Source organism: Myxine glutinosa, chromosome 1, assembly GCF_964187855.1.
Source record: "Myxine glutinosa chromosome 1, kmMyxGlut1.1, whole genome shotgun sequence".
Lineage (NCBI taxonomy): Eukaryota > Metazoa > Chordata > Myxini > Myxiniformes > Myxinidae > Myxine > Myxine glutinosa.
The window spans coordinates 15,119,736-15,258,770 of NC_136261.1; the positions used below are offsets into that span (position 1 = coordinate 15,119,736).

General features: G+C 45.2%; 3 protein-coding genes across 3 annotated transcripts in view; all 3 read right to left on the minus strand.

The window, feature by feature from the left end:
• Positions 1–11,702: 11,702 nt before the first annotated feature.
• On the minus strand, positions 11,703–19,835 carry LOC144891817 (uncharacterized). The gene is made up of 3 exons (XM_078776677.1): positions 19,766–19,835; positions 13,091–14,338; positions 11,703–12,334 (listed from the first exon to the last, which is right to left on the minus strand). Exons 1-3 carry the CDS (start codon positions 19,833–19,835, stop codon positions 12,267–12,269), a joined length of 1,386 nt encoding a protein of 461 aa, XP_078632803.1. The 3' UTR covers positions 11,703–12,266.
• Positions 19,836–51,748: 31,913 nt separating this feature from the next.
• On the minus strand, positions 51,749–104,474 carry LOC137421346 (uncharacterized). The gene is made up of 5 exons (XM_078770892.1): positions 104,371–104,474; positions 96,714–96,767; positions 73,981–74,034; positions 72,482–72,532; positions 51,749–55,051 (listed from the first exon to the last, which is right to left on the minus strand). The coding sequence occupies exons 1-5, from the start codon at positions 104,432–104,434 to the stop codon at positions 53,862–53,864; spliced, it is 1,413 nt and encodes a 470-aa protein (XP_078627018.1). The 5' UTR covers positions 104,435–104,474; the 3' UTR covers positions 51,749–53,861.
• An 18,297-nt stretch (positions 104,475–122,771) lies between these two features.
• Positions 122,772–139,035, minus strand: part of LOC137421349 (uncharacterized) — a 54,120-nt gene continuing 37,856 nt past the window's right edge. The window contains exons 3-5 of the mRNA XM_068107325.2: positions 134,619–134,672; positions 133,403–133,453; positions 122,772–127,567 (exon numbers count right to left, since the gene is read on the minus strand). Coding sequence (XP_067963426.2) covers positions 126,372–127,567; positions 133,403–133,453; positions 134,619–134,672 — 1,301 coding nt within the window. The 3' untranslated portion in view covers positions 122,772–126,371. The remainder of the gene's footprint in view (positions 127,568–133,402; positions 133,454–134,618; positions 134,673–139,035) is intronic.

Here is a 139,035-nt window from a genome sequence, read left to right on the forward strand (position 1 = left end):
CACAATGGCCGACTTACGCACGCTCCCCTCGGCGCCCAATGGCGCACAGGTCATGTGGGAGACAAAAGGGGAAAGACAAATGAGCGAGGGGTAAGGTCACAAGGGTACACATCAATAAGGCAATGCAAGGCGAAATGCGTACGGAGAGCGAAATGAGAAAGCTCGTCCCTACCGTACGTCACCCCCCCTGTCACCTACACTACCCTTGCCCTTACCCCATATTTACAAAATCTACACATTTACAAATTCGTCGCTAATGTCTCGTCTCCCCATATTTCCCTTATACCAAATTCGTCACCACAATCCCTCTAACCAAAATTTGCCATCATCAATTCATCATCAATCCTCATAAGGAGGGAGGGGAGAGATGGAACATCAAGCACAATGTCACACCCACGTCATGATTCGTCTCACAATCCAAAACATTTCCACATAAAAATAATTAAACATGGCATGGTGTGGAGGTACCTGTCACCTCAGGTGAGTGGATGTAGATGGTGCGAGGAGACTTCAATCCTAACTATCCTCTAAATGACATTAACACACTTTACACTACCCGGGGTCTCTCCCTGCCAATCCATTGGCCAACTTACACTATGGGTTCTAAAAACCAATTCCCATTGACCAAACTGTGGTGCTTCTCAATTTGGGGTCTCACTCCCCCGATTCATCTCCCGGTGCCCTTGCACAATTTCTGGGCTGTGACGTGTAGCTCTCCCAGCAGGTCTACCGACCTGCACACCTCCACCACTGCAGTTGCCACCCGAGCTTACCTAGCTCCTTAACCTAACCTATCTACTGGGGAAGGCCCCTCCTGGCTCTGTCACCCCTTGGTGCCCTCTGTCACTGGGCTACCCGGGTCCGTCCTCCGGATCCTCGGGCCCCATCCACAACTACCGGCTCCCAGAGCCCACCTGCGGCCTCACCTGGCCGACATCCTCACAGTGGTGGAGTGCCCAAACCAACTACACACACTAACAGGCTACACGCCCAGCCATTTCCACAACACTAATGCACCCATCCAAACATCATTCTTCACCCGCACCACAGATGCCAATATCCAACCACAATTTACCTATACCCTCTACCTAACACTTACACTACCCGCCCCCGGGTACTCGTGAAAGGGGTCCACTCTTCCCCCATCCACACCTTCGCACCATGCACACCACTCCGTACCACTTACTCCAACTCTCTCCACACCACTCATTCTCTGCTCCATATATTTCACACACCTGTACTTGCACACCTGTGCTCTCATACTTGGTGCCGCCTGCACCCTTTCTCTCCCCCAAGCGCATTCGCGCTGATCCACAACACTCACTACTCACCATGACACTCATCCGCAATGGCTCTCTCATTCATCACTTGTACACTCACACACACCTCGGAGCATTGCCTCACCGATGCCTCATTTGAAGCTGCTCACCAGCACTTCCATTCATACTGCATCATCTGCTCTGTCTACTCCCTTCTAAAACTCGCGCTCCTCCGTCTTCCCTTTAAACTATTGCGCTCCCTCGTCATTATAATCCACACTAATCTACCTGCGTCCCCACTACAGGTATCCTTGTCACTAACTAATCTTAACGTTGCCTAATGTCATCTTCTAGGGCCCTACACACAATATCCTAACCCACCCGGGCTAGTTTTCACTGCCATCAACCCCATAAGCTAGTGCTCCTTTGCCCCCCCTGTGAGGGATGGTGGATTGGCCATCACATCACATGGGGCATCTCTTACTATAAATTTTGCTCGTCCAATTTCCACAAATCAAAAATTTTCCAATTACTGCCAATTCTATTCACTTTTCTAAATTTCGGATCAAAACCACTATCACTATTATCATCATCACAGTCCGCTATATCCTAGCCTCGGTGCATCATGACATCGTTAAACTCGGCTTCGCAAAGCCGAGCAATGAATTCGGGTGGTTTGGTCGCCTGCAGGTTGAATCCGTGCGGCTTTCGGTTCAAGGGAGGTGGTTTGGTCGGGCCGAGATTCCACGCACCAGCTCGGCGCGGCACCTTGCGGTCCCGGGCCCGATGGCTCAATCTCCCCCGGTCGGAACCCCGTCCCCACGAGGGGGTACCATTCCGCTTCCTCCCACTCGCCCTTGAACCGGACCGGTCACCTCGCCCGACAAAGCCCGGACTCGACCGTGCGGGGCGGGGCCAAGCCAGAATCGGCAACGACGCTTCGAAGAGAAGCGACGCAGCATCGATCCGCGCCGGGCCTCGCACCCAACAAAGCACACCGCGCCCCGAGTGCTCGCATCGGCTATCCGTCGCCCTAACCGCTAACCCGGTTACCGTCGATGCTTCACCGGCATGCTCACACGCATACGCTACCCCTTTTACCCTCACAAAAGCCGGCGTTCCAACGCCGTCCGTACATTCCACCAACGCTCTCCCTGTTACACACCACACCTCTCGCGCACACTCTTGCGCACACTTTGGTCCACACCTCTCCTCCATTACATCCTCCGTAACACTCACCATGGGCGTGCACTCTTGCATCCACCCACTAACGCGCTCAGATGGGCTCTCCCACACTCGCGCTACCACCAACTCAGGTGTGCTTCCTCGCACACGTTCCACCACCACCTTACTCTCCGTGTCACTCTCCGTACACCCCGACGTGCATTCTCGCTCGCACTCGGTTTCACACTCGCGCTCCGATGTGCCCTCTCGCGCCTGCGCCATCACCAACTCACTCTCCGTGTCACACTCCGTACACCCCAACGTGCATTCTCGCTCGCACTCGGTTTCACACTCGCGCTTCGTAACACGCTCACCCCTTGACGCACACTTTTTATTGCTCTCACTCCCTGTGTCACACTCCGTACACCCCGACGTGCATTCTCACTCGCACTCGGTATCACACTCGCGCTTCGTAACACGCTCACCCCTTGACGCACACTTTTTTCCACACGCGTGCCATTTCCACTCACACGGGACCCTTCACCAACGCCCGGATGCTGCCTCGATCCCAAGCGCGCGACAATTCTTTTGTCGCTAAACATCCTCCTGCAAAATCTCCCCGCACAATACACAGCACGTCTCACCTTCGGGGTTCTTCTTCCTCCCTGCACCAAAACCTGCAAACTTCCATTCGGGTTAAGCACAGCATCGTGATGTGAGCAGGGACTTTGCACATTTTCCATTTCTCCCTGCAATTCCCGGGCTACCTCCGTCATCTCTTCAATTTTAATTCCCAGCACTGCTTTGTCTTTGTTCCCCTCGACGACCGCTGGCTTTAATAAAACACCCTCTACCTCATCGGTCGCCGGCTTTTCCAAACCCCGTGTCGCGATTTCTACCCCCGTCATTGTACCCACGCTTTCCTCCGCTTCGCTCAACCAGCGCTTTTCGACCCGCGTTACCTCGTCGTGCACGCCTGGGACCCTTTCGCCCACCATGCGATCCATGGTCTCCCCACATTTTTGCATGCGGTCACCCATTCTGTCCCCAATCTTGCCGATTCGCTCCATATCGGCCCTCATTCCGTTCGTTATTGCTTCAATTTGGTTTCCCAATCGCTCACTGTTAGCCCTCGCTTCGTTCCTTATTTGCTCACTATTCCTGTCCAAAAGGGCCTCCATTTCAGCCATAATTAATTGCATGTCTTCCACCATTGGTACAAAGGGCGCGGCTCTATTTGGTGCCGCTGTAACCACGTGCGCGAGAGCGCCATTTTGTGCATCTGATACCCCCTCAACCACCTCCTCCATATACATTACCCCGAGGTCCTGGGTTACTCCTAACCCCTCCTCTAGCTCACCCACCTGCATTCGATCGCCTTGACCAGCCATGGCGCGATTTCAAAATTCGGGTTTTGCTTTAAAACAACACAAATTTCGGTGGTTCCAAATTTTGACCAAATTGTTTTCCTTGATGTTTTAAAAATTTGGTTCGGGCCTCGTATCTCACTCCCTGACACCAATTGTTACGGACGCGGTTAAAGATGTTATATTTGCCGAGCGGAGGCTCCGCGACCGAACAGTTATTCCCCGACTCTAACACCCGATTTACCCCAAACTTTGGCCGGATCGCGCCACCGCTATTCAATCGGGAAAACTCTAAAGCGACCGAATGCAAAGAGGAAAAGGAATAAGACGAGAAAAGGGTTGAAAATACTACTAAATTTATTTACTATTTACAGGCTCAAAATAACCAAGGAAGAAGGAAGGATAAGAAAATAATTTACAGAAGATATTAGAGACACAGTGCAACGCTAGCTTACCTACAGTCTTAATTAACCCAGGGACAGAACAAACAAGGAAGACTCACGCGGGGAATGATGATAGGACTGGCAGGAGGTGAATGGCTGGAGGGAGAGGAAGGTCCACTGGTACTGCCGCACGATCGGCTCGTTGGGCAGCCGCCGTTCCTTTGCGGCCCGGCTCCAAACTGCCGTCCAGGCCCACGCTGCTGTGGCTGCAGTTTCGGTGGCTCGAGCTGCTGTAAACGCAGTTTCGGTGGCTCGAGCTGCTGTAAACGCAGTTTCGGTGGCTCGAGCTGCAGCTCAACTCTGGACTTCTCTTGGACTCAACTCAAAGCGCCTCTCTTGGACTCAACTCAAAGCGCATCTCTTGGACCCAACTCAAAGCGCATCTCTTGGACCCAACTGCTTGGACTCCCTCTCGTCTCCCTGTAAAAGCTCATCTGCTTTGGGAAACGCCCTGCCGTGGGTTATATAGGCCCCGCCCCTCAACCTTTGCGAACCTCCCCGATCGCTCTTCCTCCGCCCTCTCTAGCCAAACCCCTGGCTCATGGTTGGTCGAGTGGGGCTGGCTCACTCCTCCCCTCTATGACGAGGTGGAGACACGCCTTTCTTCTCCGACCCTGCCTCGTGGTCAATGGCGGTTATTGGAGGGGAGGTAATTGCCAATCGACGAAAGGGGGGAATGGAGGTTTTGGGAATGGGAATGAAGGGAATCTATCTCTTTCACTTGGTGCAATGGAGTACTTCAATTAATGGGAGACACAGCCTTACCCTAAAACACAGAATAAGATATAACTATCGAACAGGGGTATTCTATGATTGGCTGACGTGTATGCTTTTGGACTAATTATGGGATGCCCTTTTGACCTTTACACAGCTCTGGAGGCAGGAGGGGCCAGACTCAAGCAATAATAATAATACACACAATAAAAAAAATACAGTCCTCATATCCGCAACAATATATATGTTGGGCTTCACTCTATAGGAAAGGAGAGAAAGACAAAGTTAGCGCGACAATGGTTTAATGACATCAATTATGAACACAATTGTGGAGCAAGGCTTGGCAGTGGAAAGCTTTACACAGCAGTTCACCACCAAGGCACTCACTGGAAAATCCAGCAAATACCAATTTCTCATATAGGCAAAAAATCAGATAAAAGTCTCCGCTGAAGACAAAGGAATAAATGGGCTCTAGAGACCTCCACCATGGTCCCTTCCTGCAGAGGGCCAAACTTAGAATACAAAGATGTGGGAATAAGATAGGTTTGACCTTCTCAGGCCCTTATCTAAACAAACCAAGCTTGGGCAAGGCTAAAGGAAGAGTTCTCACAATAGAGTATAGTTGTTTACACTTGGCACTAAAGCATTAACAGTGGGTTAAATGATTGAGTACATAAAATCAAAGGATATATTATGAGATCCTACTCTACTCAGGGTTAACAATACTCTTTAACTTGAAGGCAACAATAATTATATGGTAAATCATCCACATTTGTAAAGGAAATAACTTGTCAACATGTTTTCCCTGCACGTCGGTTGTGGTTCTTATCTCAATCTGGCACACGTTTAAAGAGATCTCCAAGGCTGGTTCTCCGATCCGTGAACAACATGTTTTTCAGCAACCTAATCCAGCTGGGTTAAAGCAGGCCACAGTAAGGACATAATTATATATATATATTTTCAGATGCTCTGATCACATGGTGCATAGGGTCTAAACCCCATGACCGACATCACCTCCCTTTTGTCTTTACGACAACACATCGAAAAGACAATGTATAAACCCCAGCAGGCCAGTGCCCCCCAGTCACATGCCAGGCGCGCAATGCATCACGCATGCTCTGGGAGGGAAACTGTCCCTTGGTTGTGGCTGTCCGATATTCAACGCATATTGTTAGCCATAATTCACGACGAAGACCCCTGGTTCGGAGATAGCTGAGGACCGGCCGGGTTCCAAGCCCACCCTTCCCTCGGCGTAGGTGCGACTCAGTCGCCGGCCTGATGAGGGGCGCTCCTATGCAGGTGCGATCCTCATGAATCAGGGCAAACAATCGACGTCCAATGCCATCAAGCCTTGTACATGTGATTGTTCTGCGGGAGAGAAGGTGGCACATTCGTTATCACAAATCTCCATCTCTGAATCAGCGTCAGTATTCATAGTGTCGGGTGCCTTGCACTGAGGTGACCCCAAATTGCGTGCTTCAGGTGGTGAAGGTGGTGGTGAAGGTGGTTCTCCCGGATATCCCAGATATGTGTTTGCCAATCGCTCCTCACTACTTGCATAATAGCAATAGCTCTTAAAGGAACCTACACTACTGAAATCAAAGGAATCCCAATGGAGAGAACTAAAGTCATAGTCTTCGTCAGAATCCCATGCGTCGGCATGCTCATTGGAGCCATGCCAGGAATCATAGACCTCCAAAGCCACATCCTCTTGCCATGAAATGTCCAGGCCGTCAACCCAATTGTGGGCATCTGAATCTTGCCATGAGATGATAGAGTTGGCCGGTTCACCGAGGGCCTTTGGATCCTTCCCATGTAGTGAGAGAAACATCTCGGTAGCAGCGGGTGATGTGGACCATCCTGTGAAACATTTTCTCACACAAATCATGATTAGGGATTTCATTATAACCAGGGTGAGTACGATTCCCATGATTATGGCCAGGCCTGTCAACAGCCATTTTACAATGATTCCCGTCCATCCTCGGAACCAGGCTGCTATTCCGGACCATACATTATTGGCCTCTTCCCTCCCCCTTCGGCTATCCGTTCGATCCTGGGTAGCGGCCTTAAGCCGGGTGATTGAGGCATCTTTTCCTTCCGAGTGATCCGGGATGTATGTACAGCATTTTCCATCGATTACCCCGCATACTCCTCCCTTTTCTGCCAGCAGCATATCTAACGCCATGCGATTCTGCATCACCATAGTTCGCATGTGTACTAATTCGTCTTCTACTTGTAGTTCTGCGATTCGGGTTTCGTTTCCAATTCGTTCCAGTACTAAGGCAAGGCTATCTATTCGCCAGCTATTCATAGTTACTCCCGCCTGGGGAAAAAATGCTCCGAACAGAACCTGCCACCAACGTCCATCCAATTTTACTGTCCCATCCGGGTTCCAAAGAGAGAATCGTTTATTCCTCTCGTGGATATGGGTATACCCTGTTTCATTAAAATGGTCTACCAAGTTTACCTTGGGGAAGATGGACCCCAGATAACAAGTCCCTCCCCAATTTTTGGGCTGGTATGGATATGCCTTGTTCCCGTAAATAAACATTACTCCATGGGGTGGGATAAGGGCAGAGGCCATGCATTTACCAATTTCGAAACGAGTGGCGTTTGGTGCTCCCCAAGACACTGTTAGCCTCGTTACATTATGCTGGGCCTGGTCATCTATCGTTATTCTAATAGTCAGGTTCACTATGTTTTTTTGTTCAAAATCATGGTAGATTAGCAAACCTATACATTTTTGGAAACGTTTTTACATGGAAAACCTGAAAATCAATGTTTACATTTGCCAATTCCGACCAATTCGATTTGACCAATTCGACCAATTCCATTCGACCAAATCGACCATTCGACCAATCGCTTCGATCGACCATTCGACCATTCGACCAATTCGATCGATTCGATTCGATTCATCGAATTCGATTCGATCGACCATTCGACCAATTCGATTTGCCAATCAATTTGACCGACCTTTGCTTGTGTGGAACTGACTGTGAAAACGATGCGGACTATATTGTCGGATACGACACCCAGGACAGTGATGACGAACTCTAAATGGCATATTGTGTAATCGTGTATGTTTGATGCCATTGACTGCCTGTGTATATTTTGTCATTGACTGCCTGTGTAGATGTGAAGTTATACTGACTGCATGTGTATATATGATTTTGCTGACTGCCTGTGTATGTTTGGTGATATGAATTATTGTGACACATTTTGATGTTATTAACTGCCTTTACAAAATGATAAAATGTATTTGATTATACAACTTATCGCGAATATAAAGACTATTTTGCAATTCAAAACCTTTGATTCGTGTCTTACCATTCCCCATAGCACTAATTTGATACTTTCATTGGATTCCTTGTCCCTGAAAATATAGGTTTAGTATATTTTAAAAAGTTTTTAGGGTAATTAGAGGCAGAAATAGAACAAAATATGTATTTTACAGTGGCCATTTTGAAAATCCAAAATGGCCGCCATACAGGTATCTCTCCAAATGTAAACATTGATTTTTAGTTTCCTTATGCTATAACCTTTCCAAAAATGTATAGGTTTGCTAATCTACCATGATTTTGAACGAAATATAATTTATTGACATAGTGAACCTGACTATAAGGGTTCCTCCCTTTTGTTGCACTGTTGCACCGGGCGGCAGATTGTCGGATGGTAGGGTGTGGGTGCATTCCGAGGTTCCCATCTGGACGTGTCCCTTTCCTATAAGACACAGCCGTCCCCTTTGCTCCGTCACCCAGACTGGGTCTGGTGTTTTGTCTAACAAAGCCTGCTTAATGGGTGGGGTATATTGAAACTCACGGGAACACACTGCTGGGTGTTTTGGGCCTACCAGCTCCAAGGTTGTGGTCAGACATGGAGTACGTAAGGGTCCTGAGCACATATCTCGTAGGGACAAGGGCAGAACTACCATATCTATTCCTGTAGTACTGGTGTGGGGAAAATGCAAACACATCCAACAACGTGATCGGTTTTGTACCTTTGCAATTGCGCAGGTCATTGTCCAATACGTGTTTTCCTTTGGCTTTTTCTTACTTTCTATCCGTGGGTATGGTGTCAGCACGTGCGAGACGCATGGTGGCTTGTAGGAGTAGGGGAAGCTATGTGAAGTCATAAATTCACATTGTAATATCAGGGTAGTGTTGCTGTCCAGTAATGCATGCGTGGTTAAATTGTTCGAGCCTTTTCCCCATTTGTAACCTGCTCTGGCCATGGCTACTATTGGTGTAATGCCTTTCAGTGGTGCTTCCTTCCTACGAGTGAGGGCAGCAAAACCTGACTTCCTTCCATCTGGGTCTATGTGTACGGCCCTCCACATTATCCACATCCATGCGTTACCCTTTACGGGGCAGCAGGGTATGTTTATCCTCTGACCCCAGGTAACGCTCTGCCGGTGGACCTGAGACTCGGGGTCTAGGGGGGTCGGGTTTGTGCTGGCAAGATATATTAAACTAAGTATGATCGTCACCCTTAACAGGCGGTGGAGCGGCATCCTCGATCTGTGGTGGTCCGTTTATGGTGTCGGTGTCTGTGGGTATGGCCAACTTACAATGCGTGGCATGTACCCAGGACGACTTGCCCTCACAAAACACCGCTGTTGGTGTGGTCAGGAGAACCTGGAACAGTCCCGTCCACCTTGGTTCCAGCGCAGTCTTACGGGTGAAATGCTTCACCAGCACGTAATCTCCTGCCTCAAAGGTGTGGATAGGCTTGCTCGTTGGCTCCGGCAGGGCCTCCCGAACTCGTTCGTGTATGCTGCGCGCCACATGGGACAGACCTATGCAAAATTTTAAAAGCATGTCATCCATGATAGGTAATTCAAGTGCCGCCATATCCACTGGCGCGGATACCGGCAAGCTCATGGGCCGACCCATCAGTATCTCGTGCGGAGAGAGACCAGTGGTGCGCCCTGGGGTGGACCGCACGCTCATTAACGCTAGCGGAAGGGCCTTCGGCCACTTGAGGCCTGTCTCGGCGCAAATCTTGGCCAACTTACCTTTCAGTGTGCCGTTTGTTCGTTCTACAAGTCCCGCTGATTGGGGGTGGTAAACGCAGTGGAACGATTGTATTACCCCCAAGGCTTTTAACACGGCCTTGATGACGTCCCCTGTAAAGTGCCCGCCCTGGTCGGATGAAACTTTCTGCGGGACGCCGAACCGACATATGAAGTGCCGCAAAAGGCACTTGGCCACCATTGTAGCGTCAGCCTTGACGCATGGGTAAGCCTCCACCCATTTGGTGAACATGTCCACCACTACCAGCACATGTTTAAAGGACATACAAGGCGGCAAATTGAAAAAATCGAACTGGATATGACAGAACGGCCAAACCGGAGGAGCACGGCCCCCGTTGTGGCGGTGCCTGTGGGGAGCCCCCCTATTATGATGTTGGCATATGGCGCATGAGCGACAGACCATGGTAACCACAGCCGAAAGGCCTGGTGCTGCCCAGGTGGAAATAATCTGCCTCATCACCCCCCTATGGCACACATGGCCATTTTGATGAGCCATGCGTGCCAACCATGGCAATAAAGCGCGTGGTGCCACGGGTTTGTTGTTAATTTTCCACATCTGTCCTTCCGCGGGGCGCTGAGCTACCAATTTAATCCAATCTTGATGTTCTACGTTCGAGGCCGCGGCTTGTCTGCATTACATTACGGCATTACATCGGTTCCTGTAGGTGCGGGTGTCGGGGCATCCGCCTGGGCGGTCACCTTGGCGCCCTGTTTGCGCGTAACTACTGGTATATTGTACCCAACCTGTTGGTTTGCCGCTTGTCCTGCTGCCTCGTCGGCTCGGGCGTTTCCGCGCGCCACTACGTCGTCTGTACGCTGGTGACCTCGGCATTTAACTACAGCTATTTTGCGTGGTAGCATAATACTATGAAGCAGATTTCGCACTAAGTCTCCATTTTTGATGAGTGCTCCCGCCGAAGTGAGGAACCCTCTCATCTTCCATATGGCCCCTTTATCGTGGACCACTCTGTGCGTGTACGCCGAGTCAGTATAAATAGTGACCGTCTGTCCCTCACTTACTTCGCACGCCCTAGTGAGCGTGTACAGTTTGGCCTGCTGTGCTGAACAGGTGGGCGGGAGGCGGCTGCTTTCGACCGTCTCCGTATCTGAGCACACTGCATACCCGGATAACAGGGATCCGTCCCATGCCCGTTTGGCTGATCCATCGACGTAATAGGTGTGGTCGGCTTCCTGTCGTGGAGTATCCTGCAAATCAGGCCTTACAGTCGATATGAATTGGACCACGTCTGTACAAACGTGCGGATCCCCTTCCTCCTCTGTTGGCAAAAGCGTCGCTGGGTTATGAATAGTGCACCGCTTCACCGTTACATTAGGTGCCATAATCAATGCAGTTTCGTATTGCATCTAGTCTAGTAGGAAGACTAGGTCCCCCTGCACCCCCCGGAGATATACTTCTAATCAGTGTTTCTAGATTGGAAAAAATGTGTAGAAAATGACTAGCTATGGCCCCAAGCTGAAAAAATGTCCCACATACCATTTTTATGCAAATTACTGCTGCCATTATCAAAAAAACGATTTTTGACATATCTCAGCCAATATTGCAGATAATTGAAAAATGAAGGTGTCTAGACCCATGTTTTGAAGGGCATAGATCATGATAGAACTATTCATAACATGATTACATGTGTCTATGGTATACTAGTATGCTAATTAGTGCTTTATTTACAAAATAATCACAGTTTTACGAAATAATAGACTCATATTAAGGTCCGTCTACACAGACGTTAACACAAAGTTTTATTTTTCTAAATATTACAACTGTCAAAATAGTCCTAGCACTCAATGTGACCACTCTTCTCTTGCTTGTTTTAGATAAACATCATTAGCATTAGTGATTCTACACTGAGTCAGTCATCATCATTTTCATCGAAATCGTCAGAGTCAAACTCTTCTTCTCCTTCCTCTTCCTCCTCCTCTTCGTGCTCTCCTGTGTTCAGAAGATCCACCAGTGAGGTTGGTAGGATGGGACCACTGGACCACATTGGTTTCAACAGTCCTTCATCAGTCCTTATCCATCCTTGCTCCTCATAAGGTTTTGGCTTTTCGATGATAGGTTGATCGGCTCTTTTGTACAATGCTACGCGGTGGTTCACACGCTGGATGTGCGGCTTCAGGGCAGACTGGCATGGAGGAAGGCGAGCCAGATCAACCTTGGACTTGGATGTGAGGGTCTTGTCCTCTCCCACCATTTTTCGTAGCAGCTTGGCACGGACAATGTCCACTGATGACTCGCGACTCTGGCCGTACATCACACAGGTGAATTTTTCTAACTGCCTCTCCACCTCAGGGTTGGCATCCCAGTTGTCACCCAGTTCACCGAATGCCCTGTGAAACCTGGGATTCTTCTCCAGCTTTTTCAAGGGCCCGACTTTTCCCTTCCCTTTGAAGGCACTGGTGCAGTCTTCTCCGCTGAACACATAGTACCCCAGGAGAGTGGCACAGGCATCTTGTGTCCAGTGAGCATCCCGATGTAGTTCATGGATGTGTGGAAGGGTCCAATCGTTACTACATGACTAGCAAATTCATTTGGCCAGCGCCAGATGATGGGAAGGGCTTTCATGCAGACACCCAGATCAAATGTATTCAGGACCCATCTCTGACCCACCTCAGCAGTTGCTGCCTCGGAACGCTTCAGTAGCTCACGAACAACTGCGTTGTCTGTGATCGGTTGGTGGATAGGCGTGCAGTAGTCGACTGTTGATTTGCTGGGTGGGGGAGAACCAGTTGCAGAGGTGAAACCCCCTAGCCCAGGCACAGGCTGCAGGCCACAGCTTCCGATGTATCTGATGAAGAGCCAGATGTAGTACTCTTGCATCGTAGTGGCATAGACTGTGTCATTCTCTGCTGGCGGTGTGAATGATGAGCCTTCAGGGAACTTCGGGCCAACGCGAGTAAAGTGCAAGGGTGGGAGAGTTTTTGGTGTGTCGACCTTCAGGCTACGCTGTTGTGACCTATTGATGGTAGGTAGCATTCGGTCCTTGCTGCTCTCGAACCCGGGCTTGACCTCCTGCACCATGATTCCTCCAGCACTGTTTACAATGTTGCTGCCGTGCACACTGGTAGTGGTTTTATTCAAGTTGTCCCACTCACAGTGGAATACAAGGTTGCCCTCTCCTGTCACAATTTGTGGTGTACGATAAGTTGAGACTTCATCCAGGACCTTGGCGAGAGCAGTTTCCAACTCCAAGGCGAAATCGTAGCTCTCAGAGTGTCCAAGCCTGTGTAGTATTGTGGTGAGCTGTTTGCTTCGGAACAGGTGCCTTACAGTCACACAGAGGAGAATGTGCTTTGGTAACTTCCATTTTCCATCTGACACTGCACGGCACAGATCTTGTCCAATGGAGAAGACCAGACGCTTCACCTTTTCTGTCTCGATGCCCTCCTTGCCAGTCATTAGCACGCTGAGAAAGCGGACAAGGTCTGGAGGTAGGATGTCTTCAGGATTGAGCTCCATGTCTTCAGCTGTTGGTGGCCATGGTTGGTCTTTACACTCTCTGAAAGCCTGTAGAATACCCTGGCGAAGTTGGAGGGCAACATTTTGGTTCTTGTTTGTGCTTCCGAGTGTGAATGCTCGTGCGAGAGCATTGGAAACTGTTATGTTTGAGCTGTGCACAAGCCAGAAAGAAATGACATCACATTTGTCATGATCAACCTTCGTGAAGTGGATATGCTCCTTGATTGGGTCATTCTGTAGGCGTTTCAGTAGTTTCTCTGACCGATAATTTGAGTTCTCATATCCATTCAGTTTCAGTTCCTCGACATAGAGCAAGCGCAAGGAAGAAAGCTGTAGAACTTTATTCTGCTGGATGACCTGGGTTTGAATGTGTTCCAGTACTGAGTTGAATGCCTTTTCATGGGCGGCTGACATGCAAGCCTGCTCCTTTGGTGCTTCGGCTCTGTGAATCGCACGCTCATAGTTGTAGAATGCTGTGCGGAAAGCTTTAAAACATGACGGATGGTGTTTGGCCTCACATGCAAAGAGGTCTTTGTTTTTCACCTTTCGATGGAGTCGATAGAGACCCATTTTCTCAGCCCGTGTTTCGATTTGCTCCCATGCATTTTCTTTGTTTTTAAAGGATGGGAAGGTTGTAGGCCTCTCAGTATTGCGATGAGCATCTTTGGTCTCAACTTTCTCACAAAATATACACTCTGGCGGGAAGATGGGTTCAGCAGAACCTCCTGGTTTACGAGGAGAGTGATGCCATGATGAGGTTGATGGCCCTGGTTCTGTATCATCTCCCAGACGATGAAAGTGGCGGACAAAGTGCTTATAACACTTGCTGTGATATCCTACTCTTTCTAGGTCATCAGGAAGAGTTGCCGGGATCTGATCACATACTGATTGCATACGACATGGGGAGTCATGCGGTTGGTTGAGACGTCTATCCCGGATCTTTTGAAGCAGTTGCAGTTTTTCTGAAGCAGATCCTTTAATTTTACGGAGGGGCGTGAAATCCCCATGATCAGACATGGATGGTACATGAAGGATGCATGTAGGAGGAGAGCTTTGGGCTGCAGGTTCTACACTCCGTTTTCTTTTGGGCATGCTTGCTGTCGATGTCTACCATCACTGTTAAATGACAAATAAGAAATCACGAATGATGTTAAAAGTGCCTGTGAAAGGAGGCTCTGAGTTTTCAGTGAGGTAACAGAGGTTCTGAGTCATGTTCTACACTAGGGTACTTTTTAGCTGACTAAACCATGTTTAGTGGCATCAAAAGTGCTAATAGCTAAAACATCTAAATTCTTCCACACTAACGTTAGCTATCTAGGCCAATGAAACATTGTGCTAAGTTACTGTAGCTAGCTCAGCTGTCGTGCCTCTTTCTGGTTCAATTCATATACAGAAGTCAACAGATATGTCTCATGTTTGGCATTAACAAAAGTTTAAGTTACACCGACATTAGGAACATACTGTACATAGATGAGGCTAGCTTTAACGTTAGCTAACATGGTGCTAGCTGGCTCAGCTGTTATTCTGCCTGTTTATGATTTCATGCAGAAACTGAAGTCAAGAGTGTGAGTAACATTATAGTTAGCATCTTACCTGGCTAGATTGGAGGATGAATACCAAGAACAACACACAGATGGAATGGAAGACTGAACTTTCAACTGAGGTATTCAATAACATCAACGTTACCAATTGATACGAGCGCGCGACATTACCAATTGATACGAGCGCGCGAGCGCGCATGTTACATGGATGGAAATGTAAAATGGCAGCTATAGCAGCACTAATTTGGATCTCTAGTCTGTCATTTCTGCACTGTGATTGGATAACATAAAAAAATATGTTTGGGAGTTAACAGCAGGAGTTGGTAGATTTTACGTGGGCTGGGTGAGAAACCTTTAAATAAGCAAGTGAAAATCTCTCGCAATACAAAGTCAATGGTGGGAAGAAAAGTTGAGTGGTACCAATGTTACTGCCAATGTCCCGCCCCTATGCAAGACTCAGGAGCATCTTGTTGACATTTAACCTTGAAAATACCTGGGTTTAGACCCCTTATGTACCATGTTAAGTTATCTGCAGTATTAACGTATCCTTATCATTTGTAAAACTGATTATTTTGTAATTACAGCATTAATATGCATACTAGTATACCATAGACACATGTAATCATGTTATGAATAGTTCTATCATGATCTATGCCCTTCAAAACATGGGTCTAGACACCTTCATTTTTCAATTATCTGCAATATTGGCTGAGATATGTCAAAAATCGTTTTTTTGATAATGGCAGCAGTAATTTGCATAAAAATGGTATGTGGGACATTTTTTCAGCTTGGGGCCATAGCTAGTCATTTTCTACACATTTTTTCCAATCTAGAAACACTGATTAGAAGTATATCTCCGGGGGGTGCAGGGGGACCTAGTCTTCCTACTAGACTAATCAGCTGAGTGGCTGTAAGGTGCTGTGTGTTTCGCTGCTGTTGTAGCGTATGAACGCAATGCGGTACCTGTAAAAGGACCGCATGTCCCATCACTATGTCGGCCGTCCATTCGACCGCGTATCGGGCAGCCGCCTTGGCTTGTAAGCACAGCAGAAAGCCTTGTTCTACCGCATCAAGATTTTTGCTGAAATAGACTACCGGATGTTCCTTATCTCCATGGGTCTGAGTTAACACGGATTGTGCGAATCCCCCTACTGCGTGGGTGAAAAGCGTGAAGGGCTTCTTATAGTCGGGAAGGCCCAAAGTTGGGGCAAAGGCTCGTTTGAGCCCTTCGTAGCAGCAAATGCGATCTTCGGTCCAGTCCACCATCTGTGGCTGGTCGTTTTTCGTCGCCTCATACAGAGGTTTAGCTAGTAACGCATAGTCAATTATCCATGTGCGACAGTACCCTGCCATTCCTAAAAATTGCAACACCTCCCTTTGTGTGCGAGGTAACGGGGCTTCCATGATGGCAGTAACCCGGCTCGCGTCGAGCTCATGTTTCCCGTGCGAAATCGCATGTCCCAAATACGTAAGTATTTCCCGCACAAACTGCAATTTCTTCCGGCCTACCTTGTGGCCTTTTTCGGCCAGCACATTTAATAGCGCTAGTGAATCCGTCTCGCAAGCCGCCTTGGATGGAGAGCAGATCAGTAAGCCGTCGGTGTACTGCAACATCACCGAGCCGCCTACCAAATGGACGTCCGTGAGGTCGCGATGCAGCGCCCGTGAAAACAAGGTGGGGCTATCTGCAAACCCCTGCGGAAGCACTGTCCAGGTAAACTGTTGCCCTCTAAAAGTGAAAGCGAAGAGGTACTGGGATTCTGGAGCTATTGGTACAGAAAAGAAGGCGGAACACAAATCTATGACTGTAAAATGTGTGGCCTCCGGCGGAATGGAAGTCATGAGAACTTCCGCATTTGGTACAACCGGGTGAATGCCCTGAATTATTTTGTTAATTTCCCGCAAATCTTGCACGAATCGCCATTTCCCCGCCATTGGTTTTGGCACTGGGAAAACTGGGGTGTTACATGGGCTGTTGGCCTCGATTATTATCCCCTGCTGTACGAGTGATTCTATCACCGGAAAAATGCCTACGTCAGCCTCATGCCGAAGTGGGTACTGCCGAATGTGTGGTAAGGGTAACCCTTCTTTAATCCGAATCACCAGGGGGGGTGCGTCCCTAATGCGGCCCACCTTGTTCTCATGTTGCGCCCATAGTGATGGGGTGACGGTGTTGAGCAACCCATCGGAGTCCCCTGGGGTAGTGGGGACCGCTCTAACCATGTGTGCCACTTTGGGTGGTAATTCCACCATCTCAAATTTGACTCGTCTTTCCTGTGGTGCCAAATCGATCATGAACCCTTCATTGTTGTCCAACACATGGACCGTTCGGTGTTCAACATCGTATCGATACTTTACTGGCGTTTTTCGCAGCCAGCCCATCATCCATCCAATGCTCTCAGGTGGCCATCCTCTGGCGGTGCTGAGAGTAACATGCGCTACCACCCCCTCGGGGTACTTAGCCTTCGTTCTCTGGTGCGGCGACAAGGTTACTGCAATTCCGATTCCCTCTCGGCCAATCCATATGTGTGATAATTGGAGGTCAGAAGTTTTCCCTATTGCTTCCGCAGCCATGTCTAAATAGTAAGCATCGCTCCCTGTCGCGTCGTAACATGCGGTGCAGTGCGGCGGGTCGTATTTCAACTTTGTAGCTATGTGGTGTACTTCCAGCCAATTGCGAATTTCTTGTGTCTTCGCTCCGACCATGTCGATCACATGGGTCCATGTTGCTAAAGCCCCCTCCTCCAACCGCCACCAATACACGGTGGGGCCGGCTCGCTGTAATGCCATCATTAACAAATCTCGGTTCGACTCTCCTACATCAACGTATACGCCTTCCTCGGTACACGCTATATTGCATCCCAATCGGCAGAGCAAATCCCTTCCTAGTAAATTAGTTGGGGCAGTGGTGGTCATGAGAAATGCATGCTTAGCTTATAACGGTCCGAGCATTACTCGGGCTTCCTTTGATACGGGGAGAGCTTCTAATTTTCCCGAAACGCCCTGCATCTGGACGCTCTGGTGTGTGGGTTTCAAAGTAGGTAAATGTCCCTTATTTATAGTACTGCGGGTCGCCCCCGTATACACCAGAAAATCTAGTGGCTGCCCATTTACATCTAAGGTCATGGTCGGTTCTTCATCTGGGGTCATCGTTATCAATGGACATTCCTTTGGCGGCCCGCATTCGTCCCGTCAATAGGTGTTTCCATACAGCGGCCCTTGCTGTCCCGGGGGCCCTCGTAGTCCCCTTGGGCAATTTGGACAATTCCGTCTCCAGTGGCCCATCTGCCCACAATCGAAGCATGCCCCTTTCCCTAGAGGCCCCTGTCCTGGAACCCCCTGTTGGCTTGGCCTTCGCCCCCCTCTGTAGGGAGGTGGGGGCCCTTGCTGTCCCCTCGGAATCTGCTGGCCTGGGGCATGAGGCCCGTATGGCACGCCCGAATTGGGGGGAGCCCATGGGGTGGGGCCCATATTAGAGGGTCCCCATTGCGGTGCCCATCCTTTCATGGGTGTTTGCGGCGGCCATTAGCCTGGCGGGGGACCTGGCGCGGGGTATGGTGGAGCGGCCCATTGGAGTTGGGGTGGTCCCCACATCTGGTTCCCTGGCCCGCTAGGCCCTTGTGGTCCCTTTGGTACTTGCATTATGGCTGCCTGTAGTGTCGGACCGGGTGTCTCATCGTCGCTCACCCCACTCTCACTATCACTTCCCATTATTTCTGCCCCCTTTTGTTTCCTCTTCTTGCTCCCCTTTGTTCTCTTTGATTGTTGCTCGGTCAATTTTTCCCTTACCAACATCTGCAACATTTCCTCCTTGATTTCCTTCTTCTTTTCCTCCAAGGAGGAGCCCGGACATTGTTCAAGTTTCGTACATAATTCATTGGTCCCCATTCCTTTCCAACCGAAAAGGACGGCATGCACTTGTTTCCTCAGCGCTGGCCGAAGCCCTTCTACTAGACAATTGTTCACCAGGGGAGCAGGTAGGTTCTCGATTTGGATTAACCCTAGTCCACCCCATCGAGCTATTGCTTTTTCTATTCTCTCTCGAAAGTCGCCGATAGTTTCCCCTGCTTTTTGTTTTATGTTCCCAATTTTTCCCCAATCTGGTCCTCCAGGCGGTGCTAGCGCATTGCCAATGTTGGTCAGGAGAAAATTCTTCAAGATGTTCCAATCGTTTCCTGCCATGGGTGGCACCCGTGCTAAGGGGTCGTCTACTGGCCATAATGAAAGTGTTTTAGCCTTTACCCATACCTTCGGTGGTAATACGGATGCTCCCAAATGACAAATATCTCTCCAATCCGGGGCATCCTCTGTAATCCAGTGGCGAAGCAATGCTACTATATCCAAGGGTTGGTCGATCAACATATCCTGAACCCTCTTCCGCATGGCCGTTAAATCAGATTCCTTCCAAGGCACCCGTTCCCTTACTACGACGCTGTTTGCATCTATCCCCATGCATTGCATGGGGAACGCCCCCTTCAGTTCTATCGCACGTTCCAGCGGTGCCTGATACTCCAATAGTGAAGGGTATAATTTCCAATCTGGACCTATCGGAGGTGGGAACCCCGGGGTGTCAGTGCCACTATCTCCATCGTCCTCGACCTGAGGGGCTGATGGTTGTGGGGGTTTTTGAGTTCGGGGGGGGGGTGGGGGGGGGTGGGGGGGGGGGTAGCCCATTAATTTCCCCTACAGCGCCCTGGTGTCGGGATGTACGTGCCTTAGATCCTGAGACTGGACCAAGGCCTTGGGAGGGATAGGGAACGGGAATTTCACCTTCCTCATCCGGTTCCTCCTCACCGGAGTTCATCCGGGCTACCATTAGCTTCTGGCTTGACTGCGCCATAAGCACATTCATCTGTTTATCCTGTTTCTTTCATCCTTGTTTTTGCTCATCCTGGTATTTCCCCAACTCCCCTCGCAAACTCGCTTGTCTGGAGGCTGCCTGTCTCTTCAAGGCTTCTTCCTTCCACCAACCATATACTTTCCACGAGTCCGGTGGGAGACTCATATTTTTCTTCTCCAGGGCATCTAAAGCCCCATATAGCACTTCCAACTTGTCTGATGCAAATGACCCTTCTTCTGGCCAAGGCGTACTCAGACCCTTGGTTAACGCAGCCCATGCTTTGCCCGGTTGCAAAGCGGCATACCCATGTTCTCTCTTCATATAAAATGCCGGGGTATTCTTTAAAGGTTCTCCCTCTTTTCCTATCTTATTACCCATCGTCCTTCCTTCCTTGGGTTAATTCCTCCTGGTAGTTCTGAGATCGGGTCGCCGCCCGATCTTCACCACCCCTTTATCTTAACTCAGTACCCACGCTGGGGTATTTCTTAATACCTATATCACCCTTGCCGGGGTCTAGCCTTCCTACGCCAGGGTATACCTGAGGGGTTATCCCTCCTTAACCTCGGGCGCCCTCTAAAACTGATTTGTTAACCCACTGGCGCTCTGCTTAAATTTGGTTTGGAATACACGCTCAGGTACAGTCGACAGAGGCCCCCCACATCCAAAAGAAGGGAAGAGGCTTTCCAATTTAGGTGTGCAAAAAATTTCTTACCTCAGCCCAATTGTTGCCGGCCGGCCTAGATGCGCCCGACCTGAGGAGTGAGGAGCCACCTCGAACCTGCATGCTGGATGTATCCCACTTCTGACACCAATTCTGTTGGGCTTCACTTTATAGGAACGGAGAGAAAGACAAAGTTAGAGCGACAATGGTTTAATGACATCAATTACGAACACAATTGTGGAGCAAGGCTTAGCAGTGGAAAGCTTTACACAGCAGTTCACCACCAAGGCACTCACTGGAAAATCAGCAAATACCCATTTCTTATATAGGCAAAAAATCAGATAAAAGTCTCTTCTGAAGACAAAGGAATAAATGGGCTCTAGAGACCCCCACCATGGTCCCTTCCTGCAGAGGGCCAAACTTAGATTACAAAGATGTGGGAATAAGATAGGTTTGACCTTCTCAGGCCCTTATCTAAACAAACCAAGCTTGGGCAAGGCTAAAGGAAGCGTTCTCACAATAGAGTATGGTTGTTTACACTTGGCACTAAAGCATTAACAGTGGGTTAAATGATTGAGTACATAAAATCAAAGGATATATTATGAGATCCTACTCTACTCAGGGTTAACAATACTCTTTAACTTGAAGGCAACAATAATTATATGGTAAATCATCCACATTTGTAAAGGAAATAACTTGTCAACATGTTTTCCCTGCATGTCGGTTGTGGTTCTTATCTCAATCTGGCACATGTTTAAAGAGATCTCCAAGGCTGGTTCTCAGAGCCATGAACAACATGTTTTTCAGCAACCTAATCCAGCTGGGTTAAAGCAGGCCACAGTAAGGACATAATTATATATATATTTTCAGATGCTCTGATCACATGGTGCATAGGGTCTAAACCCCATGACCGACTATATATATATATATATATATATATATATATATATATATATATATATATATATATATATATATATATATATATATATATATATATATAGTTATTGGTCCTAACTCTTAGTTTTAGAAATGAGGCCAATGTTGACATTTTGACTTCAAAAATAATTGGTGGTTGAATTCACTGACCTGATATGAAAATCTTCTTAAAATTTCAAGTCAATTGGATGAAAATTGACAATGTCAGAAAATTGGCCATAGTTGACCTCAAAAATAATTGGTAGTTGAATTAAATGACCAAATGAGCAAATACGCTTCAAATTTCAAGTTAATCGAATGAAAATTAAGATTTTTAGAAATTCAAAAAAGTGCTGGGCCTTTGGCCTATGTTGATATACATACAGACTTGGCATTTAATATGGAATATTTTTTTTTCTTGACTTGGGTTTACTTTCTTAACTCAGTATATCAATCTGGTGAGTTTCTTTTACACTTTGGTGATTTATTTGTTAATAGAACCATGTCACTGATTGTCTGTCGCAGCAAGAAGTCAACAACAGGATTATATCTCAGGTGGCGTGGCAAAATGTACGGACAGGTGCATTTGATGATTGGCTTCACAGTCGGGTATACAAGAGTTGTTGCGTTCTGTATTAGTGGAAAACAACTGCTGCACGTCTCCAAAAGTTATTGCCGCTTCCTCTGGAGATGGTCCGTCAACTCGACAATGCTGTTTGTCATGGAGTGGAGGCTTTACGAAATTACGGCATGAAACAGCATGCTATTGCTCGGCAGTATGGCATCACTCAAAGTCGGGTGTCAAAGATCCTGAAACGAAATGCTCAGAGGGGTGTCCCTACTCCAATACCGAGGCCAGGACGTCCCCGCAGAACCACAAGGAGGGATGATTGCCAGCTGCACCGGTTAGTCCGCAATGGCCCTACCAAGTCAGCTAATTGGCTTAGGGCTGAGTGGCAGCAACTGACAAATGTGCCTGTATCCAGAAGGCTAGTCAACCAACGACTGGTTCAAGCAGGCTATCGTGCCAGGCGTCCCCTGAGAAAGCCATGCCTGACCAGACATCACCGCCAGTGCCGATTGCAGTGGGCCAGAGAGCACCGTCAATGCCAGCCAGGACACTGGAATCACGTGATCTTCAGTGACGAGTCTCGATTTCTGGTCTATCGTCAAGATGGCCGCGTCCGAGTGCACAGACAAGTGCATGAAGCCTACAACAAATATTGTATAGTGCCAAGAGTCCAAGCTGGAGGTGGTGGGGTAACCGTTTGGGCTGCTTTTCATGCAGGGGGCAAAACTGACCTGGTTGTTCTGAATGGAAACCTGAACCAGTTCAAGTACAGGGCCATTCTGGAAGAAACATTGCTTCCATTTGCTCGTGCAGCCTTTCGAGGAAACTTTGTCTTCCAAGATGACAATGCACGGCCTCATTGTGCTCGCATGATCCAACACTTTCTTGCTGACCGTGGTGTAGAGCATATTGAGTGGCCTGCCATGTCCCCGGATATGAATCCGATAGAGAACTTGTGGGCAGAATTAACGCGTCAAATCGACCACTTGGACCAGCAGCCGACCTCTGTGCGTGAATTGCAGCAGGCTATTGTCACTGCATGGCAAGCGATTCCTGTCCAAACCTTGGCAAATCTCGTGAACAGCATGCCTCAACGTTTACGTGCTCTCCTGAATGCTCGTGGGGGTTACACGAAGTACTGAACTGTAATTTTACTGTCCGTAATCCCTGTCGTAATTTAACTTTTGTTTTTGTTGAAATTTTTTTTGGCTAATGTGCAAAATAAAGAGATACTTCTGGAAAACGTACAGAGATTTAACACAGTACTGTCCATGAATTGAGTTCGATATCAGTTTACATCACTTTCAAGGATCAATTTATTTGTTTTGAAATGTCAAATATGGTTTTTGTTTCTTTTGAAGGTCACATTAACAAAATCTAGAATAATTTCAACATAATTCCAATGAACTTTTGGTTCTAAGACATCTTGAAAAGTAGGTTCACCCCCACCAAAAAAATATTCCATATTAAATGCCAAGTCTGTATACACATATTTATATCATGATATCTCAAAAATGTGTGGACTAAACTCGTTGGATTTGAGTTAGATATGTGACATGAACAAGCCAATTCGATTTTGGTTCAGATTTCTGCTAAGTTAATGACATTAATTTAAATATCTATATAATAATAGCGTAAGGACTCGACTTTGTTATCCCTTTTACGCAGCACCCAGTGACCCGATGCCCACGGCACTAATGGATTTACGATCTACGAACCGCGCTCTTTGTTTATCACGTACAGCCATACTCGAAAAATCTGAATTAGCCGACGTTGGGGCCCAAAAGCATCCGATTAACTGCCGATACGACGCCATCTTATTGGCGTCTGCTGGGTGAAGGTTAAGCAAGCCGTCCGCTGATTGGACAGGCAAAAGCGAAAGCAAGCCGTCCACTGAGTGGACAATCCAGAGCATGCATTTGTGCTGGTGTCGTCGATCGCGGTGTACGCTAACCTCATCAGGTGGGTTTACCATAATTTCTTCCAACCGCGCTCTTTGTTTATCACATACAGTCATACTTCCTAACTCTTACTTGGACAAGAAAATCCCCTATGCCATCCATAATGGTACACTCTATCCATACACCACATCCTCCCTTCCGTGGATGTTCCACGGGTTTCGGCTAGTGAGATAATAATGTTTTTGCCCATACATATAGATTAAGAAAATAGTTCTTAACATTTGGCCAATGTATAATGACTATTATAAATTGTGGACAGTAATATTATCATCAAATGTATGTATACGAGTCATTCAATCATGTGTTGTATGCCTGTATTTAGTAACTAACAAAAATGAGACATATGCAATATTCATAAATTTTGCCTATTGCAAGGTGTGTACATGTAAGTCAATAAAATGATTGTCCCTTGGACCAATACACATTTACATGCAGAAGAAGACCACTTGTTTTGCATCGTGATGATGCATACATGGGGCTGCCGAAGCAGATTCGTCGGCTTCTGGGCACAATACTGGATGGGTCGCCACTCCAACACAGGATACTTGAATGGCTCGTTCATCCCAGTAAGCTTGTACTCATTTTACCGACTTCGGAAGGATGACAGGATGACAGGATGACAGGACAAAACTGGATGGGGTGCCACTCCAACACAGGATACTTGAATGGCTCGTTCATCCCAGTAAGCTTGTACTGATTTTGCCGACTTCGGAAGGATGACAGGCTGAGTCAACCCACCTGGTGTTAATCAAAGGCTGACAGGGACTCAAACACAATACCCGAAAATATTAAGCCAACACCAGGCAACTGGTAGTCAAAAATACAGAATCATGATCAGAATAATATCCCTCCCATCCACTTTCTCAACAATCCTCTCCAAGAAGTTCTGTCACTCAATCTTTTGAGTCTCACTATCTGCCATGATTTTTCCTGGGAAAACCACATTTCAAATCTGGCCTCCAAAGCCAGTCGCTGACTGGGCAGCCTCCGTCGTGCGGTCCTTCCTTGGCACACCTGAGCTCCTCACCACATACAAGGCTTTCATCTGCAGCTCAATGGAATACTGCTCTCCCCTCTGGGCTGGTGCTCCTGCTTCACACCTAGCTCGTCTTCACGCTGTTGAAACCAAATCGTTCAGAATCATTGGAATCTCCTGCGATGAAGCTAACTCCGAGGGCCTTTCACTCACTCACCGCAGGCAGGTTGGTGGTCTTTCAGTCTTCTACCGACTCCTCTCCGGCCTTGCTCCCCCAGCTCTCTCTGTGCTCTGTCCCCCCAATATTCCTACAGGTCGCACAAGATCTGCCTGCAACCCTCTTCTGGTTAAACTGCCAAAATCAAGACTCTCTGCTCACCTTCACTCCTTCATTCCTCTTTTCTCCCGCCTCTGGAACAAACTCCCTCACTCTCTTCAATCCCACTCCTCCCTCCAGGTCTTTAAAACAGATGTTCACCACCATCTCTTATCTTCCCCCATCCAAAACCTTGATCTTTTCTACCCCTGCTAATTTCACCCCAAATCCACTTTTTTGAAATACCAACTTCTTTCCTGGAAGTCCTTAGTGTCCTTGTGTTTTATACTTCTCCCACCCCCCCCCTTCCCACGCCTCCTCCCCCCAAGCCCTCTCCCTCCCACACATCTCCCGATGTCCCTGCTCTCAAAGGTTGCGTTTGTGTGCTTCCCCTTCTCTCCTCATCTTGTCTACCGCTCCCTCTTTTTATATATTTTGTTTGTCTGTTCGATTTGTTTGTGTGATAAATGTTAGCTCTTTCACGAGCCTCAATTCTGTATACAGAAAAAAAAAAAATGCATCATGAACATCAATGTACATGTCATTATTCATCACTGCATCATGCCTGTTAAAATATATATGTTCAATCAGTGGGCCTTGATCTGTTGATGACTGTGACACAAACTGATTGAAACCATAGTTTCCCATTAGTTTTGTCACAGGTGATGAATTACTAACAGAAAGATCATTGTTAAAATCGCCAAGTACAACTGTTGGAACATTCAAAGGCATTAACACCAATAATCTGTCAAGAAGCTCCAAGAAGTTTGGCATTGGATGTGCAGGTTTTTTGTGAACAGTGGCGACAACAAATAGTGACCTGCGAGTGTTCAGGATGACAACTTTTGACTCAAGTCCTTTCACTGAAACTAAGTCAATTTCTAAAGGTTTTAAGCGAGCAGAAGCACGTACCATGACACAATGTTTACTCGCCAGATTATGCTGATCAGCTACATCTTTTCTGAATGCTACATTGTCATGTGCATCAAGGAAACTATCAATGTTATGTTCTTCAGTCAGATAGGTCTCGGTAAAGCACATCACATCTGCCTGAATAAATGTGATCTTCCATGTCACTGTTTAGGTCTTTTATTTTCTCGAAGAAGTAGTGCACATTTAAGTGACCAACTGGGATCCATTCCGGTTTATTTAATGTCACAAGCTTTGGCAGTGCAGGGGAATGTATCCTATGTAGACGCATTTCATCCATTTCCAGTGATATTTGTGCATTTGTTCTAATACCAGCAGGATCAAAATCAGTGATATATAAACCTTGTAGTGTCTTGACACGACTGAATGCCACATATGCCTGTCCATTTCCAAACCGTCTGGCACCTTTCATCCTAACAACAATTTCATCCAAAGTGAGACCTTGACACTTGTGGATTGTAACAGCCCAAGCTGGAGTCAGTGGGAACTGGCGGCGTGATATCTGTGCACCCCATTTGCCTACTTTTTCAAATTTGCCCTCACGTCGCACAATTGGGACTCCATGTGTAAATTCTTGCTTCCATTGGCTTCAAGTAATTGCTCACTTTCCAACAATGTTGTTATCAAATTTGACTAAAACTGTGCTTACTTTGTCTGCTGTGTTTTTTATGATAGCCAGTACAGTTCCAATGACACCATTCACTAAACCATCTGCTGTATCAACAACATGACACGAGCACCTATAGATAGTACCAACACACTATGTAAACCAGCAGTTTTGGAACGCTTTTGTGTTGCATGCTTTTTCTGTATATCTACAAGACCAGTGCTATCACTTTTGTCATCACATGCAAAAATGGAAATACGCTGCTTTTCGTCAGGTGCATGGTTGTGCAGCTGTTTCTCATTTCGTTTATCTACATCACAATTAAGAGCAAAGACACGTAGAGCATCAGATGGGTAGTTTGGATCGTCACTACATATTTCTCGTGATCGAAGGGTTTCAAAGTCTGTTTCTGTGAATGTGCCAATTCTGATGCGACAGAGCATTTCTGCAAAAGCACAATCATCTTTCTGCCGCATTACTTGATCCAATTCATGCAATTCAAAATGATCTTTCCACATAGAACGATTGAGCCTCTCTACTGGATCATGTACAGGATCAAATATGTATGACTGACATACTGGTGGAAGATGGTACAAATCTCCTACTGCAAAAATGCAAACATTGCCAAAGAGGGTCTCATCTCCAGAGACACCTTTAATCTCGTCTAAGTGTTTGTGTATATTCAGTAACATGTCTGATCCCACCATAGACACTTCGTCAATGATTAACAGGTGAAGATTTGACAACTTTGAACAGAGAGTGTTCAACTTTTCATTTGTAAGTGGTTCACCTCCCTTGCCATATTTTGACACTCGCAACAATAGAGCAGAATGGACAGTCATGCCACCAATATTGAAAGCTGCCACACCAGTAGGTGCTGTTATGTACAGTGACATCAATCGGTTCAATTTTGTTCGATAATGCAAGCAGTTTTCTGGTATCTGATAGAACTAGCCTTATTACATGAGATTTACCAACACCTCCAGGACCACTCAAGCACATTTTGTGTGGCATTACTAGTCGACTATGCTTCAACTTCTCTTTGTTTGGTATTTAGATTGCGAACCATTGCTTGACACTCTGCAGGAGGTATATGTTCCTTGTCAGCTTCAGCTTGGTAGCGAGCCATTAATTCGGATGTATGATCATGTTTTGGAGATTGCACCATTGCAGCGTTGGCATCAAGGTCTTCTTGCTCAATATCTCTTTCAATCTGACACCCTTCATTCTCATCTTGAAGATTATCATGTTCAGTGCCAGGTGCAATATCCGGCCACATATGCTCAGGGGGACCATTGATAGCATTTTCTTGAATGGCTTGATCAATCAATTCCAAATTTTCTGTGAATTTTGACTCATTTTCGTGTATCTGATCTTCTACAGCTTTATAATGAGATTCAAAGTCATCATAGCCACCGAACAAATCTGTCTCTTCTATTCTCCATGGCATATACAACATGTGTTTTGCTCGATAAAAGTTTGTCGTGTCTTTAGCAGAATTTAATTTCCGAAATCGGATTACTGCCTCATTTCTGCGTTTGTGCATTTTAAAATTATTAACCTTCAATTTGATAGATTTGGGCCACATATTTCTGTCTGGAATACTATTATTATCTTTTTTCAAGACTTGCGGTATGCTGTCATCAACATCATCATCCTTTTCATAATAACTAACTGTGTAATTTGCAGCAAAGTTTGCTAAGCACATGTCTTCCAAACAATCTGGCCGAGAGACATATCTAACAATGATATTCTTATGGAATATATTTCCATCATCCTCATCTTTGTTTTCAAGGTCTTTTTTTTAGGTGTCAGTACAGTTGCAGGCTCTGTCTTTGGATCTGTGTTTACAAACAACACTTTCCAACTGAATTTGTTCATAGGTATAGACAAAATTCGGTAAGCAGCTTCTTGTGCACTCAGTTCACGATGGTTCAAGAACACCGACCCAAGACGTCTCAACATTGTCTTTATGTCTGGATCATTGTGTTCTCTGTAGGTTTGTTTAAGCAGTTCACCAATTCCTTTCTCACTTTTGGTCATGTATGCAGAAACATACATTACGTAAGCATATGCATCCATAATATGGTGGGAAGTGGTGTGAAGTGGAATGGAAGGGAAGTGGTGTGAGAATGGTGAAGGGTAGGCAGGGACAGAAATACAAGTTTATGTGGCAGGGGTGCCAGGAGGGTGTGAATGGTGTTGGTGTCCTGTTTTCTGAGGAGTTTGTAGACAGTGTGGTGAGTGTGACTAGAGTGAGTGATAGGTTGATGATGGGGAAAATGATGATTGGAAAGCTCTTGGTGAACTCGGGATATGCTCCGCAGGTTGGTCGAAGCGATGAAGAGAAGGACAAGTTCCGGTGTGCGATAGAGAAGCTGATGGAAAACGTGAAAGATGAGGAAGTTGTTGTGGTAGGAGGAGACCTAAATGGACATGTGGGAAGGAGTATGGATGGTTTTGACGGAGTTCATGGGGGTTACGGATATGGTGTGAGAAATGGAGAAGGTGAAAGGATTTTGGAGTTTGCTGATGGAGCTGATTTGTTGATTTGTAATACTCAGTTCCAGAAAGAGGATAATAATCTTGTTACATACACGTCAGGTGGGTCGACGACAACCGTTTACTACCTGATGGTGCGTAGGCGAGATAGGGGGCACCTCCGGGACACAAAGGTGATCCCGTGGGAGGAGGCTGTTTCACAGCACCACTTGGTTGTCTGCGACATAAAGATGAAAGGTGCGAGGAGAGCTCGGTGGGTGAAGTACCAACCGAGAATGAAGGTGTGGAGGTTGAAAGAGGTGACAGTAAAGGAGGCATTAAAAGAGAGGCTGAGTAGGGTCGAGGATGATGTGGTTGAGCTTGAAAGTAGTTGGATGTCAATGAAAGCTAGTCCATTGGGAGCCGTTGGTGAGGTTTGTGGATGGACAAAAGGACCACCGAGGCACTCGGAAACATGGTGGTGGGATGATGAAGTTGGAAAGAGGATTGACGAGAAGAGGAAGAAGTTCAAGGAGTGGCAGAAGGCGAAGGGTACAGGAGCAGAAACAGCAGAGCATGAAAGTTATAAGGCAGCCAGGAAGGCTGCAAAGAAAGAGGTAGCAAAGGCGCAGGAGGCATGTAGGAAAATGTTCGGAGAACGCTTGGATTCGGAAGAGGGTCAGAAAGCAGTATTCAGGATTGCAAAGCAGATCGCGAAAGAGAGGTGTGATGTGATGGGGGTGAGTTGCTTGAAGGATGAAGTGGGACAAATCGTTGTCGAACCAGATGGAATTAAAGGAAGATGGAAAAGATATATGGAAATGCTGTTGAATTCAGAGAATGAATGGGATTGGCAACATAGAGAGTAACCCAGTTTTAGGACCGGCAGAGAAGATAACTGAGAAGGCAGTTGAGGAAGCGATAAAAGCAATGCAGGGTAGAAAAGCGAGAGGGCCGACGGGAGTTGTGTGAGATATGTTGAAGGCAGCAGGAAGTTGGGGTGTGAAGAGAATGACAGAGATCTGTAATCTGGTGGTGAAAGAAGGCCGCATTCCAGTGGATTGGGAACTGAGTACCCTCGTCCCTCTATACAAGGGGAAAGGTGACCCCCTGGAGTGTGGCTCGTACCGAGCGATAAAGTTATTGGAGCATGGAATGAAGGTATTGGAAAGGGTGTTGGAGAGAAGCATAAGGAAGAAAGTGAAGATCGACGAAATGCAGTTTGGATTTATGCCAGGAAGAGGAACGACAGACGCGCTTTTCATTGTGAGGCAGTTGCAGGAGAAGGACATGGCGAAGAGGAAGAAGTTGTTTCTTGGGTTTGTTGATCTGGAGAAAGCATTCGATAGGGTTCCACGCAAAGTATTGACATGGGCATTGAGGAAGTTAGGAGTGGAGGAATGGTTGATCAGAGTAGTGATGGCAATGTACAAAAGAGCGCGCACAGCTGTAAGGACGAAGGACGGGAACAGTGGTGAGTTTGAGGTGAAGGTGGGAGTGCATCAGGGGTCGGTACTAAGTCCACTACTATTTTTAGCTGTGATGGAGGTGCTGGCTCAGAACGTAAAGGAGGGTTTAGTAAGGTCGATATATGGAAAATACCCCCTCAACCCCCAAAAAATTGCTACAAAAGGTTTCTCAACTGATTCTGGTAGGGTTTAGTGTACTTTATAACATACTAAAAGTTTACCAAAGGAGGACCCCCGGAAAAGTGTTTTTTGTTAAGATGGCGTCCAAGATGGCCGCCGAAACCTCTTAATGATCATAACTATGTAACTATCAACTCAAATTTGATGATCTTGGTGTCTATCCCTAGGTTTTTGGGGGCAAGGAACACATTAAGACCATTAAAAATGAAAGTGGGCCATTATCTAACAGGTTGAGGGGGCATTTTCCATATATTGACCTGAAGAATGTGTCGAATTGGATCTAACTGAATAACTAATTCTCATCTTTCTCTTTTTCAGACATGATTCAACAATGAGTGCAAGCACAGCCAGTCAAGCTTTTTGTCCAATCTGCAAGGAGGAGATCGAGGATTCCAGTGATAACTGGGTTGCAATTCAGTGGAAGGGGGCGAAGGGAATAAATGAAGCCAGTGTAAAGCGGAAGGACGATCTTGTAGTTGAAGCCAGTACTAAAGTGCATAAAAGCTGTCGTCAACAGTACATAAATGATAAAAACATTAAAAGCCATGTTGCAAAGAAAAGTAGTGGTTCTGTGCCACCAAAGAGAACCACAAGACAATCAAGTGGAGGTTTTGACAGTGAAAAGGATTGCGTATTCTGTGGATGTACAATTGATTTGGACAAGGGACACTTTAGCTGGGTACGGACTGACAAATTTGTGGAGACAATTGTGGAGGTCTGTGAATCCCGTTCAGATGATTGGGGACATACTGTAAAGGGTCGGATTGAATACTATTTACGAGATTTACATGCAGCAGACGGACTTTATCATCATTCGTGTAGTGGAAATTTCCGGTCCTTCAAGTCTGTGCCTTTAGAGTTCCAGAAAGCCCCCGAAGCCAAGCGCAGAAAGTGTGGTCGTCCTAAAGATGAAGATAAGTATGAAGCATTTCAGAAAATGTGTGCTTACCTAGAACTGAACAGTGAGGAACAACTAACTGTTACATCTTTGAGCCTCATAATGAAAGGGTATCTTTGTAATCCTGATTCGGAGCCGTATGACAATTACAGTTTGAAAAAGCGTCTTAAAGAACGCTTTAAGGACTCAATTTTTTTTGGTGAAAGAGAAGGCTTGGACGATATTGTTACGATGAGAGAACAAACGTTGCAGATTCTGAGATCATACTACAAGCAAACGTGTCAGGAAGGCGATGAAGAGTCCCAAAAACGCGTTATTATTGAAACTGCTGCTAGGTTAATCAGAAGTGATATAAAATCTCAGGTTTCTACCGTGACGAATCAGTATCCAAGTAGTGATGATTTAAAACTTGATTCAGCCCTATCGTTCATTCCGACTAGTCTGCGGACAGCACTGGAAACATTGTTCGTTGGGAAAGACACAAGACGCGAGGTTGCGGCAGTTGGTCATGCCATAATTCAGGCAGTTCGCCCACGAGCTGTCATTGCCCACGAGCTGTCATAGTAGCGATCTTGTCATCGAACAAACGTTGATGAGGTCTCTGAAGAGCACTGGTGGTCTAACTCGCGGCAGTGGGATGACCGAGGACATGCGAAACCTTTGGACCTTATCTGCACCTGTAACATCCGAGTACAACATTGCGATGCAGGATTTCACAAACCTAACCTATACTACAAGTCCGCAACACAAAGACTCAACTGAGGCGCGCATCAAAAGAGATGCATCTGATCTCGAGAAAATTCGGATAAAGCTTGCAGCCTGCTCACCCTTCACATCTGATCCTACTCTGAGAAACATTGTCAACGGGATAGTGGCTGGGCCAGATGTGAATGTACATGACTTTGAATCGGTTGGAAACAAGATCATTGAAGATATAATCGGAAAGTCGGCATTTACTTACAAATTCAAGCGGAAAGACAGAGCCAAAACCCTTGGGAATATCTCTGCTGTGAAGATTGCTCCTGATCGTATCATTGATCCTGCCCTTCTGTTCCAGCGTTTCCTTCTGGTGTCAAGGTCAGGAGATCTTTCCCTTGAAGAGGTTTTGACGTATGAACTAAGCCCCTACCCTCCAGCCCTCTTTGAGACCAGGAACATTCTTCGAACAGCAGACAAACCTCAGCTTGCTCAGGCAATTTGAGACCATGCTGCGGACTTATCAAGTGAGGCTGTGATGAACTCTATTCCCAAAACAGATTGTTACGTGCTTGATGGTGGCTCTTTGCTCCATCGTTTACCGTGGAACAAAGGCGACTCATATAATGCAATAGCTGAGTCTTATACAGACTTCACTGTGAGACATTACGGACAAGCGACAGTGGTGTTCGATGGCTATGGTGAAGGTCCCTCCATAAAAGACAACACACATCAGAGACGAGGAAAAAACCTGCACCCTATTGTTAGTTTCACTGCAGAAACAGAGTTTGCAGGCAAAAAGGACGACTTTTTGTCTCGTGACAAAAACAAGGCAGACATGATTGCTCTCATCAGCACAGCACTAACTAAAAGGGGATGCCATGTCATTCAGTCACCAGGGGATGCAGACGTTGATATCGTTAAGGCAACTGTTGAACGATCCCGTCATTGCACCACAACGTTGGTTGGTGAGGATACATATTTGCTGATCTTGCTCCTTCATTACTCCAGAACAGACAATGAGATCATCTACTTCCGTTCTGATGCAAACAAGCAGTCAAAAGAACACAGAGTGTATAACATTAACCTGTTGAAAGAAACTTTAGGAGACGATGTGTGCAATGAGTTGCTCTTTGTACATGCCTACTCAGGATGTGAATCTACTTCAAGGATTTTCGGCATCGGAAAAAAGTCAGCCTTCCGGAAATTAGTGAAATCTGATCCTGTCATGAAGTCCTGTGCTAGTGCATTCATCCTTCAAAACAAATCTCAAGAGGACATATCAGATCTTGGCAAAGACCTGATGGTTGATCTCTTTGGTGGCAAGTCTAATGATACGCTATCATCACTGCGCCATATCATTTTCACCAAAAAAGTGGCAACTGCTCAAGCATTTGTCACTTCTGAACGGCTCCCCCCAACATCACCTGCAACAATATTCCATAGCCAACGTGTGTACTTTCAAATTATGGTATGGATGGGGATGGCAAATGAAATGAACCCAACTGAATGGGGATGGAAACAGGAAAATGATCAGTTAATTCCAATTATGACCCAAAACAATGCTGCGCCTGACGAACTCTTGAAAATTATCCATTGCAACTGTTTGGGGGGATGCAAATCCTCTCGATGCAGCTGCAGACGCTATGGACTCCGCTGCACTGCTGCATGTGGCCCTTGCCAAACTGAAAACTGTGACAATCCAAACAACACTCAAGAGGTCGATACTGAGGAGGAGGATGACACTCAAAACTGAACGCTCTGAAACTTATTCTATGGACAAAGGTGTTTGTGCATTAGGTGACAGCTGAAGGTCATGAGTTCAATTTCATAATGATTCAACAGCTCAGTAATATCCAAAGTTGTCTTAATGTGTTCCTTGCCCCCAAAAACCTGGGGATAGACATCAAGATCATTAAATTTGAGTCAATAGTTATGGACTTGCGGTCATTTGGAGGTGTTGGCGGCCATTATTGACGCCATATTGGATTTTTGTGTTACATATAATGGCCCACTTTCATTTTTAATGGTCTTAATGTGTTCCTTGCCCCCAAAAACCTAGGGATAGACACCAAGATCATCAAATTTGAGTTGATAGTTACATAGTTATGATCATTAAGAGGTTTCGGCGGCCATCTTGGACGCCATCTTGAAAAAAACACTTTTCCGGGGGTCCGACTTTGGTAAACTTTTAGTATGTTATAACGTACGCTAAACCCTACCAGAATCAGTTGAGAAACCTTTTGTAGCAATTTTTTGGGGGTTAAACTGTATTTTGACCTGACTAGTTTACCGTGGGAGTTGTTGTATGCAGATGATCTGGTGTTGATTGCGGAAAGTATGGATGGACTGAAGGAAAAGATGAACAAGTGGAAGGAATGTATGGAGACAAAAGGTCTGAAGGTGAATATCGGAAAGACGAAGGTGATGGCAAGTGGTAAAGCATGTGGTGAGGTGGAAAGAACTGGAAAGTGGCCCTGTGCTGTGTGTAGGAAGGGTGTCAGACTGAACTCCATTCAATGTACAATGTGCGCTGAGTGGGTTCATCAAAAATGTAGTGGTCTGAGAGGGTCATTAACCAGTGTGGCAGCTACATTCAAATGTAAGGTGTGCACAGAGGGAGCTGTCTAATGAGGAAACATGGAGGAAATGTTGAGTTGGATCATGGAGGAAATGTTGAGTTGGATCTTGGAGACGGCGTGAAGCTGGAAGGTGTGAAAACATTTTGCTCCCTCGGAGAAATGCTGAATGGAGAAGGTGGATCAGACTCGGCAACGGTTGCTGGAATGAGATGTGCATGGAAGAAGTTTCGGGAACTGAGTGGCGTGCTGATGATGAGGGGAGTGTCGTTGAAGCTGAAGGGAAAGGTGTATGCTGCATGTGTGAGAAGTGTTATGATTTATGGGAGCGAGACATGGGTAATGAACGTAGAGCAGCAACGAAGGTTGGAAAGGGTGGAAATGCGAATGGTTCAACGGATGTGCGGAGTATCGTTGAGAGAGAGTTGCTGCTCCTGAGAGAGAGAGAGAGAGTCACAAATGATGAATTGCGAAAGATGATGGGAATAGAGCCTGTGATTGATGCTGCGAAGAGGAACAGGTTGAGATAGTTTGGTCATGTGTTGAGGAAGGATGAAAGTGACTGATTGAGAAGAGTGATGGAAATGAATGTAGAAGGAAGTAGAGGAAGGGGAAGACCGAGAAAGACTTGGTTAAAGATGGTGGAAGAAGAAATGCGGGCAAGGGGGTTAACAAGGAGAGATGCAGAAAATAGGGCAAAATGGAGAAGATTGTTATGGGGACTGCAAGGCTAACCCCCGCTCTAGTCGGGAAAATGGCCTTTAAAATGCATGTTGTTGTTGTTGTTTATGCATCCATAATATACTGCAGGTCTATATTAGCTTGTCATGCCTTCAGTATGATCGGATTATACAGATTGACACAACGTTCTGATGAGGTTCTCTTTAGTACAACAGTTTTGCCTTTCTGAGAAATACCAAGAGCTCCCATGTAGCGATTTGGTTCAACACTTGCCTTACTCAACAAATCCAAGAGACATATTATTTGGCATATCCGCATCGGCTAACACATCACGTACGCTGTTCAAAATTGATTTTGCATCACTTTTAATGTCATCTGCATTTTCTACATCTTCTATGTGACTTGCAATGACTGTCTCTGAACTTGGAGGTCGTGGATAACTGAATCTACATGAACCCTTTTTGCGACAGTAGGAGAAGTGACTATGTTTTTGCAACTTTTCCACTAGGTTTACGAGAGCTGGGTCATCATCATGGAGAGCACAAGATATATGCTGATCAATAAAACTGCAAACTTCTTCATCTGTGTGCACATCAACTTTTGGAGCATTCTTTACCCAGAGCAAAGTGTGTGCATGTGGAGACCCACGCACTTGAAACTCGATACGAATCACGTAATCTATAATTTCTCCTAAAGGGCGTGCGTTCGATTTCAATACATCTTTGAAAAGTAGTTCCAATCTGCAGTGAAAGTGACGAGCAGCTGTTATTGGATTACTCCTCAGCCACATCGTTCTATCCTTGTATGACAAATTCTTGACATCATCGTCCCTCAATATAGTACCATAGTGTCTGGCTATTGTCTGTATCAAATCTGGCCATTGCATGTCCGCTGCGCTCAATGTGAAGAACCAAGTAGGAATTCCAAGCTGACGAACCATTGCCAACACATCATAGAATAACGTTTTTAAGTAACCTGCTGTTCCTCTCACATTTTAAAGGATTTTGTAAGCGTGATCATCTTCAGCCGTTGGTGAGGTATGTGGATGGACAAAAGGACCACCGAGGCACTCGGAAACATGGTGGTGGGATGATGAAGTTGGAAAGAGGATTGACGAGAAGAGGAAGAAGTTCAAGGAGTGGCAGAAGGCGAAGGGTACGGGAGCAGAAACAGCAGAGCATGAAAGTTATAAGGCAGCCAGGAAGGCTGCAAAGAAAGAGGTAGCAAAGGCGCAGGAGGCATGTAGGAAAATGTTTGGAGAACGCTTGGATTCGGAAGAGGGTCAGAAAGCAGTATTCAGGATTGCAAAGCAGCTAGCGAAAGAGAGGTGTGATGTGATGGGGGTGAGCTGCTTGAAGGATGAAGTGGGACAAATCGTTGTCGACCCAGATGGAATTAAAGGAAGATGGAAAAGATATATGGAAATGCTGTTGAATACAGAGAATGAATGGGATGGCAACATAGAGTGTAACCCAGTTTTAGGACCGGCAGAGAAGATAACTGAGAAGGAAGTTGAGGAAGCGATAAAAGCAATGAAGGGTAGAAAGGCGGGAGGGCCGACGGGAGTTGTGGGAGATATGTTGAAGGCAGCAGGAAGTTGGGGTGTGAAGAGAATGACAGAGATCTGTAATCTGGTGGTGAAAGAAGGCCGCATTCCAGTGGATTGGGAACTGAGTACCCTCGTCCCTCTATACAAGGGGAAAGGTGACCCTCTGGAGTGTGGCTCGTACCGAGCAATAAAGTTATTGGAGCATGGAATGAAGGTATTGGAAAGGGTGTTGGAGAGGAGGATAAGGAAGAAAGTGAAGATCGACGAAATGCAGTTTGGATTTATGCCAGGAAGAGGAACGACAGACGCGCTTTTCATTGTGAGGCAGTTGCAGGAGAAGTACATGGAGAAGAGGAAGAAGTTGTTTCTTGGGTTTGTTGATCTGGAGAAAGCATTCGATCGGGTTCCACGCAAAGTATTGACATGGGCATTGAGGAAGTTAGGAGTGGAGGAATGGTTGATCAGAGTAGTGATGGCAATGTACAAAAGAGCACGCACAGCTGTAAGGACAAAGGACGGGAACAGTGGTGAGTTTGAGGTGAAGGTGGGAGTGCATCAGGGGTCGGTACTAAGTCCACTACTATTTGTAGCTGTGATGGAGGTGCTGGCTCAGAACGTAAAGGAGGGTTTACCGTGGGAGTTGTTGTATGCAGATGATCTGGTGTTGATTGCGGAAAGTATGGATGGACTGAAGGAAAAGATGAACACGTGGAAGGAATGTATGGAGACAAAAGGTCTGAAGGTGAATATCGGAAAGACGAAGGTGATGGCAAGTGGTAAAGCATGTGGTGAGGTGGAAAGAACTGGGAAGTGGCCCTGTGCTGTGTGTAGGAAGGGTGTCGGAGTGAACTCCATTCAGTGTACAATGTGCGCTGAGTGGGTTCATCAAAAATGTAGTGGTCTGAGAGGGTCATTAACCAGTGTGGCAGCTACATTCAAATGTAAGGTGTGCACAGAGGGAGCTGCAGATGGAGGAAATGTTGAGTTGGATCTTGGAGACAGCGTGAAGCTGGAAGGTGTGAAAACATTTTGCTACCTCGGAGATATGCTGAATGGAGAAGGTGGATCAGACTCGGCAACGGTTGCTCGAGTGAGATGTGCATGGAAGAAGTTTCGGGAATTGAGTGGCGTGCTGATGATGAGGGGAGTGTCGTTGAAGCTGAAGGGAAAGGTGTATGCTGCATGTGTGAGAAGTGTTATGATTTATGGGAGCGAGACATGGGTAATGAACGTAGAGCAGCAACGAAGGTTGGAAAGGGTGGAAATGCGAATGGTTCGACGGATGTGCGGAGTATCGTTGAGAGAGAGGAAGACAAATGATGAATTGCGAAAGATGATGGGAATAGAGCCTGTGATTGATGCTGTGAAGAGGAACAGGTTGAGATGGTTTGGTCATGTGTTGAGGAAGGATGAAAGTGACTGGTTGAGAAGAGTGATGGAAATGAATGTAGAAGGAAGTAGAAGACGGGGAAGACCGAGAAAGACTTGGCTAAAGATGGTGGAAGAAGAAATGCGGGCAAGGGGGTTAACAAGGAGAGATGCAGAAAATAGGGCAAAATGGAGAAGATTGTCATGGGGACCGCAAGGCTAACCCCCGCTCTAGCAGGGAAAATGGCCTTTAAAATGCATGTTGTTGTTGTTGTTGTTGTTGATCATCTTTAATAAGAGCACTCATTTTTTTCTGCATTGTTTACCAAACCGACATCGAGTCGTTTTCCTTGGAAATGTTGTCCAGTTACTCTTAGAAAAACAAAGTGGTTGATGTCACTCTGTACCTGCTTACTTTCAGTGGCATACTGTGCACTAAGGAGATATTCTATAGCCTTTGCAAACCGTACATCAACATCAAGTAGTCTTTGATTGAAGAATTTGCATGGGGTAATTGCAATATATCTGTCTGCAGTCAATGCATTTCTTCCGTCTGGATACTTGTCAAGGTTTGATAATTCCTCAAAATTCGGATCACTGAGTAGTGGTTGTGGCTTTTCTAATTCTCCTGGTGCAACACAGATAACTTTTCCTGACAAATCTGGATTTTCTGTCACCATGCTGGTCTCAAATGGTAAACCACAAATTTCTGATGCTTTTTTAAAGGCTGCTTCGTCTTCTGCAATAATGGCTTCATCAGAAATCAACTGGTCTTCAGTTTTATCATGAGTATGATGAACAGCAAATTATACTACCATACAGGATTCTAATGCAACATAATGGAACTGCTGAATCAGTGCAAGATGGAAAATTTCATTGTTTTCAAATCTTGAATATATTGGGTCCATATAAGGATTGTCTGTAGCATGGACATGAATTGTTACATGGTGCATGTCAGCCAAGGCCTGCACTGCGATATGTTCACCCCAATGGCATCGTTCTAAACCATCCAAATATTTTATCCATTGCAACTCTTTTCTAGTGTCTATATCTCCTACTTGGAAAACTTGGAAAACATAATGAATGTGAGAAATATCAAATAAGTCTTATTGAAGAAATAGCAGGGGTAAAAGTAGATAAAACAAACAGGCGAATAAATTTAAATACGAATAAGTTGGAGGCTCTGGGAGGTAATATCTGAGAGTGAACAGAAAACTTTGATGGTTGCCAAGAGATTGGGGGGAAAATAATTTACTTTTTTTTTTTTTTTTTTTTTTTTTGTATACAAGATCGAGGCTCGTGAAAGAGCGAACATTTATCACACAGAAAGACAAACCGACAAACCGACACATAACCGACAAACCGACACATAGAACAAATAACATCGGGAGCGGTAGACAAGATGGGGAGAGAGGGGGAAGGACACAAACACAACATTTTAGAGCAGGAACCGAGAGACATGGAGACATCGAGAGATCTGTGGGAGCGAGAGGGCTTTGGGGGGGAGGCATGGGAAAGGGGGTGGGAGAGGCATAAAACATATGGACACTGCCAGGACTACCAGGAAAAAATTTGGAATTATAAACAAGGTGGATCTGGCGTGAATTAGTGGGGGTAGAAAAGATCAAGGTTTTGGATGGGGGAAGATAAGAGATGGTGGTGAACAGCTGTTTTAAAGACCTGGAGGGAGGAGTGGGATTGAAGGGAGTGTGGGAGTTTGTTCCAGAGGCGGGAGAAAAGAGGAATGAAGGAGTGAAGGTGAGCAGAGAGCCGAGATTTCGGCAGTTTAACCATCAGAGGCTTGCTGGCAGATCTTGTGCGACCTGTAGGAATATTTGGGGGACAGAGCACAGAGAGAGCTGGGGGAGCAAGGCCGGAGAGGAGTCGGTAGAAGACGGAAAGACCACCAACCTGCCTGCGGTGAGTGAGTGAGAGGCCCTTGGAGTTAGCTTCATCACGGGAGATTCCAATGATTCTGAATGCTTTGCTTTCAACAGCGTGAAGACGAGCTAGGTGTGAGGCAGGAGCACCAGCCCAGAGGGGAGAGCAGTATTCCATTGAGCTGCGGATGAAAGCCTTGTACGTGGTGAGGAGCTCAGGTGTGCCAAGGAAGGACTTCGCACGACGGAGGATGCCCAGTCGGCGACTGGCTTTGCAGGCCAGCTTGGAAATGTGGTTTTCCCAAGAAAGATCATGGCAGATAGTGAGACCCAAAAGCTTCAGCGACAGAACTTCTTGGAGAGGATTGTTGAGAAAGTAGATGGGAGGGTTGTCCAGTCGATCTTTTCGGAGAAACATAGTAAGAGTGTGAGATTTGTCAGGATTGAAAGACATGTTCCACTTGTTTGACCAGTCTGTGATTTTGTCCAGGTCTTCAGAGAGTGAGGAGGCTGCAGACTGCCGATCTGAGGGAAGAGGAATGGAGCGGCATCAGCAAAGAGATAGAGAGGATTTTCCAGAGAGTCGGAGAGATCATTGATAAAGACCAGAAAAAGCACAGGGCCCAGCACACTGCCTTGGGGAACTCCAGCCTGAACAGGAAGGGGAGATGAGAGAAATCCATTCAGGGCCACACGTTGACTACGACCAGAGAGGAAGTCCGCAAGCCATGCATGGAGATTTCCATGGATACCATAGGAGTAGAGTTTGGTGAGCAGAGCTGGGTGCCAGACCGTATCGAAGGCACGTGATATGTCGAGGGAGACAGCTCTGATTTCCTGTTTGGCATTGAGGACCTCCATCCATTGTTGAGACAGGAGAAGCAGCATGTCCAGAGTAGAGTGACCTGGTCTGAATCCAAATTGATGATCAGAGATCAAGCCATTGGAGAAGAGGAAAGATTTCATATCCGAAGCAATGATGGATTCCATGACTTTGCTGATAATTGGGAGCAGGCTGATTGGTCTGTAGTTAAAAGGATCTGTTTTTGCACCTTTTTTGTGTAAAGCGGTAATGTTTGCTGATTTCCAGGATGCTGGCAGATGACCTTGAGCAAAAGATAGGGTGAAAAGAACAGAGAGAGGGTGAGATAGAGCGGCAGAGCAGGATTTTAGGACCCGTGGGCTGATGCCGTCTGGTCCAGTTGCAGAATCAGAGTCGAGGTTAGACAAAAACTCCTCCACCTTGTCAGGAGAGAAGGACACAGAGTCCAGGAGCAGTTGGGTTCGACTGGGAAAGGTGGGAACAGAGAGAGATGGGTTTGGGACTAAAGATTTTGAGGCAAACACAGAGTTGAGGCATTCGGCTTTGTCGCGTGCGATGTCAACTGTGTGGCCATTTGAGGTAAGGGAGAGGATGGAGGGGGAACAAACACCAGAAACGGATTTGACCAGATGCCACCATGATTTGGAGGAAGGAGACAGGTTTGAGAGTTCATTCTTGAGTGTGGAAAGATAGTGCTTCCTGGCACTCCTGAGGGTAGACACACACTTGTTCCGAGCTTGGTGGAAGGAACTGAGATTTCCTTCAGTTGGATTTGCCTTCCAAGAGGCAAAGGAAAGTTGTTTCAAGGCAACTGCCTCACCACAAGATGCAGTGTACCATGGATGGGAGGAAGGGTAAGACAACTGAAGACGAGATGGGATAAATCTGTGCATGAGAGACAGCAGTTTGCTTTGGAAGAATTCTCAGGAAGAATTGATGTCGGAGGCAGTAGAGATGGGAGACCAGTCCAGATGATTGATGGCTGCTTGCAGACCGTGCCAGTCAGCCTGAGTGAAATGCCAGACTCGTCGGCGCTGAGGAGGCTCTCTGAGAATGGCCAGAAAGATGTCCACTTTGACAAGCACATGATCAGAAGAACCGATTGGGGCAGAAGAAGAGCAGCAGACATTTGCAGGGAAGTTTGTCATAACCATGTCTAGAAGAGAAGATACTCCATTGACTGAGATCCGGGTCAGGAAATTGACAGATTGTGTCAGTCCCAAAGAGTCGCAGAAGTCCTTTGCTGAGGTGCCATGATTGGTGAGAGAGGAACCCACACCCAGCCAGCTGGCATGATGACAGTTGAAGTCGCCACATGAGGAAGAGCGAGTTGGAACGAGTGGATAGAAGTTGGTCCATGTTGTCAGACAGCGAAATGTAAATGTAGTCATCACTGTTTGGAGGACGGTACAAAACACATATGAACAAAAGATGGGAGCGGAATGGAAGCCGTAGCCAGAGGTACTTCTGGTGGTGAGGTGGAGAGAGGGCAGTGCAAAGAGAGTGAGGAAGAGAGCTTTTGATAACGATAGCAACCCCACCACTAGGACGAGGCTCAGGTCTATCATACCAGAGGAGGGAGGAACCAGGAAGAGATATTAAGGAATCAGAGACATCTTGAAGGAGGAAAGTTTCTGTTAAGCAGATCAAGTCTGGATTGTTAGAAGCAACCTGAATGGAGAGATCAATCAGGTTTGAGCGAAGGCCCACTCCCGGACTGTGAGCGAAGGCCCCGGCCCCCGGACTGTTTTTAACTTGTTCTCTTACCTGAGTTTTCTGAAGGTGCGGTTTGTTGTCCACAGGTGTCAGATTCACCTTCCAAAACCTCCATCTCTCTCTCAGGACTCCATGAGGACGTTACCTGAAAACCACATGATAAAAAAATCGCCAGAAACAATCAACACATATTCAGGGTTTCGCAGAAGCAGATTCGTCCTGATCAAAAGCGAATCATAAATCTTCACTTTTTACCCACAATTCCCCATCTGGTGTTCTAATAAAAAACTAGTTGGTTTCCCAATTTATTGACTCAACATACAAATGCTGTTCAATTTTCAAGTCAATCTGGTGAAAATGACAATTTTAGAAATTCGACGTCAAAAGTTTCCCCAGATGTCTAGGGTGCTGCCGCAGGAGTGAGGTACAGTGAGGGGTCGAGCCCGAACCACCGAGTCCGGACCATCACGCCATGTACCATAACCTTGATGGAGGTTGTTGAAGGGGAGCCAGGACGCAACAAAGTCCAATTCCTTTTTGTCCAAGGTGGAGAGACCTGGTCTGCAGCCAAAATGGTGATCTGAGATGAGGTTGTTCAAGAAAATGTCATATCAACTGTGATGATGGATTCCATAACCTTGCTGATGATTAGAAGTAAGCTGGTAGGTCTGAAGTTAAGGAGATTAGTTTTTGCACCTTTTTATGCAATGCATTGATTTTGGCTCATTTCCAAGCACATGGAAGATGGCATGAGGTAAATGTTACGGTGAAACGGGCAGGGAGAGGATGTGCAAGAGAGGATGTGCAAGAGATGATGTGCAAGAGAGGATGTGCAAGAGAGGATGTGCAACAGAGGATACGCAAGAGAGGATGTGCAAGAGAGGATGTGCAACAGAGGATACGCAAGAGAGGATGTGCAAGAGCGGCTGGCTTTGGAGGCCACCTTTGAAATGTGGTTTTTCCAGAAAATATCATGGCAGATAGTGAGACCCAAAAGCTTGAGTGATTTCACTTCTTTGAGAGGAGTGTTGAGAAAGTAGATGGGAGGGTTTTCCAGACGGTCTTTTCGGAGAGACAAAGTGAGAATGTGAGATTTGTCAGGATTGAAAGACATGTTCCACGTGTTTGACCAGTTTGTGATTTTATCCAGGTCTGCAGAGATTGAAGAGGCTTCTGCTTGTCGATCTGAGGGTTGAGATATGGAGCTGCAGATCTGAAGGTTGAGATATGGAGCTGCAGATCTGAGGGTTGACATATGGAGCTGCAGATCTAAGGGTTGAGATATGGAGCTGCAGATCTGAGGGTTTAGATGTGGAGCTGCAGATTTGAGGGTTGATATATGGTGCTGCAGATTATGGAGTAATCAGGAAAGATATAGAGAGGCTTTTCCAGAGAGTAGAGAGATCATTAATGAAGACCAGAAAAAGCACAGGGCACAGAACACTGGCTTTTTTTTTTTTTGTATACTGAATCGAGGCGCGTGAAAGAGCTGACATTTACTTCACAAACAAATCAACCAGACAAACAAAATATATAAGAAGAGGGAGCGGAAGACAAGAGAAGGGAAAGCACTTGAGAGCACACAACATTTAAGAGCAGGGAGATGTGTGGGAGGGAGAGGGCTTGGGGGGAGGAGGCGTGGGAAGGGGGGGGGGGTGGGAGAAGTATAAAACACAAGGACACCAAGGACTTCCAGGACAGAAGTTGGTATTTCAAAAAAGTCGATTTGGGGTTAAATTAGCGGGGTAGAAAAGATCAAGGTTTTGGATGGGGGAAGATAAGAGATGGTGGTGAACAGCTGTTTTAAAGACCTGGAGGGTGGAGTGGGATTGAAGAGAGTGAGGGAGTCTGTTCCAGAGGTGGGAGAAAAGAGGAATGAAGGAGTGAAGGTGAGCAGAGAGTCTTGATTTTGGCAGTTTAACCATGAGGGTTGCAGGCAGATCTTGTGCGACCTGCTTGAGGAACCTGTTGAGGAACTCCAGTCTGAACAGGAAGAGGACATGAGAGAATTCCATTTCTAGCCACACGTTGACGACGATGGGAGAGGATGCCTGCGAGCCATGCGTGGACATTTCCAATTATTTGTGAGGTCAAAAGGATTCTCTCCCGAGTGCCATTCCACTTGTTCTCTTTTACCAAGTCACTGTATGTGATTTTTCATTTGTCCGTTTGTCTGTCTGCTCACTTATACTTGCCTGCAGGTCACAATTTTAACCGATCTTCACGAAACTTCACCAAATGGTAGAGTTGGTGGTCTGACAAAATCCTATATATATTTTAGGTCAAACGGTCTGAAGGTCAACATAGGCCAAAGGTCAACCACTATATTTCAAATTTCTAAAATCCTCAAATTTCATCTGCTTTAGTTGAAATTTGAATAGGATTTTCATATCAGCTAACTGAAATTAACCACCAACTATTGTTGCGGTCATTGTAGGCCAAAAAGTAAAATAGGCCAAAGGTCAACAACCTTTTCAAATTTCTAAAATCCTCAATTTTCATTCGATTGACTTGAAATTTGAATAGCATTTTCAAATCAGCTTACTGAATTCAACCACCAATTACATTTGAGGTCAACATAGGCCAAATTTCTAAAATTGTAAATTTTCATCTGATTAACTTTAAATTTGAAGACGATTTGCAAATCAGGTTACTGAATTCAACCACCGATTATTTTTGAGGTGAAAAGGATGCTCTACCGAGTGCCATTCTACTTTGTTCTGTTTTGCCAAATGTGATTTTTCATTTGTCTGTCTGGCTGTTTCTCTACACAGAACGTGAGTATGCTTTTCTCTGCAACCGTCGGACCGTTAGCCAATAAAATTTCACCATCAAAGGGCCACCTTTTGTATAAATTTTTAATGATAATAATGACGTCATATGTCACGTGGTACAGGCGCCATCTTGGAAAAATCGAAAAACCTTGAATCTGTATATCTCCAAAACCGCTCCATGGGAAAAAAATTTGAAAGATATCTTATTGCAAGTACTCCCCATGGGGAACAACATGTATTCATGATGTCATAGGTGCCTTCATTATGACGTCATCATTAGACAAGTCAAACACTTGATCTGATCAGTTTAAAATTTCTTGACAAAAATTATGTGGGAGAAATTGATGACGCCATCAGTCACGTGTTTGGCAGACATATTGGATTGAACATAAATCGACATAATCAATACACTACACAAACACAGCTGCCAATAAACACCACACAAAATCATCCTGGCAAGGGTCTGCAATCTTTGATTGCTCTTTCTTGTTCTATATGTTTCAAGTTAACAATGAACAATACACCGCTTCAATCTAGTTTACTTTGATGATTCAGGAAGTTGAGGAAGAAAACTTCATGGCAGACATCGCTACCTCCTTGGAGAGGTAGTTCTGGCAAAGTAGCCAAGAGGCTTGTGTTTATGTGTTATTGTTGGTATTTCCGGGACTTGGTGTTGTTGTTGGGAGTTTTGCCGTTATTCGAGTGTGGAGCTGTGATGACTGATGAGATCCCGCGTAGCTGTAATGTGATTCGGTAAGACATCAGTGGATCAGAGGTTTATTTACTGTTTACATTTACCATTTACAGCTTTATTATGCTGATGTTTACCTCCACCACCAAAGGTGGATGGACGTTATGTTTTCACCCCTGTCTGTTTGTCCGTGAACAAAATATCTCAAAAAGTTGTGGTGGACAGCTACGGAAGAAATTTAGAAATATACTCCTTATGTTGCAGGATGTCACAAGGACGAAATGATCAGATTTTGGTGAAGATCCGGATTTGGATCCGGCTCCGAGAATTTTTTCAGTGATTCTTCACCATTTGGAGATCGGGCCAAAAACTATACATTAAAGGATAACTCAAAAAGTTATGGATGGATTTCGACGAAACTTGATGGACAGGTTGTGTGTGTGACAAGCAAGAATCGATTAGCTTTTGGTGAAGATTTTAATATGGATTCGGATATGCGAATTATTTACTTTTTTATGTGATTCTTCACCATTGAGTAATATGGCCAACCAAGCAACAAGAGATGTTTTGCTGCTCAAAGCTGAGTGGATCAAAGATAGCATGAACAGGAATGTAGCGGGTCAATTGTGTGTGTTTTCCATCACGTCTTGTCAGGAACTAGACTTCTTTTGCTTTTATTGCAGGACATTTGTGGATCAGGAGACAAAGACATCTGTGTCAGGACTACATCTAATAAGAGTGGGCCCCATTTTTAGCCACTGCTATTGCATGAAGAACTAGAACGCCACTCAGTAGAGCGCATACTCCCGCCGTGGGTCAAGTTGGAATAGTACGATTTCACAAAAGTTTGAGGGAGTAGTTCAGTGACAACACAAGACAAGACAACACAAGACAGACACTGCACAGATATCTATATATATATATATATATAATATATAGAAGATTAAAAACACTTCACAGCCACGAAACACGAAATTAAAAACACTTCACAGCCACAAAACACGAAATTAAAAACACTTCACAGCCACAAAACACGAAATTAAAAACACCTCACAGCCACAAAACACGAAATTAAAAACACCTCACAGCCACAAAACACGAAATTAAAAACACTTTACAGCCACAAAACACGAAATTAAAAACACCTCACAGCCACGAAACACGAAATTAAAAACACTTCACAGCCACGAAACACGAAATTAAAAACACCTCACAGCCACGAAACACGAAATTAAAAACACTTCACAGCCACGAAACACGAAATTAAAAACACTTCACAGCCACGAAACACGGAATTAAAAACACCTCACAGCCACAAAACACGGAATTAAAAACACTTCACAGCCACAAAACACGAAATTAAAAACACCTCACAGCCACAAAACACGGAATTAAAAACACCTCACAGCCACGAAACACGAAATTAAAAACACCTCACAGCCACGAAACACGAAATTAAAAACACCTCACAGCCACAAAACACGAAATTAAAAACACTTCACAGCCACAAAACACGGAATTAAAAACACCTCACAGCCACAAAACACGAAATTAAAAACACTTCACAGCCACAAAACACGGAATTAAAAACACCTCACAGCCACAAAACACGAAATTAAAAACACCTCACAGCCACAAAACACGACATTTAAAAAACACCTCACAGCCACAAAACACGAAATTAAAAACACTTCACAGCCACGAAACACGAAATTAAAAACACTTCACAGCCACGAAACACGGAATTAAAAACACCTCACAGCCACGAAAACACGAAATTAAAAACACTTCACAGCCACAAAACACGAAATTAAAAACACCTCACAGCCACAAAAACACGAAATTAAAAACACCTCACAGCCACAAAAACACGAAATTAAAAACACCTCACAGCCACAAAACACGAAATTAAAAACACTTCACAGCCACAAAACACGGAATTAAAAACACCTCACAGCCACAAAAACACGAAATTAAAAACACCTCACAGCCACAAAACACGAAATTAAAAACACTTCACAGCCACAAAACACGGAATTAAAAACACCTCACAGCCACAAAAACACGAAATTAAAAACACTTCACAGCCACGAAACACGAAATTAAAAACACCTCACAGCCACGAAATTAAAAACACCTCACAGCCACGAAATTAAAAACACCTCACCACCACGTGATTCAAAACCACCACCACGTTATTAAAAACACTTCACAGCCACAAAACACGAAATTAAAAACACTTCACAGCCACAAAACACGAAATTAAAAACACCTCACAGCCACGAAATTAAAAACACCTCACCACCACGTGATTCAAAACCACCACCACGTTATTAAAAACACTTCACAGCCACAAAACACGAAATTAAAAACACTTCACAGCCACAAAACACGGAATTAAAAACACTTCACAGCCACAAAAACACGAAATTAAAAACACCTCACAGCCACAAAACACGAAATTAAAAACACTTCACAGCCACAAAACACGAAATTAAAAACACTTCACAGCCACAAAAACACGAAATTAAAAACACCTCACAGCCACAAAACACGAAATTAAAAACACTTCACAGCCACAAAAACACGAAATTAAATACACCTCACAGCCACAAAACACGAAATTAAAAACACTTCACAGCCACAAAAACACGAAATTAAAAACACCTCACAGCCACAAAACACGAAATTAAAAACACTTCACAGCCACAAAACACGAAATTTAAAACACTTCACAGCCACAAAAACACGAAATTAAAAACACCTCACAGCCACGAAACACTAAATTAAAAACACTTCACAGCCACAAAAACACGAAATTAAAAACACTTCACAGCCACGAAACACGAAATTAAAAACACCTCACAGCCACGAAATTAAAAACACCTCACAGCCACGAAATTAAAAACACCTCACCACCACGTGATTCAAAACCACCACCACGTTATTAAAAACACTTCACAGCCACAAAACACGAAATTAAAAACACCTCACAGCCACGAAATTAAAAACACCTCACCACCACGTGATTCAAAACCACCACCACGTTATTAAAAACACTTCACAGCCACAAAACACGAAATTAAAAACACTTCACAGCCACAAAACACGGAATTAAAAACACTTCACAGCCACAAAAACACGAAATTAAAAACACCTCACAGCCACAAAACACGAAATTAAAAACACTTCACAGCCACGAAACACGAAATTAAAAACACTTCACAGTCACAAAACACGAAATTAAAAACACTTCACAGCCACAAAACACGAAATTAAAAACACTTCACAGCCACAAAAACACGAAATTAAAAACACCTCACAGCCACAAAAACACGAAATTAAAAACACTTCACAGCCACGAAACACGAAATTAAAAACACCTCACAGCCACGAAATTAAAAACACCTCACAGCCACGAAATTAAAAACACCTCACCACCACGTGATTCAAAACCACCACCACGTTATTAAAAACACTTCACAGCCACAAAACACGAAATTAAAAACACTTCACAGCCACAAAACACGGAATTAAAAACACTTCACAGCCACAAAAACACGAAATTAAAAACACCTCACAGCCACGAAACACGAAATTAAAAACACTTCACAGCCACAAAAACACGAAATTAAAAACACCTCACAGCCACAAAACACGAAATTAAAAACACTTCACAGCCACAAAACACGAAATTAAAAACACTTCACAGCCACAAAAACACGAAATTAAAAACACCTCACAGCCACAAAAACACGAAATTAAAAACACTTCACAGCCACGAAACACGAAATTAAAAACACCTCACAGCCACGAAATTAAAAACACCTCACCACCACGTGATTCAAAACCACCACCACGTTATTAAAAACACTTCACAGCCACAAAACACGAAATTAAAAACACTTCACAGCCACAAAACACGAAATTAAAAACACCTCACAGCCACGAAATTAAAAACACCTCACCACCACGTGATTCAAAACCACCACCACGTTATTAAAAACACTTCACAGCCACAAAACACGAAATTAAAAACACCTCACAGCCACAAAACACGAAATTAAAAACACTTCACAGCCACAAAACATGGAATTAAAAACACCTCACAGCCACAAAACACGAAATTAAAAACACCTCACAGCCACAAAAACACGAAATTAAAAACACTTCACAGCCACAAAACACGGAATTAAAAACACTTCACAGCCACAAAACACGAAATTAAAAACACCTCACAGCCACAAAAACACGAAATTAAAAACACTTCACAGCCACGAAACACGAAATTAAAAACACCTCACAGCCACGAAATTAAAAACACCTCACAGCCACGAAATTAAAAACACCTCACCACCACGTGATTCAAAACCACCACCACGTTATTAAAAACACTTCACAGCCACAAAACACGAAATTAAAAACACTTCACAGCCACAAAACACGAAATTAAAAACACCTCACAGCCACGAAATTAAAAACACCTCACCACCACGTGATTCAAAACCACCACCACGTTATTAAAAACACTTCACAGCCACAAAACACGAAATTAAAAACACTTCACAGCCACAAAAACACGAAATTAAAAACACTTCACAGCCACGAAACACGAAATTAAAAACACTTCACAGCCACGAAACACGAAATTAAAAACACTTCACAGCCACGAAACACGAAATTAAAAACACCTCACAGCCACGAAATTAAAAACACCTCACAGCCACGAAATTAAAAACACCTCACCACCACGTGATTCAAAACCACCACCACGTTATTAAAAACACTTCACAGCCACAAAACACAGAATTAAAAACACCTCACAGCCACAAAAACACGAAATTAAAAACACCTCACAGCCACAAAACACGAAATTAAAAACACCTCACAGCCACGAAATTAAAAACACCTCACAGCCACGAAATTAAAAACAACTCACCACCACGTGATTCAAAACCACCACCACGTTATTAAAAACGCTTCACAACCACGGAAATAAAAGTTTCAGGGAGTAGTTCAGTGACAACAAGCCACTGCCCAGATATGTAGATATATAGATAAATAAACCTGAAAATCGCAGAGCCAAAATTATTTTTTGGTCTGGGAAGCCCATGCGAGGTTTTTTTCTTCTTCAGCAACTCACAACCCTGGGTGAACATGCGATCTTTTAAAAAAAAGTAAGAATTTTGCCAAATCTGTTTTATTCGTTTGTTAATATACCTCAGCCATTGACAAATCTGGAACTAAGTCTTTATAAGTTCATCAAATACTGACACCACGAATGACATTCGCTGAGCTAAATGTTGATATCTCTTTTGAGGTTAAAAAAAAACAAAATAAGTTTTAAAGCATTATACGTATCAAACGATACATTTTATGAAACTGGGAAACCTAATACACACGTTGGTGGTTTAAAAATGACAGAATATGTCTTTATAAAAAAAAATAAAAAAAAATGAACATTGAAGCCGACGCTGCTAAAAAAAATACACCGCTCTAAGGCATAACCACAAGTTTAAACTACATTTACAACAAATATGAAAACTATTTTCAAATCACAATCTTAAATATAGAATATATAGAAGATAATGTTAAAAAAAAATGAGCCCTATCTTCCAATGGTAAAAAAAATCCTTCAAAAAATTCCTGGATCGGGAATAATATCCTTAGCTTCACCAAAAACGAATCAATTCTTCCTTATCCCAAGGGCAATCATCCCACCAACTTCCATCCAAATCCGTTCAGAACTTTTCCAGATATCTTGTTCACAAACACACAAACACACACACACACGGACACGAGTGAATGCATTACTCCCTGGCGGGAGTAATAATCCTTTTATCAGCTCCGTCCTGGATTGAACACAATGATTCTATGTGTTTTATCTCATCTTGTCTGGTTAATAGTGTTGTTTCTTCTTGGCTACCACTGATATACATTGTCTGCTCAGCCTTCAGCTGTTCTGAAACATCTTGCTCAATATACTCCATGCAGTAACCGTGCAAGGTTTGCTTTTTTGTCCATGGGTCAAAAACTGTTTCCAGTTTTGAGGGACTGCAACATCTCCCTGTACATGGTATACCTGGCCTTGACACGCTCCCCTCCTTGAACAGGCCTGGCCCTTGATACTGTTCTCTATTAACTTGTTACAGATGATGTGTATCTGCTTGACATCGTCTTCTGGTGTGATTCTACCATTGTGCATGAGATGGCCAAAAAAACATTCAGCCATGTCTCGAAAACATATCTTCACCAGGGTCACTGTTTTAGGAGGTCCCATCATCTGTATGTTTGCATGTCCATCAAAAATAATAGCATTGCATCTCTGGATTTCTGCAATCTTGTCTCCAGGTACTAACTCTTGAAGTTTGTGGATTAAATATGACTGGGTGCAGGACATAATGGCACCATCCTCAATAAAGAGAGTTGGTGGTAGTGGAGCATTCTCAAATGCCAGCACTCTTTTAAGAAGCACCTTCGTGTGTGCATTCACAGCCAGAAGTTTGAGATACACCACTTCCGCATCGATGGATACATCCTTGTGAAGCACCTTTACCTTTTGATGCATATCATACATGGTCCTAATTTTTACCCTGTGCTCTCGAAACAAAAAGCAGGGTTAGGTAATCAGTTGCGCATGTGCGTGTCTGCATTTTTAAAATTCATTTTCTCGGCAACCATTGGTCCAATTGACACGAAATTCAGCTGTTCTGAAGCTTGTTGTACTCGACCTTATGTTGCAAGATGTGACTGCAGTATGGTGATGCTTGTTCAATTCTAATACTTGGCAATATTCCTGATTTTCAGGTTGTTTAAACAAAAGTATGTGGGTACAGACACTTCAATAGCAATGCCGCCTTTTCCTTTTGTATACGAGTCCTCTGCGAAATTGTAATTCTTTGTTTTGTATGTTGAGAATGTGAATATCTTGTTGGTTGTTATCTCCATATGTGGGTTCCAGGAGGTGGGAGGAAGTTCTCCAAGACCTCAAAATCTCCACCTCCTTCTTTGGGAAAGGATCATAATTAATCAAACAGATTGTGAAACCTCATTCTCATAGCTTTGTTCCAAGGGGTGTTTTTAGCATCCTCACTGAACCACTGACAGGCTCCACCTGTAGCTCATTTGTGGTGATATTCCCCGGAATGTTTTTGAATTACTCAGTAAGGGTTATCTTGATCATCCCTGTTGCTCCGAATATCATTGGTACAATTTCAACTTTCTTCAATTTCCAAGAGCTATTGACCTAATTTTTCCAATCCTGGTATTAGAGCATTTTATTGGTTTCTGCAGCATTTAGTTCAAATTAATTGGCAAATCTCTTCTGTGTGAGATCTAAGATGACAATGCAAACTGCTTGACCACGTGAATGCCTTGTTGCAGATTGTGCACTTGTAAGGCCTCTCGCCTGTATGAATTCGAAGATGCGAACACAAATACCTTGACTGCATGAATGTCTTGTTGCAGATTGAGCACTTGTAAGGCCTATCTCCTGAATGAATTTTAAGATGATAATGAAAATGTCCTGACCGCGTGAATGTCTTGTTGCAGATTGTGCACTTGTAAAGCCCCTCTCCCGTATGAATTTTAAGATGAGATTGCAAACTGCCTGACAGCGTGAATGTCTTGTTACAGATTGTGCACTTATGTGGACTCTCCCCTGTATGAATTCTAAGATGAGAATGCAAACACCTTGACTGCACGAATGTCTTGTTGCAGATTGTGCACTTAAAAGGCCTCTCTCCTGTATGAATTTTAAGATGAGATTGCAAATTTCCTGACCGGGTGAAGGTCTTGTTGCAGATTGAGCACTTGTAAGGCCTTTCTCCTGAATGAATTTTAAGATGATAATGAAAATGTCCTGACCGCGTGAATGTCTTGTTGCAGATTGTGCACTTGTAAAGCCCCTCTCCCGTATGAATTTTAAGATGAGATTGCAAACTGCTTGACAGCGTGAATGTCTTGTTACAGACTGTGCACTTGTAAGGCTTCTCTGCAGAATGAATTTTAAGATGAGATTGCAAATTGCCTGACTGCATGAATGTCTTTTTGCAGATTGTGCACTTGTAAGGCTTCTCTCCAGTATGAATTCTAAAATGAGATTGCAAATGGTGTCTCCGCGTGAATGTCTTGTTGCAAACTGTACACTTGTGCATCTTTTCTCCTGTGTGATCAAGAACGTGGTTTTTTAAAACACTTGATTTTGAAAATGATTTGTTGCAAAATGTGCATTTGTGAGGTTTTCCCACCATGCGTCCTTTCAGCTCCCCTTGCAAAAACTTTGATGTGTGGGATGATTTCTTAGCAACAACAGATATTTCTCTCGGCTGCCTGAACTTATCTACATAATGAGTTATATTTAAGTTATCTTTAGGTTTCTTGTTGCATGGTTGCTGTTCTTGCTTTTCCATGTGAGGTCTGACTTGGACATTAGGAACGCAGCCTGGAACACTTGTGTCAAAATTATTCTGAGTATGCTCAGTTTGACAGCCTAAGGAGGGGTTGAGGGGCAGAAACAAATCAGACATAAATTTAAACTGGTTAATAAAGGGTTATTCAAAGTTTTAACACAAATTATCTTTATTCCTTGTAAGTACAATGTGGACAGTGTTGTGAAATTGTGTCTAAGTCCGAGCCCAGGTGTCATGCGACTTTTGTCCACTGCGCGGCAGTTATAAAAGTCTCGGACATTCAGCGCAGCGATCATTCCTGTGACATATATTGTGTGTTACGTAGGTGCATAATTAGAACGGTACGTAGGATCACTTTGCTCAATGCTTGCTTGTGTTTGATTGTATTCCCATTATTGATCCAGATGAATGCTGAGTACTGATATCATATTTGCTGATTTCTTTCACAGGTATTGCTTGGGATTGATTCAGATTAAACTCATGATCTGAGACAATGTTGTATCCTTGATTTTACAAGACAGTTAAAGTCCATCTCAAATATCCAATTTATCAAATGCCCAAATTTCTTAAACAATCTGATTAATTAGATAAACATGGAAGTTTGTTGCAAAGAAAGAAAAACACATTATTTTAAAAAGAAACTAGAAATCATCTGATGATGCAAAGACCGTCCACGTCAGCTTCATATTAAGACTTCCTCTTGCATATCCCAAATATGACAAAACAGCTTTAAAAAAAAATTACACAATTTTATGCAACCTTATCCTTTAGACATCAAAACCAATAGGTGTCAATGACCCATTATGCAAACCCTCTTCAAACTTCAAGTGAATCACATGGATATCAACGATTTTGTGACGTTCACATTTGACTTTTTGACCTCAAAACGACTGGATTTCCCAGCATCTTATTGGTGAAGCAATTCAATGATGCAATATGCAAATTGTGTTTCAATTTAATCAAGTCAATCGGATGAAAATTGATGATTGTATGGTATGCATCCTTGACAATTTGAACAAAATTTTTTTTTTTCATCTCATGACATCACAGATTATTTTGCCTCATGCTTTGAGTCTTTCACATGCCTTTTTTGCACCAGGCATGTTGTCATGTGCCTTTTTCTCAGGAGTGGCTTCTGTCTGGCCACTCTCCCATAAAGCATAGATTTGTGAAGTGTTGTTGAGACCTGTCCCTCCATCAGGTTCTCCCATCTCAGTCAAGGAGTTCTGCAGTTCTGCGAGAGTGGTAATTGGGTTCTCGGTCTCCTCTCTGACCAAGGTCCTTCGTGCCCGGTTGCTCAGTTTGTTCGGACGGCCAGCACTCGGAAGAGTCTGGGTAGTTCCATCTATTTCCATTTCCTAATGATGGAGCTCACTTTGCTCTTGGGAACTTTCAACATGAGAATTTTTTTTTATTGATCTATGTCTCCTCATAATAATCTCGGAATTCTACGGACAGTTCTTTCATGGTAGAGTTTCAGCTCTGAAGGACCTGATATACAGTAGATGTGTTTGTTTCTTAATCATGTCTAATCAAGTTGCAGAGACATCTCGAGGATGATCAAAGGACATTGGATGCACCTGAGCTCAATTTGGAGTGGCATTGCCAAGGTGTTGAATACTTATTGACTTAAGACATTTAAGCTTTTCATTTTTCTATTATTTTGTAAAAATGTTTTTTTTTCCTACACCCACCTTTCCTTTGACATCTCAAGGCGCTGCATAACGTCATTGTCCGGCACCGAAGGGGGCTCGGCAGTGACACACGCTGAAAGGGCGTACTTTCTGTAATCAGTTTACACTCTGGTTGTTGTACACCGCTCCTTTCCTATGCCATCTCCAGGCATTGCAAAACGTCATTGCCGGGCACCGAAGGGGGCTCGGCAGTGACGCACGCTGAAAGGGAGTACTCAGTTTTCACTCTGGTTGTTGTACACCGCTCCTTTCCTATGCAATCTCCAGGCATTGCAAAACGTCATTGCTGGGCACCGAAGGGGGCTCGGCAGTGACGCACGCTGAAAGGGAGTACAGCAATACCCCGGCCTACATCATTAATTGGTTCCATAAGCCGTGACGTAACTCGGTTTTTGACGTAAACCGGGCATAATGCCTTTAAAATGCCTTAAAATGAAAACAAACACCGTAACACCGTAAAAAACCTTTCTGCATTTCGGCTACGGTGAATTTCCTTGGCGCTGGTTCTGGAAGCTCATCCTCTTCGCGGCGCTCTTCCTTCAACGCCATTAAGTCCTCATTAGTTAAAGGCTGCTTGTCTGCCTCGATCAAACGGCATCAGCCCACGGGTCCTAAAAGCCTGCTCTGCCGCTCTATCTCACCCTCTCTCTGTTCTTTTCACCCTATCTTTTGCTCAAGGTCATCTGCCAGCATCCTGGAAATCAGCAAACATTACCGCTTTACACAAAAAAGGTGCAAAAACAGATCCTTGCAACTACAGACCAATCAGCCTGCTCCCAATTATCATCAAAGTCATGGAATCCATCATTGCTTCGGATATGAAATCTTTCCTCTTCTCCAATGGCTTGATCTCTGATCATCAATTTGGTTTCAGACCAGGTCACTCTACTCTGGACATGCTGCTTCTGCTGTCTCAACAATGGATGGAGGTCCTCAATGCCAAACAGGAAATCAGAGCTGTCTCCCTTGACATATCACGTGCCTTCGATACGGTCTGGCACCCAGCTCTGCTCACCAAACTCTCCTCCTATGGTATCCATGGAAATCTCCATGCATGGCTTGCGGACTTCCTCTCTGGTCGTAGTCAACGTGTGGCCCTGAATGGATTTCTCTCATCTCCCCTTCCTGTTCAGGCTGGAGTTCCCCAAGGCAGTGTGCTGGGCCCTGTGCTTTTTCTGGTCTTTATCAATGATCTCTCCGACTCTCTGGAAAATCCTCTCTATCTCTATCTCTTTGCTGATGACTCCACTCTCTGCCGCTCCATTCCTCTTCCCTCAGATCGGCAGTCTGCAGCCTCCTCACTCTCTGAAGACCTGGACAAAATCACAGACTGGTCAAAGAAGTGGAACATGTCTTTCAATCCTGACAAATCTCACACTCTTACTATGTCTCTCCGAAAAGATCGACTGGACAACCCTCCCATCTACTTTCTCAACAATCCTCTCCAAGAAGTTCTGTCGCTCAAGCTTTTGGGTCTCACTATCTGCCATGATCTTTCTTGGGAAAACCACATTTCCAAGCTGGCCTCCAAAGCCAGTCGCCGACTGGGCATCCTCCGTCGTGCGAAATCCTTCCTCGGCACACCTGAGCTCCTCACCACAAACAAGGCTTTCATCCGCAGCTCAATGGAATACTGTTCTCCCCTATGGGCTGGTGCTCCTGCCTCACACCTGGCTCGGCTTCACGCTGTTGAATCCAAAGCTTTCAGAATCATTGGAATCTCCCACGATGAAGCTATCTCTGAGGGCCTTTCACTCACTCACCGCAGGCAGGTAGGTGGTCTTTCTGTCTTCTTCCGACTCCTCTCCGGCCTTGCTCCCCCAGCTCTCTCTGTGCTCTGTCCTCCAAATATTCCTACAGGTCACACAAGATCTGCCAGCCACCCTCTGATGGTTAAACTGCCGAAATCTCGGCTCTCTGCTCACCTTAACTCTTTCATTCCTCTTTTCTCCCGCCTCTGGAACAAACTCCCACACTCACTTCAATCACACTCCTCCCTCCAGGTCTTTAAAACAGCTGTTCACCACCATCTCTTATCTTCCCCCATCCAAAACCTTGATCTTTTCTACCCCCACTAATTCACCCCAGATCCACCTTGTTTGAAATTCCAACTTCTTTCCTGGAAGTCCTGGCAGTGTCCATATGTTTTATACCTCTCCCACCCCTTCCCATGCCTCCCCCCCAAAGCCCTCTCCTCCCACAGTTCTCTCGATGTCTCCATGTCTCTCGGTCCCTGCTCTCAAATGTTGTGTTTGTGTCCTTCGCCCTCTCTCCCCATCTTGTCTACCGCTCCCGATGTTATTTGTTTTATGTGTCTGTTTGTCTTTCTGTGTGATTAATGTTCGCTCTTTCACGAGCCTCGATCTTGTATACAACAACAAAAAAAACAAACAAAAAAAAAAAACCGTCGAAATCCTCCTCCTCCAACTCCATCTCCATCTCCAGGTCAGCGCTGAGGGAAACCAAGTTTTTAGACACAGCCTTGACTGGCGCACCAAACCCCGTGAAATCATTAACAAGGTGGGGGCACAAACGCTTCCACACCCCATTCATCGCCGACTGCGTAACCTCCAACCATGCAGCATTGATGTTAAGCACTGCCTGGTAGATGTTATAGTTTTTCCAAAACTGCCGGATGTTGATGCCTTCCTCCTCCGACGTTGCATCGACAGCCTGACGAAGAGTGTGGCGGAGATAGTAGCACTTAAAAAGCGCTATCACACCCTGGTCCATAGGCTGGATGAGCGATGTGGTGTTGGGTGGCAAGTACACCACTTTCACATTGGGGTCAAAATCACCGAGGTTAGTGGGATGGCCAGGTGCATTGTCCAAAATCATCTTCAGTGATGTGGCTATCAATTTAAATTGAATTTTCTTCTCTCGACAATAACTCTTGACAGCCGGGATGAAATGATTGATGAACCATCCTTCAAAAATTATGACGGTTACCCATGCCTTCATATTATTCATCCAAATGACGGGAAGAGACGCCTTCGGGATGTTCTTCAGTGCCCGGGGGTTCGCCGCATGATACACCAAGAGCAGCTTCAGCTTGAAGTCGCCGGTGCAATTATCCCAAAGCATTAGCGTTAGTCGCTCCTTCGCGACTTTGTAGCCTGGCATGGTCTTCTCCTCCTTCGAGATAAAGGAGATGATGATGTAGGAGTGACGTAAAGTCGCACATAATGACGTTCGCTGAACTGAAATTTACTCTTGAAGAGTGGCGTAAAGTCGGATTTGACGTAGGTCGAAATGGCATAAAACGGGGGATTGCCGAACTCAGTTTTCACTCTGGTTGTTGTACACCGCTCCTTTCCTATGCCATCTCCAGGCATTGCAAATCGTCATTGCCGGGCACCAAAGGGGGCTCGGCAGTGACGCACGCTGAAAGAGAGTACTCAGTTTTCACTCTGGTTTCTTTCTTGTTGTACACCGCTCCTTTCCTATGCCATCTCCAGGCATTGCAAATCGTCATTGCCGGGCACCAAAGGGGGCTCGGCAGTGCCGCACGCTGAAAGAGAGTACTCAGTTTTCACTCTGGTTTCTTGTTTGTTGTACACCGCTCCTTTCCTATGCCATCTCCAGGCATTGCAAATCGTCATTGCCGGGCACCAAAGGGGGCTCGGCAGTGACGCACGCTGAAAGAGAGTACTCAGTTTTCACTCTGGTTGTTTGTTTTCTTGGTTGTCCGGGCGATATCTCAGCCATCCTTTGAGCTAGGAAGCTGAAATTTCGGCACAGTAGTGAGCAAGTCCTTTGTCAAATACGGTATTTTTTGTTTTTTGAATAATCAATTAATTGAGGAGTTATTTAATTATTAGCGTTTAATTAAGTACTTATTTAATTAATTAAATTTCATTTCTCTTCTGACCATTATTAACTCAGGCACCTTTTGAGTTAGGAAGCTGATATTTGGACATGCCAATGACCAGGTGATTTGGCTGCAAAGGATATTTTTGATTTATTAATTAATCAATTAATCGATTAATTATTTAATTATTCGATTAATGACAAAAAAAATTTTTTTTTTAAAGTTACAGATTCTGATGAAATAGTGGTAGTTTATGTGTTCTCTGACCAAATTGATTAATAATTTAATTTTTTTATGATTATTATTTATTTATTTTCATTATTAATCATTTATTTATTTTCTTTCTCATTTGGCCAATATCTCAGGCACCTTTTGAGCTGGGAAGCTAATATTTGGACATGAGTGACCAAGTGATGTGGCTATCAAGGATATTTTTGATTTATTGATTAATCATTTCATCTATTAATTATTTATTGATTAATCGATTAATTATTTATTGAGTAATCAATTAATTATTTAATTTTTTATAAATGACTTATTTAATTAAATTTCTAAAAGATACATCTTCGGATGAAGCACTAGTGGTTTAGTTATGCGATTAGCCAATTGATTATGAAAATATTTTGTGATAATCTTTTATTGATTTTAATTATACAATTAATCAATCAATTAGTGTACACGTCTCCCTCCCAATGCAGCCTCAATGAGCTGCACTGCGGTATTGCCGGGCGCCTGAGGCGCCCCGGCAATGCCGCGCTGCAGCATATTTAATTATTTGGCATGGGGCGGTGTACTTTGAATGTATTTGTACTTGTTTTCTTGTTTTCTTGTTTGTTTTCTTTCTTGTTTTCTTTCTTGGTTGTCCGGACGATATCTCAGCCATCCTTTGAGCTAGGAAGCTGAAATTTCGGCACAAGAGTGAGCAAGTCCTTTCTCAAAAACGGTATTTTTTTTTTTGGGATTAATCAATAAATTGAGGAGTTATTTAATTATTAGCGATTAATTAAGTACTTATTTAATTAATCAAATTTCCTTTCTCTTCTGACCATTAACTCAGGCACCTTTTGAGTTAGGAAGCTGATATTTGGACATGCCAATGACCAGGTGATTTGGCTGCAAAGGATATTTTTGATTTATTAATTAATCAATTAATCGATTAATTATTTAATTATTCAATTAATGACAATTTTTTTTTTTTTTTTAAAGTTACAGATTCTGATGAAATAGTGGTAGTTTATGTGTTCTCTGACCAAATTGATTAATAATTTAATTTTTTTATGATTATTATTTATTTATTTTCATTATTAATCATTTATTTATTTTCTTTCTCATTTGGCCAATATCTCAGGCACCTTTTGAGCTGGGAAGCTAATATTTGGACATGAGTGACCAAGTGATGTGGCTATCAAGGATATTTTTGATTTATTGATTAATCATTTCATCTATTAATTATTTATTGATTAATCGATTAATTATTTATTGAGTAATCAATTAATTATTTAATTTTTTATAAATGACTTATTTAATTAAATTTCTAAAAGATACATCTTCGGATGAAGCACTCGTGCTTTAGTTATGCGATTAGCCAATTGATTATGAAAATATTTTGTGATAATCTTTTATTGATTTTAATTATACAATTAATCAATCAATTAGTGAACACGTCTCCCTCCCAATGCAGCCTCAATGAGCTGCACTGCGGTATTGCCGGGCGCCACAGGCGCCCCGGCAATGCCGCGCTGCAGCATATTTCATTATTTGGCATGGGGCGGTGTACTTTGAATGTATGTGTACTTGTTTTCTTTCTTGTTTGTTTGTCCGGGCGATATCTCAGCCATCCTTTGAGCTAGGAAGCTGAAATTTCTGCACAATAGTGAGCAAGTCCTTTGTCAAAAACTGTATTTTTTTTTTTGATTAATCAATAAATTGAGGAGTTATTTAATTATTAGCGATTAATTAAGTACTTATTTAATTAATCAAATTTCCTTTCTCTTCTGACCATTAACTCAGGCACCTTTTGAGTTAGGAAGCTGATATTTGGACATGCCAATGACCAGGTGATTTGGCTGCAAAGGATATTTTTGATTTATTAATTAATCAATTAATCGATTAATTATTTAATTATTCGATTAATGACAAACTTTTTTTTTTTTTTTAAGTTACAGATTCTGATGAAATAGTGGTAGTTTATGTGTTCTCTGACAAAATTGATTAATAATTTAATTTTTTTATGATTATTATTTATTTATTTTCATTATTAATCATTTATTTATTTTCTTTCTCATTTGGCCAATATCTCAGGCACCTTTTGAGCTGGGAAGCTAATATTTGGACATGAGTGACCAAGTGATGTGGCTATCAAGGATATTTTTGATTTATTGATTCATCATTTCATCTATTAATTATTTATTGATTAATCGATTAATTATTTTTTGAGTAATCAATCAATTATTTAATTTTTTATAAATGACTTATTTAATTAAATTTCTAAAAGATACATCTTCGGATGAAGCACTAGTGGTTTAGTTATGCGATTAGCCAATTGATTATGAAAATATTTTGTGATAATCTTTTATTGATTTTAATTATACAATTAATCAATCAATTAGTGTACACCTCTCCCTCCCAATGCAGCCTCAATGAGCTGCACTGCGGTAATCAAATTTCCTTTCTCTTCTGACCATTAACTCAGGCACCTTTTGAGTTAGGAAGCTGATATTTGGACATGCCAATGACCAGGTGATTTGGCTGCAAAGGATATTTTTGATTTATTAATTAATCAATTAATCGATGAATTATTTAATTATTCGATTAATGACCAAAAAAAAATTTTTTTTAAGTTACAGATTCTGATGAAATAGTGGTAGTTTATGTGTTCTCTGACCAAATTGATTAATAATTTAATTTTTTTATGATTATTATTTATTTATTTTCATTAATAATCATTTATTTATTTTCTTTCTCATTTGGCCAATATCTCAGGCACCTTTTCAGCTGGGAAGCTAATATTTGGACATGAGTGACCAAGTGATGTGGCTATCAAGGATATTTTTGATTTATTGATTAATCATTTCATCTATTAATTATTTATTGATTAATCGATTAATTATATATTGAGTAATCAATTAATTATTTAATTTTTTATAAATGACTTATTTAATTAAATTTCTAAAAGATACATCTTCGGATGAAGCACTAGTGGTTTAGTTATGCGATTAGCCAATTGATTATGAAAATATTTTGTGATAATCTTTTATTGATTTTAATTATACAATTAATCAATCAATTAGTGTACACCTCTCCCTCCCAATGCATCCTCAATGAGCTGCACTGCGGTATTGCCGGGCGCCGGAGGCGCCCCGGCAATGCCGCGCTGCAGCATATTTAATTATTTGGCATGGGGGCGGTGTACTTTGAATGTATGTGTACTTGTTGTACACCGCTCCTTTCCTATGCCATCTCCAGGCATTGCAAATCGTCATTGCCGGGCACCAAAGGGGGCTCGGCAGTGACGCACGCTGAAAGAGAGTACTCAGTTTTCACTCTGGTTTCTTGTTTTCTTGCTTTCTTTCTTGCTTTCTTGTTTGTTTGTCCGGACGATATCTCAGCCATCCTTTAAGCAAGGAAGCTGAAATTTCGGCACAATAGTGAGCAAGTCCTTTGTCAAAAACGGTATTTTTTTTTTTGATTAATCAATAAATTGAGGAGTTATTTAATTATTAGCGATTAATTAAGTACTTATTTAATTAATCAAATTTCCTTTCTCTTCTGACCATTAACTCAGGCACCTTTTGAGTTTGGAAGCTGATATTTGGACATGCCAATGACCAGGCGATTTGGCTGCAAAGAATATTTTTGATTTATTAATTAATCAATTAATCGATTAATTATTTAATTATTCGATTAATGACAAAAAAAAATTTTTTTTTAAAGTTACAGATTCTGATGAAATAGTGGTAGTTTATGTGTTCTCTGACCAAATTAATTAATAATTTAATTTTTTTATGATTATTATTTACTTATTTTCATTATTAATCATTTATTTATTTTCTTTCTCATTTGGCCAATATCTCAGGCACCTTTTGAGCTGGGAAGCTAATATTTGGACATGAGTGACCAAGTGATGTGGCTATCAAGGATATTTTTGATTTATTTGTTTGTTTGTTTGTTGTCTTGGTTGTTTGTTCGTTTGTTTGTCCGGGCGATATCTCAGCCATACTTTGAGCTAGGAAGCTGAAATTTCAGCACAATAGTGAGCAAGTCCTTTGTCAAAAACGGTACTTTTTGTTTTTTGATTAATCAATTAATTGAGGAGTTATTTAATTATGAGCGATTAATTAAGTACTTATTTAATTAATCAAATTTCCTTTCTCTTCTGACCATTAACTCAGGCACCTTTTGAGTTAGGAAGCTGATATTTGGACACGCCAATGACCAGGTGATTTGGCTGCAAAGGCTAATTTTGATTTATTAATTAATCAATTAATCAATTAATCGATTAATTATTTAATTATTTGATTAATGACTAAAAAAATTTTTTTTTTAAGTTACAGATTCTGATGAAATGGTGGTGGTTTATGTGTTCTATGACCGAATTGCTTATTAATTTAATTTTTTCATGATTATTATTTATTTATTTTCATTATTAATCATTTATTTATTTTCTTTCTCATTTGGCCAATATCTCAGGCACCTTTTGAGCTCGGAAGCTAATATTTGGCCATGAGTGACCAAGTGATGTGGCTGTCAAGGATATTTTTGATTTATTGATGAATCAATTAATCAATTAATCGATTAATTATTTAATTAATTACATTTCCTTTCTCTTCTGACCATTAACTCAGGCATCTTTTGAGTTAGTAAGCTGATATTTGGACATGCCAATGACCAGGTGATTTGGCTGCAAAAGCTATTTTTGATTTATTAATTAATCAATTAATCGATTAATTATTTAATTATTCGATTAATGACTAAAAAATTTCTTTTCAGTTACAGATTCTGATGAAATGGTGGTGGTTTGTGTGTTCTCTGACCGAATTGATTAATAATTTAATTTTTTAATGATTATTATTTATTTATTTTCATTATTAATCATTTCTTTATTTTGTTTCTCATTTGGCCAATATCTCAGGCACCTTTTGAGCTGGGAAGCTAATATTTGGACATGACAGTGACCAAGGGATGTGGCAATCAAGGATATTTTTGATTTATTAATTAATCATTTATTCGATGAATTATTTATTGATTAATCGATTATTTATTTATTGATTAATTGATTAATTATTTAATTTTTTATTAATGACTTATTTAATTAAATTTCTAAAAGATACATCTTCGGATGAAGCACGAGTTGTTTCGTTATGCTATCAGCCAATTGATTAAGAAAATATTTTGTGATAACCTTTTATTGATTTTAATTATACAATTAATCAATCAATTAGTGAACACCTCTCCCTCCCAATGCAGCCTCTTTGAGCTGCACTGCGGTATTGCCAGGCGCCAGAGGTGCCCCGGCAATGCCGCACTGTCGGATATTTAATTATTTGGCGTGGGGGCGGTGTCCTTTGAATGTATGTGTACTTGTTTGTTTTCTTTCTTGTTTTCTTGTTTGTTTGGCTGGGCGATATCTCAGCCATCCTTTGAGCTAGGAAGCTGAAATTTCGGCACAATAGTGAGCAAGTCCTTTGTCAAAAACGGTACTTTTTGTTTTTTGATTAATCAATTAATTGAGGAGTTATTTAATTATTAGTGATTAATTAAGTACTTATTTAATTAATTAAATTCCCTTTCTCTTCTGACCATTAACTCAGGCACCTTTTGAGTACAGAAGCTGATATTTGGATGTGCCACTGACCAGGTGATTTGGCTGCAAAGGCTATTTTTGATTTATTAATTAATCAATTAATCGATTAGTTATTTAATTCTTCGATTAATTACTAATTTTTTTTTTTTTTTTAGTTAGATTCTGAGGAAATGGTGGTGGTTTATGTGTTCTGTGACCGAGTTGATTAATAATTTAATTTTTTAATGATTATTATTTATTTATTTTCATTAGTTATCATTCATTTATTTTCTCTCATTTGGCCAATATCTCAGGCACCTTTTGAGCTGGGAAGCTAATATTTGGACATGACAGTGACCAAGTGATGTGGCTATCAAGGATATTTTTGATTCATTGATTAATCATTTAATCGATTAATTATTTATTGATTAATTGATTAATTAATTATTGATTAATCAGTTAATTTTTTTATTAATGACTTATTTAATTAAATTTCTAAAAGATACATCTTCGGATGAAGCACGAGTGGTTTAGTTATGCTATCAGCCAATTGATTAAGAAAATATTTTGTGATAATCTTTTATTGATTTTAATTATACAATTAATCAATTAATTAGTGTACACCTCTCCCTCCCAATGCAGCATCTATGAGCTGTACTGCGGTATTGCCGGGCGCCTGAGGCGCCCCGGCAATGCCGCGCTGCAGCATATTTAATTATTTGGCATGGGGGTACTTTGAATGTATCTGTACTTGTTTGTTTTCTTGTTTGTCCGGGCGATATCTCAGCCATCCTTTGAGCTAGGAAGCTGAAATTTCGGCACAATAGTGAGCAAGGCCTTTCTCAAAAACGATATTTTTTGTTTTTTGATTAATCAATAAATTGAGGAGTTATTTTATTATTAGCGATGAATTAAGTACTTATTTAATTAATCTAATTTCCTTTCTCTTCTGACCATTAACTCAGGCACCTTTTGAGTTAGGAAGCTGATATTTGGACATGCCAATGACCAGGTGATTTGGCTGCAAAGGCTATTTTTGATTCATGAATTAATCAATGAATCAATTAATCGATTAATTATTTAATTATTCGATGAATTACTTTTAAAAAAAAAATCAGTTACAGATTCTGATGAAATGGTGGTGGTTTATGTGTTCTGTGACCGAATTGATTAATAATTTTTTTTTTTAATGATTATTATTTATTTATTTTCATTATTAATTATTTATTTATTTTCTTTCTCATTTGGCCAATATCTCAGGCACCTTTTGAGCTGGGAAGCTAATATTTGGACATGACAGTGACCAAGGGATGTGGCTATCAAGGATATTTTTGATTTATTAATTAATCATTTATTCGATTAATTATTTCTTGATTAATCGATTAATTATTTATTGATTAATCAATTAATTATTTAATTTTTTATTAATGACTTATTGAATTAAATTTCGAAAAGATACATCTTTGGATGAAGCACTAGTGGTTTAGTTATGCTATTAGCCAATTGATTAAGAAAATATTTTGTGATAATCTTTTATTGATATTAATTATACAATTAATCAATCAATTAGTGGACACCTCTCCCTCCCAATGCAGCCTCTATGAGCTGCACTGCGGTATTGCCAGGTACCGTAGGCGCCCCGGCAATGCCGCGCTGTAGGATATTTAATTATTTGGCGTGGGGGCGGTGTACTTTGAATGTATCGGTACTTGTTTTCTTTCTTGTTTGTTTCTTTGTCCGGGCGATATCTCAGCCATCCTTTGAGCTAGGAAGCTGAAATTTCGGCACAATAGTGAGCAAGTTCTTTGTCAAAAACGTTATTTTTTTGTTTATCTTTGTTTCTTTGTTTCTTTGTTGCTCGGTGTTTATCTTTCATAAATTAATTGTTTCTGTTTGCCGCGCGTGTGCGGCCTTGCCTCAGGCTTCCCCCGTTGAAGTTTGTTCCTTCCTCCGCTGTTTTTGCTTGGTTTTTTTTTAGTTTTTCCCTTCTCCCCCAAACTTCCGCGAACATCAACTCTTTGTCTAACGTTGTAAGCCCCACCTCCCCCCCCCCCCCCCCCAAAAAAAAAAACAGAAAAAAAACTTTTATTTCCCTTTCTCCTCGTGTGCTTTTGACCCATCGTGCGCCTCTGTCCACGTGCGCTGTCCCACCCTGCCCCCATTATCACCTTGCCTTCCACCTTTTGCCCTGTTCAAGTGACTCATGGTTGTCCCTCAAGGCCCTCTCCCCGTTGGTATCTTTGTGAATATAAGACTGTTCTTCACGGTCTGTTTAAATATGTTTAAACTTTCCCCTGCAGTGTTTTATTACAACATGCGGTTTTTCTTCCTATTTAAAAGGGTCCTTTCAATTTCCTCTTCAACTCATTCCATTTCAAAAAAATATTCAATCTCTTATAATTCTTTCTCACTACATGCTCTAAATTCTCATTCATTCCACCCCTCCTCCATCGTTCTTAAACGGATCGCTAACTATCACAATCAACCCAATTTGTTATAAATGTTCATCTTTCATTAATCATCCACTTTCTAAACTCCCCCCTTGCCCCACCCCTCCAAATCTCCCCCTTTCCCCTCCCCTCCAAATCTCCCCCTTTCCCCTCCCCTCCTAAGCTCCCCACTCGCTCCTCCCCTCTAAATCTCCCCACTCGCCCCTCCCCTCTAAAGCTCCCCACTCGCCCCTCCCCTTCAAAAATCCCTCCTCACCCTTCCCCTTCAAAACTCCCCCCTCACCCCTCCCCTTCAAAACTCCCCCTCTAATCTACCCCCCTGCCCCACCCCTACTATTTTTCTCCAATTCTCCCCCCTCCTCCTTAAAGCTGCCACCCCCCCACTTCCTCTCCCTTCCATCACATACCTCCACCTTCTCCAACCTTCGACTTTGCTCTCCCTCCATTCAAACAACACCTCACTGTGCCTCTTCCCATCACCATCAACCCATTTGTCCTCATCCTTCCCTTTCTCCTAACCCTTCTGCAATCTCCAACACACTATCAACAACACTCCCTACCCCCCCCTCTCAACCCTCATCTTACCCTAACTCTCCCCTCCCCTGTCCAGTCCTGTACCCGATGCTCCCCCTCCCAATTCCTTAACGGTATGGACCTCAAACATCCAGGGCCTTCGCTCAAACCTGATTGATCACTCCATACAGGTTGCTTCTGACAATCCAGATGTAATCTGCTAAACTGAAACTTTCCACCTTCAAGATGTCTCTGATTCAAAAATATATGTTCATGGTTAATCCCTCCTCCGGTATGATAGACCTGAGCCTTGTCCTGGTGGTGGGGTTTCTATCTTTATGAAAAACTCTCTTCCTCACTCTCCTTGCACTGCCCTCTCTCCACCTCATCCCCAGGAGTACCTCTGGCTAATGCTTCCTCTCTGCTCCAACCTTTTGTTCAGATGTGTTCTGGACCGTCCTCCAAACAGTGATGACTCCATTGACATCTCCCTGTCTGACAACATGGACCAACTTCTATCCACTCATCCCAACTCTCTCTCCCTCATATGTGGCAACTTCAACTGTCATCATGCCAGCTGGCTGGGCATGGGTTGCCCTCGCACCAGCCACGGCACCTCAGCAAAGGACTTCTGCGACTCACTGGGACTGACACAATCTGTCAATTTTCTGACCCAGATCCCAGTCAAAGGATTATCTTCTCTTCGAGACCTGGTTATGACTAACTTCCCTGCAAATGTCTGCTGCTCTTCTTCTGCTCCAATCGGTTCTTCTGATCATGTGCTTCTTAAAGTGGGCATCTCTCTGGCCATTCTCAGAGAGCTTCCTCAGCGACGACAAGTCTGGCATTTCAATCAGGCCGACTGGCACGGTCTTCAAGCAGCCATCAATCATCTGGACTGGTCTCCCATCTCCACTGCCTCTGACAACAACTCTTCCTGGGAATTCTTCCAAAGTAAACTGCTCTCTCGCATGCACAGATTTATCCCATCTCTTCTTCAGTTGTCGTACCCTTCCTCCTGTCCATGGCACACTGAATCTTGTGGTGAGGCAGTTGCCATGAAACAACTTGCCTTTGCCTCTTGGAAGGCAAATCCAACTGAGGGCAATCTCAGTTCCTTCCACCAAGCTCGGAACAAGTGTGTGCCTACCCTCAGGAGTGCCAGGAAACAATATCTCTCTGCTCTCAAGACTGAACTCTCAAACCTGTCTCCCTCCTCCAAATCCTGATGGCGTCTGGTCAAATCTGTTTCTGGTGTCTATTCCCCTTCCATCCCTTCCCTTACCTCAAACGGCTACACAGCTGACACCGCACGTGAAAAAGTTGAATACCTCAACTCTGTGTTTTCCTCAAAATCTTGTGTCCCGAACCCATCTCTCTCTGTACCCACCTTACCCAGTGGAACCCAGCTGATACTGGACTCTGTGTCCTTCTCTCCTGACAAGGGGGAGAGGTTTCTGTCAATCCTCGACTCTGATTCTGCAACTGGACCAGACGGCATGAGCCCACGGGTCCTAAAATCCTGCTCTGCCACTCTTGCACAACCTCTCTCTGTTCTCTTCACCCTCTCTTTTGCTCAATGTTATCTGCCATCAGCTTGGAAATCAGCCAACATTACTGCTGTACACAAAAAAAGATGCAAAAACAGATCCTTGCAACTACAGACCAATCAGCCTGCTCCCAATTATCAGCATAGTCATGGAATCCATCATTGCTTTGGATATCAAATCCTTCCTCTTCTCCAATGGCCTGATCTCTGATCATCAATCTGAAAATCAGACCAGGTCACTCCACTCTGGACATGCTGCTTCTGCTGTCTCAACAATGGATGGAGGTCCTGAATGTCAAACAGGAAATTAAAGTTGTCTCCCTTTACATATCACGTGCCTTAGATACGCTCTGGCACCCCTGTCTGCTCACCAAACTCTCCTTCTATGGTACCGATGGAAATCTCCACGCATGGCTTGCGGACTTCCTCTGGCTGTAGTCAACGTGTGGTCCTGAATGGATTTCTCTCATCTCCCCTTCCTGTTCAGGCTGGAGTTCCCCAAGGCAGTGTCCTGGGCCCTGTGCTTTTTCTGGTCTTCATCAGTGATCTCTCCGACTCTCTGGAAAATCCTCTCTATCTCTTTGGTGATGACTCCCCTCTCTGCCGCTCCATACCTCATCCCTCAGATCGGCAGTCTGCAGCCTCCTCACTCTTTGCAGACCAGGACAAAATCACAGACTGGTCAAACAAGTGGAACATGTCTTTCAATCCTGACATATCTCACACTCTCACGATGTCTCTCCGAAAAGACCGTCAGGACAACCCTCCCATCTACTTTCTCAACAATCCTCTCCAAGAAGTTCTGTCACTCAAGCTCTTCCGTCTCACAATCTGCCATGATCTTTCCTGGGAAAAAACACATTTTCAAGCTGGCCTCCAAACCCAGTCACTGACTGGGCAACCTCCGTCATGCGAAGTCCTTCCCTCTGGGCTGGTGTTCCTGCCTCACACCTAGCTCGGCTTCACGCTGTTGAAACCAAAGCTTTCAGAATCATTGGAATCTCCCACGATGAAGGTCTAAGCTCTTTCACGAGCCTCGACTCTGTATACAAAAAAAATAAAATAAAAAAAACTCCGAGGGCCTTTCACTCACTCATCACAGGCATGTTGTTGGTCTTTCTGTCTTCTCCCGACTCCTCTCTGGCATAGCCCACCCAGCCCTGTCTGTACGCTGTCCCCCAAATACTCCTACAGGTCGCACAAGATCTGCCAGCAACCCTCTTCTGGTGAAACTGCCAAAATCAAGACTCTCTGCTCACCTTCACTCTTTCATTCCTCTTTTCTCCTGCCTCTGGAACTCACTCCCCCACTCCCTTTAATCCCACTCCTCCCTCCAGGTCTTTAAAACAGCTGTTCACCACCATCTCTTATCTTCCCCCATCCAAAACCTTGATCTTTTCTACCCCCGTTAATTCACCCCAGATCAACTTTTCTGAAATACCGACTTCTTTCCTGGAAGTCCTCGCTGTGTCTATGTGTTTTGTTTTTTTTAGCTCTCCCACCCCACCCCCTTCCCGTGCCTCTCCCCCCCCCCCCCCCCAAGCCCTCTCTCTCCCACAGATCTTCCGATGTCCCTGCTCTCCATATTGTCTCCCGCTCCCTTTATCATATGTTTTATGTGTCAGTTTGTCTTTTTGTGATCAATATTAGATCTTACACGAGCCTCGATCTTGTATACGAAAAAAACAAAAAAAACTTTATTTATTATTACCTGCAGTGTCCACAGCATCCCAATCAGGTTGTTCAATCTTCACAAAGGAAACTGAAAAAAATAGAGCAAATTACTGTCGAGTTAAAATGTAAGTATATATTCCACGCATAAACAAATCAAATCGGTTCAACGTTACAAAGTAAGGACTATAATGCATAAAAAAGCAAATACGTTTATGCATGAAAAATACCCAAACAGCACACAGACGCTGGGACAATGATGGCAATAGATATAGGATCACATTCTTTTTTACCATGGTACACCTTACTAGGGGTTTTAAACAGTCATTGTCTCACAAATCAGAACTTATAAATACTTGAACCACCACCTGTCACGGGGAAGGGGTGGGAGTCCGGAGGGCGGGGTGTGAGGGAGGAGGGGATTAAGGGGCGTGTGGAATGAAGCAGGACCGGGAAGGAATGGGAGGAGGGAGGGGAAGGGGTCGGTGGGATGAGAGAGGGGTGTAGGGGAGGTTGATTACGAAGTAGGGGAAGGAGTAAGATTCCAGAGGGGGTGGAGTGGAAGGAGGCAAGGGGTGAGGAAGGGTAAGGGGGGTGGGGGGGAGGTTGGTAGTCCGGAGGGAGGGGTAAGACAAGGGGTGGGGAGGAAGTCCAGAGGGAGTGGGTGGGATGAGGGGATAAAGGGTTGGGTTGGGAGTCCTGAGGGTGGGGTGGGAGGTGGTGGGAAGAGGGAGGGGGAAGGGGTAGGGTGGGGTGGGTTCTGGAGGGAGGGAGATGGAAAAGGTGGGGTGAAAGTCTGGGGCAAGGGGTGTGGTAGAAGAGGCAGGGGAGACGGTGGGATGAGGGAAGGGGATGGGAAGAGGATGGGATGAGGGATGGCAATGGGAGAGGGTGGGATGAGGAAGGGCAAGGGGAGAGGGCAGAATGAGGGAAGGCCGGTTTGTCTTTTTGTGTGATTAATGTTAGCTCTTTCACGAGCCTCGATCTTGTATACAAAAAAAAAAAAAAAAAAAAAAAAAAAAATGCAAGGCGAGAGGGCAGGATGAGGGTGGGCAAGGGGAGACGGTGGGATGAGGGAGGGGAAAGGGTTGGAGGCTGCACATGGTGTTGCCTGGCTAATTCAATCAAGATATTCTTGTTTTGTATTTTTCATTAACGTTCTGAAATTTGTAGTATTTGTTTTTCACTTGGAAGTTGTGAGTTACGATGTGTAAATAAAGGTGGAAAAAGTATGATTTAATGAAATTTAATGGCAGGCTTTCAGGCAACAAAAGGTTAAATTTTTGAAAGGGGGTGTAGACTTTCTATTGGCACTGTATATGTGAAGATTTTATTGAATAATCATCCACTCACGACCTCCCCCAGCACCACTCCTTCAAATATAACCACTCCCCTCCCTGGCAGAATATCATGGCAAAAGCAAAGCAATGAATAGCAATGTTGTTAAATACTTCCAGCATTACTGTATAATTTCCACAAAGTTATTCATAAATCGAAAGGTGACAAAATAAATTGAAAGAGTCCAAAAATTCTCATCACCTATTTGATCCAAAGCTTCCAAAGCTCCAGGTTCCATCTTTATCATGTGGACATCTGCAAACACATCACATGAGAGACTAATAACAAAGCTTGTGTGCAGATATAATCTAAAACAAGTCAGGAGACGATGATGGTTCACGAGCGAGCGGTATTCAATGACAAAGGACGGACTATAACCGAAACAGGCCCGGACCTGCGAGGCCCAGAAATGTCAAAACGAAGGTTACTGACCTTGAAATGAGATAGAAAATAACGTATAATCAGTTATGAGGTCAGTTAGCAACACAATACTGAAAATTCGGTTCGATTCCGACAACTTTGAAATTTTGACCTTTGTGACCTTCAAAGGTCAAAGGTCAAAGATTCTGAAATTTGTTGGAAAACTTGTATTTCATGATGTATGTGATAATATAAGATCATGTATGACATTTCGCCCTATCAGGAAGCGAACAATGTAATAAAACCATCAAAAATCGACTTTTCTAAATTTAGTGACCTTGTGACCTTGACCTTGGGGCGAAAATGAAAAATCGAGCTCCGTGGGGCAAGACACATGACATTGGCCTAACCAAATACCGAAACCCCTGTCAGATTCCACCAACTCCCTCGGAGTAGATGTAGCTTGAACTCGATTACCCCCGAAAAAGACATCTTTTTCACGTCGCTCCACCCGCAGCGTCGACAGCGTCGCGTCGCGTCGAAAAGACAGCGTCGCTCCACCCGCAATGCGCACACTCCATGCAGGACATAACGAGATCATGATATCAACCTCCCACCCAAGTTTCATCAAGATCGGATGATATCGGGTAGTTATGGTGCGGACAGACACACAGACAGACACACACCCATGACGAATATAGTGGTCACTCTGTTTGATAACTCGTGAACCAATTATAAAAATAGACATTCCTGCATTTAACAGCAACATTTTCTTTCCCCAACAATCCGAGATTCTCCACACTTTACCAAAAACAATAGATGCTGGACAGGTACTCCACGACAAGCATGCATTTAAAAGGGCACGAATTACCTGCACAGATGTGAATTGCACTCGGAATTCTCGACATTGTGGGTAAACAACTTCAAAGTGAAAGGTTTGTTTTATCATTTTACCCCTGTATGTTAATCGCTTGCAGGAGTTGTATGCTGATCTTCATGAAACTTGAACACCCAGTCGAGGCAGTGACAAGCTCGAAGCCTCTTGTTTTTTAGGGGTAATAGGTCAAAAGGTCCAGGTCACAAAATTGTCAATTTTCATTGGATTCATTTGATATCTCTGTATATAAAACCGAAAAACATGGGCAGGCGGTGAAATATCTCACTCCTCTCTGCACATGCGGGATCGGGAAAAATTCAGAGCCAAATTACTTTTAAATAGCAGGTTTGTTTTTCCGATTCATATTCCGATTTGTGTTCAGAATATAACAATCAATTTCAACAAGTTGTTCCTCAATCATAAAATGACGTTTGTAGACAGACAAACAGATGAATAAACATGAACCAATTTCTTAACCCCGCTTTTCATTTCACGTGTGCAGGGTAATCATTTTGTATTCTTGAGATACATTCACAACCCATGAACTACAGTGAAATAAAATAGATTACTGGATTTTATATATTCCGAGCTGAGGCACCCGGTGTTGCTGAGGAAAATGCAATGAAAAATTCCCCAATTTTCATGCAGGAAATATATATATATATTGTTACGGAACCCAACGTCGGCCTGTGGTTCCCCTTTGAGGGGGGATTAGTCCCCTCGTTTGTTACTGACCGACGTGGTCCCTGAAGCTGCACCGCGGCCTCCGGAAAGGCCGGTGCACAGCCCCGTTCGTACCGCGGATAAGATGTTACTTGATTGCCGAGCGGTGTTTAGCAACCGCAGCACGAACTGTTACCAAGACTAACCCGATCCTGAAACGTTGGCCAAAATCGCGCCACAGGTGTCCAATGAGGGAAAAGACAACAACGACGGATGCAGAGGAAAGAAAACAAGAGGTAGGAAATACGAATATGATTTATTATTACTATTTACAGGAACAAAAGAAACCAAGGAGGAGGAAAGATAATAAAATAAAGCAGAAAGAGGGACGGACCAGAAGGACACAGTGAAACTTAGCTTACCTATGCAGTCTTACTTAACCCAGGACAGAACAAACAAAGACGGACTCACACGAATGGGGAATGAAGGCAGGAACGATTGGAAGGAGGAATGGGAAGGTTCAGCTGGGGCAGATGGTTCGGGCTTGATCCCGCACGGGACGTCGGGCTGGACCTCGACGGCCACTGATGCCACCGCAATCTGGTTCCCGCGGGGTAACGGGTCGAAGCTGCCTGGTGGAGTCAACGCTGCTTGTGGAGCCAAAGCTGCTGGTGGAGCCAAAACTGCTGGTGGAGCCAAAACTGCTGGTGGAGCCAAAACTGCTGGTGGAGCCAAAACTACTGGTGGAGCCAAAACTGCTGGTGGAGCCAAAGCTGCTTCTCTGGCTCACCTCAGGACGCATCTCCCTTCTCTCTCCGAGGGCTCGTCTCCACTCATCTGCCATCTCTGGCGTAACTCTTACAACTCAGAACTCCTCTGCCATCTCTGGCGCAACTCTTTCTTGGAACTTCTCTGCCGTCTCTGGCGCAACTCTTTCTTGGAACTTCTTTCAAAGGCTTCCGCGCGCGCTTATATAACGCCTCGGGCGATCAAGCCGCCGGCCTCCAGGACACGCCCATCGGTGAGCTCGCCTCGGCCCTGATTGGTGGGCACGGGCTCTCTGGCTCCACCCTTGATGACGATGGGCGGGCACGCCCTTCTTCTCCGAGTTGGAGCACATGGGCAATGGCGGCGAATGCAGTTGGCAATAGAGGCTTTGGGAATGGGGCTTTGGGAATGAAAAAGAAAGGGGATCTATCTATTTGAATTCGGTGCAATGGAGTGTCAATTAATGGAAGAGACAGCCTTAACCTACATAGAATAAGGAAATAAACTACCAACAAGGAGGAAATCTATGATTGGCAAACGTGATTGTTTATGACCTAATTACGGGACGCACTTTGACCTTTATACACAACTGGAGGAAGGAGGGTGATATTTTTACAACAATTTACACAACAATAAAAGAAACACAATTCTCATATCCACAACAATATATATATATATATATATATATATATGTCGGATTGAGACTTAGAACTTGGGACTCAAAAGACTCAGAGAAAAGGAGCAACGGATATATTTATTAGAACTCGATTACACAAGCTTGAGGACAGCAAAGTTGTATTGAAACTCACAAGGAATGACCAACAGTACAACAAGATGCTCTGAATTAAATCAATTAAACCTTGCTTTATATAAGGAATATCAGGGGTGGGGTTAGCTCACAAGATACAGAGATAGAATGGGCTCATTGGTCCCAGAATGGGCTCATTGGTCCCCCCACCATAGTCCCATCCTGTTGTTCAGTTAGTTAGAGGAAGCTCATCAAGGCCACTCATAGGTTAACTCAGATAAGAAGATGGTCAGCCATATGTGGCAACATGTTTACAACTTTCTGTAAAGAAACTTTGTTTGAGAAAGAACAAAGGGAGGGGGATACTCATAAAACTGTCAACTTACAGGATATTGGCAAAGTCTAGAAGGGAGGCAAAGAAATAACAGCCATAGCCAAGGCCAGGAGAGGAATACTGAGAGATTGTGCCCACGCAGGCCAAGAGCACACAGGAAAGGACTCCTTATTAGGATATTACACATCCTCAATGCACAAGAAAGAACTTAAGTATTATAAAGAGTTCAGCACTAAGGCAAAACAGAACATATAATTGGTTATACTTGGTAATTGGTAAGGCAGCATAATAACAAAGGGGGAGGGGCATAATAGCTCCCTACATACCGCCCTTTTGGATCTAAGATACAAAGTTATCTATGAGCCAATCAAAGGCCTTTATTTCAAAACAAAGCAGAAATGAATCAAATCAGAAAAGCCATTCAACATATCACGCGAAGGCAGCCGGTGAGCATGTCCCGCACGCAAAGCACCACACAGTACCCAGTAGGATGATTCGCGTCTGTATGTGAGTATGCACTGTAAGGCCGTAAAAGCAGGGTGAACAAATGGCATAAAGGAAAAACCTCCAAGTGAGGCAAAACAGACAGTGTAAAAGATTCACTAAACATACCACACGGATGCCTCCCAGTGAGCATGTCTCGTACCCCGTACCGCACAGCGCACTCAGCAGGAAGATCCGTGGGCGTCTGGGTGCAAGTGGGTGTTAGTGGATGTATGATGTAAGTCGGGTGTAGATGGGTGTATGAGGTGAGACCGTAGAGACATGAAGATCGAATAGCGTGTCAGATCCCCAACGAAGACCCCTGGTTCCACCGGGGTCCACACCCAGGAAGATCTCCTGACCCACCCTTGGTCCACAGAGGTGCGGCCGGACTCCTCCCCGACTGGAGCTCGCCCAGGCTTCCCCAGGAGAAATCCTTGGAAATCGTCAGCGCTCAATCGATATTCATGTTCATGAGGTCCCTTACATGCTGGTGATCTGGGGAAGACACAACATCGTCAGTATCAGGTGGCTCAAACCTATGGCCATAAAACAATGCAAAACGGTCCAAAGGAGGGAGAGCAACTTCCTTTGGGTCAAAGTCGAGATCGTCCGAGGCGATGCTGCTTCCATCGCTGTTATCCATGGACGAATCTCCAAAACAATCAGATTCGGAACTCAGAGTATCTCCAATGTTGAGTTCCTCACCATCCAGGCTTGGGTGTGCAGTTGGGTCCAAATCCAGGATTGGGTCAGTGACGTTTGACTCACTGTGAGCTTGTGAGACATAAAGGTGAGCTCGTGAAACATAAAGAGGCAAAGCCTGCATTGAGACATAATCATCAGTCGGGGACCCTTGCAAGTGGCCCACATCATCATTAGTAACATCATCAGTAACATTATTTTCAGGTGGCGTAGGCTTGCGGCGTAGGCGGCCAGCAACAGTCATAGCCGTACACATCGAGAAGAAATGAGAGGAGTCCCTTAGGAACTCGTTGACGTCTGCATGCGACGCGTTGGGGCCCAGAGGAATCGGCCTCCTGGCGGCCTGAAATGCTTCGAGGTCCGCAAATGTGTAATCGACATTATTATCAGTAATATCAACAATGGAAGAACAATCTTCGGAAGCGGAGATCTCATTGTCGCGGCCCAGTGACTCGTTCGGGTCGTCGTTCCAGGATCCGCGATCTGCAGTCACGTCGACGGCCGGAGTGTCACCTGGACCCACGGTCAGCTTGTCGGTCATCACCATGGCCTTTTCTGGTGTCGTCTTCAGTGTCCATCCTGTGGTAAACTTTCTCACACACGCAAGGACTAAAGCCTCGATTAGTACACAACAAACCACGATTCCAAGGACTATTGCCAAGGCGGTCAATATCTACTTTACTATCGTACCTGTCCATCCTTTGGTTGGCGGCTTTTCCTGCCGTCTCGTCCGCCCTTGCATTGCCCCGAGCAACGTCAGTGTCCGCCCTTTGATGGCCGCGACATTTGATCACCGCAATAGCGCGGGGAAGCAAAATGCTTTGGAGTAGCCCTCCCAATTCTACCACGCGCACCACAGCCCATATCCACCACAATTTACCTGTACCCTCTACCTATTTTAAACTACTATCCACGGGTATTCGTGAAGGGGGTCCATCTTTCCCAACCACTCCCTTCGCACCAGCCACTCCCCGTTGTCCATAAACCTCTGAGACACACACACAACCTGTCCATTTCACAGTGAGGTGGGGGTGCAGATCAATTCTGAAATAACAAAGAGGGTTTTGTCTGAAATTCGTCTCATGAAAACCCATCCAAGAGTCCAGTGTGACAGACAGACAGACACAGACACTGTGACACACAGAAAACCCCAGGTACACATTCAAACCAGCTTGTCCTCAGATCCACAAATGTTCACTTTCTCCCATTATAATCCCCTTATTCCATTCCCTGTGCAAATTAAACCGACAGTTCAACCCAAAGTCGCAGCACGAGTCAAGCCTGGTGTGGGAGTGGACCAGATAAGACTTTGGCTGAAATGTACGCTGGCCCGACCAAGCCTGTTTAAAGGAAATGCATGTTAAATGCAGTGAATTTTCTTCTACAAATGGCAAAATGAAATTGGACGTAGCTTTTTAAAGCACTTTTGACAATTTCCACTTTGGACTTTTGGTCCAACCACCACTTTTGGTTTTGGTCAAACTTTTGACTTTGTCCAATTTCCAGCTAACGTTAACCTTTAATTTAAACCAAATTGCAACTGAAGTTATTTTCCTGAACCCAGGCAGTTACATACATCCCTGCTCACGCCACACAAGACAACAGGTGATCCACTTTCAACAGATACCACACTACACAGAAACCTTTGGCAATGCAACAACCGAACTTCCAAAAACAACAACAAAACATTTAATCCACCTCAATGGCTCACCTAGCAGCTCATTGTGTCCCGGTCTATCTCTTCTTGCATCTACACTGTTCACAGCAAGTCCAATTCATCCTTTAAGTCACATGTACCCAGAGTATATGAAACAACCACTCAAACTTAATCCAGCTGCGCATACCGTTTTCCCAAAAACTCACAGAGCAGTCCAAATCCAGACCAGTCATGCATTTACATGTAAATATTAGGTATAGTATCTAAAATTAAACAAATGGTCGACTTCCGGCTCACAGACGAAAAGCTTGTATCTTTAAGATTGATCTAAGCTTCCAACATTTCAAATCGTCACTTGAAACATCAGCTTATATCAAAAATACTTGCTCATTCCTGGAATCGCACGTTCAACCCTTTGTGTCATGACACAATATCTATTTAAATAACTATTTTCCATTTATACATTCATAGAAATGTTAGCGTCGGTCACAATCCACATGGATTGTAGCTGTCAGCGAGCGAGCCATCCATTCCATACAAGTTATTTCACACAACCATTCTCCATACACCTGGGTTTGCACACCTGTGCCCACACACTGACTCCAGGCTTCTTCATTCAATACAATGCACTCACCCCCACTCACAATACTCTGCTCAATAGACAATACTCTTCTACACACACACACAGCGTCATTTGGTCTAACTACTCCCTTCTGAAACATGCGCTTTGCAGTCACCCCTTATATTATTGCGCTCCCCCATCACTACAATACTCGGAGCACACTGACGTCATCTCCCATTTTCCCCGTCCCATATGCACTAGACTATAGGAATTTAAATTAAAATTGAACATAAATCCACAACAACTTAAATCAACGTAAAACCCAGCGGTTTTATCAACAGCCCAGCCACTTTCCTTGTTCGCTCTCCTTCTGTGGAACTGTAACCTTTGCCACTTTGTTGTCTTTTCTCTGCCAGTAATACAAACCGAAGCACACCTTTGTCTGCACATGTACTTTAACCATAATTATATGAGACCCAACACCAGGAGTGCTCCCTGGAGCTGCCATAACTCGCCTTCACACCCCATCCAACCACATATCTCACTCAACCTTGCCAAAATCCAATCTATTTACCTTTGTTGCACACAACATCTGTCCCCCATTGCCCATCAAAAGTGCCCACTCCACAACCCACAATTTTCTCAGGGTACACACCTGTCTTTACTGTCGAAATCCATGTTTCAGAAATATAACTCCATGGCCTGCTAGACAGCCAGACAGACACAACAATGAAACTATAACCTCCATTCTCCTTCCATGGTGAGTTTGTACCCCAATTTGTCTTGTCGATTTGTTCCATATTATTCCCATATTTTCCTATTCCCCTTCCAATGGAACGTAAATCATGGAAGTAAGTTACCAAAAGAACTCCCCTCCAGGCCAAAGGTGTGTATTTCACACCTCTACGGCATTTCACACCATGACATAATTTTAATCTTTCTCATTACACAGCTCATTGGCTCCCATGTCCTGTCAAGCCATGTGCAGCTTCACAATGTGCTACATCCTTCGGATGGACGTTAAAATCGACATTCCCGGCATGGATTTCAATATTTATCCAATAGCCAATGTTAAATTCAATCCCACCTGCCCAATAGCTATTATGAATCCCAATATCCCAATATAAATTGTTTCAACTCGACTTTCAACCAATTTTACCGCCAACAAACCACCATTAACCTACCTCCCCCTGTTATTTATTTATTTTTCGTAAATAAACAAATAAACAAGAAAATAACCTAGTCTGTTTATTGAAAATAAAAAGTTCCCATATGTCTTTCCCCGTAACACTCACCACGGGTGTGCACTCCCGCAAATACCCCCACTCGCGTGCTCCGATGTGCCCCCTCGCACACTTGCCACAACATAAAACTCCCATTTACTGGATTAAACCTTGGCCCTCCGTGAAATCACACCACAGACTTACGATCAGACAAACAGGCAGACACGTCTTTCCTACATGACATCATACATTGGGACCTTGTCAGTCGGATCACAGGCCACAGGAGAAATACAAAAACCTCCAACCTACTCTCCAACACCGTCAGGTTGGAGAAAATATCCGAGTAAGTGTTTCTACGCCCCCTTAACTATTTCTAAGCTTTCTATGTAACCTTTTAAAACTCACAATAGTTCAATTTCAGCAAGATTTTCTTTACTATTTTCCCACGTCATTCATGCCTAATACACCTCACACATCCATACATACCGCACAAGTAGCCAATACCAATCAATACAAGAAACCCTTTCATGCGTCAATGACACATGGCACACACAATGGACACAAATACATACTTCAATGACAGACATCCATATATACATTTATTCATTCATTCATATACCAATGAGTCTCTCAGACGTCGCGCGAACACCGGATCGACTCCAACCATGCACCTCCAACAGCCACTCCCCTGCCAACCTAGGCAACGCATTTTAAATCATGCGTTTCCCTATACATTCTCCATACCACGTGACTGACAAGCCAGCTCGCATTTCAAACCACTGCACACATTCAGCAGTGTGAACAGTCGCAAAAATTCACAGCACAACGACCGGAGTGGGTCGTGTACAACGCCTTATGTCTCAATCATTCAAAAGAAAGGGGATTCTTAGACCGGGGTGGAAAGGGTGAGTTGGGGTGAAAAGGGTGGGGCAGGGAGGGTGGTGTTGCCTGGAACCCCGGGACAGAGCTCAGGGCTGGGAGGGTAGGGGTTTGGTATCTGCCTGACCCTCCCACGGGGACTTGACTGTCAATGAGCGGCATCAGTCACTCGTTAGCCTGCCTCTCTATTTCCTTAACCGCTTCATCCTGCATTTTATTCACCTGTTTCCTCAGGCCCTTGAGTTTTAATACCTCACCGGCCAGGCTGGCCTGTTTCGATCTTGCCTGTCACTTCATCGCTTCTTCCTTCCACCAACCAAAGACTTTCCAATAGTCAGGTGGGAAGTGTTTCGTGTCCTGTTCTAACTTTTCTAATGCCCCATACAACACGTCCAATTTTTCCAGCGCAAAAGACCCTCCTTTGGGCCACGGTTCACCTAGATCCTTAGTCAGCGCAACCCATGACTTCCCTGGTCTCGCAGCATCATAGCCATACCTCCGAAACATGAAAAATGCTGGGGTATTTCTAAGAGGTTCACCTGCCTTTACAGTCTTATTACCCATCCAGTTCCCCATCCTAGGAAAATTTAGTTTACCGACGTAGCCTTGTACTCGTGAGGTTCGTCCGCCTCGCGTTCTACCTAACTCTGAAAGGCTCGTAGCCTTGTGTACCCGTGAGGTTCGCCCGCCTCGCGAAGTACGGCCTTCTACCTAACTCTGAGAGACCCGTAGCCTTGTACCCGTGAGGTTCGCCCGCCTCGCGAAGTACGGCCTTCTAACCTACCCTTACTGTACTCTCCTGGCGTCCTACGCCCTTATAATACTTCTAATCTTACTTATAATTCCGACGTCTCCCGGGTAGGCCTCGGATCGGGACACCGCCCTTATCCTTACCCTCACAACCCAGAGATCTATTACCCCTTAACCTCGGGCGCCCAACGTGGGCACCCCCCTTACGTAACGTTACCCTGACGAGTCCATAAACAGTCAGTTGCTCCGGGACCCAAGCGGTCCGTATTTAAATTTAGGTTCGTGGATCAGGTTCGAGCAGGGAACGGAACAAACGGCATCCGAGCAAGAGAGTGGGTTACAATTTGGACTGACCCCCAGGCTATAAAGGAAAAAACAAAAGAAAAACCCACAGCTCACCTGACCCGGATCAATTGCTAGCTGGTCTCACCACTCACTTGCCTGGGACCGCGTCCCGGACTGCACAGACTGATCGACACCGCTGCCACCAGTTGTCGGATTGAGACTTAGAACTTGGGACTCAAAAGACTCAGAGAAAAGGAGCAACGGATATATTTATTAGAACTCGATTACACAAGCTTGAGGACAGCAAAGTTGTATTGAAACTCACAAGGAATGACCAACAGTACAACAAGATGCTCTGAATTAAATCAATTAAACCTTGCTTTATATAAGGAATATCAGGGGTGGGGTTAGCTCACAAGATACAGAGATAGAATGGGCTCATTGGTCCCAGAATGGGCTCATTGGTCCCCCCACCATAGTCCCATCCTGTTGTTCAGTTAGTTAGAGGAAGCTCATCAAGGCCACTCATAGGTTAACTCAGATAAGAAGATGGTCAGCCATATGTGGCAACATGTTTACAACTTTCTGTAAAGAAACTTTGTTTGAGAAAGAACAAAGGGAGGGGGATACTCATAAAACTGTCAACTTACAGGATATTGGCAAAGTCTAGAAGGGAGGCAAAGAAATAACAGCCATAGCCAAGGCCAGGAGAGGAATACTGAGAGATTGTGCCCACGCAGGCCAAGAGCACACAGGAAAGGACTCCTTATTAGGATATTACACATCCTCAATGCACAAGAAAGAACTTAAGTATTATAAAGAGTTCAGCACTAAGGCAAAACAGAACATATAATTGGTTATACTTGGTAATTGGTAAGGCAGCATAATAACAAAGGGGGAGGGGCATAATAGCTCCCTACATATATATATATATATATATATATATATATATATATATATTTATTTATTTCCTGCATGAAAATTGGGGAATATTCCCCTCATGGTTTCGTTTGAATTCCCAATCTTGTGCGTTGCAAAATTTATCCGGAAAGGTGAAGTCAGTTGAATGAATGAAAGGTAAGGAAATGGTGGGATGGATCCTGGGCTGGAAAATTACTGAGAAGAAGAAAAGGAGAAGCATGACTGGTCAATTTTATGGTTTCTAATTAGCCATGAAGTGTACCTAATCAAAATTGAGAACAGGACACAATTGACAATCGGACACAAAAACACCATCATATTGTCATGTCCACCCTGTTGTGAAGACCTCAGGGCAACAGATGACCAAAGGAGCTCTAACTCTGAGGCGTTTACGTAACTATGGCGGTACCTTGTGCATGCGCGGCGGGGGGGGGGGGGGGGGGTCGTGGAGAGCAGTGAGGTTCTTACCTGCACAGACGGACGCGGCTGGGGTTTATTCCGCGAACCCACAAACGAATGTGTTTAATGAAAATAAATGCAAGGATAACAAAGAATGTGCGATAAAACCAATTCCTAATTGAGGCGCCACCATACGGACTCATATACAACACATGGGGATGATAAAATAATGAAAGTAACAAAACGTAGCATGGTGCATTTGCCTGGTACTCAGCTCCGACATCCTTGACCATCCGGGGCCATCACAGGTCCCGCGTCCCTGTGCGGGAAAACACGCTTTGGCGCAAAGTCGCATTCACCACAAGCCGCCGAGGCAAAGCGAACAGGCCTGAGCTCCTCCCTCATCATTCTCGCTCTGCTGCACCGAGCTGTGACCGTCCCAAACTCCCCAGGTGCGCTCGGAATGAGACGCAGCCATCACGAGGGGAGAGCACGAGGGGAGAGAGAGAGAGAGCACGAGGGGAGAGAGAGAGAGAGAGCACGAGGGGAGAGAGAGAGAGAGAGCACGAGGGGAGAGAGAGAGAGAGCACGAGGGGGAGAGAGAGAGAGCACGAGGGGAGAGAGAGAGAGAGAGCACGAGGGGAGAGAGAGAGAGAGAGCACGAGGGGAGAGAGAGAGAGCACGAGAGAGAGCACGAGGGGAGAGAGAGAGAGCACGAGGGGAGAGAGAGAGAGCATGAGAGAGAGAGCACGAGGGGAGAGAGAGAGAGAGCACGAGGGGAGAGAGAGAGAGCGAGCACGAGGGGGGAGAGAGAGAGCACGAGGGGAGAGAGAGAGAGAGAGCACGAGGGGAGAGAGAGAGAGAGAGCACGAGGGGAGAGAGAGAGAGCACGAGGGGAGAGAGAGAGAGCACGAGGGGAGAGAGAGAGAGGGAGCACGAGGGGAGAGAGAGAGAGCATGAGGGGAGAGAGAGAGAGAGAGCACGAGGGGAGAGAGAGAGAGAGAGCACGAGGGGAGAGAGAGAGAGAGAGCACGAGGGGAGAGAGAGAGAGAGAGCACGAGGGGAGAGAGAGAGAGCACGAGGGGAGAGAGAGAGAGAGAGAGCACGAGGGGAGAGAGAGAGAGAGAGCACGAGGGGAGAGAGAGAGAGAGAGCACGAGGGGAGAGAGAGAGAGAGAGAGAGCACGAGGGGAGAGAGAGAGAGCATGAGGGGAGAGAGAGAGAGAGCACGAGGGGAGAGAGAGAGAGAGAGAGCACGAGGGGAGAGAGAGAGAGAGCACGAGGGGAGAGAGAGAGAGAGAGAGCACGAGGGGAGAGAGAGAGAGAGAGAGACAGAGAGAGAGAGAGAGAGAGAGAGGGGGGGAGGGAGGGAGGATGAGGATGCGTCCGCCTTTCCCGCAGCCCAGAAGAGGGAGAGTGAAAATGCGACCAGGACGAGAGAGAGTAAAAACGACTGCCTTCCTCTACAGCCAGGAACCGAGAGAGAGAAAATAATAAGCGATAGCTCGACACAAACCCAGGAAAAGCGAGAGAAAATCCACAGTGTGACCTCCTGAACCAAGAGCCCGGACCAAGAGAGAGAGAGAGAGAGAGGGGGGAACGCACCCTCCCCTCTTCGCTGACGTCACCTTCGCTGAAGTCCTTGCCGATCGGCAAATGTGATGGCTTTCTGTCGGGCTTGTCGGTGTTATAATGTGCCGAGGTCAAGGCTGGCCAAGTGTGCTTTATAAGAAACGAAGGGGAAATCACAAGGACAATTACACACTGGGTATTATTCTTAAGCCCTACCTAATTAGCACAGCTCCACCCCTTGCATGGAGACATATATACGATCTTACCGGACATGCGGCCTTACGGATTCCCCACTTAGTTACATGAAGGTTCTTCTTCTTCTTTGCGACATCCGAGGCACACTAATCTATACAATTCTATCTGGACTAAGGTATTTCAATACCTACCCCCCCCCCCCCCCCACCCACAAACGCAACAATATTAATATATGTAAATTTGGTGTCTGAATATGAATGTGTCTGTCCGTGGATATTTGACTGTGATACATTCTTCTACTCATCCAATCTCAACTTGACAGAAGGACTAAGGGTCACATAATGAAGATTGTAGTGAAGTCATTTGTCCCTTCCCCAAAGGGGTTTTCCCCGCCAATGGGGTTGCGGGTTGAGGTGAATATCAGTGTTAAGCAATGATGGCAGAACGCCGCAAGATAACTCAGTCAACCAAATTAGCATCGTAGCCAAAGGGAGCACCCGGCCACCATTTTAGTGAGCAAATTACCGTTCCGTACTTCTGTGATTTTCGGTCAACAGAGACTGAAGCGCCCCACATTAACCAAGTCAGAGCATGTGCTTTTTTGGAAATGTGCATGCCAGTCTTCGCAAGCCTGAAAGTGGTGGGAGCAAGGAATGTGCTGTTTATTGAAGAATGGTGCCTTGCTGTTTCCTTTCTGACACAGTTGTGGCAGCATTTGAAGGCAGACTTAGGTGTGAAGTACTTATTCACATCCCGACTCAACCAGGACGTCGTTGAGAATTTGTTTTCTACAGTGCGGAGGAATAGTGGTTTCAGAGACAATCCATCTGCAAAAGAGTTTCGTTGTACATTACGAATGGTGATGGTTGCACAACTACTGAAACTAGCTGCAGGAGCCAATTGCAGGCCAGATACAGATAAATTTGTGATAACACTTCAAAGTCTAACAAATAGGAGAAGGACATGGAGAAATCAGTCTGCAGACATGTCGAATCAAACAAACAACAAACATGCTCTCAATGTCCAGCTCAGTTTACCAGAGCTGAACACTCGAATACATTGCTGGTTACCTGTCCCACAGAGTTCTTTGTGGATATGAATTGTTTTCGTCATGTCAGGTGTGCAGGTCGGCTCTTCAAGCAAGTGATACTGAGTTGCATGACCCCACCCTTATTTTCACTCACAATAAGGCATACGACACTCCAAAGTTGGACTTTGGGTCCCTTACAGTTCCATCAGATGAATTTGTTACTTCCTGTTCTCAGTGCGAGGAGGTGTTTCACACAGAGTTTGATGATGTCAAGATGACGAGAGAGAACATCTGCCTCCTGCTCAATCAGGCTATGTGGGAGCTGGATGCATACAAGGCTCTTGCTACTTGTAATGAAAGAGTAAAGTCCAGAATTGTGGCTGTTTCTAAATGTGACTGTCAAAAGGAAGTGCAGCAAAGTTCAGAAAGTATCGCACAAGGAGAACTCAATCGTGAACAAACTGAAGTAACTCACTGCAGTGAATCTGCAAATGGGAAGGCAGCTTTTGAAATACGAACAGTCTATCCACGTACATGTACTTCCCAAAACATGAAATGCAGAGAAAGTGATATCATTCAATTCCACCATGAACAATTTGACTTTCATGAATTTCATTTCTTGATATCATTTGAATTATTGTGATTGTGACAAAGTTATCTGATTTCACACCAAAGCTCAGCAAACATGAAAAATTCATGTATCTGCAAGTACATTTACATGATTGTGGATATTCACAGTTTGATGAGGAAGATATCAAACAGTCCAAAATATTTATGATACAGAAATTTTCTTCGTAATTAGGAATTGGGGTTAATTTCTGAAATCATCTTCTTTATGTCACTTTTAAGATGAAGCATGGCCTTATGATGTTCAACTGGGAGATCGAATGGAAACATCATTGCAACACCAGTGTCTTTCATTTTTACCTGAACTTCTCTGAGCATCAGACCATATATTCCAGGTGAATCATCTTTTCTGAAATGATTTGTTGCTTGTTCTCATGCTTGTTTCCAAATCCTGTTGCAAGCCCCTTTGTGTTTCATTTGGAAAGATTTTTGATTGATCATGCACATGCAATGTACATTAAAAAATGTATAAACTTCACATTGCATTTTATACATGTTTGTTGGTTTTATATGTTGATACTCTTTAAGTATCACAAAATCAAATAGCACAGATTAATTGTGTGATTGCATGAATTTGTAGCAATTTAAGACAAGCTCCTTTTGTGGTTTGTTCTGAATGATATGATATACATACTCGTTAATCTATACTTAAGTTACATACACAAGGAAATGAAGAAATAATGTTAGATTTCAAATGAAGTTTGCAATTTCAGTCAGTGGAAAACTGTAACGAACATGCACACAAGGATTTGCTTTAAAAACAGCAGCAGATACAACTCACGTTTGCCAATGCCCATATATCAGTTTCCAGTGACGTCATGCTGCCGGGCAAATTAAGGGGGCAAGCGTACAAAAAGGTGTACTTTAATTGTTTGCAACTACAAAGCCTTTCAGCATGAAGATACAAGCACGCATTAAAGTATTTTATGCGCGCTTTTACAAAAATTGCACTCTCTCGTGCAGGAAGTACAGGATGCGCGCAATGTACAGGGTGTTTTCGTGATATTTGGTTTCACTGTATCATGATCACGTGATTACCTCATGGTATTTTTTTTTACCTGTAAATATCAATTTCATATTTTAAGTTCTACAATATGCAGTGTACATATTATTGGAAAAGAGAGAGAAAGAAAATGCAACAAAATGATTGAACTCTGAAGGTGGCAAGTAAGAGGTTGTTTCACAAATCTGTTTTGTTTTTGCTGTCCACATAATGTGTCATCATGTTAATGAAAGTCATTACCATTTTCTCATCATTTCTGACCATGATACATGTAATGTTCAGGCTATGAGTCAGGTTCATATTTCTTTCAACTCAATAAGAGCTTGCTTACTAACATTGGCGGATGTTTCACCCCAGTGTGTACAACACCGAATCATATGTGTTCGCGTCAGAGCGAGCAATCTTGTGCCGCTATGCGCCGCTTTACCATCTTTAGTGTCGAGTTAGCTTTATCATGGCGTTTTGCCAAGAACGCTTCTAATAACAAAAAATATGATAATAGCATAATATTGCTACGGTTTTGAGATTGGCACATTAAAGTCATTAAAGGTTAAAGGGTTGCCCCCCATAGTTAGTCACATGAGCAACATATTGGCCCATTTGTAGTATAGTTATGTCTTAGTATGTGTAAGAATAGGCCATTTCCCCTCTTAGTGCCTGCGTTGTGTAAAGACAGGAAAATAGGCTTTACTTGCCACCGATTTCCCAGCCACCCTAGCCTCGATCCAGTTTGTTAAGCATTGGCTGCCCACTAGTCGAGTAACACGAGGTAGGCCTAAAAAGGGCGGGGTGAGCGGCGTTGAGATCGGGAGCGGCAGAAGGCGATGGCAGTAAGAGCCACCAGCCAATCAGGGCTCTAGTGGCATGGCGTGAGAGGGCATGGTGAGGCGCGTCTGGTGAGTTCGAGAAGGTTCGCGGGGCGTGCCTATATAAGTCGCTGCGCAAAGCCCTCGAAAGGACTCGCAGAGGAGAGAGAGAGATAGAGGACTTACTCGCAAGTGGAGAGCGTTAAAGGACTTGAGGGGTTTGCTCGTTGTGAAAGGACTCGCACGCCAGGACTCGCAGAGGAGAGAGAAAGGATTCGGACTCGCACGATAAGCGCGTTGTTTGGAGAACTTGCGGAGCATACGCGCTAGGGTGGTCCAAAAATGCAAAAAAATCACTTTTTTATCTGGATTTTGATGCTCCATTGGATTATTGTTATAAATGGTCCAAATCATTCACCCAACAAATATTTTGCATTGTCATCTATAAACTCATACACACTCAACATATAAATTTGTCATTTTGGTCAATTTTAATGAAAATCGTCCATGTTGAGAGGCTTACAAAGACTTTAGAAATATTTTTCCCCTAAATAATGTCATTGATGGTACATACCGCTGTGAAGTCCTCATGGTCGAAACATGAGTCAGACATGTATGAACATGTTTCAAACATGTTTCAAGCATTGTCAAACATGTTTCGACCATGATGATTTCACACTCACAGGCGCAATGCACATGCAAAAAGTCATGAACCACAAAATGGCTTAGTACATGTACTTTTTGTACTAAAGTGCATGTACTTTTTCCACCTAGGTTGCTATTGGATTGTTCTCATTTAGCCAAATTTGGTGAAAAACGCCATATTTCAATTGAAGTGTGTATGAGTTTCTAGATGGAATTGAGCGAAAATATTTGGTGGGTGAATGTTTTAGACCATTTCTAACAATAATCCAGTAGAGCATCAAAATCGGAGAGATCGATGTTTTTTGGACCACCCTAATACGCGCGTTGTTTGAGGGCTTGCATAGAGAGAGAGAGAAGAAGAGGCGTTGAACTGTGCCAAGTACGCGGGCGCAGCCAGACGCGCCGGTAACGCTTATTGCGCTTTCCAGCCACGCGAGTAAGCACGGCCATAGCCGCAAGTGAATAACCACCAGCCGCGTCGAAGTCCGCTCCCTACCAATTCGCCCCGTGATAACTCGCTCCATTTAGACGACACGCGGAGAGCTCCTGCCTTCACCTACTCCAAAGGACGTGCCGGGGACCGGAGAGAGAGCTGCACGGAAGCCATCCCTGGATGCGCTGGTGAACATCAACCCGCTCATCAGCAACCCCCGTGTGAGTGTGTGTGTGAGACGGGCCCGTGTCCTTGGGTATTAAGTAAGACTGTATAAGGCTGCTCTGTGTCCCCTTTTTCTTGAACCATTGTATAGTGGAAATAAACCTGTTCTTCCTTTCTGATTCGATCGTACCCATGATTTCTCCACTGACTAAGCGTGGTACGAATAAGAACCGCTTGAATCGGGTTCCACCATCTAAATAAACGGCGCGAATCACGTGTACGCAAACCGCTCGGCGTATCATCGACACACGTGGTTCGTGCGGGGCTTGTCTCCTCGCTTCAGGGCAGCGCGAGTATTTAGGTAATAGCGAATTTGGTCCTAATACCCTATTTCGCGCTGTCCGGAAGGGACGTCATAGGTCCCGGGTCACGCCAGGCCAGTCAAAGATAAGGGGACTAATCCCCCCTTGGTAAGGGGAGAAGGCCGGCGGCAGATCCACAACAATATTAATGTTATTATAAAAATAATGTTAACACGAATAACAACCCACCGAAGCCTGGTATTGGCTTAGTGGTTAGGGTTCCAGCTTGGGATCCTTGGATCCTGGGTTTGAATCCCGGTCGAGCGCTGAATTAATACAAGTGGGGTTGACTCAGCCTGCCATCCCTCCGAGGACGGCAAAATAAGTACCAGTTCACTGGTAATTCCCTGTGTGTCGCAAGAGGCGACTAACAGGGTTGGCAGCAGGAAGGGCACCCAGCCATAAAACATCGCTTCAAAAAGGGGACCACGGTGCCCGGAAAAGGCCAACCCCTGTTCTGCGGGGAAAATGGCCTCTAAAGTTGGTTGGTTGAATAATATCCCACCTCCTCAATGGGTGTTTTCTCATTGGCTAAATGCCGTGTTAATGTTTATAAAGAGCTTATCCTGCCGTGTTTGAGGCAGAAATGGCCTTTACTGGAAGTGAAAAGTTTATAAACCACAAACACGTTTGATTACCTTTATCAACAGTCGCTGATGCTGTTTAACACTAATTTGAAAGAAATTTGGAGGAATCCGTGCATCAAGCCATGCTTATAACCTCGATGAGTGCACCTGATCGATGATCTACTGTCGTCTATATACATCACAACAATTAATAACATGACCCTTCTTACCGCATCTGTGACGTTTTTCCAAGGCGTATTTTGTGGAGTTTTTTCAAAGTTGCTTCTCATTACAAAAGTAATAACATTTATGATAATATCATAATATTATTGATATGAAGAAACAATATTCCCATTCGCCAAGTGGTTATTTTGACTTGCGATATTGCCAAGTTACTCCTCGACACCCTCACGGAAGTAAATTTTATTATCGGGAATTTGGAATGGTGAGGCACGGTCTGATCTTTTCAATGGGTGGTTCGTGTGCAGCCACCCGGCTGCTGGTTGCAGCATTTTTCTGTGGGCGTGTCTGCCGCTGACAAAATGCCTCTCTATAACCAGTTATCTGGTACTCATTTTGCCGACCTCGGAAGGATGAACAGGGGGAGTCAACCCCACCTGGCATTAATTCAACGGATTTCAAACTCAGAACCTTAGGATCCCAAGCCTGCCACCCGAACCATTAGGCCAATACCAGGTGATATCTATCTATAATTCCAGTAATCTCTGTACGTTTGTACGTCTGTACGTCTGTACGTTTGTCTGTGACCGCTGTTTCTCGACAACTACCGGTCCGATATACTTGAAACTTGCCAGGTATATTGCTGGGGACCCGAGGATGTGCCTTTTCAAGGTTTGAAATTAATCGGACAAGTACTTACCGAGCTATGGCGATTTAGCCGTTCGCCGTTCGCTTTGCCGTTGCGAATGGACCAAACCATTCATGTAAATAGAGGGGGGGGGGGGGGTTCTGTGGTCGTTCGCTTTGGCTTTGCGAATGGACCAAACCATTCATGTAAATAGAGGGGGGGGTTCTGTGGTCGTTCGCTTTGGCTTTGCGAATGGACCAAACCATTCATGTAAATAGAGGGGGGGGGGGTTCTGTGGTCGTTGCGAATGGACCAAACCATTGTTTTTTTTTTGCAGTTTTTTTTTTTTTTGCAGTTTTTTTTTTTTTGCAAGGAACGGGCACCCACGTACGGGCACGTCCTAGCTTATATATAGTACGGGCATGCCCTAGTCTTTTCAATGATCAGAATGATCTGATCGGATATTGAATCCCATAGTAAAGATAGGATTGTATCGTTATAGCATGGACAGTGTACGAGTAGGAGACATCTCGATGTATTTAAGTAGGGAAAATGTAGCTTAAGATTGTTTATGTTTCTTCACAAGAGGGGTGAAGCCGTGTTCACTAGGGATTAAATTTAGTTTTCCCCAGTACGTGATATGTCCTCTGTGGCCTTTCCCTACGTTTTACATCTTCAACCAGGCCAGCCATGTAAAGTCTCCATTAAACCACAACAACTGTCCACTGCATGCCGACACAGCCCGAACATTGAGGTTCGGACCAAGTCCTGCCTCCAAAAGAGCAGAGCCGGCAGTCCACGCCCCCAAAGATCATGATTGGTCGAGCAGATATGGGGTGATTTGAAAGCGCTTTGTGATTGGTCGGGGTGACGTCAGAAAAAGAAGCCTCGAGAAGGATCGAAGGGGAGTTGGTGAAAAAGCTTGTCCTTGGAGTGCGCCTGGAAGGAGAACAGTTTGAGCTTTTTGGTGCGGTTTTACAAGTCAAAGTGAGGAGGTTTTGTCGGCTGCGTTGCTCTTCGGGGGAGCTGGGGGTCGTGTTGTGCTGGCTGGCCAGGAATTGGGAGGAGGACGTTTTTGGCTGCCGTTTCAAGGCTCATTGCGCTCGTGTGATTGACCGTTGCCATTTTGGGGTGCTTCGACGCGCGGTCCTTTCGTTGACCAATCTCACCAGTTTTGATGACCAGCAACCTCCAGAAGCCATTTGGACCAGAGCTGAGTGACGACTAAGGAAATTTTATTTTATTATCTGTCCCCTTGTCTGTTTTTGAGTCAGTATGGAGGGTCCCTCAAAGTAGGATTTATTAACCCTCAACATTTATTTCGTTTTGCTTTATTTTGTTATTAAATCGTTTGATTATAAATTTATTGTGGTATTTGCATGTTTTGTGGGTTCGGGAATAGACCCGTGTGTTTCAGCAAGTAAAAGCTTCGTTTCCTTCCATCCGCGCGCGGCAAACTGACCACAAATTTCAGCTACTCGCCTCGGAGTTAAAGATCGAGTCGTCTCTCTGTCACCGGTGATCTTTATCACCCGTGACACAATACTAATAATTAGCAATAATAATAACGATAATAACGTGACCCCCTGCCGCTCCCGTAGGGAACGGGTGCACTGGTGATAATTAAATTTGTGTTGTTGACAATAAATCATTTCAAACTCAACATACAATCTTAACAATACAAATTACTATATCGCTGCTGGGAAAAAAAACTCAGGCAGTGTACAAGCACAAGACCCGAAAAAGGCCTGAAGGGCAATTATCTGATTTGATCTGGGGACTTTTTTATTCCCCCAAACATCACCCTGAACTTTCCTCTGGATGGAAGAGGAGCCATGAAACGTTTGGTTGTACTGGTACCTACAGGGTACGAATGCACAAACAAACGTACAAATAAACTTTCTTCCTTATATATCATATGGGTGTGGGGGCAATAAAGCAACTTCAATTAGAATGAAAACACAGGAGCAATGAGCCTGACAGTAACTGCTTACAGAAAGTGAAAACATCCTCATGCCTATCTTAAAACTAATCCTTCAGACACAGACTGGCACAGTTAGACACAGGACATGAGATGGGGAAGAGAAAGAAGATGAGGATGTAGAGGAGGGTGGCCTTCCTTCTTCTGAGGTGGTGGAGGATGGAGTGAGGCAATATTGACTGGAGCGGAAGCATGCTCATCAGTGCGCTCCCGAAACCAGCAAAGCTTGAAGTCTGGCTCCAATCTTTGAGGCCACGTGATTCGAACTGGCACCTGCTGCAGCTCGGATGGTGACTTACCTCTCTAGCTCCGATACTCCAACTGCTGATGAACATCGACTGCAGCTCTCGTTTCAAACTCCAATCTGCAAAGCACATCTGACTGATCTCCAACTCTTGACATACCTCTGATGGCTCTATCTCTTGTACTCGAGACTTCTTTGAATGGTCCCCATCGGCAACTCATGATGTGCCTCTGACTGGTTTCAAACTCCAACGAAAGGTGCATGCCCAGTTAACAGATTTTTATTGGCTTGAGGTGTGATGTCACACCACTGCTTGATTCGCCTCACTGGTCAGGGAAATGAAGAGGAAATGGAAAAGTACATCTGATAGAGAATACACAAAGGGCTGGAAGGAAGACGAGGGACTGTCTACATTCCACACAATTATTCCTGTTGGCTAATTGTGGTTATTTTGAGATGACGAATGGAAACATTCATGAGCAGATTTTTTTTTTGGGGGGGGATACAAGATTGGATACACGAATCCCTTTAACCCCCCCCCCCCCACCCCCGCCCCCAAAACCCACTGAATCATTTCCATCACAATATATAAATTGGATAAATAGTGCTGAAGAACAACTCACTGAAGAGCTCTCCCAATTCTACTTGAAGCAAACTTCTGAAGTGCAATTTGCCATGCAAACTGATTGCTCTCCTTCCCTCCACCACCCAACCTAACCACCAAATATTCCCACTCCATCTCCCCAAGAAAATACAATGGAAAAAGCACAGCATCGAGTCATAATGCGACTGAATCAATTTTACAATACCATGAAATCTCCACAAAGTGATTCACAAAACCACAGACAACAACATATATTTGAAGAGTGCAAAACTCTCATCACCTTTTTGATCCAAAGCTTCCAATGCTTCAGGTTCAACCTTTATGATGTGAAGATCTGCAAACACATTTCATGAGAGACGAATAATAACGTTTGTGTGCAGACAAAATCTAAAACTGTAAAAGCAGACATTCATTCCAACATTAAATAATTCCCTCTTCGTTCTCCAATTGGTATTTTGTTGTTGTATACAAAGTCAAGGCTTGTGAAAGAGCGAGGGCGTAACAGAACAAAAGAACCAGAAGAAGTAGGGGCGGACACACCAATGGCAGTGCTGAATGATAAAATCGAGGAAAACTTGGACAAACAGGAACGGCACTCGGTAGAGCGCACAGTCTCGTCTCGTGCACTCATTCTGAGCAAAAATACCATCATGAACTGAACACGCTATTATTATGGCACAATGGTAGGATATCATAAGGCCCAGGATACCATAGGATACCATAAGGCCCAGATATCCATATGCACCCCAGATTCTGTCACATACATTGCCATCATCCATTGTTTTATTGATTATTAGGATATTTCTCGACCATTTTTGTGCACATTTAGGCAAAATGGCATCAATAAAGATGCATACGAAAACAAAATTAAAACTACAAGCAATGGTACCCACCCTACAGGCGGGGTTTCAATTGGGAGGCCCAAATGAAAAGGCAAAATATCAGAAATTGAAGGCTTTTTTAAATTTTAAACGATTTATATAAACATCTGTTGAATCATATCACACACATATCATCAAAATCTAAACAGTACATGGCGCCCATTTTAAAAAAAGATTGAATTCTGCAAAACGGAAGCGGCCGCAACACGTCTTTCTCAGTCGCACGTTTATGTGTGAAGAGTGCGCGCCGAATCTGTAACACAGAAGCGGCCACTGCACCTGTTTTTCAGTCGCTTTGCACATGTTGCCATGTTACTTCGAGCCGCACGTTTATATTTGAAGAGTTCATCAGGAGTCGATCTACTCTCTCTTGGTACGTAGAATAAACAGTATTTGTAGAATTTCAACAAACGCCACATCCCTGATTATATCCATAAATATTATTCCATCGTGTTTGGAAAAACTAGAAAATTGGAAAAACAATATAGCCTCTTTTACTCCAGGGGGTCCCAGAATTACCCACCCAAAATATTGTTGCGATTGGTTGAGCGTTTTTGCGGTACCTTCAAACGGACGGACGGACATTTGGTGAATTACACCAAATGTGTAATTACACGTTGGAGACGGCGGCAGGGATTTTCGAAGCTCCACACGGTCTCCACGTTTTTCGAAGTTAAGTCTGTTCACAATTGTATTTTGTCGAAACTGTATTTATCTTTCGGTGTGTGAAGTTATTGTGTGCAACTTTGGTTGTTTCTCGGTGTTTATCTTTCATAAATTGATCGTCTGTTTGCCGTGTCGCGAGCAAGGCCTTGTACAGTGTGCACTGTACAACCTTGAGGCTTTGTTTTTCCCTCAGTGGTCCGTCGTTTGTGATCCAATAACTTTCGTTCTCTGTATTCCCAGTCTTTTCACCCATTGCCTACTTCCTTGTGTAAATCTCAACTCAAAAAAAAAAAAAAAAAAAAAACATTTCCTTCTCTGTTCTCATTCGTTTATTCATTCTTATTCGTTCGTTCGTTCTTCGACCACGTGTTTCTCCCCCATTTCCCCAGATAGTTTTCACTCATTAACCTTCAATGTTTACACTTTCCCCTCAAGTTATGTATTCCGTCATATTTTATAACACCTTTTTCTTCTTCTTCTTTAAAAGGCTGCTTTCGACTTGCTCACCAAATCAATTCATCCCAAAAAAAATATCCATCTCCTATAGTGCCTTTGTTCTACATTCCCTAAACTCTCCTGCACTCCATCCTCCATCCAGCGTCCTTAAACGTATTTTTAACTCGAAGGTCACAAGAAACTCATTTTGCAATAAATGTTCGTTTCCCATAAATCGTACACTTTCAAAAATCCAATCTCACCCCTCCCCTCCAAATCTTCCCCATAACCCCTCCCCTCCAAATCTTCCCCATCACCCCTCCCCTCCAAATCTTCCCCATCACCCATCCCTTTCAAATCTCCCCCCTTGCCTCCTCCCTCCTAAACGACTCCCTCACCCCTCCCCGCCAAGACGCCCCCTCGCCCCTCCCCTCCTAGACTCCTGCCTCACCCCTCCCCTCCAAATCTCCCCCATATCCCATCCCTTTCAAATCCCTCCCCTTGTCCCTTCCCTCCCAAACTCCCCCCTCACCCCTCCCCTTCAAATCTCCCCACCCTCATTGCTTCTCAATTTACCCCCGCTCACTCCCCCTCCTCAAAGCGTCCTCCCCGCTTCTTCCCCCTTCAAACTCTCACCTCCATCTCCCCCAACCTTCTGCCTCGCTCTTCCCCCTCCTCAAATAACACCTCATTGTGGCTCACCCAATCACCATCAAACCTTTTGTCCGCCCCATCCTTCCCTTTCTCCGAGCTATTCTGAAATCTCTGACACACCTTCAACAGCTCTCCCTACCTCTTCCACCTCTTCCACATCTTACCCTACCCCTCCTCCCCCCTGTTCTGTATCTGATGCTCCCCCTTCCTCTTCATTAACGGTATGGACCTCAAACATCCGGGGCCTTCGTTCAAACTTAACTGATCTCTCCATACAGGTTGCTTCTGTCAAACCAGACGTGATCTGCTTAACAGAAACTTTCCTCCTTTATGATGTCTCTGATTCCATAGTATCTCTCCCGGGCTACTCCCTCCTCCGGTATGATAGACCTGAGCCTCGTCCTGGAGGCGGGGTTGCTATCTTTATCAAAAACTCTCTTCCTCACTCGCCCTGCACTGCACTCTCTCCACCTCACCCCCAGGAATACCTCTGGCTACGGCTTCCCCTTCGCTCCCACCTCTTGTTCATATGTGTGTTGTACCGTCCACCAAACAGTGATGACTCCATCTACATCTCGCTGTCTGATGATATGGACCAACTTCTATCTACTCATCCCAACTCTCTCTTCCTCATATGTGGTGATTTCAACTGTCATCATGCCAGTTGGCTGGGTGTGGGTACCTCTCTCACCAGCCATGGCTCCTCAGCAAAGGACTTCTGCGACTCACTGGGACTGACACAATCTGTCAATTTCCCGACCCGGATCTCAGTCAACGGAACATCTTCTCTTCTGGACTTGGTTATGACTAACTTCCCTGAAAATGTCTGCTGCTCTTCTTCTGCTCCGATCGGATCATCTGATCATGTCCTTGTTAAAGTGGACATCTCTCTGACCATCCTCAGGGAGCCTGCTCAGCGTCGACGAGTCTGGCATTTCACTCAGGCTGACTGGCATGGTCTTCAAGCAGCCATCAATCATCTGGACTGGTCTCCCATCTCTCCTGCCTCTGACATCAATTCTTCCTGGGAATTCTTCCAAAGCAAAATGCTCTCTCTCATGCACAGATTTATCCCATCTCGTCTTCAGTTGTCTTACCATTCCTCCCGTCCATGGTACACGGAATCTTGTGGTGAGGCTGTTGCCCAGAAACAACTTGCCTTCGTCTCCTGGAAAGCAAATCCAACGGAAGGAAATCTCATTTCCTTTCACAAAGCCCGAAACAAGTGTGTGTCCACCCTCAGGAGAGCCAGGAAACAATATCTCTCCGTTCTCAAGACCGAACTCTCTTATCTGTCTCCTTCCTCCAAATCCTGGTGGCATCTGGTCAAATCCGTTTCTTGTGTTTGTTCCCCCTCCATCCCCTCCCCTACCTCAAATGGCTACACAGTTGACACCACACGTGACAAAGCCGAATGCCTCAACTCTGTGTTTGCCTCAAAATCTTGTCCCAAACCCATCTCTCTGTGTTCCCACCTTTCCCAGTCGAACCCAACTGCTCCTGAACTCTGTGTCCTTCTCTCCTGGCAAGGTGGAGAAGTTTTTGTCAAACCTCGACTCTGATGCTGCAACTGGACCAGACGGCATCAGCCCACGGGTCCTAAAATCCTGCACTGCTGCTCTATCTCACGCTCTCTCTGTTCTTTTCACCCTCTCTTTTGCTCAAGGTCATCTGCCAACATCTTGGAAATCAGCAAACATTACCGCTTTACACAAAAAAGGTGCAAAAACAGATCCCTGCAACGACAGACCAATCAGCCTGCTTCCAATTATCAGCAAAGTCATGGAATCCATCATTGCTTCAGATATCAAATCCTTCCTCTTCTCAAATGGCTTGATCTCCGATCATCAATTTGGATTCAGACCAGGTCATTCTACACTGGACATGTTGCTTCTGCTGTCTCAACAATGGATGGAGGTCCTCAATGCCAAACAGGAAATCAGAGCTGTCTCACTTGACATATCACGTGCCTTCAATACGGTCTGGCACCCAGCTCTGCTCACCAAACTCTCCTCCGATGGTATCCATGGAAATCTCCACTCATGGCTTGCGGACTTCCTCTCTGGTGGTAGGCAATGTGTGGCCCTGAATGGATTTCTCTCATCTCCCCTTCCTGTTCTGGCTGGAGTTCCCCAAGGTAGTGTTCTGGGCCCTGTGCTATTTCTGGTCTTCATCAATGATCTCTCCGACTCTCTGGAAAATCCTCTCTGTCTCTTTGCTGATGACTCCACTATCTGCCGCTCCATTCCTCATCCCTCAAATCGGCAGTCTGCAGCCTCCTCACTCTCTGCAGACCTGGACAAAATCACAGACTGGTCAAACAAGTGGAACATGTCTTTCAATCCTGATAAATCTCACACTCTTACTATGCTTCTCCAAAAAGACCGACTGTAAAACCCTCCCATCTACTTTCTCAACAATCCTCTCCAAGAAGTTCTGTCGCTCAAGCTTTTGGGTCTCACTATCTGTCATGATCTTTCTTGGGAAAACCACATTTCCAAGCTGGCCTCCAAAGCCAGTCGCTGAATGAGCATCCTCCGTCATGCGAAGTCCTTCCTTGGCACACCTGAGCTCCTCACCACATACAAGGCTTTCATCCACAGCTCAATGGAATACTGTTCCCCCCTCTGGGCCAGCGCTCCTGCCTCACATAGCTCGGCTTCACGCTGTTGAAACCAAAGCTTTCAGAATCATTGGAATCTCCTGCGATGAAGCTATCTCTGAGGGCCTTTCACTCACTCACCGCAGGCAGGTAGGTGGTCTTTCTGTCTTCTACCGACTCCTCTCCGGCCTTGCACCCCCAGCTCTCTCTGTGCTCTGTCCCCCAAATATTCCTACAGGTCGCACAAGATCTGCCAGCAACCCTCTTATGGTTAAACTGCCGAAATCTCGGCTCTCCGCTCACCTTCACTCTTTCATTCCTCTTTTCTCCCGCCTCTGGAACAAACTCCCTCACTCCCTTCAATCCCACTCCTCCCTCCAGGTCTTTAAAACAGCTGTTCACCACCATCTCTTATCTTCCCCCATCCAAAACCTTGATCTTTTCTACCCCCGCTAATTCACCCCAGATCCACCTTGTTTGAAATTCCAACTTCTTTCCTGGAAGTCCTGGCAGTGTCCATATGTTTTATACCTCTCCCACTGCCCCCCAAGCCTTCCCCCTCCCACATTTCTCCCGATGTCCCTGCTCTCAAATGTTGTGTTTGTGTCCTTCCCCCTCTCTCCCCATCTTGTCTACCGCTCCCCTTATTTTTGTGTTTTATGTGTCGGTTTGACTTTTTGTGTGATTAATGTTCGCTCTTTCACGAGCCTCGATCTTGTATTCAAAAAAACAAAAAAAACAAAAACAAAAACAAAACCACAAACTTGCACAGTTAGATACAGGACATTAGATGGGGAAGAGAAAGAAGAGGAGGATGTCGAGGAGGATCACCTTCCCTCCTTTGAGGTGGTGGAGGATGGTGTGAGCAATCTGGACTGGAGCGGAAGCATGCACATCAGTGCGCTCCCCAAACCAGTAGAGCTTGAATTCTGGCTCACCACCTGCAGTGTGCCTTCACTTCACAAGGATCCACAGATAATTATGCCATCTTTCATGATGATTCCAAAAGGATCATGCTTTTGAATTCAACAATGGAGCAGCTGAACTTAGTCGGTAAACGTGAAACATTACTGCTCAAGACAGTACAGGAAGATGCGGTGCAATGTACTAGTGCTTCTGTTAAGCTTGAAATATCGTTGGTCGAGAACCCGAACCAAAGGTATGCGATAGATGCAGCATTCACTGCCACAATGCTGCGCTTATGAGTATTCTTTCCCAGTGGATTCTCTTCAGAGACGGTACCTCCACCGAGCTGGGACACCACTCCCTCTGATTAACAAGGCTCAACCAACAATATTAATCGGGTCAGATTTCTGCACCTCACATTACCAAGGTAACCAATGTGCTTCGGCCAAAAGGGTGCACCAGTGGCAGTTTCGACCAACCTGGGTTGGTCGCTGCAAGGACCAGCCAGTGTACTGCAACAAACTGCAATTCAGTAACATTGCCTGCTTGCTGCCTTCATGCCTTCATCACCAGACCAAATGAAAAATGTGGAGAGACTCTGGCAGACTGAATTCCGGAAGTCAACGTTTTGGGGAACAATGTCGGTGGACATACAGGCCTTACCCGACCCTTTACAGAACAAAACTCGGAATGACCTGGTTGTGGCTGCACAGCAGTGTCTCAACCGGGTGGCCTCAAATAAAGACTTTCCTACCTTAAGCACTCACCAGAGTGGGGAGAAAGATCATTCTGTTTCAACGCTCACAGCACGATAGTTTTCCAGACAAAGTCCAGACACTTGCCACGGGTAAGGATTTACTGATCTCATCAGAGTAGGAGGGGAAACTACAACAGGCGGATATCCTTGAACAAGATGTTGTGCATCCTATTGTTTTGATTCCTCATCATCGAGTAACTGACCTCCTCATTTGAGAATATGATGATCAACTGCTTCACTGTGGTCCAGAGCAAATTCTCCCTGAATTGCGTCGCAGATACTGGCTTCTGCGTGGTCGAGAGGCTATTCGTCATTGCCAACATCAATGGCATGAGTGCCTGAGATGGCGCGCCAACCCAGAGGTGCCAAGGTTGGCTGATCCACCACCCGCTTGGTTATGGCTATACGAGTCTGCCTTCAACCCCACTGCGGTGAATGGTAAATCTGCTACTTTGTTTACAATCGTGAACGTTTTTACTGCTATGCCTAGAAATGTTTTCATGCAATGTATTGATGCCATGTCGTTGTAGTGCGAGGCTGTGTTTATTAGCTTTTTCTTATCATTTATTTCCACCGGTAAAGGGTCGGGGAGGCTTCCTGCTTCTTGCTTGAGCCTCGTGTGAGCGTCGTTGTTACCGCCATCTTTGCCTTGCTTCGTTAAATCGTTGTGCAGAAAAAGAAGTTTGGTGTTTCGTCTGATCCAAACCGATTGATCCTGTTATTATTCCTTGATCCACAGTTCACTATCTATAACCCTCCATTCCAGAGACGACTTTTCAGTTCAGCTACCTGTGACGTTCACCTGTTCTGTTGACATGAGTAACACGATTCCCCGATCATGTTTTCCACTGCGAAGGTACACTGATTTACACGATAAAACATCACCTTGTGAGGTGAGGTACCTGATGAGGTCGATCTGAACACAAAGGAAGGTTGTAATCTCATTGGTTCTTGAATGAAGAATGCGTCACGTCAACCAAACGTTTATATCACGTGAGTAAAACATCAACATGGTTTTTTTAACTTGTTCTCTTACCTGAATAATCGGAAGGTGGGTTTTGTCGTCCACAGGTATCGGGTTCACGTTCCACAACCTCCATCTCTCTCGGGACTCGACGAGGATTTTTTTTTATTACCGAAAACCTCGTGATAAAAAACCGCCGGACACGATCAACACATATTCGGGGTTTCGCGGAAGCAGATTCGTCACGTTTAAAAACCAAACGGGAATCTTCACTTTTTACCCACAATTCCTCGTCTGGTGTTCTCTTTACGGTTAAAATGGCTCGTTTAAGATGTTAGTGTGTTGAGTTGGAGCACCTGTCGTGTCGTAATCACACCAGGTGGGTTGCCTCAGTCTGTTATCTTTCCGGGGTGGGTACAATGAGTAGAGTACCCGATTACAGGTAACAGGGGCACTGCATCAGCGGCACAGAAAATAAACCGCGCTTCGCGCTTGCAGATAACGTTGCAACCAGCAGCGACAGAAGAAACATGAAACAACAATACCGAGTAAACTTTTCGCGAAAACTATTGGCTCCAGAAGGTGAAGAGGTGTAGAAGGAAGGATCATCTGTTTTCACGAAGAAGTGCGAGAAAAACGATAGAAGAGGGACGAAACGTACGAGGAGCGAAACGAACGAGGGGGAGCGAAACGAACGAGGGGGAGCGAAACGAACGCGGGGGAGCGAAACGAACGCGGGGGAGCGAAACGAACGAGGGGGAGCGAAACGAACGAGGGGGAGCGAAACGAACGAGGGGGAGCGAAACAAACGAGGGGGAGCGAAACAAACGAGGGGGAGCGAAACAAACGAGGGGGAGCGAAACAAACGAGGGGGAGCGAAACAAACGAGGGGGAGCGAAACAAACGAGGGGGAGCGAAACAAACGAGGGGGAGCGAAACAAACGAGGGGGAGCGAAACAAACGAGGGGGAGCGAAACAAACGAGGGGGGGCGGCGAAATGAACGAGGAACGAAACGCTCGAGGAGTAGAATGATTGAGGAGGAGGAGGGGTGAAACAAACGAGGAGGAGCGGCGAAATGAACGAGGAGCGAAATGATTGAGGAGGGGAGAAACGAACGAGGGGGAGCGAAACAAACGAGGGGGAGCGAAACAAACGAGGGGGAGCGAAACAAACGAGGGGGAGCGAAACAAACGAGGGGGAGCGAAACAAACGAGGGGGAGCGAAACAAACGAGGGGAGCGAAACAAACGAGGGGGAGCGGCGAAATGAACGAGGAACGAAACGCTCGAGGAGTAGAATGATTGAGGAGGAGGAGGGGTGAAACAAACGAGGAGGAGCGGCGAAATGAACGAGGAGCGAAATGATTGAGGAGGGGAGAAACGAACGAGGGGGAGCGAAACAAACGAGGGGGAGCGAAACAAATGAGGAGGGGAGGCAAAATGAACGAGGAGCGAAACGATCGAGGAGGGGAGAAACGAACGAGGAGTGGAATGATTGAGGAGGAGTGAAACGAACGAGGATGAAATTAACGAGGAGAGGAGAAATGAATGAGTAGCAAAATGATTGAGGAGCGAAATTAATGAAGAGGGAAATGAACGAGGAGAAAAATGATTGAGGAGGGGCGAAATGAACGAGGGGTGAAACGATCTAGGAGCGAAAGGAATGAGGGCGACACGATCGAGAAGGGGTGAAACGATCGAGGAGGGGGCAAAACGAACGAGGAGCGAAAGGAACGAGAGGAGGGAGGCGAAAGGAACGAGAGGAGGGGGGGGTGAAAGGAACGAGAGGAGGGCGGGCGAAACTATCGAGGAGGTGCGAAACTATCGAGGAGGTGCGAAACTATCGAGGAGGTGCGAAACTATCGAGGCGGTGCGAAACTATCAAGGAGGTGCGAAACGACCGAGGAGGGGACGAAACGACCGAGGAGGGGCGAAACTATCGAGGAGGGGCAAAACTATCGAGGAGGAGCTCAACTATCAAGGAGGGGCAAAACGATCGAGGAGGGGCGAAACGAAGGAGGAAGGGGCGAAACGATCGAGGAGGGGCTAAACTAAGGAGGGAGGGGCAAAACGAAGGAGGGAAGGGCGAAACGGAGGAGGGAGGGGCAAAACGACCGAGGAGGCGGCGAAACGACCTAGGAGGAGGCGAAACGACCGAGGAGGGGACGAAACGACCGAGGAGGAGCGAAACGATCAAGGAGAGGAAAAACGAACTTGAAGGAGCGAAACGAACGAGGAGGAGCGAAACGAACGAGGAGGAGCAAAACGAATGAGGAGGAGCAAAACTAACGAGGAGGATGAAACTAACGAGGAAAGGAGAAACGAATGATGAGCAAAACGATTGAGGAGCACAAAATGAATGAAGAGCGAAATGAACGAGGCGGAGATAAATGATTGAGGAGGGGCGGAATGAATGAGGAGCGAAAGGAACGAGAGGGGGGGAGGCGAAATTATTGAGGAGGAACGAAACTATCGAGGAGGAGCGAAACGAACGAGGAAGGGGCGATAAGATCGAGGAGGGGCAAAACGATTGAGGAAGGGGCAAAACGATCGAGGAAGGGGCGAAACGAACGAGGAAGGGGCGAAACGAACGAGGAAGGGGCGAAACGAACGAGGAAGGGGCAAAACGAATGAGGAAGGGGCGAAACGAACGAGGAAGGGGCGAAACGAACGAGGAACGGGCGAAACGAACGAGGAAGGGGCAAAACGATCGAGGAGGAGCGAAACGATCGAGGAGGAGTGAAACCATCGAGGAGGGGCGAAACGATCGAGGAAGGGGCGAAACGAACGAGGAAGGGCAAAACGAACAAGGAAGGGGTGAAACGAACAAGGAAGGAGTGAAACGAACGAGGCAGGGGCGAAACAAACGAGGAAGGGGCGAAACGAACGAGGAAGGGGCGAAACGAAGGAGGAAGGGGCGAAACGAACGAGGAAGGGGCGAAACGAACGAGGAAGGGGCGAAACGAACGAGGAAGGGGCGAAACGAACGAGGAAGGGGCGAAACGAACGAGGAATGGGCGAAACGAACGAGGAAGGGCGAAACGAAAGAGGAAGGGGCAAAATGAACGAGGAAGGGGCAAAACGATCGAGGAGGGGCTAAACGAAGGAGGGAGGGGCAAAACGAAGGAGGGAAGGGCGAAACGAAGGAGGGAGGGGCGAAACGACCGAGGAGGCGGCGAAACGACCGAGGAGGGGTGAAACGACCGAGGAGGGGACGAAACGACCGAGGAGGAGCGAAACGATCAAGGAGAGGAAAAACGAACTTGAAGGAGCGAAACGAACGAGGAGGAGCAAAACGAACGAGGAGGAGCAAAACGAACAAGGAGGATGAAACTAACGAGGAAAGGAGAAACGAATGATGAGCAAAACGATTGAGGAGCACGAAATGAATGAAGAGCGAAATGAACGAGGAGGAGATAAATGATTGAGGAGGGGCGGAATGAACGAAGAGCTAAAGGAATGAGTGGGAGGGAGGCGAAACTATTGAGGAGGAACGAAACGAACGAGGAAGGGGCGATAAGATTGAGGAGGGGCAAAACGATTGAGGAAGGGGCGACACAAACGAGGAAGGGGCGAAACGAACGAGGAAGGGGCGAAACAATCGAGGAGGGGCGAAACGATCGAGGAATGGGCGAAACGAACGAGGAAGGGCGAAACGAACGAGGAAGGGGCGAAACGAACGAGGAAGGGGCAAAACGATCGAGGAGGGGCAAAACGAAGGAGGAAGGGGCGAAACGAACGAGGAAGGGGCGAAACGAACGAGGAAGGGGCGAAACGAACGAGGAAGGGGCGAAACGAACGAGGAAGGGGCGAAATGAACGAGGAAGGGGCGAAACGAACGAGGAAGGGGCGAAACGAATGAGGAATGGGCGAAACGAACGAGGAAGGGCGAAACGAACGAGGAAGGGTGAAACGAAAGAGGAAGGGGCGAAACGAACGAGGAAGGGGCAAAACGATCGAGGAGGGGCAAAACGAAGGAGGAAGGGGCGAAACGAACGAGGAAGGGGCGAAACGAACGAGGAAGGGGCGAAATGAACGAGGAAGGGGCGAAACGAACGAGGAAGGGGCGAAACGAATGAGGAATGGGCGAAACGAACGAGGAAGGGCGAAACGAACGAGGAAGGGTGAAACGAAAGAGGAAGGGGCGAAACGAACGAGGGGGAGCGAAACGAACGAGGGGGAGCGAAACGAACGCGGGGGAGCGAAACGAACGAGGGGGAGCGAAACGAACGAGGGGAGCGAAACGAACGAGGGGGAGCGAAACAAACGAGGGGGGGCGAAACAAACGAGGGGGAGCGAAACAAACGAGGGGGAGCGAAACAAACGAGGGGGAGCGAAACAAACGAGGGGAGCGAAACAAACGAGGGGGAGCGGCGAAATGAACGAGGAACGAAACGCTCGAGGAGTAGAATGATTGAGGAGGAGGTGGGGTGAAACAAACGAGGAGGGGCGGCGAAATGAACGAGGAGCGAAATGATTGAGGAGGGGAGAAACGAACGAGGGGGAGCGAAACAAACGAGGGGGAGCGAAACAAATGAGGAGGGGAGGCAAAATGAACGAGGAGCGAAACGATCGAGGAGGGGAGAAACGAACGAGGAGTGGAATGATTGAGGAGGAGTGAAACGAACGAGGATGAAATTAACGAGGAGAGGAGAAATGAATGAGTAGCAAAATGATTGAGGAGCGAAATTAATGAAGAGGGAAATGAACGAGGAGAAAAATGATTGAGGAGGGGCGAAATGAACGAGGGGTGAAACGATCGAGGAGCGAAAGGAATGAGGGCGACACGATCGAGAAGGGGTGAAACGATCGAGGAGGGGGCAAAACGAACGAGGAGCGAAAGGAACGAGAGGAGGGAGGCGAAAGGAACGAGAGGAGGGGGGGGTGAAAGGAACGAGAGGAGGGCGGGCGAAACTATCGAGGAGGTGCGAAACTATCGAGGAGGTGCGAAACTATCGAGGAGGTGCGAAACTATCGAGGCGGTGCGAAACTATCAAGGAGGTGCGAAACGACCGAGGAGGGGACGAAACGACCGAGGAGGGGCGAAACTATCGAGGAGGGGCAAAACTATCGAGGAGGAGCTCAACTATCAAGGAGGGGCAAAACGATCGAGGAGGGGCGAAACGAAGGAGGAAGGGGCGAAACGATCGAGGAGGGGCTAAACTAAGGAGGGAGGGGCAAAACGAAGGAGGGAAGGGCGAAACGAAGGAGGGAGGGGCAAAACGACCGAGGAGGCGGCGAAACGACCTAGGAGGGGACGAAACGACCGAGGAGGAGCGAAACGATCAAGGAGAGGAAAAACGAACTTGAAGGAGCGAAACGAACGAGGAGGAGCGAAACGAACGAGGAGGAGCAAAACGAACGAGGAGGAGCAAAACGAATGAGGAGGAGCAAAACTAACGAGGAGGATGAAACTAACGAGGAAAGGAGAAACGAATGATGAGCAAAACGATTGAGGAGCACAAAATGAATGAAGAGCGAAATGAACGAGGCGGAGATAAATGATTGAGGAGGGGCGGAATGAACGAGGAGCGAAAGGAACGAGAGGGGGGGAGGCGAAATTATTGAGGAGGAACGAAACTATCGAGGAGGAGCGAAACGAACGAGGAAGGGGCGATAAGATCGAGGAGGGGCAAAACGATCGAGGAAGGGGCAAAACGATCGAGGAAGGGGCGAAACGAACGAGGAAGGGGCGAAACGAACGAGGAAGGGGCGAAACAAACGAGGAAGGGGCGAAACGAACGAGGAACGGGCGAAACGAACGAGGAAGGGGCGAAACGATCGAGGAGGAGCGAAACGATCGAGGAGGAGCGAAACGATTGAGGAGGAGCGAAACCATCGAGGAGGGGCGAAACGATCGAGGAAGGGGCGAAACGAACGAGGAAGGGCAAAACGAACAAGGAAGGGGTGAAACGAACAAGGAAGGAGTGAAACGAACGAGGCAGGGGCGAAACGAACGAGGAAGGGGCGAAACGAAGGAGGAAGGGGCGAAACGAACGAGGAAGGGGCGAAACGAACGAGGAAGGGGCGAAACGAACGAGGAAGGGGCGAAACGAACGAGGAAGGGGCGAAACGAACGAGGAATGGGCGAAACGAACGAGGAAGGGCGAAACGAAAGAGGAAGGGGCGAAATGAACGAGGAAGGGGCAAAACGATCGAGGAGGGGCTAAACGAAGGAGGGAGGGGCAAAACGAAGGAGGGAAGGGCGAAACGAAGGAGGGAGGGGCGAAACGACCGAGGAGGCGGCGAAACGACCGAGGAGGGGCGAAACGACCGAGGAGGGGACGAAACGACCGAGGAGGAGCGAAACGATCAAGGAGAGGAAAAACGAACTTGAAGGAGCGAAACGAACGAGGAGGAGCAAAACGAACGAGGAGGAGCAAAACGAACAAGGAGGATGAAACTAACGAGGAAAGGAGAAACGAATGATGAGCAAAACGATTGAGGAGCACGAAATGAATGAAGAGCGAAATGAACGAGGAGGAGATAAATGATTGAGGAGGGGCGGAATGAACGAGGAGCTAAAGGAATGAGTGGGAGGGAGGCGAAACTATTGAGGAGGAACGAAACGAACGAGGAAGGGGCGATAAGATTGAGGAGGGGCAAAACGATTGAGGAAGGGGCGACACAAACGAGGAAGGGGCGAAACGAACGAGGAAGGGGCGAAACAATCGAGGAGGGGTGAAACGAAAGAGGAAGGGGCGAAACGAACGAGGGGGAGCGAAACGAACGAGGGGGAGCGAAACGAACGCGGGGGAGCGAAACGAACGAGGGGGAGCGAAACGAACGAGGAAGGGGCGATAAGATCGAGGAGGGGCAAAACGATTGAGGAAGGGGCAAAACGATCGAGGAAGGGGCGAAACGAACGAGGAAGGGGCGAAACGAACGAGGAAGGGGCGAAACGAACGAGGAAGGGGCAAAACGAATGAGGAAGGGGCGAAACGAACGAGGAAGGGGCGAAACGAACGAGGAACGGGCGAAACGAACGAGGAAGGGGCAAAACGATCGAGGAGGAGCGAAACGATCGAGGAGGAGTGAAACCATCGAGGAGGGGCGAAACGATCGAGGAAGGGGCGAAACGAACGAGGAAGGGCAAAACGAACAAGGAAGGGGTGAAACGAACAAGGAAGGAGTGAAACGAACGAGGCAGGGGCGAAACAAACGAGGAAGGGGCGAAACGAACGAGGAAGGGGCGAAACGAAGGAGGAAGGGGCGAAACGAAGGAGGAAGGGGCGAAACGAACGAGGAAGGGGCGAAACGAACGAGGAAGGGGCGAAACGAACGAGGAAGGGGCGAAACGAACGAGGAATGGGCGAAACGAACGAGGAAGGGCGAAACGAAAGAGGAAGGGGCAAAATGAACGAGGAAGGGGCAAAACGATCGAGGAGGGGCTAAACGAAGGAGGGAGGGGCAAAACGAAGGAGGGAAGGGCGAAACGAAGGAGGGAGGGGCGAAACGACCGAGGAGGCGGCGAAACGACCGAGGAGGGGTGAAACGACCGAGGAGGGGACGAAACGACCGAGGAGGAGCGAAACGATCAAGGAGAGGAAAAACGAACTTGAAGGAGCGAAACGAACGAGGAGGAGCAAAACGAACGAGGAGGAGCAAAACGAACAAGGAGGATGAAACTAACGAGGAAAGGAGAAACGAATGATGAGCAAAACGATTGAGGAGCACGAAATGAATGAAGAGCGAAATGAACGAGGAGGAGATAAATGATTGAGGAGGGGCGGAATGAACGAAGAGCTAAAGGAATGAGTGGGAGGGAGGCGAAACTATTGAGGAGGAACGAAACGAACGAGGAAGGGGCGATAAGATTGAGGAGGGGCAAAACGATTGAGGAAGGGGCGACACAAACGAGGAAGGGGCGAAACGAACGAGGAAGGGGCGAAACAATCGAGGAGGGGCGAAACGATCGAGGAATGGGCGAAACGAACGAGGAAGGGCGAAACGAACGAGGAAGGGGCGAAACGAACGAGGAAGGGGCAAAACGATCGAGGAGGGGCAAAACGAAGGAGGAAGGGGCGAAACGAACGAGGAAGGGGCGAAACGAACGAGGAAGGGGCGAAACGAACGAGGAAGGGGCGAAACGAACGAGGAAGGGGCGAAATGAACGAGGAAGGGGCGAAACGAACGAGGAAGGGGCGAAACGAATGAGGAATGGGCGAAACGAACGAGGAAGGGCGAAACGAACGAGGAAGGGTGAAACGAAAGAGGAAGGGGCGAAACGAACGAGGAAGGGGCAAAACGATCGAGGAGGGGCAAAACGAAGGAGGAAGGGGCGAAACGAACGAGGAAGGGGCGAAACGAACGAGGAAGGGGCGAAATGAACGAGGAAGGGGCGAAACGAACGAGGAAGGGGCGAAACGAATGAGGAATGGGCGAAACGAACGAGGAAGGGCGAAACGAACGAGGAAGGGTGAAACGAAAGAGGAAGGGGCGAAACGAACGAGGGGGAGCGAAACGAACGAGGGGGAGCGAAACGAACGCGGGGGAGCGAAACGAACGAGGGGGAGCGAAACGAACGAGGGGAGCGAAACGAACGAGGGGGAGCGAAACAAACGAGGGGGGGCGAAACAAACGAGGGGGAGCGAAACAAACGAGGGGGAGCGAAACAAACGAGGGGGAGCGAAACAAACGAGGGGAGCGAAACAAACGAGGGGGAGCGGCGAAATGAACGAGGAACGAAACGCTCGAGGAGTAGAATGATTGAGGAGGAGGTGGGGTGAAACAAACGAGGAGGGGCGGCGAAATGAACGAGGAGCGAAATGATTGAGGAGGGGAGAAACGAACGAGGGGGAGCGAAACAAACGAGGGGGAGCGAAACAAATGAGGAGGGGAGGCAAAATGAACGAGGAGCGAAACGATCGAGGAGGGGAGAAACGAACGAGGAGTGGAATGATTGAGGAGGAGTGAAACGAACGAGGATGAAATTAACGAGGAGAGGAGAAATGAATGAGTAGCAAAATGATTGAGGAGCGAAATTAATGAAGAGGGAAATGAACGAGGAGAAAAATGATTGAGGAGGGGCGAAATGAACGAGGGGTGAAACGATCGAGGAGCGAAAGGAATGAGGGCGACACGATCGAGAAGGGGTGAAACGATCGAGGAGGGGGCAAAACGAACGAGGAGCGAAAGGAACGAGAGGAGGGAGGCGAAAGGAACGAGAGGAGGGGGGGGTGAAAGGAACGAGAGGAGGGCGGGCGAAACTATCGAGGAGGTGCGAAACTATCGAGGAGGTGCGAAACTATCGAGGAGGTGCGAAACTATCGAGGCGGTGCGAAACTATCAAGGAGGTGCGAAACGACCGAGGAGGGGACGAAACGACCGAGGAGGGGTGAAACTATCGAGGAGGGGCAAAACTATCGAGGAGGAGCTCAACTATCAAGGAGGGGCAAAACGATCGAGGAGGGGCGAAACGAAGGAGGAAGGGGCGAAACGATCGAGGAGGGGCTAAACTAAGGAGGGAGGGGCAAAACGAAGGAGGGAAGGGCGAAACGAAGGAGGGAGGGGCAAAACGACCGAGGAGGCGGCGAAACGACCTAGGAGGGGACGAAACGACCGAGGAGGAGCGAAACGATCAAGGAGAGGAAAAACGAACTTGAAGGAGCGAAACGAACGAGGAGGAGCGAAACGAACGAGGAGGAGCAAAACGAACGAGGAGGAGCAAAACGAATGAGGAGGAGCAAAACTAACGAGGAGGATGAAACTAACGAGGAAAGGAGAAACGAATGATGAGCAAAACGATTGAGGAGCACAAAATGAATGAAGAGCGAAATGAACGAGGCGGAGATAAATGATTGAGGAGGGGCGGAATGAACGAGGAGCGAAAGGAACGAGAGGGGGGGAGGCGAAATTATTGAGGAGGAACGAAACTATCGAGGAGGAGCGAAACGAACGAGGAAGGGGCGATAAGATCGAGGAGGGGCAAAACGATCGAGGAAGGGGCAAAACGATCGAGGAAGGGGCGAAACGAACGAGGAAGGGGCGAAACGAACGAGGAAGGGGCGAAACGAACGAGGAAGGGGCGAAACGAACGAGGAACGGGCGAAACGAACGAGGAAGGGGCGAAACGATCGAGGAGGAGCGAAACGATCGAGGAGGAGCGAAACGATCGAGGAGGAGCGAAACCATCGAGGAGGGGCGAAACGATCGAGGAAGGGGCGAAACGAACGAGGAAGGGCAAAACGAACAAGGAAGGGGTGAAACGAACAAGGAAGGAGTGAAACGAACGAGGCAGGGGCGAAACGAACGAGGAAGGGGCGAAACGAAGGAGGAAGGGGCGAAACGAACGAGGAAGGGGCGAAACGAACGAGGAAGGGGCGAAACGAACGAGGAAGGGGCGAAACGAACGAGGAAGGGGCGAAACGAACGAGGAATGGGCGAAACGAACGAGGAAGGGCGAAACGAAAGAGGAAGGGGCGAAATGAACGAGGAAGGGGCAAAACGATCGAGGAGGGGCTAAACGAAGGAGGGAGGGGCAAAACGAAGGAGGGAAGGGCGAAACGAAGGAGGGAGGGGCGAAACGACCGAGGAGGCGGCGAAACGACCGAGGAGGGGCGAAACGACCGAGGAGGGGACGAAACGACCGAGGAGGAGCGAAACGATCAAGGAGAGGAAAAACGAACTTGAAGGAGCGAAACGAACGAGGAGGAGCAAAACGAACGAGGAGGAGCAAAACGAACAAGGAGGATGAAACTAACGAGGAAAGGAGAAACGAATGATGAGCAAAACGATTGAGGAGCACGAAATGAATGAAGAGCGAAATGAACGAGGAGGAGATAAATGATTGAGGAGGGGCGGAATGAACGAGGAGCTAAAGGAATGAGTGGGAGGGAGGCGAAACTATTGAGGAGGAACGAAACGAACGAGGAAGGGGCGATAAGATTGAGGAGGGGCAAAACGATTGAGGAAGGGGCGACACAAACGAGGAAGGGGCGAAACGAACGAGGAAGGGGCGAAACAATCGAGGAGGGGCGAAACGATCGAGGAATGGGCGAAACGAACGAGGAAGGGCGAAACGAACGAGGAAGGGGCGAAACGAAGGAGGAAGGGGCAAAACGATCGAGGAGGGGCAAAACGAAGGAGGAAGGGGCGAAACGAACGAGGAAGGGGCGAAACGAACGAGGAAGGGGCGAAACGAACGAGGAAGGGGCGAAACGAACGAGGAAGGGGCGAAACGAACGAGGAAGGGGCGAAACGAATGAGGAATGGGCGAAACGAACGAGGAAGGGCGAAACGAACGAGGAAGGGTGAAACGAAAGAGGAAGGGGCGAAACAAACGAGGAAGGGGCAAAACGATCGAGGAGGGGCAAAACGAAGGAGGAAGGGGCGAAACGAACGAGGAAGGGGCGAAACGAACGAGGAAGGGGCGAAATGAACGAGGAAGGGGCGAAATGAACGAGGAAGGGGCGAAACGAACGAGGAAGGGGCGAAACGAATGAGGAATGGGCGAAACGAACGAGGAAGGGCGAAACGAACGAGGAAGGGTGAAACGAAAGAGGAAGGGGCGAAACGAACGAGGAAGGGGCAAAACGATCGAGGAGTGGGCGAAACGATCGAGGAGGGGGCGAAACGATCGAGGAGGGGGCGAAACGATTGAGGAGGGGGCGAAACGATTGAGGAGGGGCGAAACGATCGAGGGAGGGTGAAACAAATTCCCGCTTTTCCATATAACTGTGTTGTTTAAAAATATTCCAAAGGAGCCTCTTTTTTTCGCCGATTGTGGAATTTTCATGTAAGAAAAGTTTATTTCGTTGTTGCATCAGAGATGAATGTGTAATTTGAGTGCCAAGGGTCCTCAAATGGCGGACCACATCTATATCTGTACGTAAGCCAATGGGAATCCTCCGTGAAAAGGCCTCCGGTGTGTTTATCCAGTCAGACCAACAACACCATCTCACAGTTGGTCCCCTCCACTTTTTTGTCACATCAACAAAACAACATATTATACTCAAAGTATTATGAACCAGTTTTCCTTGCAATTGATTTGATGTATTTAAAACAAGACGGAAAGTCCAACATCGGTGTAGCCGGGTTTGTTTGATACTTTCGTTGAAGAGGATGGTATGACCAGGGTGGAGATCGTAGAAATCGTTTTTCTGGACTTCTTTATGATTGAAAGAATTAATAATGTCCTTGTGAGTGAGTTTTTACTCACAGGTAACAAATTGTCATTAGTGATTGGGTTTTTTTAAACAATGCAGAGTGTAACCGATACATGTATATAGTTTTGTGTGTTTACTTCGAGCCATGAAATGAAATGCTAAAAAATAATGGAGATGAAACTTGGGAAAAGTTTCAATGAAATGGGTGTTGGGAGTGACCTGGGAGAGGAGCTTGTGTGGTGACCTATGGTCGGGTATGGATGCCAGCTTTTTGTAAACTGCACACATAGCCATTTCTCAGGAAGCTAGATTCTCCCATTTGAGTGAAACCAGATGAGAATGCCTCAGAGAACGTGTTTTTGGCTCCAAGCAAGTGACCTTTTGAACTCCATCGTGCCCAGAGCAACTTCGACAAACATTCTTGAAGCTTCCAAATGAAAGCCAGATGTTCGAGACGCCATCTTGTCTGACCTATGGTGACCTTGTAATACCCTTCTGCTCTTCCTCCCTTTTTCAAAGAACCACACGACAACATAGAGACTGAATTCTCTGAGTGCAAGAAGAACCTCGCTGGACGTCTTGTGTGGTGTGTGATGAAATGTATCTGGTGTAAACTCCAAGTGAGTTTGTTATAGCAAGTGTGATTAAATCGTTCACAAGAAAGTGATCGTCTGTCTCCTCAGTCATCTTATTAGAGCAGAGAATTAGATACGACAAGATACAAGTTAGTAAATAATGGCAGTATTAAATTTTTTTGAAGGACTCGAAGTCTCAAAGCTGTCTGTCACCAGGAAGTGAAGAGATTGCAATGAGACACTGGATTATTCCCCTCACCAAAAAAAAGGGAATTGCACCTGGGTCCATGTTTGTTTGCCTGTCTGTCTGTTTGTTTGTTACCTGGCAAAAACATATTTTTTGACAAGTATGTTGATCACTCCGGTTTGTGTGTGTGTTTGTTTGTCCTCTCACTTATACTTGCGCACAGGTCCCAATTTTAAACTGATCTTCACAAAACCTCACCAAATGGTAGAGTTAGTGGTCCGACAGAATCTTATTTATTTTTGAGGTCAACATAGGCCAAAACGTCAACATCGGCCAAAAGGTCAACATTGACCTTCATCTTATTGACTTGCACAGGTCCCAATTTTATACTGATCTTCACGAAACCTCACCAAATGGTAGAGTTAGTGGTCCGACAGAATCTTATTTATTTTTGAGGTCAACATAGGCCAAAACGTCAACATCGGCCAAAAGGTCAACATTGGCCAAAAGATCAACAACCTTTTCAAATTACTAAAATCGTCAATTTTCATCCGATTGACTTGAAATTTGAATGGAATTTTCCTTTCAATTTTGGGGGATGACAATTTTCATTGTCAAGTACTCCCAGTGGGGAATAAGATATACCAACGAAGATGTCATCGTTGCCTTCATTATGACTTCATCATTCGACAAGTGCGCTGCAGTTCTTGATCAAACGCTTGATCCGATCAATATGAAAATAACAAATTCTGCAACTGTTCGTCTGATGGACACAAAATTTTGGCCAAAGGAGCGCTTCCTCCTGTATAATTTTTATAACAATTATGACGTCATAGGTCACGTGGTACAGGCGTCATCCTGGAAAAACCGAAAATCGTTGCAACTGCATGGGGAACAAGTGCTGTTAACGATGACGTCATAATCAGACAGGACAGCACTTGGCCTTATCAGTTTGAAATTTATTAAGTGTGATCTACACAACAATTACATTAGAGAATATAAATATATGATATCATCGCTTGCATGGTCTGGCAGCCATATTGGATCAAAGAAAAAAAAACCTTCAGAAATAGAAGAGTTGGCTCGCACCAAGTTGACTGCGCAACGTAAGTATTCTATGAATACCACCTCGTTGATCTTGTGATGGCATCATAGAGACTCTTCTGGAGAAGTTTTTCGTCCTCATGTTCAACGAAACATTCAGTGATGAATGTTGTGGCCATAATGGTTCCCTTGGTCAAAGCATAACACATGCGTTCCTCTACCATCGGTGATGCAACTGCTTCAGTTACATAGTTGACGAACCTTGTTGATGACTCTGCAGAAACGTCAAATGGATCAATGTGTGACCCATCCCACATACAGTATGTGTCTTTACCTCTGCCAGTAAAGGTTTTGTTTTCACACCTGTCTGTTTGCTGTGAAAAGAATATCGCAAAACGTTATGGACGGATACAGACGAAATATGGAGTGTTTGGGTGTGTGACGAGGACTAAATGATTCGATTTCAGTGAATATCCGGATCCAGCTGCTGGAATAGATTCTTCACCATTGAGTGATCGGGCTTAATCCGACATACAGCACAATATCTGAAAAAGTTGTGGACGGATTCGTACGAATCTTGGTGTGGAGGTCTTAACTTGTTCTTGGTGTATGTGACAAGCAATGTGTATGTCCATCTCAAGTGTCATGTCCATCAATTGTGGCATTGGTGGAAGTTCCCCATTTGAGGGTGACCATTCACATATTTTAGCCTCGTCTTTCACTTGTTGCTCTCTTCATTTTTTTCCTTCTTCTGTTGGGTTTATTTCTTGTATAAATTCACATATCAGCTTTTAAATCTTTAAAATGTGAAAATGCCAAAAGTTGGACAATAGTGCGACATTTTTACGCCATGCATGATCATGTGAGTTTGTAAACATGCTGGTTCACCATGGAAACTACTTTCTGCAAACTTTGCATTTGTGAAGCTGCTCACACATGAGGCTGCAATCTGATCGATATTATAAATGTCTTGTTGCAAAGCGTGCACATGTGCGGCCTCTCTTTGGTTGTTGTCTGAAACCTCAATCAGCAATGCTGTCTTTTCCTTTTTGTGTTTGAGCACTATGTCCGGACGCAATGCTTTGTGAATTTATTTTTGAGTCTCCACCCGATTATGAAAATGACTTTTTGCAAACGGTGCAAATGTAAGGCTTTTCTCTCATTGGTTGCTGTCTCCATATGCGGGTTTCGGAAGGTGGAACAGAGCCCTCCCAAGTCTCACCGTGTGTGTGTGTGTGTGTGTGTGTGTGTGTGTGTGTGTGTGTGTGTGTGTGTGTGTGTGTGTGTGTGTGTGTGTGTGTGTGTGTGTGTGTGTGTGTGTGTGTGAAAGAGAGGGATAGAATTGTGAGGAACAGAAATGAAAAAACCAGATGTGTGTGTGTGTGTGTGCGTGTGTATGTGTGTGTGTTCATACATGTGCATGAGCCCTTACTCACGTGAGCTTTACTCACGTGAGCCCTCATGTATGGGTAAATTGTTGTCGTTGGCTGCTATCTCCACACCTGCGTGGGTTTCAGGAGATGAAATGGAGACCAAACAGGCCTCAAAGTATCCACCTTCATTCTTTCTTTTCTCCTGTATGGATTCTGATGTGGTACATCAAAGACGAAGATTCCAAAAACGACGTGTAACAGATTGTGCACTTGTTAGGCCTCCCTACGGTACGAATGATGTCACAAGATAGTAAATTGCTCGATTGCAGAAATGTCTTCTTGCAAACCATGCACTTGTATGGCCTTTCTCATTGGTTGTATTCTCCATTTGGGGGTTTCAGTAGGTGGAAAGGAGTCCTCCCAGGACTCGAACACCTCCAGTTCAGTAGAGGATCACATTTCAAGGATCAAGTTGTGAAGTTTTGTTGTTTTCATGTTTGTTCTTGTCAGGATCAGCACTGAACCCCAGACAGCCTCGAACGACAGCTTGTTTGTCGTAATAATCCCCGGGACAGTTTTCAATATCTCACTGAGGGTCTTCTTTATCACTCATGTTGGTCCAGCTATCACTGGCGTAATGTTGGTGCTCTTCAGCTTCCATGTACTTTTGACTTCATTTTTACCACCGACGTGTCATTTGCAAGAGCTTTGCGTTGTTGTTGCTGGGATTATTGTGGGGGAGGGGGTGGGTGGGGGGGGGGGTCGATTTTTGAAATGTGCATCCATTGGTCGGACAGCTGCACGACCACACCCATATCTGTCGATTGACTCCACCCACCATCGAGCCGAGAGGAATAAAATGGCCACCATCTTGTTTCTGGGCCGAGCACATGAGGCCTCTGTTGATTATAACACAATGTCAGGCTTTGTTGCATCAGATTTCCATTGGCTTTGTCTGGGTTGTGTGTAAAATTCCGAGTAAGCATTAATCAAGTCCGTGCGCACCTCAAAAATAGTGTCTGTGATTCCCCTTGGTTAATACCGGGGAAATCACGGATAGCCAAAAGCGAGCTTTTAAACCCCAAATGCGGATTTTATCTATTAGCAACGGTACCCACCCTATGGGTGGGGCTTCAATTGGGAGGCCCAAATTAAAAGGCTAAATATCAGAAATTGAAGGCTTTCTCTTTCTTTTAAACGATTTATATAAACATACGTTAAATCTCGATCGGTGCAGCCGTTTGTGCGGCACCCGGGAAAATAACGTCATGCGGGAGCAAGTATCAGCAGTATGTGAGAGTCCACGTTTCTGATCCTCCTTCATGCCGAAGTAGTCCACCACTTCTCCAAGCATTCCGCTCTTCAGATCCGCCATGAGATTTCAGCTTGATACTGAAGATGCGTGCAGTTAGTCCTCCCGATACGTATTTCCTTCAGTTAAAATGGGTTGGAATTCTCTCAAGCAGGGATTCAACCCGTGTCCTTAGAAAAGGTCTTTGGCCGAGGTCACCGAGTTCGAACGGTGCAGCCGTGCAGCGATCGGTGCAGCCGTTTGTGTGGCACCCGGGAAAACAACGTCACAATGAGAACAATGAACATTATGCGAACGCGAATGTTATGCGGGAGTCCAAATCTGAGAATGCTGGAGACTAAAGCTGAAATTGGGAAAACTAAATGGCCTATTTTACTCCTGGAGATCCCAGGGTTATCCACCCAAAATATCGTTGAGATCGGTTCAGCAGTTTTTACGGTACCTTCGAACAGACAGCCAGACAGATGGATGGACGGACATTTGGTGAATTATATAGTAAGATGCGGAGGAAGAAAGGGGAGGAAGCTGAAGCGCTTACCTGATCGATCCCGCCGGGCAGTCCTCAAACCTGCAGAAAATTAACTCACACGAAAACCCGGATTTTAAAAGTACAAAAATAAACAGATTTATTAAAACGGAATGCCGGTAACAAGAAACGCAACGATAAATAAGATTCCGAAATGGAGCGCTCCCACACCAGACTGATAACACAGACACAGGAAGAAAGGAACGGTGGAAAATAATGGTGTGATTTGATTTATCGTGCATGAAGCTCAACTCGCTCAGCACGTCAGCAATCGCCGAGGCCCAGCGCACAGTCCCGCCGCGGCTCCAGTGTTGGCGGGAAACCACTCGTCTTTTGGCACGCACGCGCAAAGTCAGGCCTCAGTTCTCCTCACACGCCAAAGGATCGTTTCAGAGTGTCGAAGGCCAGGGGTGAGCGAGAGGCAGGAACGTCGAGGGACGAGAGGAAGATGCAAAAGGTGAGGAAGGTCAAAATGCAGGCGAGAAGGGAAAACAGCAAGAGTCCAGGGTCATCGAGCAAGGGCGGAGGGCCAGAAGAAGAGAGGAAATGTCAGTCCTTGAGTGCTTTTAAGGTTGGCTCGTGACGTCATCAGCACCTCTCCACCAATCAGCTCGCCACTTCTTGCTCGCCTCTGACATCCTCGGTGGTCTTCGCCAATCGGTCCTCTGCTTCCTTCTCGGCCTTCCTTCCACCAATCAGCAGGTCGCTTCCTGCTCCGCCCTGGCCAATCACGAGTCCTTCCTTAACCTGGTCTTCCCGTTGGTCGACTCCCGCCCAATAGCGAGTCGCTTCTTGCTCCGCCCCGGCCAATCGTGAGTCTCCAGGGCGTGTCTTCGGCCTGCTTGAGCTATGTGAGGCGATGTATATGGTGTTGTCCATCGGCAGTGTTCAGAACTGGTTTCCGGTTTGTTTTATCGTTATTATTTAGTGTAATAAATGGGCCTTTCTCACGAGTGTCGATTGCGGTGCCATAAAGGACAAAGGATAAATCACACAGGGCAAGATTTACAAAGGATAATTTACCCTTATGCCCTAATCTAGTTAACATGCCCCGCCCACTCATGACGGGGATGAATATACAACTTAATCCGACATTCGGGCCAAACAGGCCCTCTACTGATGACATGGGGTGCTTCTTGTTCTTCACGACAGTCGGAGCATGATACCAAAACAAATCTACCTGACTCAACATATCACTACCCCTACAAACATAACAATAGTTACGTAATTTTTGAGCAGCGCCACTTGCGCGTTTCCCAATCTACATGTTGCTGGATTTTTAAAGCCAATTCTGTCACGCTTAATGACAAAGTCCCGAACATCGAACGACCACGTACAGGCTTTTAAGGACAAAAGGTTTATTATCACAGAGAAAGTGTGACGGCAGAAACTTCCGAACTAAATACATCTCTCACATTCTTGATTCCCAAGCACAGATCTACTGTCATCTATATAGCCCCACAAAGGATAATAACTCACCCTTCCTGCCACTCCTGTTCGGAGTGGGTGTACTAACTGCCTCAAACCAGACCCAGCCCAGCTGTCAGTCAGGCTCGTAATTGACATGTAAACAAACTGTGAAGACCCTCGGAAATGAATTGTATGATGGTATTTGAGCATTTTCTTGGTTTCTGCAGCATTTAGTTCAAAGTCATTGGCAAATTTCTTCTGTGTGAGTTCGAAGATGACAATGCAAACTGCTTGACCACATGAATGTCTTGTTGCAGATTGTGCACGTATATAGTCCAGTCAAACTGCAGAAACACCCACCACAAATTGCAACAGAAATGAAACCTGGTGTATTTTGTTGCTTGAAGGTATCTTAATGACATACTAAAAGTATAAGAAACTATGTGGAGTGGAACTTTTTTTTGTTTAGGGTTCAACATATGACCCGTCCAGTAGCCTTGACCACTATATAAAAAATTCACAAAATTACATAACTCCTCAACCATTCATCAGAAATGGACAAATCTGGTGTCTTTACCCATGTTTTCAGGGTCAATCTTTCAAATGAAAACACCATTTAGGCCGTAACGTGGCCCTAAGTACCCATATATGGTTTCAAGCTTCATTCTTATATACGGAATACATGCAAACAACCACCGAGTCAACATAGCATATAGTCGAACGTTATATGAGGAACATCATGTATGGTCAACATGTTTGGCAAGTTACATTTAATTGTCCTCATTATAATGTCATTGTCCTCATTATCATCTACGTTATCATTTGACATGTTTTGGCAAATGCCTCTGCATCCCGAACAAGCCGATGAACATTCCAGTCCCTGTCGGCGGCACCCACAGCGTAGTGTACCACAGCCTGACGTGCAGGTGCAACTGACCAATTCTCAGCAATGACTGAGGGGCAGGATCCAAGTCTGAGGTCACGGGTGTCAAGCGCCCATCCGAAACCTTCCATCCCCACTCTTCAGCATCCAATGTGTTACCCTTCCATTGTTGGATCTGATGGAACACTCGGGGGCTGTGATACTTTGTTGCCGCAGCTGTTGGCGGCAACATGTTGGGGTGGATGGCTTTTTTGCATGTAGTGACCAGCTCCTGAAACCGTAGATATCTCATGGCATTAAGGTGGTCATTCTCCTTCCCTTTGTATTAAGTGACCATGGCCTTCTCTCCAGCTTTGATGACCTGATCCTTTGATGACTGTCTATTTCCGAATAGTTCAGCCTGTTCACAGAATTCTGTGTTGTCATTGACCAGTTTCAAAGCAACTGCTTTTCCAACCCCGAATATCCTCGATGTCGTGTCACACCCCAGGAAAGCATGCACAAAAAGAATATTCTCATAGATGTTCTGCCCTAGTGTGTCCCTGATGACATTGACCCCCATACATTTGACACCTGCTCCTTTCTTTGGTTCGGGTCGAAAGTAGATATTGTGCTTGTTTCTGCCAGCAAGATGAATTAGCAGAACAAGCAGGTCAGTGTCATCACCCACTAGTACTGCTTAGCATGTTTCTGAGATGTCCACTGCTGTTTGGACAATAGGTAAGTCAGCGTCCCCTGCAGCAAATGCTATTTCACAGCCACACCTGACTAGACTTTCCCCCAAAAGGTCAAGGAACCGTACCTTGTTTTCTTGATTTGAGAGGAACTCATTCTTTTTCAACTGCAACTTCATGGATGGATTGAACATCACTTTCTGCCCTTCAAACCCCCCCTCGGCGCTGATGTGTGCTGTCCTTTGTTGGAGGCCCTGCCTTATACCCGTCAAATATGACCACTGCCTGACCATAGTGTTTTGCCACATATTTGCTATAATCCTCCAATATCTTGCCATATGTGTCACCCACTTGCCAAGCAATACGATGCAGGGCCCCTCCATCAAGAACATACTTGAAATTCTGACTTGGTGGTGGTTGTGATGGTACAACAGTCCAGATGGCTTTAGCAAGTTGCGCTTTCACGGCTTCTAAGAGTCTGTCCTTCCCTTCAAACAATGCAGGGGGGTAGTTACAGAGTTCATAGGTCAGGGCATTCGCAAGATCATTAGCTTGAGATCCGGTGATGATTAGCCTTTGGAATAGGAGTAGAGGGTCTATTTGGACCACGTCATTACCTATCTTGACTGCTGCCTTAGAATCAAACGTTACAGCTTGGTTCTTTCTCTTGAAAGAATACTGAAGCACAGTTTTTCCATCCATTTCATTTAGAATGGCCTCTCCAATCTGTTTTGCACAATCAACATTAACCTTTGGTCCAGCTGTGATGCCACTAACTACGTTCCGAGGTGAGAGCTTTGCCTCAAATGGGGACCTCCATTCAATGAATGACATGAGCTTTTCTGAATCCGCAGTGTCCCTTGTTTGCTTAGATCTTGATTGGTCCTTGTGTTGTTCACTTGTCTCATATGTGACTGACGTCAGCTGCTGCATGGCAATGTTCACTTCTGCGCAAGCAGGTCTTGACAGACACCAAACGAGTCATTGGATTTCTATCATGCCCCTCCCTCTCGTAAGACCACCACACGTCTTAAGGCTTCTCATTAGTACCTGCTCAATAACAAGGTCTGGGGACAACCCTCCCCAAAAACGATCACTCCTGCTGACAACGTGTAGTCCCTGGGTGAACTGCCTGTGAACATCGGGATGTGTGGTTGCCAACTGCGTCATCTTCTGCAGGTACAAGTGTAAGGACTTTGTGTAGAGGTTATGACCAGATGCTGCAAGGTATGGTAACATGGCTTGCAATGTTCCTAGGTGGAGAGACCAATCGCCTGTTCGTTCAGATCTGATAAATGTCATCATGATATTAACCATTTCCATATACTGCAGCCACAGTTTGGCAGTGATGTATTTTGCCTCCAGTAGACTTTTTGTGCTTGCTTCAAGTTTCCTTTGCAGAGAGTTCAGCTCTGAAGATGATTTCGCTTCCTCCACTGTGGTTTTACCAGAAACGAGATCATCGTAGAGGTTTCCTATTGCTTCAAGTTCCTCAGAATTGATGTCTTGGGGTGATATGGACAACTTTGTTTGGAAAATATCACACAGCAAAAGTGTATGAAGCACAGAATCGATAAGAAAGTGACCGTGACCGCCAAATTTGCCCAGAATATATGCCAGCGCGAATTAGAGGGGGTGGCTGAACTTACCCCCGGCTCAACTATCCCCACTCTCCCCTAGTTACCCAATATAATACCTTAAACACGTCCATATTATTAAGACCATGAAATTATGCGTTATGGTGTTGTTTTTATTGTTTTATCTTGAAAATTGACAAAGTTATGCCTATCTGAAAATTCTGCTATTTCGGCGTTTTATAATGAAAATGGGTTAAAAACAGATAATTTTAATTATCAAAATTCACCATTTTCCACTGCAAATATGTCATTATACTTTTGATATGTTATCAAGTAGACCTTACTTAGACAAATAGAAGAGGTTTCATTTCTGTTGCAATTTGTGGTGGGTTTTGTCAAATTTTATTTAGATTGACTGGACTAATAAGGTTTCGCTCGGGTATGAATTCAAAGACGACAATGCAAACTGTCTCTCCGCCTGAATGTCATGTGACATTGTGCACTTGTAAGGCCTCTCCTCCGTATGAATTTTAAGATGATATTGCAAACTGCCTGACTGTGTGAATGTCTTTTTGCAGATTGTGCACTTGTAAAGCCTCTCTCCGGTATGAATTTTAAGATGAGATTTCAAACTGCCTGAATGGGTGAATGTCTTGTTGCAGATTGTGCACTTGTAAAGCCTCTCTCCTGTATGAATTTTAAGATGAGATTGCAAATTGTCTCTCCGCCTGCATGTCTTGTTGCAGAATGTGCACTTGTAAGGCTTCTCTCCTGTATGAATTCTAAGATGAGATTTCAAACTGCCTGACTGCGTGAATGTCTTGTTGCAGAATGTGCACTTGTAAGGCTTCTCTCCTGTATGAATTCTAAGATGAGATCGCAAATGTCCTGACTGCGTGAATGTCTTGTTGCAGACTTTGCACTTGTAAGGCCTCTGTCCTGTATGAATTCGAAGATGAGATTGCAAAATCCATGACAACGTGAATGTCTTGTTGCAGATTGTGCACTTGTAAGGCCTCTCTCGTGTATGAATTTTAAGATGACATTGCAAACTGCCTGAATGCTTGAATGTTTTTTTACAGATTGTGCATTTGTAAGGCCTCTCTCCAGTATGACTTCTATGATGACATTGCAAATTGTGTCTCCGTGTGAATGTCTTGTTGCATGTTATGCACTTGTGAGGCCTCTCTCCAGTATGAATTCTAAGATGAGATTGCAAAGTTCCTCTCTGCGTGAATGTCTTGTTGCAAACTGTACACTTGTGCGTCTTTTCTCCTGTGTGATTAAGCCTGTGGTTTTTCAAAAGACTTGATTTTGAAAATGATTTGTTGCAAAATTTGCACTTGTGAGGTTTTCCCACCATGTATCCTTTCAGCTCTCCTTGCAAAAACTTTGATGTGTGGGACGACTTATAAGGAGCAACAGATTTTTCTCGATGCTTCCTCAAATTATCAACATAATCAGTTATTTTAAAGTTGTGTTTTGGTTTCTTGTTGCATGGTTGCTGTTCTTGCCCTTTCGAGCGATGCCTGACTTGCACATCAGGAACGCAGCCTGGAAAACTTGTATCAGAATTCTTCTGAGTATGCTCAGTTTGACTGCCTGAGGAGGGGTTGAGGGGCAGAAAAAAATCACAGACATGAATTTGAATTGGTTAATAAAGGGTTTTTCAAAGTTTTAACACAAATTATCTTTATTCCTTGTAAGTACAATGTGGACAGTTAAAGTCCATCTCAAATGTCCAAATTTCTCAAACAATCTGATTAATTAGATAAACATGGAAGTTTGTCACAATGAAATAAAAACACATGATTTAAAAAAGAAGCGACAAAGCATCTGATGATGCAAAGACCGTCCGCATCCGCTTTGTATTTGGACTTCCTCTATTGAGGCAGCTTAGCAGCATATTTATCGAAAATGGGGAACGGCTTGACAAAAGTGCCATTTTTATTTTGGTGGTCCATTATCCTTGGTGTTGGGCAAGCGGCTAGGGTGCCGGCTTAGGATCCGAGGATCCTGGGTTCGAATCCCGGTCGATTGCTGAATTAACGCCAGGGGGGTTGACTCAGCCTGTCATCCTTCCGAGGTCGGCAAATTGAGTACCAGTTCACTGGTAATTCCCTGTTTGTCGTAAAAGGCGGCAAAAAGGGTTGGCGGCAGGAAGGGCATCCGGCCGTAAAACATTACTTCAAAAAAGGGGACCAAAAAACAACAACAACCACGGTTCCCGAAAAAGGCCAACCCCCGCTTTGCGGGGGAAAAATGGCCTCTAAAGGTGGTTATTAGACCATATACAATAGATGTAGGACCGGAGGCAAGAAATATACAGTGTTCTTCACCTTTTTATTGGACAAAAACGAAGGACAAAAACCAATTATGTATATATTTTCAACAAGGAGGCTAACTTTTATTTCATTACATGCAGTGTTATTTGTAAAACTTATGCATGCCTGCATAATAAATCTTACGCTTCCATGTAATAATAATTCGTAATATAATACCGAGTGCTTATACAAATGTGTTATACTTGTGACTCGCGCATGTCTCATATATCTAACATGTACGCAACTACAAGGACGTAATGACAATATAGCTTTAGAACAGACAACATGTTGTTCAAGGTAATTTGTCCAGCAATTTATGTATTTACGATTTTAGTCTAACTCCAATAGCTGATGATTTATTTGCATCAATGTATTGCTCGATATTATGCTGTGCGAGTCGTATTTGCGCAAAAGTCAAACACTGTATATGTCTTGCCTCCGGTCCTAATTCTATTGCATATGGTCCAATGAACCACTAAAATAAAAATGGTACTTTTGTAAAGTCGTTCCCCCAAAAATTGCTAAGCTGCCTAACTACTCTTGCATATGCGAAACATGACTAAAAACAGGCCAAAAAAAAAATTGACAATTTTATGCGACCTTACCCTTCAGACATCAAAACCAATAGGTTTCAGTGATTCAATATGCAAACCCTCCTTAAACTTCAAGTAGATCACATGGTTATCGACGATTTTGTGACCGTTACCTTTGACCTGTTGACCTCAAAACAACTGGATTCCCCAGCATCTTATTGGTGAAGTAATTTATTGATGCAATATGCAAATTCTGTTCAAATTTAATCAATTCAATCGGATGAAAATTTGACGATTTTATGCTTCCTTGACCATTTGAACAACAACAAAAAAAAATTCGTCTCATCAGATCACAGAATATTTTGCCTCATGCTTTGTCTTTCAAATGCCTTTTTGTACCAGGCATGTTGTTTTGTGTCTTTTTCTCAGGAATGGCTTCTGTCTGGCCACTCTCCCATCAAGCAAAGATTTGTGAAATGCTGCAGAGACTTCTCCTTCCAGCAGGTTCTCCCATCTCAGTTAAGGAGTTCTGCAGTTCTTTCACAGTGGTCATTTGGTTCTTTGTCACCTCCCTGACCAAGGTCCTTCTTGCCCGGTTGCTCAGTTTGTTCGGACGGCCAGCTCTCAGAAGTGTCTGGGTAGTTCCATATGATTTCCATTTCCTAAAGATGGAGCTCACTTTGCTCTTGTGAACTTTGAACATTACATATTGTTTTCTACCCGACCACAGATGCCTCCTCACAATTATCTCGGAATTTGACAGACAGTTCCTTCATGGTAGAGTTTCAGCTCTGAAGTGCACTGTAAACGGTGGGACCTTGTATAGGTGTGTTTGTTTCTTAATCCTGTCCAATCAAGTTGTGAAGACATCTCGACGATGATCAAAGGAAATTGGAAGCACCTGAGCTCAATTTGGAGTGGCATCACAAAGGGGTTGAATACTTGTCACTGAAAGACATGTAAGCTTTAAATTTTTCCTCATCTTCAAATACATGAAACACCAAAAACACGGTCCCTGAAGCTGTGAGGCAGTGAAGCTGTGTAACTTCGCATCTATTAATTACGTAGTTTCAATATTTGTTGCATCCTGGCTATAAATTACATACATCAATTGATTACTTACTGTTTGAATATACATTTCGACCCTTTAGACTGCTGAGTCACCTTAGAACTTTGAAGTCCCCCAAGACCTTTAAGTCCCCCAAGACCTTTAAGTCCCCCAAGATCCTGAAGACCATCAAGACACAAAATAACCGGAATAACCAGAATACCTAACCTCACCTCTCCACCCCTCACTCTGCTCTCCTTTACACCACTCACTCTCCTTTACACCACTCACTCTCCTTTCCACCCCTCGCTCTCCTTTCCACCCCTCGCTCTCCTTTCCACCCCTCGCTCTCCTTTCCACCCCTCGCTCTCCTTTCCACCCCTCGCTCTCCTTTCCACCCCTCGCTCTCCTTTCCACCCCTCACTCTCCTTTCCACCCCTCACTCTCCTTTCCACCCCTCGCTCTCCTTTCCACCCCTCACTCTCCTCTCCTCTCCACCGCTCACTCTCCTCTCCTCTCCACCGCTCACTCTCCTCTCTTCTCCACCCCTCACTCTCCTCTCCTCTCCACCACTCACTCTCCTCTCTCCTCTACACCTCCTCACTGCTCTCTACACCTCACTCTTCTTCTCACCTTTTGCCACCCCTCCCTCCTCTCCTCTCCTCTCCACCATGTCCCTGTTCCCCCTCCCTCTCCCCTTCCATCATCACCCCCTCCTTTCTTCCTCCTTCCCTCCCCTTTCCCCATTTCTCTCTCTCCCTCACCCCATTCCCGTTCCATTCCCCTTTCCCTCTCCTGTAATCCCCCCTCACTTCCCCATCTCCTCCCCTCCCTTCCTCTCGCCACCCTCTCTCCCGTTCCCCCCTCCCTTTCCATCCCCCCCTCTACCCCACCCCTCCACTCTCCCATTCCCCTTTTCCTCCCCTCCTCTCTCTCCCCCCTCTCTTGTTATTCCTGGCACAAAGTGACTCTGCGTTGCCCAGCAATGCTGGCTAATTCTGCTAGTTACACATAAATTACAAATAACTAATATCACCGATGTTACAAATAAATTTGTAGAAAAAAAGAATAGTTGTGTTTTGATTGGTGTAAATCATAACACAGCAACTCAAGTTGTCAGGTCATTATCCTCAGCTAAAACAAGCCCGTGCCTCTGTGGCGACATGTGGGGAGGCAAGCGTAGCAAGCTGATCCACGCTAGTTCTCATAACAAAGCTTTGTTGAAAAATTGATGACAATAGCTAAAATGGCAAAGAAGTTACGGCCCGGACAGGCACACAGACAGACAGACAGACACATACACACAGAAGTGATTGCCAAACTCCTGCACTGAGGACAGGCTAAAAACACATCATACGCCACTGCTTGACATTCCGTGTCCTGCATGAAATATGCAAAAGCTTCTCCATGAGCCTTCGACAATAAAGACTAAAATTACACATCTTCTTGTCCACCTTCAAAAGTTTCCCTTCACTATTTTTTTCATAGTGTCGCATGAATGGCCTCCACCAAGAAAGCATGCAATGTTGACTGAGAATCGCACATGCTTGGGTCATCGTTTGAAATGAAGATGACCAGTTTCAGACAAAATTTGACACGGAACACTCCAAGTTGTGGGGGATGCACCGCATTTAAAGGAGAATTTCAAAACACACTCGTCATCACGATTGCAACTGTCCAATCAATATTCGTCCTCCAGGGACTACAAAAAGAACGGAAATGATTTGTGCGGCAAGTAGAGCAGTAGATGGGTAGAACGTTAGAACTGAAATCAGGCCACATTTACAACAAGTGCATGAAAGCTTGGTGGTGAGTGGATGAAAGCTTGGTGGTGAGTGCATGAAAGCTTGGTGGTGAGTGCATGAAAGCTTGGTGGTGAGTGCATGAAAGCTTGGTGGTGAGTGCATGAAAGCTTGGTGGTGAGTGCATGAAAGCTTGGTGGTGAGTGCATGAAAGCTTGGTGGTGAGTGCATGAAAGCTTGGTAGTGAGTATACGAAAGCTTGGCAGTGAGGGCTTGTAAACTTGGTGTAAAGTACATGAAAGCTTGGTGGGGACTGCAGGTCGGCTTGGTGGTGAGTGCATGAAAGCTTGGTGGTCAGTGCACGAAACCTTGGTGGTGAGTGCATGAAACCTTGGTGGTGAGTGCATGAAAGCTTGGTAGTGAGTGCACGAAAGCTTGGTAGTGAGTGCACGAAAGCTTGGTGGTGAGTGCATGAAAGCTTGGTGGTGAGTACATGAATGATTGGTGGTGAATGCATGAAACCTTGGTGGTGAGTGCATGAAAGCTTGGTAGTGAGTGCACGAAAGCTTGGTAGTGAGTGCACGAAAGCTTGGTGGTGAGTGCATGAAAGCTTGGTGGTGAGTGCATGAAAGCTTGGTTGTGAGTGCATGAAAGCTTGGTAGTGAGTGCACGAAATCTTGGTGGTGAGTGCATGAAAGCTTGGTAGTGAGTGCATGAAAGCTTGGTAGTGGGTGCACGAAAGCTTGGCAATGAGGGCTTGTAAACTTGGTGGAAAGTACATGAAAGCTTGGTGGTGAGTGCACGAAACCTTGATGGTGAGTGCATGAAAGCTTGGTAGTGAGTGCATGAAAGCTTGGTGGTGAGTGCACGAAACCTTGATGGTGAGTGCACGAAACCTTGATGGTGAGTGCACGAAACCTTGATGGTGAGTGCACGAAACCTTGGTGGAAGTACATGAAAGCTTGGTAGTGAGTGCATGAAAGCTTGGTGGTGAGTGCACGAAACCTTGATGGTGAGTGCATGAAACCTTGGTGGTGAGTGCATGAAAGCGTGGTAGTGAGGGCTTGTAAACTTGGTGGAAAGTACATGAAAGCTTGGTGGGGACTGCAGGTCGGCTTGGTGGTGAGTGCATGAAAGCTTGGGGTGAGTACATATAGGCTTGGTGGTGAGTGCATGAAAGCTTTCTGGTGAGTGCACATAAGCTTGGTGGTGAGTGCATGTAAGCTTTATGGTGAATGAATGTTAGCTTGGTGGTGAGTGCACATAAGCTTGGTGGTGAGTGCATGTCAGCTTGGTGGTGAGTGCATGTAAGCTTGGTGGGGAGGGCATGTAAGCTTTATGGTGAGTGTGTGTGAGCTTGGGGGTGAGTCCATGTAAGCTTGGTGGTGAGTCCATGTAAGCTTGGTGGTGAGTCCATGTAAGCTTGGTGGTGAGTGCATGAAAGCTTGGTGGTGAGTGCATGAAAGCTTGGTGGTGAGTGCATGAAAGCTTGGTGGTGAGTGCATGAAAGCTTGGTGGTGAATGCATGGAAAGTTGGTGGTGAGTGCAGGTGAGCTTGTTCATTTCCGTCAATGGTGTCGGTTTGATCTCCATGGCTGCTTTGTGGATATTCCAGCATTAATCGACAAAGCGTAACCAATCCAAGATCAATTCTCGCTTTGAAGTGTTCACGACTCACAAGTTACCAAAACTCTATCAACTGTCGGGGAACTTGAAGTTGGTATATTTCAAATGTGCAAGTGTGAACCTCAACAAGGATAAAAATACAAGGAAAGCAATTTTATTATTACCTGCAGTGTCCACAGCATCCCAATCAGGTCGTTCAATCTTCACAAAGGAAACTGAAAAAATAGAGCAAATTGGTACAGAGTTAAAATGTAAGGAAATATTCCATGCATAAACAAATCAAATTGGTATAACGTTACAAATTAAGGAATTGCATAAAAAAATCAAATATGTTTTTGCATGAAAAATACCCAAATAGCACATAGACGTTGGGACAATGTTGGCAATAGATATAGGTTCACATTTTTTTTAAACCATGATACACATTGCTCGGGGTTTTAAACAGTCGTCTCACAAATCATAACTTAACGCTTGAGCCACCACCTGTCAGTGGGAAGGGGTCGGAGCTTGGAGGGAGGGTGGGAGGAGGCAGGGGAAAGACTGGGCGGAGGGAGGGCAAGGGTTGTGTTGGATGAAGCAGGACCTGGAAAGAGTGGGATGAGGGAGGGAAATGGATGGGTTGGTGGTCCGGAGGGAGGAGGGAGGGGAATTGGTGGGGTGGAAGGAAGTGGGAAGAGGGAGGGGAAGGGGTAGGTGGAGGTGGGAAGAGGGAGGATGTCGTCTCGAAGGAGGGGGATGGAAAAGGTGGGGTGGTAATCCGGAAGGAGGGGTGTGGGATGCGAGGAGGCAGGGGAGAGGGTGGGATGAGGGAGGGAGAGGATGGGATTAGGGAGGGGCGAGGGGAGATGGTGGGATGAGGGAGGGCAAGGGGAGAGGGTGGGATTTGGGTGGGCAAGGGAAGAGGGTGGGATGAGGGTGGGCAAGGGGTTGGAGGCTGCACATGGCGTTGCCTGGCTAATTCAATCAAGATATTCTTGTTTTGTATTTTTCATTAACGTTCTGAAATTTGTAGAATTTGTTTTTCACTTGGAAGTTGTGAGTTACGATGTGTAAATAAAGGTGGAAAAAGTATTATTTAATGAAATTTAATGGCAGGCTTTCAGGCAACAAAAGGTGAAATTTTTGAAAGGAGGTGTAGACTTTCTATTGGCACTGTATATGTGAATTTTTTTTTGAATAACCATCCACTCATGACCTCCCCCAGCACCACTCCTTCAAATATAACCACTCCCCTCCCTGGCAGAATATCATGGCAAAAGCAAAGCAATGAATAGCAATGTTGTTAAATACTTCCAGCATTACTGTATAATTTCCACAAAGTGATTCATAAATCGAAAGGTGACAAAATAAATTGAAAGAGAGTCCAAAAATTCTCATCACCTATTTGATCCAAAGCTTCCAAAGCTCCAGGTTCCATCTTTATCATGTGGACATCTGCAAACACATCACATAAGAGACTAATAACAAAGCTTGAGTGCAGATATAATCTAAAACAAGTCAGGAGACGACGATGGTTCACGAGCGAGCGGTATTCAATGACAAAGGACGGACTATAACCGAAACAGGCCCGGACAGGCCAGGCCTGGAAATGTCAAAACGAAAGTTACTGACCTTGAAATGAGATAGAAAATAATGTATAATCAGTTCTGAGGTTAGTTAGCTACACAATACCGAAAATTCGGTTAAATTCCAACAACTTTGAAACTTTGACCGTTGTGACCTTCAAAGGTCGAAGATTCTGAAATTTGTTGGAAAACTTGTATTTCATGATGTATGTGATAATATAAGATCATGTATGACATTTCGCATGGCTAACCCCCGCTCTAGCAGGGAAAATGGCCTTTAAAATGCATGTTGTGTTGTGTATGACATTTCGCCCTATCAGGAAGCGAACAATGTAATAAAATCATCAAAAATCGACTTCTAAATTTAGTGACCTTGTGACCTTGACCTTGGGGCGAAAATGAAAAATCGAGCTCCGTGGGGCAAGACACATGACATTGGCCTAACCATATATCGAAACCCCTGTCAGATTCCACCAACTCCCTCGGAGTCGATGTAACTTGAACTCGATTACCCCCGAAAAAGACATTTTTCGGGTGTCGCTCCACCCACAATGGGAGCAATACAATCAATTTCAACAAGTTGTTCCTCAATCATAAAATGACGTTTGAAGACAGACAGACAGACAGACGAATAAACGTGTGCCGTGTGCAGGGTAATCATTTTGTATTCTTGAGATACATTCACAACCCATGAACTACAGTGAAATAAAATAGATTACTGGATTTTATATATTCCGAGCTGAGGCACCCGGTGTTGCTGAGGGAAATGCAATGAAAAAAAAAATATATATATATATATATATATATATATATATATTTCCTGCATGAAAATTGGGGAATATTCCCCTGATGGTTTCATTTGAAGTCCAAATCTTGTGCGTTGCAAAATTTATCCAGAAAGGTGAAGTCAGTTGAATGAATGAAAGGTAAGGAAATGGTGGGATGGATCCTGGGTTGGAAAATTACTGAGAAGAAGAAAAGGAGAAGCATGACTGGTCAGTTTTATGGTTTCTAATTGGCCGTGAAGTGTACCTAATCAAAATTGACAACAGGACACAATTGTCAATTGGACACCATCATATTGTCATGTCCACCCTGTTGTGAAGAGCAGTCTATATCATTCGGAAGACCAGTTTAGAGGTCTAAAGGGACCTACATGGTTTTTGATCGAATTACACCATGATATGAATATGAATTGGTGCCGCTTCCGGTCTTGCCAGCGAGGTTACTTTTTTTTCGCAGCTGTCCACGCTCTCCACACTGTAGAAGTTAAGTAATTGTTCCCATTTGTATTTTCGTCAAAACTGTATTTATATTAAGGTTGTGTGTACCGATAGTGTGTCCCTAGGAAGATTCTCGGTATAAATCTTTCATACCTGTATGGAAAATCGTGTTAATTTGTGTCATGTCTTTTGAGGCCTTGTACCATGTCCTTCCTTGAGGCTTTGTTTGTCTCTCAGCGGTCCGTCGATTGTGCTCCAATAACTTTCGTTCTCTGTTTTTCCCAGTCTTTTCACCCCATAGTCTACTTCCTTGTTTAAAATCTCAACTAAAAAAAACAAAACAAAAAAAAAACAAAAAAACATTTCCTTCTCTGTTCTTATTCGTTGCTCTTATTCGTTTAGTCATTGTTCTTATTCGTTCGTTCGTTCTTCGACCACGTGTTTCTCCCCCATTTCCGCAGATAGTTTTCACTGTTAAACTTTAAAATGTTTAAACTTTCCCCTGAAGTACTGTATTCTGTCATATATTATAACACCTTTTTCTTCTTTTCTTTAAAAGGTTGCTTTCGACTTGCTCACCAAATCTATTCATTCCCAAAAAAATTCCATCTCTTACAGTGCCTCTTTCATACATTCCCTAAACTCACCTGCACTCCACCCCCCCCCCCCACCCCCACCCCCACCCTCTCCAGTGTCCTTAAACATACTTTTAACTTGAAGGTCACAAGAAACTCATTTTGCAATAAATGTTCTTTTCTCATTAATCGTACACTTTCCAAAATCCAATCTCACCCCTCCCATCCAAATCTTCCCCATCACCCCTCCCATCCAAATCTTCCCCATCACCCCTCCCCTCCAAATCTTCCCCATCACACATCCCTTTCAAATCTCCCCCCTTACCCTTTCCCTCCTAAACTCCCCACACACCCCTCCCCTCTTAGACTCCCCCCCTCCTAGACTCCCCCCTCACCCCCTCCCCTCCAAATCTCCCCCATTTCCCATCCCTTTCAAATCCCTCCCCTCCTAAACTCCCCCCTAACCCCTCCTCTCATAAACTCCCCCCTCGCCCCTCCCCTTCAAATCTCCCCACCCTCATTTCTCCTCCATTTCCCCCCTCTCACCCCTCCTCCTCAAAGCGTGCTCCCTGCTTCTTCCCCCTTCCAACTCTCACCTCAATCTCCCCCAACCTTCTGCCTCGCTCTTCCCCCTCCTCAAATAACACCTCATTGTGCCTCACCCAATCACCATCAAACCTTTTGTCCGCCCCATCCTTCCCTTTCTCTGAGCTATTCTGAAATCTCTGACACACCTTCAACAGCTCAACCTACCTCTTCCTCCTCTTCCACATCTTACCCTAACCCTCCTCCCCTCTGTTCTGTATCCGATGCTCCCCCTTCCTCTTCATCAACGGTATGGACCTCAAACATCCGGGGCCTTTGTTCAAACTTAACTGATCTCTCCATACAGGTTGCTTCTGACAAACAAGACGTGATCTGCTTAACAGAAACTTTTCTCCTTCATGATGTCTCCGATTCCTTAGTATCTCTCCCGGGTTACTCCCTCCTCCGGTATGATAGACCTGAGCCTCGTCCTGGAGGTGGGGTTGCTATCTTTATCAAAAACTCTTTCTCACTCGCCCTGCACTGCCCTCTCTCCACCTCACCCACAGGAATACCTCTGGCTACAGCTTCCCCTTCGCTCCCACCTCTTGTTCATATGTGTGTTGTACCGTCCACCAAACAGTGATGTCTCCATCTACATCTCGCTGTCTGATAATATGGACCAACTTCTATCTACTCATTCCAACTCTCTCTTCCTCATATGTGGTGATTTCAATTGTCACCATGCCAGTTGGCTGGGTGTGGGTACCTCTCTCACCAGCCATGGCTCCTCAGCAAAGGACTTCTGCGACTCACTGGGACTGACACAATCTGTCAATTTCCCGACCCGGATCTCAGTCAACGGAGTATCTTTTCTTCTGGACCTGGTTATGACTAACTTCCCTGAAAATGTCTGCTGCTCTTCTCCTGCTCCAATCGGCTCATCTGATCATGTGCTTGTTAAAGTGGACATCTCTCTGACCATTCTCAGGGAGACTCTTCAGCGTCGACGAGTCTGGCATTTCACTCAGGCCAACTGGCACGGTCTTCAAGCAGCCATCAATCATCTGGACTGGTCTTCCATCTCAACCACCTCTGACATCAACTCATCCTGGGAATTCTTCCAAAGTAAATTGCTCTCTCATGCACAGATTTATCCCATCTCGTCTTCAGTTGTCATACCCTTCCTCCCCTCCATGGTACATGGAATCTTGTGGTGAGGCTGTTGCCCAGAAACAACTTGCCTTCGTCTCCTGGAAAGCAAATCCAACGGAAGGAAATCTCATTTCCTTTCACACAGCCCGAAACAAGTGTGTTTCGACCCTCAGGAGAGCCAGGAAACAATATCTCTCTGTTCTCAAGACCGAACTCTCTTATCTGTCTCCCTCTTCCAAATCCTGGTGGCGTCTGGTCAAATCTGTTTCTGGTGTATGTTCCCCCTCCATCCCCTCCCTTACCTCAAATGGCTACACAGCTGACTCCGCACGTGAAAAAGCCTCAACTCTGTGTTTGCCTCCAAATCTTGTGTCCCACACCCATCCCTCTCTGTACCCACGGTACCCAGTCGTACCCAGCTGCTCCTGGACTCTGTGTCCTTTCCCCCTGACACGGTGGAAAACGTTGTCAACTCTCGACTCTGATTCTGCAACTGGACCTGACGGCATCAGCCCACGGGTCCGAAAATTCTGTTCTTCCGCTCTTTCACTCCCTCTCTCTGTTCTCTTCACCCTCTCTTTTGCTCAAGGTCATCTGCCATCTGCTTGGAAATCAGCCAACATCACCGCTTTACACAAAAAAGTTGCAAAAACAGATCCCAGCAACTACAGACCAATCAGCCTTCTCCCAATTATCAGCAAAGTCATGGACTCCATCATTGCTTCGGATATGAAATCTTTCCTCTTCTCCAATG

Bases quoted from the DNA above. Each gene is read 5' to 3' on its own strand.
- LOC144891817 (XM_078776677.1), bottom strand. From the start codon at position 19,835: ATGGCGCAGTCAAGCCAGAAGCTAATGGTAGCCCGGATGAACTCCGGT. The intron at 14,339-19,765 runs GTGAAATTCCCG...GTATGCAATCAG, and splicing joins GGAGGAACCGGATGAGGAAG to TATGTGATCAGATCCCGGCA. The intron at 12,335-13,090 runs GTGAGTGGGACA...GAAGAATCCCAG, and splicing joins GGGCAACCTTGTATTCCACT to GTTTCACAGGGCATTCGGTG.
- LOC137421346 (XM_078770892.1), bottom strand. From the start codon at position 104,434: ATGGAGGTTGTGGAACGTGAACCCGATACCTGTGGACGACAAAACCCA. The intron at 96,768-104,370 runs GTAAGAGAACAA...ATGTGTTTGCAG, and splicing joins CCCACCTTCCGATTATTCAG to ATCTTCACATCATAAAGGTT. The intron at 55,052-72,481 runs GTAATAATAAAT...ACCCCTCCTTAG, and splicing joins GGATGCTGTGGACACTGCAG to GCTGTCAAACTGAGCATACT.